This window comes from Oreochromis aureus, linkage group 2 (genome assembly GCF_013358895.1).
Source record: "Oreochromis aureus strain Israel breed Guangdong linkage group 2, ZZ_aureus, whole genome shotgun sequence".
Lineage (NCBI taxonomy): Eukaryota > Metazoa > Chordata > Actinopteri > Cichliformes > Cichlidae > Oreochromis > Oreochromis aureus.
Genome location: NC_052943.1, coordinates 18,075,184 through 18,219,362, shown reverse-complemented (window position 1 = coordinate 18,219,362; position 144,179 = coordinate 18,075,184). Strand labels below are relative to the sequence as shown.

General features: G+C 39.2%; 1 protein-coding gene and 2 long non-coding RNA genes across 6 annotated transcripts; 1 reads left to right on the top strand and 2 right to left on the bottom strand.

The window, feature by feature from the left end:
- Window positions 1-7,791: 7,791 nt before the first annotated feature.
- On the bottom strand, window positions 7,792-14,055 carry LOC120433047. Its single transcript, XR_005608274.1, has 4 exons — window positions 14,031-14,055; window positions 10,852-10,952; window positions 8,217-8,347; window positions 7,792-8,099 (listed from the first exon to the last, which is right to left on the bottom strand). It is a non-coding gene; the product is annotated as an uncharacterized LOC120433047 (long non-coding RNA).
- A 10,953-nt stretch (window positions 14,056-25,008) lies between these two features.
- On the top strand, window positions 25,009-25,631 carry LOC120443481. The gene is made up of 3 exons (XR_005615446.1): window positions 25,009-25,055; window positions 25,345-25,413; window positions 25,524-25,631. It is a non-coding gene; the product is annotated as an uncharacterized LOC120443481 (long non-coding RNA).
- Window positions 25,632-85,645: 60,014 nt separating this feature from the next.
- pcdh19 (protocadherin 19) lies at window positions 85,646-138,047 on the bottom strand. 4 transcript variants are annotated; one of them, XM_039620240.1, is made up of 5 exons: window positions 134,749-138,047; window positions 131,890-132,238; window positions 110,083-110,141; window positions 108,117-108,301; window positions 85,646-88,362 (listed from the first exon to the last, which is right to left on the bottom strand). In XM_039620240.1, exons 1-5 carry the CDS (start codon window positions 136,893-136,895, stop codon window positions 87,803-87,805), a joined length of 3,300 nt encoding a protein of 1,099 aa, XP_039476174.1. In that variant the 5' UTR covers window positions 136,896-138,047; the 3' UTR covers window positions 85,646-87,802. The 4 variants fall into 4 exon arrangements, with proteins under 4 accessions (XP_039476174.1, XP_039476179.1, XP_039476183.1 ...); XM_039620245.1 differs by having other exon boundaries at window positions 108,117-108,289; XM_039620249.1 differs by having other exon boundaries at window positions 131,890-132,220.
- Between the last annotated feature and the right edge of the window lie 6,132 nt (window positions 138,048-144,179).

The following is a 144,179-nucleotide window of genomic DNA, read 5'->3' as shown; positions in this document are numbered from 1 at the left end:
GTTAACATCATTATGGGATTGTCTGATAGTCTCTGTAGTCTTCAGTCTCTTTGTCATTCTCTTCAAACAACCTGGACCTCTGATGTAAAACATTAGGGGTCCAAGTTGTCAAAATACAGCTTTCAATTTTTAAGTTAGAGACAGAAAAAACATTTATTGAAGCAACAAAGGCCTGTATTCTCCTGCCCCTAAAGAATCTTCTTTCCTTGTACTTGGCACAAAAAGCACAGCTTTTACATACCTATGCAGTAAACACCCTTCTGAGTGGCGAGAGATAGTATTTGATGCATTACCACATGATTTAAGACCAATTCAGTGACTAATTTATGGTCTTGCTTTGTAATTGCATGGCCATACAATTCATACAGTCCACCAGTGAGTGATACTCAGTGTGGACTTGCACACTGCTAATTCCAGCACTCAATTTTACATAGAAATCAATTTATGAATCTTTACCTTCAGCGTGTGTATAGTGATGACTTTTGCCTGGAGGCATTTTTTTTAAAATCTCAGTATATCCACCTTTTCTAATGAGAACAAAATATAAATTCTCACACTTATGTATTTTTAAACAGTGGGATTTAACTTTAATTGGCTGGGCTCTATATTAAGTTGTTAATTATAGCAATTAATTGAACATTAATTGTAACCATTTATCATCATGAAAATCAAAGTCAGTCCCTTATCTCATTTTCTAATAGACAGTGTGTTTGTGGGAGTAATGATTCCAGGTAGAGAGTTTGATTTAATGAAGCTATATCAAACTTTTTAAGCTGATCTTATATTGTATTTACCCTCCATTTACTTCAATGAAGTATAAAGCTATAATAATGAAATAAATAGTTTTTATAAGCACCAGTATTATATAAGATTACAGAAACAGTGTAACAGTGTGCAGTGATGCGACCTGCATTGATTAAAAATGTCCTTATCATAGGCTAGTTAGCCTCTAAATCTATGTGTATATCTATATATGCTACACTGTAAAATGTAATATTGTGTTTAATTAAAAATATTAAATAGGCTGAACTCAATTTTTATCAATTTGTTATTAGAACTCAATTTAAATAAGTTACCAGTACTTTTTATGCAAAAACGCTGATAAACTCCATTTATTTGAGTTGTCTTAACTTAGAAAAACTAAGTAAGCTGGAAGTTTTGCTTCTCAGGGCGGAAGGATGAAAGATGTGTTTTGAAAATGCCGCGTCACTACCGTCCTCCTCCCTCCCGGATCAGTCCGCATGTTCACGGTGCATTTTTTATGGAATATGTTGAGCAAACCTGGAGAAGCGTCAGCTCAAGATATTATTGTTGTCATTGCTGTGGATTTTTACCTGATACACTGACTTTGTGAGTAAATGTTTACTCTTATTCAAACTGATTTTGTGACTTCTCTTAGTTTAGCACCAGGTTTAAAATCTTGCTAGCTAGTTAGTGTTAGCCTAAGCGTTGCTGCTGCCGCTGGGCTCGTCTTACTTAAAAATTAACACCACAGCCTTAAAAACCTTACATAAAACTATGTGGTGAAATTTTCTGTTGATTGTTTGAAATAAATAAGTGAGATAAGAGCCCAGACAAAATTCTTCGGGAGGTGCAGCCGTTAGGGGTGGGGTGGGTGTGGGGGGTGGATAACAGAGCTCTCCGAAAACGTGGAAGCACTTTTGCAAATATGTGATATTTTGATAAATTAAGTAGGTATTTGAGCATTACACAGCTACATTGTCGCCTGAAAATATCTTAAAAGGTTATTTTGTGACCCAGAAAGGGTAGTCTGGGGAAAAGGAGGATCGCATTTGTCGGCCACGGTTGTCGGAGCCTGTGAGTACTTGTAAGCGCGGCAATGGCGGAGGAGCTTGCTAAAAACTTACAAATTACTTTTTCTGGGTCACAAAATAAACTTTTAAGATATTTTCAGGCGAGAATGTAGCTGTGTAAATTTCAAATATCTGCTCGATTTATCAAGACATCACATATTTGCAAAAATGCTCCGACGTTTTCGGAGACGTCTATTTTTTTTTTTTTTTTTTTCATGCTTTGTGGCAGCTTTAGAACATGTGTGGCATCTATTAATGTCAAATCTAGCCTTTATTTAACAACATAAGCAAACTCTATGTTACAATGATTGCACAGCCATTAAGGATCAAATCAGTTTCTGAAAAATGTTCTGTTTTTTCTCCCTCTGCTGGCTTCTTACTGTCTTTGAGGCTCGGGACCAGCACTCCTGCTGTTGGACAGAAAGACATCAACTCAGTGGTAAGTATTTTGGTTTTCCAATATATTAGCAACTGTCAGTGACATTTATATTAATCAGGCTGAACTTTAATCATACTTTAGATCAGCCTGTTTTACTTGTTGTTTTATTTGTGCTTTGGTTTGGGAAGTTGTTTCTTTACTGATCTTTTCCTGTCTTCTGTTATTAGACTTGAGATATGACTGCACTATGCTGTTGCTGGTGACCACAGTTAATTCTACAAGACATGCTGTGTAAGTAAACAAACAACAACAGTTTGGTCTGCATTTCTTGAAAGATCACATCCCCAAACTTAGTTTAGAGGGTCTACACTGTATATAGTGAAGTCTGCAAGTTTTCTAACAGCAAAATCTGTTTTGTGCCCAAAATCATTTTGCACATCATTAGAATGAAAGTTATTGGTAAATGGCTCTGTATTTATATAGCGCTTTTCTGGTCCCTAAGGACCCCAAAGCGCTTTTACATATCCATTCATACACACATTCACACACTGGTGATGGCAAGCTACGTTGTAGCCACAGCCACCCTGGGGCGCACTGACAGAGGGGAGGCCATGTTTGCATAGCCCTTTTTAAAATGATGCTTTCATGACATTATTGTGTGTTGGGTGGTGGTCAGGGTTATCCAGACTGACAATTTGGGACATTGAATGTCACCCTCCGGTGGGAGGGAGCCTGAGATCGTCTAAATTGGAGTCTGTTTTATACCAAATGCAGAAAAAAATGTTTTAAGAAAGCAATTAAGTTCATGTTCCAAAAATATGATTGTTTGCTTGCAGGACAACAGGAGAGATGAGTCCTCCGTCACAGATGGTGTGGTCAGTGAAGATGGTCGCCTGCAGGTTCAAGCTCATTGCATCTCCAACCCACATCCACTGCCACTGTACTTAAGGGAAGTTAAAGACTTTCTTCTGCACTTACATTTGGATCACCTCGATCCATGACAGTCATTCAGGCAGTAATGCCTGGACTGAAAACAAGCATCCTTAAAATAATACAACATTCCAGCTCATGTGTTGGAATGGAAAACAAATGTGTTGTTTAAATTAGAGACTGCACTTGTGACAGAACAACAAATATTTTATTTTGATTATATAAGTAGTAATGTAAGTACAAAACAAACTTGTGGTAGACCTAAACTTATTTTCAGAATAATTAAATCTGAGACTTTGTTTCATTGTAAGATTATAACAGTGATGGCAATATAATTGTTTGTTGTTCAGCAGAACAGTGTCCAGTATGTTGGCTGTTATACTTTGTTGTGTTTGAAAATAAAAGTTGGGCTGATTTTAACATCATTACAAAAATTGTTGTTAATTATTTTTAAAAATATTGATGGTACCACAAATTGTTTTTTCATTTAGTTGAACTTAACATGTTTGTCAGTAGGTAAACAATTAGTGTTGTACAGTCAGAAATATCAAGTTATTGTTAATACTGCAGACTTGCAGTATTAAGTAGTAAAAATATATGGTTCGTTGCCTCAAAAAAACTAAGTAAAGCTTACTTAAGATGACTGTTAGGACAACTTATACATTAGTTGTCCTAACAGTCATCTTAAGTAAGCTTTACTTAATTTTTTTGAGGCAACGAGTTTCCATATTTTTTTGAGTTCTGGGAACTAACAAGGCTGTACAGTGTACTCAAAATGAGTAAGTTGCCCTAACTTGGTCATCTTACGTAAACTTGATCCAATTTTTTTGAGTTCTGGGAACAAATGAGCTTGTACAGAGTACTCAAAGTAAATAAGTTGTCCTAACTTAGTCATTTTTAGCTAAGCTTTACTCAATTTTTTTGAGGCAACGAGTTTCCATAATTTTTTTGAGTTCTGGGAACTAATTAGATTTTACAGTGTACAAACTTATGGAATTAGCTCAATTTTTGAGACACAAAGGATGTATGCTTTAGCAATGTCCAGCTTTGACACCGAGTTGAAAAGAGGTTGAGGACATCAAACAAAAGCATCCATCCACTTAACTATGAGAATCACATTTAAACCAAGTCATGCAGAAGAGTGGTATAAACACAGTGGTGAAAGGACAGCTTTGGAACAGGATGGAATACAAACCAACAAGGACAGAAACAAAAACCAGAGAGAAGCAGTGAAGAGACATTCCGGTGTGTTATGCTGCAATTCAGAACCCACTGCTGTGTATACAAGCAACCAGCAAATCTGCAGACTGTTTAATTTTGTTGCAAAATAATGTAAATGTTAGAGTTCAAGAACATTTTCCAACCAGTCATCAGTGCACTGACCAAATTGCTGCTGAGTAAACAAGCCTTATTAGAGAGCCATGATCTCTATGGTTAGTGTGGAAGGCTGAGGGAAGAATTACCAAAGGGCTAATAGAACCGAGTTTGCCTCACACTCCATGATTAATTAATTATCATTTTCTGCTTGATGGCTCTCTGAGGGCTATGGTGCTTTGCTGCTGATGCACTGTCAGCATTTGAGGCTTATTACTGTTCCAACCCATGTAAACCATATAGTACGCTCTCCCAATAACTTCAAATTACAGAGTCATAATTTCATAGTGAAAATGTAATTGGCACATTCATTACACTCCAAATTAAAACAATTCATAGAACATATGCAGCTACAGCAACTGTGGACATGTTATGGTGACGTGGTTATTTAATGAAAGTAGTTATGTACTTCAGTTCCATTTTATGGTTTCTTAGTCTTTCTATTTATGGATTCCATCATTTATTGTTCATGTCTTGACAGAGTCTGTGTAAAGACAGGGCCTCCGAGTATTCCCATAACTCTGCTTTGAGTAAAGCAATTAATTTAGTGAAAAATAATTTTGAGTCAGACCAGATAAAGCTTCAACTGGGATTTAACTTTCAGAAATGTAATTAGAAAAAGAAAAATAAAACAATAGAAATGAAAAATGTTTTGTGCTTTCACTCTGCTGTCATTCTTGTGTGGGACAACTTGGGTCCAGCAGTTTGGGGCATATTTGCTTAAAAAAAAGAAATGTTTCATAAGGTTGCTGACACTTCTTCATTATAGTGATCATTGATCATATAAAACTTTCAAAATAAATATAATATGCATGATATGGCAGTCGAGTTTGATCAAAGCAGTCTATAGTTTTATGCAATATTTCGCTGTACACATTTAATTGTTACAGATCAGTGAGTTTAAGCCCAGTCTGAGCCTTTGGCACATCTAATAGACCAGAAGAAATATTGGACAACTTTCTTGTGCCCAGACTGAAAGCTGTGCATGCACATTAGCTCATGCATCTCCATTGGGGGCACTTTGGCACATAAAAGATATTCTTCTAACGACCTAATTTGGGTCATTTCACTGGACCAGTCATCTAAACAAGCTAAAAGGCCCGCTGAGGTCTGGGCAGAACAACTTCACTGTTGGAAATTCATTGTGCACCTTTAAAAAAAAAAAGAAAAAAAAAGTGCTGTATTTCCTACTCTTTGTTTTTTAGAACATATTAATCGGGTTCTTGAAGAATTAAGTATTAGTGTAGTAAGAAATACATTTCTGGGTGCCAGTATAGCTCTTTAGGTTAAGCAGGTGATCCATATGCTGTAATGCTATTGCAGAGGCTCAGGCTAGAATCCATTAGTCTTCTCTTGTTCTGTCTCCAAGCTTTCCTATGTTATCTTCACCATCCTATTTCAAAAACCCCACAAAAATGTAAAAAATAACCTAAAAACATTACTAAAGAGACTGAAAGAGACAGTTCTCATTTGTGATGCAAAACATTATAAGAAAGACAGGCTTTTACAGTCTCCTATACTATGACTTTAAAAAGAGACACTAAAGACTTTTAAAACCTACATCAACCAAGTCTGTGGTATATAAACATCCACGACTAATCCTAGAAACAGAAGATAAAAAAAGAGTGGACTAATGGGTTTTCTCCTGTACAAAATCACAAAAGCCTACCAAGACTAGGGACAATAAAAGTGCAAGTCGATAGATGGGAAAATGTGAGTTGAATGTCAATGTATTGAGACAACAAAAAGCCAACTAACTTGTGGGTTCATATGGAACAGACTGCAAAGTTAAATTATTATGACAATATTAATACAGTGGAGGAAATAATATGTTCATCCCCTGAATGTGTAAGTTTGTTAACTTACAAAGAAATTAATAGTTTCATTTTTGTAAGAGACCAAAATCAAACAAAAATCTAGGAAAATAAAACATACTACATGAAAGTTATAAATTGATTTACATGTCACTGAGTGAAATAATAATTAGATCCCCTACAAACCACGTAAAAATCTGGCTCACACAGATTGGTTTTGTGCCCATTGTGTACCCACAAATTACAATCAATTAATTATAATTTATACATAATGTAAGCTTTTATCTGAATTCTGTTTTTATATTTATCATTACATAATCATAGAATGACATGATGATATAATATCACCATGGCTCTACTGAATGCTTATAACAAACTGCTAGTTAATAAAATTCTACAGTATCAGTGTTGACATTGTCATTAATCAGTTACCCATAAGAACAGTTTGCCATTGCTGCTTCATATTGCAGCATAATATGTACAAGATATTCACTGGAAATTTGCAGATAAATTCCCAGAGGGCTAAATGCTCATTCATGTATTTAAAGTATGGTGTTAATTTTGATTTGTTAAATGTTCCAGAATGAGCAAAAGGTTAATTAACCTGTTATCAAAACACAGCTTAGATGCTGCAAATTTCATTACACAGGCCACAGACACCAAGTTTTGGTTGCTATAGGTAGCTTATATTATTTTGACATGACAAATAAGAAATTGTAGAAAAGTTCCAGGCATGCACGCAGGGTAATAAGAAAAAGGAGCCTGCAAGTGCAAAATCACACATTGTCTTCCCAACTCTAAAGGCTAAACCTACAATTGTGATAGATATTTGTAAACAGTGCCATAAAGTTCATTGTGGAACTTTTAATCTGTAAGTGCAAGCAAGCAAAATAATGCAAATTTTAAATCTAAACTGAGCATGGATTCAGCTTGAACTATCTTCATATCATTACAGCCACAGTATAAAGCTTCTGTGACTGCACCTTTAAATCCTGAACAAAAGGCACATGCTAGCGGTACAAAAGTAATGAGGAAAAGGAAATGGTGGTGTTGCGTTTCCACGTTAGAGCATCAAAGCAGCAGGTGAGACTGTTATAACTGACTGTTAATGAAAAAAAAAGGTTATAATGAGTGCAATACAATCACCTGCTGGCACAAGCAAATAGTGAGAGGGTGAGAGTGCAGTTGGGTTGCATTAATGCCAATCTCATAGGATATGAAGCATATAAAGAGGTAGTCATTTTGCACTGCTGGAGTACTATTGAAGCAGCATGGATTCCAGTGCTAGATGAGTTTTACCTTGCTATACGCTCACATAACATGCAATATCTTATGACTCTCAATGACTAAATAATTCAGTTGTGTTTCTAAAAGTGAAATAAAATAGACTTTAGAGGAATTTGAATGAATATTCGCTTTAGTAAGATGACTGCTAGGACTGCCAGAACAGTTTCAGCGTCACTTAGCAATGTGAGCTTGGAACAAAATTTTTCAAGAAGATATTACCTCATTTGTAAGGTTACCCCCTAAAATTCATGCTTTAAGGCATCACTCAAAGACAAAGTCAAAACTGAAGACAATGGGATGCACAGGTGAGGTGAACTTTAGCAAAATGAGGGGATCTCTGCAGCTGCTTACGGTTAATGAAGCCAGGCTGTTTTTTTGGATTTTTTTGGTTTGTTTATTTTCCCGTTTGCTTGCCCCTTATTTATATTCATTGCCGTTTATCAAAGATGAGAATTCTGGATTTTACTCAACCTCTGATGTCTTGCATTTGAATGCAATTACCTAAAGAGAAAGGAAATAAAGACTTTTAGTCAGATCAGTCTACTAGTAAATGTGCTGAATCATAGATTGTAGGAATTTTCAAAGTCAGTTTTTTTTTTTTGGAGGAAAGTCTCTGACCTGAAGCGTGTGACGGTGCAGGGGCAGTCCTTTCCATCTGTGTTTGTGTTGCACAGTAGGGCCTCATCAATGTCCTTCCAGAGCTTCCTGCAGTGGTGGAGATGATAGTGGACTGGAGGGGACTGCCAAATCTGGTTTGGGAACAGAAGTGGTTGATACCTGACAGAACACTAAAAGGGGTTTAGATCAGTGGCTGAGACATTGTGTTTTGGGCATACTCCATCTAGGGAAGAAGTGAACTCCAGGAGGTGGAATTACAGACAGTGACACAGTGGAAAGCTGCTTCTAATTCCTGGTTATCTCGCTCAGTCTGGCCATTACTTTGAGGATAGTACTCCAATGATAGACTGAGTTGCATTGATTAACAGATTATTTTCCACACCTGAGATATAAAATGAGGGCTGTGATCTTAAACGATGTCTGTCACAGTATGCCTGACCTGCTAGGTGTGTGCAGTGGTTGGAGAACACATGCAGGGGCTCTATGTGAAGCTTTTCTGTAGGCACAGATTGTGCAGGCTAACAGATAGGCTCTAACATCCTTCTTCATAGAAGGCTACCAGAAAAAAAAATATTTGAGGCACAGCTCCACTCACCCACAGATGGAAACAAAAACTTTGCTCTATTTGCCCAGTGAATAACTGGAGACTGAGGAGATAACAAAGAGGCTCTTCTAATGCCAGCTTAATAGCCAGAAGCTCCAAGTTCCCAACGTTCTGCTTGGGTGGAGACAGATGACATGAGAAGAAGGCACAAGGATGCAGCTTCCTGTTTGGGCACTTCCACCTGGGTGTCTGAAGTGTCAGTCTCAACAATAAACACACAAGTCAGGCTGATCCAGAACTGCGATAGTAGTAAACTGAGCCTTAAGTTCTTTAAAGGCAGCTTCAGCTTTAGGAGTCCTGCTACATTATTTAATCTAAAAGGCATAACAACATATTCAAAATGGCCAACAGGAGCATGGAAAACACCTCTACAGACGTATATGTTTTCAAATGATTGGATACTTGTTTTTTTATTATGATGTCCTTTAACCAAGTCTATAAAGGCTACAGGGCTGTAAAGTCTTATCTTTCCAAAGAAAACACAGAAACAAGAGGAGAGGAAGACGGACTAATTATACCCACAGCCAGTTAATCTTTGACGTCTTTTTCCATAGCCCCCCCTTCCAACCATGACAGATTACAGAGATGGCAAGATGGCAGTGGGGCCCCAGGGAGGTCAAAAGGGTGATGGGGTGGTAAGAATTGGGCTTTAGTGTTACTGAATCTCTCCTGACCTCAAACTAACCTCTCCCATACTCATATTCTTCTGGCACAGTCTTGGTGGGGGTGGGGAGACTGCAAACAGGTGGGCAGACAATAATTACTCCAGCTGGTAATTCAACCTTCAGGCCAATCAATTACAGGATTATGAATTTTCACCTAAAACCATTGGTATTTGAGGAGAGGAAAATACAAAGAACTGCAGGTGCTTACGGTGATTTCATGAGCTGTGCAGGTTCCACCCGATGAGCAATGTTGGTTAAAAATTTGCTATTTTGGGAGTTGTCGTAAGACTAAGACTTCTAAGATGGTAACTGCAAATAGGGATTCCCATCCAGAAAGCCCTCTTCAGCTCCTGAGTCCACCAAAGCCTGGAGGGAGTAAGTTAGCTGGACTGAATTTAATTAAGCTGGAAACCGAAGATGAGAAATGGAGTTAGAGTTTAAATAACTCACAAGTACCCCTACAGCCACTGGTGAGTGTTCTCTTTTGGCTTGACCAGGGAAGTTGCTAGCCAATGCCTAGTAAAAACCCCAACAGATGCACTCATCCACAATGCTCCTCCTTGCAGTTAAATTGGCTCCCCCTGTTGTGGGCTGGAGATGGAGATGTTTGTTACATCAATGGCTGGGAAGCCGATTCCCGGTAGCACTTTCCTTGTTGTGTTCCCACAACGGGTTATAAATTTCGATACAGTAGGAAACTACCTTGGTAAATGTGGAGATATCATTCCTAGAGGCCAGTTCAACTTTTAATTGGACATTTAAATCCAAACTCAAGAAATAGTGTTACTAATATTATTCAATAACAAGCAACTACTCTTCAGAGAAATTGCACTTAGATGAGAAATGTCTGTAACTTTGAAGTGGGCATTTCAATGAATTCCTTTTAAATGTGTTGTATCTGCATATTTTTTTAAAATAAAAGAAAACAAGGCTAAAATGACTTGATTTGATCAGAATTACATGTGTTTTCTGTTTTGCCATAATGATATATATTCTCTCAGTATAATATGCATAAGTATGGATATATGTTTCTCTGTACGCTCTAAACTCCTAATTAATAGGTGGACGAATCTGAACAAAACTTTGGACAAATTTATTGATTTATAGACCTAATTTCTTTTGATTTTCCTATACATTATGTTCACTTCTTCATCCCGGTGTAAATGTGATGTCACATTCTTTGTTTGCATGCGTTTCACGTGTCCCATTCAACATACATTGCCCAGCTTACCCTTAACTTGTATCCGGCACACAATTTTGTTGGAGTCGTGAAATAAATATGGTCACAAGACTTTGAAAAGGACAATAATAATAATAATAATAATAATAATTTAAAAAGCAATAGAAAAAAATCGAATCACCTTACCGTTTTTCTCAATCGCTTTGGCGCCATTCTCACAGCAGGAATGTCGTTCTTGTAACTCTCAATGCAGCTTTCAAAAGGCATTTTTCATAAGACAGACTCACCTGTGCAAAAGACATTGCAAAAGATTCTGTGGAGAATGAATATAAACCTTTCATCGCTATTTTAAGACTTAGATATCAAACTGTTTTTTTTTGTTTTTTACTTTTATCAAAGACTTACTGTCTGCAAGAGTACAGAAAAAAATGTAGGTCTATTGTAGAGTAAAAAATGTCCAGACACCAGAATGAACCTTTAAAGATTTATTTGAAAATTTTCTGAAATGAAGAAAAGCAAAATAATATCTGTAAAACTATATGCATCAGAAAACAAAAAATATATAAAATCAGTGAACATGACAGTGACAACGGTATCGTCCAGTAAAGTCAAACAACATACATTAATCAGTCACTTTTTTTTCAACTGCTCCTTAATGCAAATATATATTCAGCCACAGGTTAGTAACTCAAAGCATTTAGGCATGTAGACATCGTAAAGACATTGTGATAAAGTATAAACCGAGCATTGAGAGGAAAGGTAAATATAAGTGAATGCTTCAAATCACTCATTACAAACAAGATATGCAGAAGAGCATCTCTCAAAGCACATCTGACCTTGAAGCAGAAGCAAGAGCAAGAGAAGAAGACCTTACCTGGGGTCACACCTGTCAGCTAAGAACAGGAAAATTGCAAGTATGTATTTCTTTTTGTTGCAAGTAAGCCTCTGATATTGCATTGCTGGATTTGCTCTTTCATAAATATTTAAAAAAAAGTTTGAAGTAATTTGACTGAGAACACTAACGCAATGCTGGACAGTATTCAGTAAAAGGAGATATCTGGAGATGTGACTGACAAAAGTACAAACTGTTCTGATGAGTTGTGAGATTCAAGTGAGAATTGCATCAATGCAATAAAAAAATATCTTTAGTACAGAAACAATAGCAGTGTGTATAAAATGATAAGATTTATTTTTTAAAACCAAAGTCCTTCAGTGACTCTTTACGTCCAGTTGATGGACATATTGCAATCCTGGAAGAGACCACTCCCATCATGATTCATGTTTCAGGACATTATAAAGATGGTATGACTTTGTATTGATTTGCTGTGACACTCTATGATGATTTCTGGGATTCTAAGGTGACTGAATGCGGTGAGGGTGTTGATGCTAGATGGACTGCTGATCTACTCACATTTTTCCTCACAACCACCTCTAGCCAGGGTTAATGGGGAATAGTCTGAAAAGGACTAAATATCCAGTGAGTTGCATTTCTCTAAGTGAAAATAGCTTGTTGAGGTCAAAGAAGGATACTTCAACCTGATAGAAAGACAACACTGAAAACACTAATGCGATGCTAGACAGATTTAAGGAAACTGAGATATCTAGATTTCTGACAGGTAAAAGTGCAAACAGCATTGAGTTGTGAGTTTCAGATGAGGAGTGGATCAACATAATCAAGCATGTCTTTAGCGGTGAAGTATGCATAGAAACTATCGCAGTGGGCACAAAAACAATGACAAACGGCTTAGTGGGCGGAGAAATGCGTTATTGATTTGAGAACTGCATTACAAGTAGTGATGACGACATTTTTTGATGTAAAAAAAAATTTCACCAAAGCAGTTAAGTAAAAGAAGATGTCATGGCACAATGCTGCAAATTGGATAACACCAGAATGATTTTTAAAATGTATAAAGAACATGTATTTTAATAAATATTTTATATATTTCAATGTAAATATATCCAGTATCTCCGTAAATATTAAAGTTATGGTATTTTGAAAATTAGTCCAATGTTTAGATCAACGCTGCTCAATACACAGAAAAAAAAATCCTAATCACAAAGGCACTCTCAAACAGTAATGCTGGAGACTTACTGCATTACTATTTCCAAATTTGAGAGAATAAAAAAATCAAACCCTTCATATTTAAGTCCTGAGCTTCTGCACAGATAAATGATTATTAACTGGCTGAGTGTTGTATTCTGCATAAAACTAATGTGATGTCAATTAGCCATTAATACAAATGTCTTGCCCTTTTCTGTAAATGTCTGATTTGACTCAGCAGTTAATATGCAGGCACTATGTGCTTGCACACTGGGAGGGTGTCGAGGACTGCATGAAATTAACAGCAAGCTAATGGCCAAGCTGGAGTGACACTACTCAAGAAGTATAATACTGCTTTTTCTGCTGTAAAACCTCTTGTTCAACAGATTTTCCAAATATAGCAAAACATCCACAGTACCTATGAGTAGAGTCCTACTGCACGTCCATTTTAAGATAAGATATACTTTATTTATCCCAAAAGAGCTTAAAGCAGAATAGCCTAAAGATTTGTGTTATGGGAGTGGTTTCAAATGGCTTGTCAAAGCTTGTCAGTTGAAGTTCCACCAGTACAAAAATGCCATTCCTATTCTGGATAACACTGTATGGAGGACAGGTGGCAGCTGCGACCATAAAGAGCTGCACAATGGTGTGGAACAATGATGCAGCAGAGTCATTGACCATTGGGGAGTGCCATGAAATGGCTACCATGTCATTGCACAAAACCACCGGTCCATTCAGTCTTTATGACACCTGGAAGGGCAATCAGCCTTCGCTCAAAAACACAAGGTGGACCCAAGAAACAAGGAGGCGTAAACCTGCTGGTTAATTCTGCTACTCGGCCTACTCGCATCCTAAACCAGTTACTTTTCAACTCATTTCAGCTTTCATGGCTGAAACATAAAGTCATGTATGGGCAGTGTTGGGAAGGTTACTTTTAAAATGTATTCCACTACAGAATACTGAATACATGCCCCAAAATGTATTCTGTAACGTATTCCGTTACGTTACTCAATGAGAGTAACGTATTCTGAATACTTTGGAATACTTAATATATTATCATGCTGTTTACAACTACATGAATGTCCTATTGCTGTGATTTATTACTGTTACTGAAGGTCCATGGCTCGAAACGTAGTAAAGGGACCTCTGGCTAATACGTCGGGTCGTGTCGGGCTGGTAGCGAAAACTAGCTTTACTTTGTTGTCTGGGTCAACTTTGCTTATGGGAGAGAGAGAGAGGCGTTGAAAGGCTTCTCCAACGGAACTTATTTTTCCGGAGGAAAACACGAACACAGTGTACAGTTGAGTCTTAATAGCTTACTTACAGCTGGGCTCGTCAGGCACTCTTCTTGGCTGCTGTGGTTATTATTATATTTACATGCTTCCAGCTCCCGTTTTTGCTCCGTGACAGCTCGGACTTTCCTTTCTCTCCCTCCCTCGCTCACAGACACATAACGGGTATGGTAGTCCATTCTCCCTGCAGCACGGACTACACTGCCCATCAGGCTACATGCTTTAGGGCCATGCCTGTAGCATTCTGCCTTTAGCTTAGCACAACAACAACAACAAAAAGCGCTCTCTCACCCAGGAAACACGCAGAGAGAGGCGTCACCCTGTAACCATGGCAACCGTAACGCTGCCGCCTGGAACAACAGAACATAGCTGTCAAACAAACCCAAACAGTCCTGACCCGCGACAATATGAAACAGGGAAGTACCGCTGTGTATTCCATTTATTTCAACAAAGTAACTGTATTCTGAATACCACCTTTTTAAACGGTAACTGTAACGCAATACAGTTACTCATATTTTGTATTCTGAATACGTAACGGCGGTACATGTATTCCGTTACTCCCCAACACTGTGTATGGGAAAGTTGCTGTCAACACATTGTACTGTTCCAGTTTCTAAAGGTCAAGATTTTAAATAAATTGATGAACTGCCACCTCCAATAATTCTCTCCTGTATGCTTTTGCTTTTTTTTTTTATTTAAAGTGTACTTATTTTATTTCTTAAAAATGTAGTAGAATTTATGCAACTGTAAGACCAACTCAAGAATTCAAGTGCTTTTCCAGATTAAATGCTATTAAGTGGTGAAACTGGCAGAAAAGACAAACACTGTAAGCTGAACTTACATCCCACATGGCTCGGCTCATGTCAACGAGTGAAGTGTTTACATCCTCACAACCTGAGAAGCTTGTATCATTGTCTTAGCCCAACTGGGGGAGAAGCACAACAGACCACAGTTTGACAATAATCAAAAGGATGAACAATTTGAGCAACCACTGGAACAATAAACAGTGTTCTCCAGCTTCCACTCCACTCAGCAATAGGAGATGCTTATACTGTCATTAAACATGAAATAAGACAGTTATCCAGTAAAAAGTTGCATTTATAAGAAATGGTCGTCAGGAAAGATCAAGTAATGGTACAGGTCCTCATTCTCATTTATCATCACTCACTCTTATTCTGTGACTTGAATGATGAAAGTCTGTCTTCAGGGAAACGCTTTTTTTTGTATCAATGCATCAGTAACTGCAAATTGCAAGTGAATTGGTCATATCCCTTTGGTCGTCTACGCAGAGGTTGAATATCTTCAAATCATCTGACTCGAACTTAGTGTAGCAACAATTCACTGTCATAAGTTTCATATCAGTGTTTTCTCAGGTTTCCCCTTAGTATTTTAGTATTGTAATGTATGTTATGCTGTATTATGCTATCCTATGCATATACTGCTTTTCAATATGTGATATATGGGGTTTGCATGATAAGGTTTATACCTCTTCACTCCCAATGAAAATCTTAGCATCTTCAACTTGTTAGGATACCTGGGTCTGGTGACCCAGTGGCTATGGTTTTGATTTATCTATATCCTTTGATTTAGTGTTTCTATTATCTAATTTTTGAATTTGGAGCTCCCCTAGTTATATTTAGTATTTCTGATGTGTAGTTTTGTTAGTTTTGTTATGTGCCTTCGCTGTGTTCTTGTGTGTCCTTGTCTCAGTTATGTTTTCATGTTTGTTCTTTCCTGGTGTGTGCGTGTTCCCGTTACTTCCTGTTTTACTTTGGTAGTCTCCTGTCGGTGTGGGCCACGTTCTTTTTTTTCCCTCTCTTACTTTGAAGCTACCTCGTCTCATGTGTTATGTTCAGCTTTGCATCCTCTGTCTCGTTGTGTGCAATTACCCCCAGCTGTGTTCCCCATGTGTTTCCTATTCACTCGTCATTCCTTGTGTATTTAAGCCATTTGTTTTCTTCCATCCAGTGTTGCATTCTCCCTCATTCCCCACTGTGTGTCCTACCTGTTTAGATCCATGAGTATTTTCAATTTAGTTAGTTTTCTGAGTTTTGACTTTAGCTTTTGCCTACTCAAGTCAGTGTATTGGGTCCTCCATTCCTGCCTGCTGCACACAGCCCTTGACACAAATCTGCTACGTCTAGTTTTGCTTTGTCTTTTTGTCAGTACCACTTTCTCCAAATCATACATTATAGCAGGTCTTGCTACTGTTTTGTAAATCTTCATTTTCATTCTTTCTCCTATGCTCTTGTCGCAAATCACACCTGACACATATGCATCACAAAAACGACAATGAAGTATATAAAACTTAGAACATAGCACCAACCTGTGTACTACAGTAAAGTCACACTACATGAAACCTATGTATAGTCCCTGCTTTTATGTAGTTAGTAGTGCCATGAACTGTGATACAAGACATGCATGTGTTTCTATTGTTTCAACTAAACCTATTCTGAGAACAATTTCACTCAATTCATTGACGATGTGTGACTAGACTTAAATCAAGTTTGAAGTGATTTGGCTGAAAATACGAATGCAGTGCTGGACGGTATTCAAATAAGAGCTCTACGGTTATGTGATCTATGGTTATAAGTGACAAAAGTGGGCGATCGTGGCTCAAGAGTTGGGAGTTCGCCTTGTAATCGGAAGGTTGCCGGTTCGAGCCCCGGCTTGGACAGTCACGGTTGTTGTGTCCTTGGGCAAGACACTTCACCCGTTGCCTACTGGTGGTGGTCAGAGGGTCCGGTGGCGCCAGTGTCCGGCAGCCTAAACTCTGTCAGTGCGCCCCAGGGTGGCTGCTGCTACAATGTAGCTTGCCATCACCAGTGTGTGAATGTGTGTGTGTAAATGGGTGGATGTGGATGTGTAAAGTGCTTTGGGGTCCTAAGGGACTAGTAAAAGCGCTATACAAATACAGGCCATTTACCAGAAGTACAAACTGTTGCTTTGAGTTATGAGATTTAGATGAGAAATGCATCAACAGAATGATACAATGTCTTATGTAGTGGAGTATGTATGGAAACAAAACATGATAAATGCTTTCTTGGGCAGCAAAAGGTGGAGAGCAAAGCCAAAGGCACAGGTTACTACTGGAGGTCATAGTTTCGACAGTAACACCTGAGAGAAGAACAGCCCTGATACCCAGGGAACTGGTATGGTACAATATCTGTAAAACTCGTCTCAGTAAGATGCACTGAAGAAGCATAATTTTGTGAACCACTGCATGGTTGTATATTTTTCTATAAGGGAAAGGCAGACACTAAACAAGGATCCATGCAGCTGGACTGGCCATCAGGACATCCTTCTTACTTGAGGAGTAAGTCAGTCCATTTTGAAACATTGCCTTCCTGTCACATCTTCATCAGATCTGCAAGTGTTTGCCCCTGTCCTGACTGAATCTTTGCTGATTAGTGAGGGCAGCTCCCTTAAGTCCCTAATGCTAGAAATGTATGTGTGATGGAGCCTCGTGGTGTTGAAAAAGGTAAACAGCGATGGATTACACATCCTAAGCATGTGTGCTAGGAATGACCTTCCGATCACCAACATACTCTTCAGAATGCCCCATCTACTCTTTACCCTCTCTGGTGAGAGAGGAAATTCTTATCTCAGAAAAAGAAATTCAACAGGTGTTTAACAGGGCAGCTTAAAGTTTAGATGAATTCTTAAATATGAACATTTATACTGATTCTCTTGTTCTGTTGGCAGTTTTTGTATTTCTCTCACCTTTCTTTTGTTGTGTAGTAACAAAATTGAACACCGTAGGGAGTTTTTGGTCTTCTGGACAAATTCTTTGTGGCTTTGTTGAGACATGTATAAGGCACTGGTCAAACCATATGTTAACGATAGAAAGTATTGCTATTCCTGTCAGGTCTAGGTCTAATTGCACTCTTCTTAGTGATCAGGATTTGACACCCCATTTTCAAAAATGACAGCATAGTAATTGCTTGGAGAAGTCATGGCTGAGTTTTTGAGTGATATCAAAATACCACCACCATTCCATCAAAAACCACTCAGCATCATGTCTATTTACAGTGAAGTGCTGTTACTAATGCTTTTCATTCATTCAACCATGAGGCCTATTTGTCCCACCAGTGTCAGACCTCAGTGCAGTTTGTTTACCATGGCTCCACATGAACAGTGATTTTGTGTTCTGATTTTATAATCAAACACATACCTATGAAGTGTTTTTGGATTCATATAAATACTACCCTCAATCTTTAAAAGCTGGCATCACTTCATTTTTAATGTCGTTGAGTTTCCAGTAAAATCCAAATCCCGTATGAAATTCTCAAATCCAAAAATGTTTGAATCCCTTATGAAATTTCACTGCCTAGCTTTCATCATTTGCAAGTAAGCCATAAATAACCACAACTCTAAATTACAGTTTACTGACAACTCAAAACTCCTTTCAGTGGTGAAAGATTCTTACACAAGAATCCTGAAATGCTACAGTTTTTAGTTTAGTTAGAAAATTGATCTATATTAACAGATTTTTTGGTTTAGAGTGTGAGTAACCCGAGGCCTTTGAGTGACTTTCAGGTAGATAAGATCTTGTTTAAATAATTTACTCTCATTAGATATAAAAGAAGAAGCTGTTTCTCTCTTAGATGAATGAATGACTAAACATAGACTGCTTTGTTAGACAAACTGTAGATAGATAGCATAAGTATAAATATGTTGTTAGGGATTGCTTTCAGAATTGGATGACTTGCTGCAATAAATGCTTCTCCATAAGACATCCCTGCATGATATTCCTGCATGAGTAAACATAGTCTCAGTTTTCACAACCTTTAAAAATCAGAAATTAGCTGAGCATCATAGGATGTAAAACATTTGATACAAATTGATGCTGATTTTTCTGGCACACTGGAATGATCAGTAGTTACATGAGTTATTCCACAAACTACTACCTACGTAGTCCTGATTCAGAGCCATGAGGTCAGGTTCAAATAAAGATTTAATGGCTGTAACTCTTATTTATTTGTGTACATATTTTCTTAGATAATTTCTCTAGAGGAAAATTACAACTCTGCTGAAGTTCAAAAACAAAGTTCACTGGTGGTCATAAAAAGAGAATAAAATCAGGTGTCTATAGAGAGCACATTAACCAACAGACAAAGGTTTAAATTAGTGGTTACAGAATTAACATTAATTAGCTGCAGCTGAAATAATAAACCACTGGGGAAAACAACAGTCAGTGCAAACTACAAATTAAAAACTGCTATTAAAATGTTTTTTCCAACATTTTCCAACACAAATGAATATATTTATTTGTACTTTTTTTTTCTTTAAAATTCAAATCGGAACAAATCAAAATCTGGGTATTTTGCAGACCAGCAATTTGCTCCAAAATTACAGCTAATAAAACTCACCCTTTCCTTTTAAACATCTAATAGTAATATCTGTTACATAAAACTTTATTCTATACATTCTCTTTTCATTTATCATCAGGTGGGGTTGCTGTCGAGGTCTTTATGGGTGGGTGTGGTTTGCGGCTCAGCTGCAGGGAAGAGGTGGAGCAGTGGGTTCAGGTTGTGCTGTCAGGGCAGGTTGACCCACACAGCTGTTCTCCATATCCTAATCAAGTTTCCCCTAAATGAGCAGGATGCCTGGATGGCCAAAATAAAAACATTCACATGCTGGAGAAACTGGGGTCTGGGTAGTTGCTACAGTGGTGCTGAAACCCAGTCATGCCATGATGGATCCGCTGTCTATTCAGCCAGCAGAGGTGCTTGCCCAGATGGTCACTGACCTGGCGGCTATGCACGAGCAGGCGGTGGCATATCACCATCTGCTAGATGGGCTGTGTGACCAGTCCAAACACCATACACAGTTTTGGTGTGAAGGTTTGGAAAGCGTGATCCCCCTTTGTTTTCAAATGGGTCCGTGGAATAGCCAGAACACTACTATGAGTGGATCTAAGGAGTTGGTGAATAAGGGTGAAGGAGCTCAAAGGTCCAGGAATGCCAGCATTGCCTGTACAACAGAGAGGCTAGATTCAATTCTTACCAGGAGATAAACTGCTTGTATTACTACTGTCTTCTAGCCCAGAGTTACTCTCCAAGTGACAAGGATCCTTCATGGTCACATGGAGAGTGGGTCATGTTGACTATGAACTGGTACGTTCAGACAGGGGAGGAGCCACAAATATAAAACACCTCAACCTCCTAAAATCATGGAGAGCAGCTGAAACTACTTCTCTGGTGAGCCTGGGGAAGGAAATACACGAGTTGGGGCCAGTGGTGCAAAATTCCACCATTCCTGCCTCCCTCTGTTGTTATAACCATTTTAGACAGGCTCAAAAAGTGAATGTTGCTGCATTGCAACAGGGTTTAGCAGATGTGTTCTCCCCACTGTCCAGTTGTGTCAGTCTCATAGAGCACCATTTTGTAACATGCCCTGACATAACGGTGCGTTGACAGCCCTGTCGGTTACCTGAACATTAGAGGCAAAATGTTCTGAAGGAATTGGCTGAAATGCTGAAGTTTGGAATAATAAAAGAGTCACACAAGCCCCATAGTTCTTGTAACGAAGAAAGATGGGTCTATATCAGATTTAGGCAAGTCCAGGCCTCGAGGGCCGGTGTCCTGCAGGTTTTACATGTGTCCCTCATCCAACACAACTGATTCAAATGGTTAAATTACCTCCACAACATGCCTTGAAGTTCTCCAGAGGCCTGGTAATGAACTAATCATTTGATTCAGGTGTGTTGACCTAGGGTGAGATCTAACACCTGGAGGGCACCGGGCCTCGAAGCCTGGAGTTGCCCTCCAGGTGGGTGGGGGGGGGGTCAACTCTCTTTATTATTACTTTCTGGGCCGCCTTTTCACCCTTTGTTTGGATCATGCCCTACTTCAGTGGTGCAGTCGCATGAAGGATGCATATGCACAGATCACCTGGTGGTATCTGGTTAATCAGCCTGTTAAGTTCAAAGTAGTCCGAAGACGAGGGCACAGATGGTTGTAGCTGATTTCTTTTCCCACTCATGGGGGTGGAGGTAGGCTAGGCAGGATGGCTCCCCGTAGCCGGTATGTGTTGGGGTTTGGTTTGTAGCTCAGCTGCATTGGGGCGGAGCAGTGGGTTTAGGGTGTTCTGTCAGGGCACGCTGATCCACCAATATGAGCAGGATGCCAGGATGGCCAAATAAAAACATTCATATGCTGGAAAAACTGCCTATCGGTCTGGGTCTCTGCTACACTATCAAAACCCACTCAAGTCATGATGGATCCACAGTCCGGAGGTGCTTGCCTGGATAGTGGCTGACCTGGTGGCTGTGTATCAATATCTGGTAGACAGGCTGCGGGATGCCATACAATAGTGTTTGACTATCTGGTTGCTAAGGCTGGCTCCTGGACTGGAGAAGAGGCAACTGGAAAGCTGCTCAAACAGAGGAGCACTGAGCCGAAAACACAAATGTCCAAGAAATGGCTACTTTATAAAAATAATATGTTTGTAAACCAATCTAACTGAAGTGATTCTAACACTACACAGTCTTCACTATTCTATAGTCCACTTTGTTACACTTCTGCATACTGGAGAGTTAATGTGGGTCTGGAGTTGTTCAGCTGGACTCTGGTAAGGTATGTAAGAAGTGTTATTTCTAACAGTGCACAATAATAGAGCTTACTTTCTTCTTCAATAACCAACTATATTATAAAAATTGCTGCATTAAATAGTAAACAAATCTATAAGGCACGAGTATAGTACACCACGGCTTTCAAATGGCCACAGTTAAGAAAACAGAATGCGTTAAATAACAAATTTCATTGTGCTCTGTAGCTGCATTTTTCAAAAGTCTGTGCTTTTGGGAAAGAGAGAGACTGAGCGGAAAACAGAGGGCTTTGAGTTGAGACAAAGTGAAGTGTCAACCAGACTGTTAAGTGCAGTGTGTGTGCCGGCCAGTGGGGGAGTGGGACATGGTGCAAGGCAATTGGACCAAGTATGACTACACCCCAAGAAGGGAAAAAATGTTAAATTCCTAAATTACCTGACTGATTAAATGAATATTTGATTGGTGAAGTGCAAAACAATAAATTATTATTTTCAAAAAAGTTGATTAATTTTCTAAGTATTATTAATTAAAAAAAGGACAGCCACTCCTAAGTATCAGCATCTCAGTTTTAACTGTTTTTTATTACAGTTTGATAAAATATCATCAGTTCAATCGTGTTCATCTTATCAACAAGCAATATAATGCAGAATAATATAATTTGCATGACATGCTGATTGCATTTATTATTATAATTGTTATTCTGCTGATATGTTAAAGCTCGAAAAATCTAAAAATTAAAATTGTGTAAAAGCATCCTTGTAGTTAATAATAATTATCCAAATACAGCGCTTTAAAATGTTTTACAAAACATATGAAAAATGTACCTGGACTGAACAGTTTTTTCTTAAATGTCACTCTGGATAAGAGTTCCTGTTTCAGTGAAGGGCTTTAGATGGCAAATGTAATTAGATGGAAAGAATTCCTCCAGGTGTTTAATGGCTGCTCGCAAGGTCAGCACAGCCATGTTTAGGATGGCATTCAGGCGTGAAGAGGAGGAGCTGGGTCTGGTTGACTGGTGGTGTGAGCACTGCCATTGCCTCAGGTGACTCACTCAAGTTCAACCCACACCGCTCTTCATTTTTGTAAAATTTGACAGCAAATCACAGGAGAGTGTTGTCTGTCCAAATGCATTATAGGTCCATGGTCCTGGTTATAGAGGGATTCCTGCTTTCCCTAACAATCTCGGTGTGATTTATGGTCAATCCTATAACATTACAAATGCATCCTGGCTTATACGACCAACTCAACTGATTACCCTTGAAGACCTTGGTCTGAGTGCAGCAAGCAAGCGTGAAGAACACAAGTGTCAAAATGTAAATGAAAAAGGTTTGTTGTAGGGGCCAGAAGAGAACCATGCCTGCAAGATGGGAAGGGAATCTAAAGTGAATCCTTAAGCAGTTTGTTTGGTTGTGCTTTGTGCAAGATACTCTGGAGAGAGGCTTCCCATCTGTCCTGCTCTCACCTTGGCCACTGTCTGCCAGCTTGGTCTGCTTGTCACATTTGAGTAGTTGCTCTGGGACTAGTCCACTGAGGCCCTGTCAGAGACCACAGAGAGCAAGGCCCCATCATCAGTCACATAGATGAGCAACACAACACAGGAACCTCCCTCCAATAATGGCCAACGATCTAAATTCTTTTACTAACACTGTTATACAGAGGATCGCTCTGTGATTGTAATCAGTTCACAAAAGGCAACATGATTGTTCACTGGTGATTTTCCTGCTAAAAGAGCTTTTGGGTAAACCTTAGTTCTAGCATGTCTAAAACCAGAAATCCTATCAATAAACATGAATGCCTCCAGAATATACCATGACATGACATTTTAAATTTCATCCTGTATAATGCCTCATAGCTAGATTAAATTAGAGCCGAAATATTACATTTGCCAATCTTGTGTCCTGATCCAGTTCCCGTGAATAGCAATCGCTCCCACTTATTGGAATCATTTTGTGATTTATGTGGGCTAAAGATATTGCACAATAGTTATAGTCCAATGACACTTCATTACCCCTGCCTGTTCAAGTCATAAAAAAAAAATAATTAAAAAAACCAAATCAAGTCAAACAGGCGTACACACACACACACACACACACACACACACACACACACACACACACACACACACACACACACACACACACAGCAACAATAAAAAATGTTACTTTAAAATGTTATTTACAAAAGCATGGCCTCTATAAATACCCATATTGATGATATTTGTAATATCCCCAGTTTTTTCATTATATATTTCTGTATCTCTGTGATTGTCTTGACATTGTCCAGTTTGCAGGAGCAGGCAATGACTTTAGGCATTTATGTCATGGAGAGCAATTTATGAGATTTGGAAACCAGCCTGCCAGTCTTGCTGATTTTTATCTTACTGAAAATGTTATGTAATTATGTGTGAGTGTCTCACACGAGACACAAGAAGGGGACTTGGTACTATTATATTATTATAGAACTACTCAAATAAAATGTTTATTGAAAATGACATCATGTTTCTGTCTTTCTTTTTTCTTTCCATTTCTTTTCTTTTTTTTTTTTTTTTTACTAGAGATTTGATTCAGAGACTGCTCCAATTTGTCATTACTGTGTCCTGGAAACTAACAGGAGACCAGAGGCCATGAACTAATGTAACAGCATTCTACCAAGAGACTAATGGAACTCATGCTGAATCACCTGTGAACATGGTGAGATAATTACCATTTGGGGGATCCAAAGAGCATGGCATGATAATAAAGTCTGGGGAGCAGGAGGTCTACCTCTGTGTGATAATTGCATAGTGAAATGCCATGTGAGTTGTGGCCACGCATCACCTAAAGAACCTAAAGGTTTATTCAGAGCAACCATTATGGGAAAGTAAGAGCAGGCTTGGTTTAACAGGAGGTCAATTATAATGGAGTTGTGCTCAGGTTGTCACCACAAAGAGCATAATCAAGGAGTCCTGCTAGCCTAACCGCTAATCCATAGCTGTGCACTTGAGCGTGCCAAGCTTGTAGCCTCGTCGTGCTAATCAGTGTGTGCTCAGGGTCTGGGTCTACATTATAGACCTCTGTGTGACTGTGTGTGTTGTGGTGTCGGTGTGTTTTTGGGGGGTGAGGGGGACAAAGCCCGACTTTCAGTCAGGCAGAGCATTAGCCCTCAGTACAGGTGAATGTCAGCATAGCACTGCGCTAAAAGACATTTTTAATCAGTGAGCCAAGGGACTTCTAGGTAAGTCAGCCTTAATGATACTAACTTAACATCACAAACAGAATAAGACTCTTGTATGACAACTTGGACATTTATTACTTAATTGGAGGGAATACTGTACCTTTCTTAAAGGAAAGACATACTGGATCTGTGTACTTTCTAAAACAATGTAAGATAAGTAAATGGTGAAAGATGTGAAATAATATCAGGAATCACTCATTAATGAACTATGCAAGTTAGAGTAATTATAATTTCTGGTGCCACAGACTGAGACCATCTGATTGGAAGAAGTGATGTAAATAAATTCCAAGATGTAAGTAAGTGAAGCAAGGTAGTGTTAGGAGTGAACATATCGATTTTGACTCTGTCATTTTGTTTTTAAAAACCTGCGACATCATTAACCAAGTATCCAACATCACTGTATCAATTTTTAAGTGAAAGTTGAAAATGTTAAAATGTGAGAACGCTATAAAAATACACTGCTGTCAGAATATATAATTATTTCACTGTGCTCTCCCATTTTATATGACCCTCACGATTATCTGCATGATCTACACAGAAAGCGCTCTGATCTGTTTCCATGTTCAATCTCCACCCTGCAGACTGGATTACTACTGCGAGCCTACGGCCAAATCAGAGCAGCACATCTGCCCACACAGGTTCACGGCAAGGTCTAGTACAGTACCAAATTGCCAACTGTGATACACAACTTTATGCTTCTCACAGCCTGGGACATAACTTAGTCCTAATCCTAGATGTTTTACTTGTCATTCTATTTCAGGTGAAATTTGGCCTGTCAGCCCTATGCTCAACATCCTACTGATGTGCATCATGTCTCCTCCTAAATATGCCTCCATAAAAACATTCTAAATGGGTCAGAACTCTGTTGGATATGAGTCTTAAACAGTTTGAAAAGGGAGAGGAAAAGATAAGTCATTCAAAGAACCATCAACCTGATACTCCCAGAGAATACTAAAAAAATAGAATACAAAGGAAGGCACTTTAGAGACCGTTAAATGTGTCCAAGAACAAATGAAATTGAGCATGGTTAAAGGCTAAGCAGTTGTGCAACAAAAGCTCCAGACCAGCTTTCCAATGTTATTTTCCCACTACCCTGCTTGTGCATTTGTTCATTCACATCTGTGTGAATCAGGGGTAATTCCAGGATGTTTAAAAGGGGGTGGTGGAAGAAGCGAACAGAAACTAAAACAATTTTCAAGCTTTTGTGTCATTTTCAGTTCTCCAATAAAAGGCATTTTACAAGAAAAGTCCCACTGCAGGAGAACTTGAGCTGCATTCTGTTGCCTGACAAACAAGCTGGTCTCTAAAAGGCGGACTATATGTTTGTTTGCTTTTTTTTAAATTGAAAGTATAATAAGTATATTTAAAATATACTTATTGCTTGAACATACACACTAAATATTTGACAATTTAGGATATCTGGGATCCATAGGCAGTGGACCACACCTTTTATTCTTATAATTAAACTGATATCAGTCCCATTCCCACAGTTGTATGAAAGCAGTCTTTACAAACATTGGTGAAAGTATGGGTTATTCTAAAGTGCTCATTGAATTTGAGAGTAGAACTATAACAGGAGGTTGCTATTCCACGATAAACTAAGTGGTATTATTAAGAAATTACTGTTATTATTTGTGGAAACGATTAAGAACCACAGCAACTCAGATGTGGCTGAGTCTGCTGACTCAATAAATCCAGAATTCTAAATCTCCTCTGGCGTTAACATCATCACAAAAATTGTGCGTCGGGAGCTACATGGCATGGATTTTCATGGTCGAGGAGCTCCTGCAGGTGTTATATGTAGGTGGCTGAGTTCTTTATCCTTCTATTGTATGTGAATCATTGCACATTATAAAAATGTATATTTTATGTGTGATATGTAGTTATCTAAACAGTAATAAATACATATAAATAAAACACCATAACCCACCCGTCCTCCATCTGCAGTACATTTTCTATCAGCATCATACTTCCAGGCAATGTGGATTGCCTAACATCACTAACACTACCCAGACATATTACATTATACAGTGCTGTGTAGCTAGTGGTTTGTGCCTGTCAACATTTTATTAGTCACTGTCATGTGCTTTGGGTTATCCAAACATTCCACTTTCAGGACCATTTTGTTGCACTGCTATAGAGTTTCACACAACAACTGTGTATTAGATATGTGGAATCCCTGCGCTGCTTTGACTCAGACACATCCTGAACTGTTTTCTACCATGTCAACAATATTGATCTCACTGCCCACCCCAATGAGGAGGGTTTCAGTCTGTTATGAGATGGAATTAGATTCTTGTCACACAGACATACAATTACAGTGAGTTTCCCTCAACATTTGAGACAATCTCACAGGAATGAAACAAATCCATGCCACTTGTATTACCAGGAGAGGGCAAACAAAAGAATGAAACTTCATCAGAAAAAACATGGCAGCGGGACACATGACACGCTGCAGCGGTATATAAACACATGGGAAATGAAAAGAGGTGAGTGGGGAAGAAGTGCTCAGTGTATCACATGAAGTCCTGCTGCAGACGGAGCCTATATCAGCATAACTAAGGGAGCATTCAGGGTCACCTGATCCAGCCCTAAGTTTTCTTTTTGAAGTTCTGTATTGCATTGAGCAAATGATTTTCCATCTCACAAGGTGTAAACTGTAAATATTTTGTTTTATCCAAACAAATTGCACTAAACTAACAGGTATATCAGAATTGCCAAGCTGTGTTTTAGCGTCTTCACGATTAAGTTTTCACCTTCTGTGTGCTGTTAATATCGATAACCCATGGATCCAGGAGTCATTACTTTATACAGGCTTTACTACAGTGCCATATCAGATTAGCCGAACTATCTCTTGACCAATATGGGGTCTCAGTATGGCCAAAACCAATAATGAGAAAACTGAGATTGAATTTGAAATTCAGTATGACTGGAAGGATTAGTGTGCAGCCTAAGACTTCTCTCGCTGCAAAGATGTCAGTTGGATTTGAGCTGGAGGGGGGTTGGAGGTGGGTTTTCTATGATGACCTACATTTCTCCTAAACCAGTTGCAATGCAGGGACTTAGCACATGGGCAATGTCTCATAATGTTATAGCCTCCAGAAAAGGAACTACAGGGATTTAATGGAAGAAATGGGATGCAATGACTATGGAAATGGAATGCAATAAAAGAAAAAACAGACTGTTTTTACTTTGTCTACTGCAGCAACAAGTTTAATACACTAGTAGCTGACTTTCCTTCTACGGCAGGTGATGTTTATCTGCTGTACTGTGCACAGCTTTGCCCAAAAGACACAGCAAACAACATCACAAAAAAACTCACTTCTGTTAATTAAGACAACCACCCATCTCATACACATGAATGTCCTTTTATTCAATAAATCATCAAGTAGTTAGTGTTGCCTAGCAACCACATCATCAGGACCTACATTGTTTTAACATGATGAATGACTCGCTACTGGGTTCAAATCCTGCAGTAAAATCTAAAACATGAAGGCTGAAGTTCATGTGATTTTCTGTGGTCTTCGGCATGTACGACTGCCTGGAACTGAGTGCTCATTTTAAACATTCAGCAAAATGCAATAAACTGTATTATCTCTATATACACTGCAGTTGATTAACGAATATCTAATGCATAAAAATGATAATTTAATGAGTAGAAATGTATAGATATTTGTGAGAAACTGGTTAATTGATGCTATAAATTTTGGTTGGATTGTACACCCTCTTGTCATCCTGCCCTTAAGCATTATTGATGAATACGAGCTGTGAGATTAAGATGCATTAATCTGGTGATAGGTATTTAATTTGATAAGCACATCTAATTTAATGCCTGATTTTCACCTCCTTTGCGTAATACTCTGTGCATTAGTATTAGACAAAATGATTGAAAGAGTCATTTTGCAGTGCATTCTCAGTGTCATTCCCCCATTGGTTGTTTTCATTGTGAATAGCAGCATGAAGGTGGACCTTTGGCAGTCTCTCAAATGCATCCTGTGTCCTTGAAAATCAAGTATGGCCTGTTCACACAGCAACTTATCTCCCAAAGTGAAGCTGACGTCTAATCAACACCTGCAACCCTTTCCTTTGCCGGGTGTCCAAGTGAGACTTCAAAAGTTGTGCCAAGCCACACGCATCCTGCTGTGTGCGAGAAAGTAGTGGTGGAAAGGAGAAAGGAGAGCGAAAGAGAGATATCTTATCAAAGCCCCTTAGAAGCTGATGTTATTTTTCACCATATGTATTAGATAGTACCTGTGATGTGATGTTGAAGCCTCATGTCCTTTAGAATTGTAAGGTGGCTCATCTCATGCCTATTCTCCTATAGTGATTGTGTCTCACACTGCTAGATTACACAGTTTTGCAGGAATGACAGAGCACCTTTTTCTCGCAGTTGCCTTGAATATAAGACATGTAAGACTTTTTTCGATGTTACATCAAGCCTGTTGTTCTTTTCTAATGGCACTCACAGCATCTTATTCATTTCTCTTCTATACTGCTAAATGCAAAGATGCTTTGTATTAAATGCTCAATTTAGCAGCTGACTTGTTATTACCAAATGCTGTGTTTTCTTAAGGGAAAAAATGCCTATACGGTCATATCTGTTCCATCATATGTGACTTGAGATTGCATTGTAGATCATCAGATTGCTTGAGCTTGGGGTATTAATGGGCTATGCCTCCTTTGTCGGCAGTCAACACTGGAGATGAATACAGTCTTTTTCAAACAGGCTCAGCGTTAAGATGGTGAAAGGAGCTTATCAGGGCTGCTTGCTTATAATAATCAATTATAGGTGACTATGAGTGACCTTGAAACATACTGAATCTGCAGAAATACAATGAGAGGATTTGGATTGCACACACTCATGTACTACTGCCAAGCATTCTTGACACACTGCACTGGAAACTGAGTGAATAAGGCTGTGTGGATATATTTTTCTCCTACCCAAACCTAATATCTTCCTGAAATGCATCGTCTCCCCTGGCCTTATCTCCCTCACTGCTCTCTCTGCTGTAATTGTCGATGAGATGCTTTTGGTGTTGCTGTCCCACCAGCAATAGCATGCAGAACGTGTATCCATCAATCTGTTCAGTTCTCCCTGAGCAGTTCCCTCACTGAAATCCGTTTAGGGCTTTTCTTATTGAGTGGAGTGTAGTGGAGCCCTTCTGGGGCTTCGGCTCTCTAACCTAGTTCCCCCTCTGTCTTTTCAATGAACCCATTTCCACTTGTGAATACATGTTCTCCCTACATAGAAGCAGCAGAAAGGCCAATGATTTAGGAGACTGAGACTAATTAAGTGTGAATATCTTTTCATAATCTTTTCATGTAGGAGATCCCGCAAGTTACATCTTATACATTCAGTGACAATAAAATGCCATATTTGTTTTAAATAACTCACCGGTGAGTAACTATATGTTAGGGACATATATATTTATATTCCTATTATAAAAAAATCATATTGTACATATATATATGTTATATCGCTTTTTTTAATTGGAGGGAGCTAGCGATCATTATTAGGACTACACTTTTACACTTTCTTACTAGTCTTTAAAGACTTGTTTAGTCCCATTAGTGTACCTCCGATGCATGAAGGTAGCTGTAATTGGGAAGCAATGTTTGTTGACATGGTTGCAGTCATAAAACATTTTTCATAACAAATGCACTTTGAAACAGAAGGAGACGTTGCTGGCTGTTTAGTTCTCTTCTTAGTGTGCCTTAATTGGTGTGTCAGTGACTATCACGGCTTTGAACATGCAGCATGCTGAGAGCAATGTTAAATGTGCCATGTATACGAAAGCAGAACAGAGAGGTTTGATGTTATATTCCAATCCATTTGTGCAGTCTATACTCCCCCAATAGTATGTATGAAATGCTAAGAAGGGTACTTTACTGTGGTCTGACATTTGAACAACCTACTCGATGCCCTTTCTGTTACCAATATGCTCCATCCAGTTGTTTGGGTGTAGTACTTTATTTCAATTATTCATTTCAATTGTTCCTCAGTAACTTGCTCTGTGTGGCTAAGGTCTTTAAAAATACATGTTCATAACTTTGGCACAGATTTTCAGATCTGTTTGAAGGTGTGCTGCGCTTTAACAATTCAGAAACATGTTAAACTAGAATTAAATCAGCAGAGAAAACTATAGCAAGGTGCATGGATTTTAAAGATTTAAACACAACAAAGTGATGCAAAACTAAAAGAAAAATGATAATTTTTATGAAGCTCTGGTTTTCCATGCTCTCTTTATGTACAGAAAATAGCACTGATGTAGATTAGTTGCTTGCTAGGTAAGAATGTTTGAAAAGGAGCTCATTAAAATAGCTTCACCACTGAGGAAGAATTGTAAGCTTTGTTACGATACAAGACTTTGATCCAATTAACCATAATGTGTAGAGTAAAGGTAGAGATGTATTTGCTATCTGAAACCCAGTCTCTCTCTTAAATTGAGGAAAATTAAAAAATTGGTCTCACCATCTGTATTTGTCCCAGACTCTAGGATCAAAGGAAATTTTACATATGCAGTCTCACTGTCTTAATATAGTTCAGTTCTTTTTCCATCTTGGAAGACATATATTTTGGAAAAGGCAATGCACATTTTTTGAGCTGAAACATAAAAGCTGATCCAGGAACATCAATAATTCCAGAAAAAAACCCCCAAATCAAATTTATATATTTTTAATGCCATTGTCAGTGATTTCCATGTGTTAAATATCTCCCAGGTGCAGTTGTCCTAACCAGAAAAGATGAAAAGCATAGATGAAAATAAAAAAGAAGTATCAATTTCCTATGAATTAAAAGCTTGACGCTTGATGAGCCCTGGAGTGAATTTTAAGACAAAAATATAATCTTGATGATAAAAAAAAAAAACTCAGACTGCATTTGTTGTCAGTGCCAAAAAAGATGGTTGTGTTGTGTCATAGAGCAGAACCTTATTACACAAAGGTATCCTGTTGCACTTTCAAAGAACTCTTGTAAAGCCATGGATTTTGTCAGGAGGCAAGAGATTTTGTCAATCAGAAATCCTCCAGTCTTGCAAGCACCCCATACTGCTTGGCTTTTCTTCTCTGTTTATGAGTTTGTGTTCCTCTGTGAGCAGTGGGCCCTATAGTGCTTGCTGCTTCCTTGCAGCCTCTCCATTAGGTGCCTAACAGAGCGTTGGGCTGCGGCTGCTCTCTCCCTCAATGCCTCCATCTCTCTGTCGCCCTTCAGGTCTCATCGCCCTCGCAATGGAGGATCCATTCGCCATGATCCCAGGACACATACTGTCCTCCATTACCCAGTCTCACAGACCACTGCATTTAGATCCCTCCCAGGGCCCATATATGTACACAAGCCCATTTTTGCATGTGTGTGAAAGCTAGCCGTAACCAAGGACAGTAACTCATATCTTGTTACACCACCCCAATAGAGGCAAATGAGCAGAGAAGGTGAGGGGAGGGGTTCCATAGGCCAACTTAAAGGACTTTGTTTTAGTTTGGAGGAAGCCCGTGTGTAGATTTCCTACACATTAACTCAAAAAAAGACCTTCAGCTGTGACAATTCACACCACTGAGCCATAATATAAAAATTAAACAGCTGCCTTAAGCAGTCCCAAGCCAGCCATTAATGTTGTTAAATACTTTGAAGAAAAAAATAAATAAATTGTTCAAGCTATTTATGTTTTATGTGACATTTACTTTTTTGATCAACTTTTTCCTGCTAATTTTGAAAACTCTAAAACTATTGAATGCTTTACTTTGCTGAAGGTTTTCATGAAAATAATGTATTCATTAGAATCAGAAGGAACTGAGGTTACGGTGACCTTGACCTTTAACCACACTGGGTTTCAAAGGTCAAGCAATCTGTGAGTGAGCATTTGGTCTACATTTAAAGAAATCCCTTTAAGAAAGTCAATAGATACTGGATTCAAAAAACTGGCATGGACAAATGACTAGAAAGCACAATAATGTAAAAACAGTTGATAAAAAATTGACCCACAGACAAGTCAAAGCACAGTAGCTGTGATGAAAATCATGAGGAATATGTTTTTGTAAGTTTTTTATTTGGAGACAAATTATGGTTTCCTCAAAATGTAACAGATTATGCAATTTAGTTTGGAATGGGTTTATAATTTTTAGGTATGTATATGAAATGTCAGTCTGCTTCTACAAAAGACTGGAAAATGTGCCAACACTACAATGCTCCTCTTATTCAAATCAGATCGCTCAGTCTTTGCCTAGAGTCACAAACACCCCCAACTCTTAGATAACAAATTGTTTTATCCATAGGATCCAATTAAAAACTGTGAAATCACTGAAAGTCATTTGGTGTCTGGGATGCTTATCTCTGCTGAGTGTACAAGTGATTATACTTGCAAGTGAACTTCAGGAAATCGTAGTGATGAGAAGAGCCTCCAGTTAAAGAGCTTGCTGAGGAATAGCAAAATCAAAACTGGACCAAAGTAATAAAGTCACAAAAGAAATATTGTTCCATGTGGTAAAATAGATCTGGTCCTGGTAGCAATTTGGGTTTTGTCAGTTAGATGGCCGGCCAGCTGCAAGTATTACTGCTGAACATTTTGCTTGAGAGTAGAGAACTGTTTTTATTTTTCTCTTAATGCATACTAAATCATCCAGGTAATGAAATCCCAGAAAGTTCATTCTGCTCATCTGGACATCGAGCGTTCTTATTTTTGTGTACTCAGCAGGTCATTAACTTACTCTGGATTTCCAGTGTTTCACCTTCACAGGACTTTCTAAGGCCTTCGACCACATTTCACAGTGTTACAGAATGATCTTCTTCTTCTTCTTCTTCTTCTTCTTCTTCTTCTTATTATTATTATTATTATTACATGCTAGATTAGGAAAAGATAGGTAGTATAAAATCAGGATATTGTAAGTTTCATTGTGGCTCATTTGTTTCAGAGATGATTAACTTTTCTTGCCTTACTGTAAGTCACACACATCACTGCTTGGCATGTTACTCCCACCTGTAGATCTGGGACAATATTTTCAAAATGCCTCACACTAGGAGTTCTTTTAAATAATACAAAAAAATATACTAAAGACATGCTTACTCTTCATAATTATCTACACAGATGGTGAGAGCATCTTTTAATTAGGAATAAAAAGAAATTCCAAGCTAAAAGAAGGGACGGACTTGATGGTAGCATGCCTGTATTGATTAGTTGATTAGTGAATGGTATGAGGTGCACAATGGTGAGTAGGCGCTAATGATTTAGGGATCATCTGAACTGTTACTTTCAGTGCTCAGTCCAAAAAACTAAATTTAGGAGTGGCATGCCCCCTATTTTCAAGAATTTTTTTCTAACTCTGCCAGTTAGGAGCCTAAGGGGTTGTTTGAGTATGGTCTCACTCACAGAACATTTCATCACCCACAACTGTGCCAGCCACACATTACGGCTGCAATACAGGGTGGGAGAAAAAACAAAAAATCATGGACGAGCTTTTGCAATATTCAAATCAGAATAAAATTTTATAACTTTAAACTGTGTTCAAAGTATTAGAGTACAATTTTAGAATGTAATTTTGAGATGCCAACTAAAGCATGACAGGATTTTAACTTGAATAACATCCTTTGAAAATCGTAAGGTCATAAATTATTGAATTTTGCATCTGAGATGTCATATTACACACATATTACACATATTACAACAAAAATAAATCAAAAACATGTAGTAAATTTGTGGAATGCTATCAGACAGGAACAGCTTGGCTTCCTAAGCAGTACAGAAGGTCAGTTTGCATGTTGTAGTGCTAGGTGCAAAGGATAACAATAGCATACCAGTAGAGACCATGGCTCCTGCTGGGCTTAAGTGTCATAATGCCTTAGCTTTTCATTTGGCACATTACCTGTGCTATGATATTTTCCCCTCATCTTTTACTATGTTTGCACAGACAAGTCAATATCATAGGCAAGTTTCAAAGGGCTTTACAGAGGTAAAACATGTTAAAAACAAGACATGGAGAAGGAAGACAAACTTGGAAATAACAGAAGCAGAAGGCTGATGTGATAATGATGAAGAAAATATTCAGCTGGACTTGCGTTTGGTAACTTTTCACTGGAATTCTCAATATGAGGTCCAAAGAGATGTCGATGCAAGTGAAGGAGGCAATCATTATGCTGAAAAACCTGCATAAACCTATCAGAGAACGAGCAAAAACTTTATGAGTGAGACTATGTTTCTCTAACTTTCTCCAACTCTAACAGTTTGTTTGTCCTCACCATTTCACAACTTGAAGTCATACTATAACAATAAACTGATGTATAATCACTTAACTTGTTAGATTCTTTTCATGTCAATGAGTCAAACAAGCATGTAAAGCAAGAATACAGCTCCATCTTTCCCCAGCATGGAGCTGCTTTTATAGCCATTCAAAGCTTAGTAATGATGCATACACAACCTTAATGTAATGGTGAGAATATCATATCACCCTGTTAACAACATCACAGTGAAGGAATGCATCATTCAAATGTCGCACACACTAATTTGATGATGAAACATAAAATCAAAGTCTGGCAGCTCTGTTACTGTAAACATCCATCCTTGAATGGAGACATAAATTGAAAAATAAGAGTAGCTGTGGGGAGAGGAGGCTGTTTTAGATGGAAAATTTTACAGAGACTGATATGTGGGGAGGTAGGCTGGAAGACAGGTGGGTGTGGAGAAGAGTCACACAACCATGAGGAATTGCATAATGGCTGGGGACTAGGAGGAGAAGGCCTCAGCAGGTGGGGGTGCTTCCTGTGAATTACCAGCTACATTTATGTAGCACTCCAACAGCATGTTAATGAAAGACTTGATAAGACAAAAGAGCAGGAGTCAAGTGCAAGTCCTCAGCAAAGGCATAATTTTTGCAAAGCTATCCCTTTCCTGTTTAAAAGTGATGCCAGAATACCTCTATCAGGACTTTTTAAGCCCCATATCCTTTAAAAACAGGACTAAAAATAAAATGAGCACAGTTAATAAAGTCTGTTCAACCGTAATATGAAATACATGTCCTTCTTTTTACTACATGCACAGCGCCTATAAGTGCGGCTTACTTTAAATGTTAGTAGCTACAATGTTGTTAGATGGTCATGGACATAAAACGTAAACCAAGGCTAAGAACAATCAATACCAATGATGGAGACCGTTTACTGTTTCATTATTCCAGATTCATGACCTACCATAGCCCCATGCTGTTGTTGCCCCTAGGCTAGAGCTGACTGTCAGTCACATTTGCTCATTAAGTGCCAATCACATGGTACTCCAGGCTATAATTTTGCCAGCACTTGGTGGCACTGCAGATGTCACATAATGATCCCCTGCCTACTTCCTGCATAATTCAATGTAGGTGTAGTTGACAGAGTTTAGCCTTGACAATGAACTCTGTCACTGTGTAAACTGGTGGTCAATTGGGTCAGTCTCAATTTTTATTTTTCCTTGCTGAGAGCAGGACAGTTTTCGCCATGGACTGACTGAACATTTATAATGATTCATTGCCCATCCCTTTGCTAATTTTGCTGGTATGTTTTAGCTTGAACTAACTGTTTGTTTGGATACATTTCATCTGTAGTGATGAACACTGTTATATGCGCAGAACAAATAAAAGTATAACCTTATTGCTTTGACAATCTGTAAATGTAAGAGTTTCAAATCTCATAATGTGCATCGCTTAAAATTCTCTGGTCTTATATGCATATAATATCCTGCGCACTGTCAGTGCAAACATATGCAAAACTCCATTACCACTAAAAGATGACAGAGACAAGTAAGTAGTTAATGGCTTATATTGCTTCCTCTTCATGTTTCAGTATAACTGGATTAAAAAGGGAGCTGTTGTAAAATTCACATAAAGCTTCAACCAGGGCAGATGGCTTTAGACCCTGATCAAACTGTGGCTTCAACAAGGATGTTTGAATGAAGAAGGCAATGTGGCTGACCATGGAACAACACAGGGAAATTAAACACACACACGCAAACACACACAGATGCACACATTTCAAGGTTTCCATGGAAGACTGTGATTAAATATAAAGAGGTGTTCCAGCATGGCAGTGAATGAAATGGAAAGTGTCATGTGTCTGCAGCCATGATCTTGACTTTAATTGACAAGTTGTCATAGTTAAGGCATGTGGGAGGCAAATAAATCATTCATTGCCCAGAGAGACAGAGACAGTTCATGCTTCTGTTTCACTGAGTTAAAAACACCCAAATTTCATAGAACATACAGGTAGGACAGTGACCAATGTGTATTGCCAACAGCAGGACACTGATTTAGTTTAATAAATGTCTATTGCTCTTCAAATTACTTTTTATTTTTGGGGTGGACTGAACAGAACCAATCTTAACTAGATGGTTGCAAATTATTTTTCTTGATTCAGACCAATCAAAATTATGCTAACAGTTTTTTCTATTTTCAAACTTAATGTGTGCCGCAGCTTTAACAGATAAGTTATAAAGATGCGTCTGTGTTCCAGCAAACAAGTTTTTCTGAATAATAGTATAAAATGGAGTGGGCAGTAGATAGTAAACTGCATCCTAAAAATGTAGCAATTTAAAGTAATAGTTTGTCCACTACAAACTGGATGGCCTATGGGTCAAATGAAGTCTTTTTTGCTATTCAGTAGTGCAGACCTTCCTAACAAATGTTAATAAACATGTATTCACACAATCAGCATAACTTTTCAAATGAAAAGCTGCATTTCTGTCTCATTCCCTGACATATACAATAGTGTTAAAATGTCTGCAAGAATCTTATTTGCTGTTCTTTTGGTTACAATAAAACTGTGCATAATGTTTTATCTATTCGGAGCATTTACTGTATTTTGAAATGTTATCGGTAAAACAATTTATTAATTAACCATGAAAAAAATAAATATGAATAATACAAAAAAACCTGCTTCCCTATTAAACTCACACTCATAATAGCATTATACAAAAAATGTAAATTAAATTAAGTAGTAGTTAGCACCAATTCACAACAACAGTCACCTTGTATTGTGAGGTTAAGAAATCCCACCAATCACATGACCCACCATTATTGGAACGTACTACTGTTGGGTCAGGGTCACTTGATCCAACTCTAATTATAAGCTTTATCAAAAATGAAGATTTTACCTTGTGTCCATTATGCAAACTGGGAGGTGGTTCCATAGTAGAGAGGGCTCTGTAGCTGAAAGCTCTGCCTCCAGAACTTTAGGAAATGTAAGCAGGCCTGCAGTCTGAAAGTGAAGTGCTCTGTTAGGCTAATATGGTACTATGAGGTCTTTAAGATGTGATGGGGACTGATTATTCATGATTTTGTACTGTATGTGAGATGATGGATTTTAAATTCAATTCTGAATTTAACAGGGAGCCATTGAAGAGAAGCTAATATAGGAGAAATATGGTCTGTCTTTCCAGTTCGAGTTAGTGCTCTCGCTGCCGCGTTCTGGATCAACTGAAGGCTTTTCAGGGAGCTTTTAGAGCGATCTGATGATAATATATTACAATAGTCCAGCCTAGAAGTAATAAACACACAAACTATTTTCTCGTCATCACTCTGAGACAGGATGTTTCCAGTTTTAGAGATACTGTGGAAATAAAAACAAAATATGAACGTGACTTTTCTTCGTGTACAAAGTTGAAAACGCAATCTCAGAATGGCCTTAAAAACCCCACGAAGAGCCTAGTAGTGTCACTAAGTGATTTACAAAAAACACAATCATCAGGCTTCACTCAGTCTGCCAAAACAACCTCATTAAAGGGCAAACTGTTATGTGGAAAAAGAACAACTAGCATGCATAACCCTAGTTCCACCTTTGCCAAGTTTTTTTTCTGATCTTTTCATTGTTTGCTGCAGGTATAATGGATAAATAACACACACGTATATAAGAGATGAAATCCACTCCTGACTAGTTTAGTATATGCATAAAAACTATATTTACATTCAAAAACGTATGTTCTGCTACAAGATAGTTAGCATACAGTAAAACTTCACTTACACTTTAGAACTACTGAACCTCACATTATAGAATCATTAACCCTGCATTTCTTAACTCAGAGGTCACAGGTGGCATGCAGGATGTGTGCTGAACTAAATCAGTCTGAAATAAAATCATGCTGTGGCCTAATAGCGTCATTTATATTCCAGTTCTGAGTGGTGATTGTTGCCTCTTGCTTCACTCAGCTCATCTGAGCTACACTCTCACATATATATATATAGGATGAGTAAAACAGCATGAGTAAGACGGCCAAAGCATAACTACATTTGGGCCTTGGTGGCCCTTGGCCTGCTTGTTTAATGGTTACCACCTCCAAATTGCAAGGTTTGGGAAATACAAGGTCAAATATGAATTAATAAATGCTAACCATTATTTTTTTCATGTTTTTTATAGATCATGAGAGACTGCAAACCAGTGCTGTGTTTGTTCCTTTTTTACAACTTAATATTTATTCTGGCAGCACGTTTTATCAAATCCAAATCTGTCTGGACCTCATCTGTCAATCACTCATCTCTGCCCCTCAAGGCAGAACAGTGTTCAGAGGAAAGGAACAGTGCCTAGCGAGCTAGCTGCTTGTAAAGAGCCTTAACTTTAAACAACAGTGAAATTAAGCATATTGCTTCAGTAAGTCGATAGCTTAAAATATGCTATTTTTCCCATAAGCAGCTAAGTAGCCAGATGTGAAGTCGTGTTAAAAAAAGATGTACATCACATGAAAACATAACGTGTTTAAACAGGGAAACGCTTGATCATCTTGAAAGTAGTTAAAATGTTCAAAATACACATCAAACTGACAGCTAACTGGTGTCGTTTTCAGATTTTAAATCAAACAAAAATCAAACTGTACAGTAATGTGCAAAAGTCTTGAGTTGCCCCTCACTCCCTTTAATTTGCTGGATGCTCCAGCCCACCCAAAATCCTGAATTGGATAAGCAGAAGACAAACATGTGGCCATTAATTAAGCTTTTTTTATTAACACAGACAAGAATCGGAAAAAAAAAAAAACATCCTGATGGCAGTAACTTTATCCCAACACAGATCTATTCTGAGGTAAAATGACAATGAAGACCAAAATAAAAGCATAGTAATCTCCTGCTAGTTATAAAAGTGCTGTGAAAAGCCTCTTCCTGGTTGCTGCTGAAGAGGCAGTCAAATGTGAAGAACTAAAGCTGCTCAGAGTGGCTAACAGCACTGAAGGCTAAAAATCCCATTTCCATCTGGATTTGATTTAAAATGCAAACACACTTTGTTGCAACAGAGAAACTAAGGCAATGTTGCAACTCATGACATGTCTACAGGCTAATCCCCAAAGCATTCAACTAGCTCCTCGAGTTCTACTTTTCTTTTTCCTTTTCTCTCTTCCTTAGGCTTCGTCTTGCACAATTCACTGTTTCTCAAATATTTCTTCCACTCAGATAAAACTTAATTGAATTTTACTATTTTCTTATATATACGTCCTTCAGTCAAATAAATAAAACTTACTAACGGTGGTGCTATAGACCCTACTTTCTCCCATCCCTCAGATATCTGGCTCAATATCAAGGTTTTTTTTCCTCTTCTTTTGGTGATTAGGTCCTTGGTGTTCTGAATTGAATGCCTCTTTTATCATGGCTTTTTTCCTCCTTCTCACCTCCCAGCTCAGTGCGTGCATGCTGGTGGTGGGGGCTCGGATACACACCTCCATCCTTCTCATCCACCATTTTCCCATACTCCATTTCTCCTCCTTTCTTATTCTCTGCTATATTCTTGTTATCTAGTCTCTGGTTGTGGCTGAATGGTCTTTTTTTTTTAAGTGTTTAGTGTTTTAGTGATTTGTAATGGAAACCATCAAGAGGTCATGGAAAGATGTAAAGAGGAACTGAGAAAAGGCAAACCATCTGAATGCACTTAAAATAGGCTGCGCAATTTTGCTACATGTGTCAGCCCAAGGTGAAAGAAAAATGTCCACAGAGCACTAAATTTGCATCTCTAGCATGTTACTTAGGGTTTGCTTACCATGTCATTTCGTTCACGCTAAATAAATGTGAGCAACCCTCTGAAAATATCATTTGATTACCAAGGATGAAATTGAAATGTAAGGAAGACATGGCCACCAACTACTTGTCTTTTGAGATATATTTATCCTGTAAGTTCTTCTAATTTACTCTGATGCATGCCACAGGGCAAATGACAAATGGTGAGATGTGACTACATTTGTGCATGTGTTGCAGACATTAAGGAAGACTAATTAGGGGTAAATGCCATGTGTTTGCCATAGGACAAACACACTGGCGAATCATACAATACTGCACTGGCCAGTAACTGTATTTTGCTCGTTAAATGAGAGAGTAACAAAATGTAGGCGTTGTTATGTTTCCCTATTTTTCTGTACACACCCAAAAATAGAGGAACATGCGCATTTACAAACACTGGAATATGTTGCGGAAAATAATTTAAATTAATATGTATTCTCCACGTTTGCAAGAGTGTGCTTATTAAATTCCAATTATGAGTGCCGTCTCATCTATATGTGCATTTTTGGCAAAACTCTGTTAACACTGTGACAATGTTACACTGGATTATAATTTAAACCAATAAATAGCTTAACATCTGAATGAGAGATTCAAGCACTTTTTTATGAGTACTTTGAGCTATTAATTAAATGGAGGTTGCATATGAAGAAGTCATGAGGAAACATAGCTAATTCTTAAAGCTACACTTACAATGTGCATTTACTTATGCTGTATTATATATGCTGTAGCTATATACTGGTAGACTGGTAGCTGTTAATATATTTTAACACATCGATACAACATTATGCAAAATGGATTTTTTATAGATGCGCTAATTAGCTTTTTATTTCCAGTGTTGAAAAGCTTGAATACAAAGAAAATTAAGCATTCTGTTTTTTCCTCCTATTTGTAGCTCATTCTAAACTTAATTGTGGCTAATTAGCAGCAATCTGACTATTGGTGTAACACACATTTTCAAGGCAGAAAAAGAGATATCAAAACACCTCATAACTGTGACTATGTAAGAACTTTAGAAAAAAACATCAAGATTTTGATGTGTCATATATCGTGTCATTTGAATGCAACTTTAGCAAGGATGATGGTGATGATGATTGTCTCCTTATCATGCATGCTTCTACCTTGAAACCTGGATTCCTGGCATTCTTCAGCATATTGCTCTCACATATAACAGCATCACAGATACTGCTCAGCAATGACTCAATAATGTGTAAATGAATTTGAGGTGTTGGCATGGCCTCCATACTTCCCAGATCCTAATTTGATTAAGTATCAAGAAACGCACCAAAAAGAGCCTGATCCAAACATGCCCCACCCCACCGAAAAGTCTGCTGCCAAAGTCAGCCTAGGACACCCTGAGTGTTTTTCTTCCTTTTAGTCCTTACACTGAAATTATTGGCCTAGCACAGGCAAGGGCCTGTGCTAGGTTTTAAGCTACATAGCTGCTATTGAGCTACAATATACAGATCTGAATTAACATGTACTGTCAGCTTAAACAATATTGTGTATGGATTGGTAGAGTCATCACTCAGTGCGAAACTGTGTTGTCTGAAAAAACTAAGTTCTTGATTACACAGAGTCAAGTTGTCTCTCTCAACCAGACAGAGTATGTATGTGTAATCAAGCATAAGTATAGATTTCCTGAGTGGAGTCACGTCATTTAGGGCAAAAGATTTACAAATAATCTGGAGTGAAATGCCGATCCCGAACACTGAAGCTAATGAGAACTCAAATCTTAGACAAAATTAAAGTCCTGTCTCTGCTGACATCTGGGGATTCAGCTTCTCATTTTGATGTATTGATTTAGATGTGCACTCTGGGATGTTTCATTGTTAACATCACGGGTCAGGTTACAGGTTCAAGAGAGGACATTGCTGATGCTACCAATTAGTAATTCTTGAAGTGCAACATTTTTTTTTCCACATTGACTTACTGACTTATTGGATATTTTCTGATCTGCCACAGTAACAAAGTTTTTCTTTGGAAGTACTACTCAATAGTAAATTTGGCTATCTTTAAAAAAGTAGGAGAAGGCGTAAGGCCAACATTATTTTGCGTATCCAGCTCAGTTCCTGTGTTTACTAATTACTACCTAGCCTTACATGCTATAAATATCCTTATTTTTAACTGATTGGGAATTAGGAACAACACACCTCAGCTGTTGAAATATGTGATTCTTTTAGGTAAAAAATTCTGGGCTTCTCAGTTTTGGGGTAAATATCCCCTTTATTTCATTTCAATTCAGTTGTTGCTAGGAGCATTTGTGCACAAATGTCTTACATGTTAGTATAATGTTGATGCTCTCTGTCACTTAAGACACTGGCTGAAAATGGAAGGATGGAGGAGCAAGGGATCAGTGTTTACCCACCTGGCCAATTAGAAGACAGAGAAACCTTCAAGATGGAGTCTGCCTCCAGGAGCAGGTACTAGTCACTGTTATGGCACTCAGCAGTTGCTAGGCAACACCATCTATCCGTTATACAGCTAACTTGTTGTGGGTATGGCCATTATATGTATAAATCACTGGTAATCTTAGTACTTCAGATAAGGTGCTGCATCTGTGTTTAAAAAAAAAAGAAGAGAATGCAAGGTTTTATTTATTCTTGCAAGAATGTCTGAAATTGATCACCTCAGACTCAGTAAGATCAGGTAATGTAAATACATTCAAATCTGAAGACGCATGATAGTACTTGGCCTCCATATAAAAGTGGAAACTACGGTGAAAAGCACATTTTAAAGGAGCACAAATTCATCAGCGCCTTCTAAGTTGTCTGACATTCCTGATTTAAGAGATTAATCTTATGTGAAATCCCAGGTAAGTGTGCAGTGTTTTGTAGTTTACTCAAGGAAAGATGAGCTATGGGTTTCTGTAAAGATGTGATATATGCACCACTTGGCAGAGGTTGCGGTGTAAGCAGAAGTGATGAGAGCATTGACACATAGCATACATCATATTGAAAGTTGTAACAGCCCTGAGATCTATGGCAAATTAAATACCTACTTTATTTATATTATGACAAATATTCTACACAATGAACATAAAAACTATTATACAATGTTTCGGATATGAACTTTTTTGCATTCTTTTTTATTATTTTCTTACATGGTCACTGGAATGTTTCTGCAGTGTTTCAAGTAACCTTTGTGCAAAAACAAATAACACAAGAAACATAAAGAGGGTGCATTTACCTTGTGGGGGGTTTTTTTTTAGGGGGGGGGGCATAGCGAGTTTTTGTTTTGAAGACAACTCTTTACCTAAGTGCAATAAAAGCTTCCAAACAGGTGTTAATCACTGGGCTCCCCTGTAACTCTTTTCTTTAAAGAAATAAAGAAAAAGGTCACCATTGTTGCATCACTTTTCAATAAACGTAGATATTATATATTGTGTTTTATCTAATAATATGTGTATTGTACTCAAAAAATACTCAGATTTGTCTTTCAGATAATAAGGGAAAATATGTTTTTGAATTTTGCCATATTTTGTATTATTTATTAAAATTTTTTTAGCACCTTTAGATTTCTTAGCAATGATGAGGCTTTATCCGGTTTATTTTACATATGATATGTTGCCAACTTGTAAAGTGAATATAGTTATGTTTTCTGTTAGAAGGCTCTAAATGTGAGCGCATGCACTAAATTTAATGGTCTCCCTGTAAGACTGCTGACAATGAGACTTTGCCTGCAGAAACAAATAAAATTAATGCAGTCACATATTATCAACATCTAAAATTCTAACTTTGTGCACGAATTGTAATATCAGTGTTGTGTTGCATGATGTATTATACTGGTAGGGTGGGGATAAAAAGATGGGGAAACTAGCCAGATCTTCTCTGTTTGTACTGTATTTTTGCAGATCCCCAGAATGAAAGGTACACTGCCTAACATTGCATGCATTTTTCTCTGTATATGCATTATTTTATTAAATATTATATCAGTCTTCTAGCCCATAGCTGCTTGGTTCAAAGGAAGTTTGGTATCATGGCCTAGAGCCCAACTCTCATACACACACCTACATCTCTCTCTTCTCACTCTCTCCTTTCCTTTTTCTCACTCTGTCTTTCTCTCTCTCTCTCACTCTCACCCAGGCACAGTCCAGCAGTGCCAGCTTTGCCCCGGGCTGACTGATCACAGGAAGGAGCGACATTTTTGAATTCCAGGGAGGACTGAGTCACACAGTCCCAGCATCAGGCTCTATGCACTACCCAGCTTTGCTGCTTTTCACAATTGCAGACCGCTATGATTCAAATGGAATTTTAATAGCGCTTTCTGCTAAAACCGTACCATTGTCTTTTCCCATTTGTCAGTGGATATTTCCACTGCCTCCCCTTTCTATTAATTCTGATATTTGCTTATTTATTTCATGACAGGTATGTTGGTGGCCCACTTACAAAATTGACTTAATATTCTTTTAACGGAAATTGTATTGTCATGAAAATGGCAAGCAGAAAATGCTAAGAGCAGAGACCCACAGCTTAAAGATTATTTTTCTGCTTCAAAACATTTATTGGCTGACTACCAAATAAATAAATACCCTGATTATCAAACATTTAAGTAGATTTAAGTTTACTGTGTCTGTGAGTCCTCTAGCATCAGTGTGGGTCCCTGTTACAAATATTTCATCATCAGACATTGAACACGAGGGTCCAAGCGGATGTTTGCATGCCTGTCTTCTTTTTTGACTGAGTGGACTAGTGAATTTACATTACAATGCACCAACTACGCATGTGCCCAGGGAGCGGACTTCAAGCAGACTTTAAAGAAGTATAATAGGAATGACTACTGTCAGGTCTCCAGCTGTCCCTGTCCATGTCTGCAACCGAGTATAATCCCGACTTTCGAATTAGAGGAATTCAATTTAGTTTTTTGAAATATATTTTCATTAATTAGAGAAAAATAGGAAACAAAATATATTTCATAAAATACAAGAATCCCATAAAGAAAACGGTAGCAATACAAGTTTGGAGTTTGGAAATCTTCCTTACACCATGGTGACATGGGAGAAATCACAGAAACAGTTAGGCTAGTAGCAGAAGCATTACACTGAGCCTGAATTATTAGTGCATGAATTTTCCATGTACTTGACCGTTGCATGGGCAGATTATGAAATCAGTATAATGCCTATTGTACATATACAATTAAGTTTAGAATGAGCTACAATAGGAGGGAAAAATAGAATGCTTAATTTTTTTTGTATTCAAGCTTTTCAACACTAGAAATAAAAATGCTAATTAGCGCATCCATAAATAACCCCTGTATTTTCCATTATGTTGTATCAGTGTGTTAAAAATATACTAATAGCTACCAGTAAACTTCAGCCATTAGCATGCAGCTGGACTATTTCTGGATCTCAAGAAAGCATTTGACACAATCAGTCATGACATATTAATCAATAAACTGGAATGGTACGGGATAAGGGGGGTTGTACTGCACTGGGTGAAAAATTATTTAAGTGACAGGAAACAATTTGTGAAGCTGGGTGTCCATTCCTCATCATGCTTGGACATTGCTTGTGGTGTTCCACAAGGCTCTGTACTGGGTCCAAAATTATTTATTATTTATATAAATGATATTTGTAAGGCATCTGATATATTAAAATTAGTATTATTTGCAGACGACACAAATAATTTTTTTTCTGGGGGGAATCTAAAGGAGCTGCTGGATACAATTACTTCAGAAATGTGCAAAATTAAAAAATGGTTTAACAGGAACAAACTATCGCTAAATCTAAGTAAAACTAAAATAGTCTTATTTGGGAATTCCCTTAGAAATGCACAAGTGCAGATTCATATAGATGGTGTGGAAATTGAAAGAGTACTTGAACATAAGTTTCTTGGTGTGATTATAGATGATAAATTAAACTGGAAGTCTCATATAAATCATATACATAACAAAATTTCAAGAAGTGTTTCAATCTTGAGTAAAGTAAAACACATTCTGGACCACAAATCACTCCACATCCTCTGTTGTTCCCTGATTGCACCTTATTTGCATTACTGTGCAGAGGTTTGGGGCAATACTTACAAATGTTCGCTATCGTCAATCTTTATATTACAAAAAAGGGCCATAAGGATAATCCATAAAACTGGTTACAGAGATCATACAAATCCACTATTCTTAAAATCAAAAATTCTAAAATTCACAGATCTGGTTCATTTTCTCACTGCACAAATTATGTATAAAGCAATAAAAGACCTGCTTCCTGACAATATTCTAAAACTGTTTTCTAAAAGGGAACGGGGATACAATTTGAGGGGGGTGTTAAATTTAAAACATCCTTGTATCCGTACAACATTAAAAAGTTTTTGCATCTCTGTGTGTGGCGTGAAGCTGTGAAACAGATATGAAGCAATGTCTGAGCATGGCACAGTTTAAAAAGCGGTTTAAGGATGTGGTTTTTGTAGGGTACAGGGAGGGGGTAGAGATTTGATAGGGTGTTCTTGTCCAGTATTTTCATGTGTGTGTGGGTGCACGGGTATGTTGGTATGGGTATATATATCGGTAGGTTGTGTATCCTTTGAGGTGTTACTGGGGTTATTGAAAATGTGTATATGTGTGCATGTGTATATATCTATATATACATATATATATATATATATAAAATAAATAAATAAAAAATACAGTAACATATAATGTAATTGTAAGGAGGTATTTCTGCAGTCTATTGATTACTAGATAGTGGAAAGGGGGTGGGATTAAATAAGCTTATGCTTCTTCCTGCTCCTTTTTGAACATGAAAGTTATTTGTAGTTGTGGTTGCTCGTTTTCCTTTTGTTTTGCTTTGTTTGTTTGTCTCTTTTTAATTCTATGTTGTTGTACTTTTTCAACATGTTCAAAATAAAGATTCAATCAATCAATTATAGCCAAGAGATTTTTTTAAATACATAGATTTACAAATTATAGAATTATAAAATAATTTCCCATATTATCTCGATCGATGAGTTATAACACTGAGAAGCTCACCTATTTATATTCACAGTTGTTCCCATACAGGAGAGGGCAGTGCTGTGAACCTGTCTAACTTCAACCAGCAGAGGGATTCAGAAAAAGAATAGTAGATGGATGAGTGAAACTTTAAACCCTGGGCTTATTTACACAGAGACCATAATCCTTACACAATCTCCCACCACTGTCCTTCACATTCGACTAAAGAAAGTGACCTTTAGTTTTACTCACAGTCACATACACTTTACAATGTGTTAAACAAGCAACTTGATCAATAGGTGGAAGTCAGTGCCAAAGGTTTAAAACACACACGTTGTATCAGGTGAATAAATGTAACTATCCCAAAATTTCACACAGTTATTAGTTCGTTCAGTACATGATCGACTCATAACGTCTTATGTCCGCTTGTTTTCCGTGTTGTTTAAATGCAAAGTTTGGAGGGAGTCTTGCAAATGAGTTTCACGGGTGTTATGCAAATTATTTCTTTTTGCATGAAAATAAATTCTTCCTTTCTTCTCTTTGCTCCCAGCATAGACACATGACACCCATAGATTGGAAATGAGCTTTGATAATGCACATTTCTTCTCCTTCTCAACTGCATCCTTCCCTTCCCATATTTAAAAACTCCACCGAGTTCATACAGACACACAATAACACTTCAGTAATTTTGACAGAATTCAGCATTAGCTGAGTTTTTGAATAGATTCTTACATCGGACACAAATTTAATGAAGAGCCACATATCCACAGAAAGAAACAAATTAACCTTTAGACTCCAGAAGGGGCATTTAAATGCTGGTTGCTCACATTCTACACATATTAGGCTTGTTGTGTTTCCACAGACAATCAGCCCCACTCTAAATACCCCTTTGGTGCTGGCTGCAGCTGAGAGGTGAAGTGAAGCTGTATGTGGGACATCGCTGCTCATTAATGTGACTATGCAATCAAATCAGGTCAGATGGATGCATTGGGGCTTAGAGGAAGGATTTGATAGCCAGCACAGAAATGCCTTATAATAAGTTAATTAGACATTCACTTAATGATCCTGCAGCTATCCTACCTGATAGTTCCTTGATAGGCTTTGCGTCTTGAAAATTGAGTGTCACAGGCTGGTACTTTATCAGTCCAGTGAAGTAATAGGAGAATCTTTATTAGGATTAGAAGCAGTCCTCTTCCTGACTTGGAATTTGACCATCTGTGGATTGAAACACAATAATCACACATAAACCATTTTGCCACCAATCTGGCAAAGATGGAGACATTAATAAAGGTTTTTAGTATGGGGATTTCTCTTGCTTTTGCAATATGGGACCCATATGTTAGACACGAGGAGTAGGGACGTAGCTGTATTTGACGTCAGGAATAGCAAATTCTTCATAAACACACATTCTGTGGCATAGTCTGGATATATAATGTTTTTTTTTTTGCTTGCTTGTTTATTTGTTTTATTCTTCTTTTGTTTGTTTGTTTTAAATATAGCAAATCAAAATTAAATTCAGCAATGGATTCTTTTTTTCTCATTATTATTTTTGTAGATACTGATAACACCACCGTACGTGATCAGTAGGAAAAGAAAAAAGAAGGAATCCCTGTACACTGAGAGAAACATGCGTGACTTTAACTGTGCTCTGCACAATTTATATATTTGTACTTGGGTTAATTGGCAGGAACATATTAGGTTACCACGTTCAAAGAATGAAATCATGAATCTAGCTGGCTTAAAATGGTTATAAGTTACAATTTGTTCAAGTTTGTAGGCTGAAAAATATAAAGTGTCTAAGTGTCAGAGACTAAAAACCCACTGAGCCTCTACCCTGTGTGTTGCTGAGTACATGCTGGGATATGCTCTAGTCCACCTTGCTATTAAACAGAATAAGTGGATATAAACAGATGGATGGATTTAGTAATATAACATTAACCATCTGTGTGTCTTGTTGTTTCCTTCTTCTCATTTAGGGTTTTCCATTATTACCTGTATCCCAGAGCTGTGTTACTGTCACAAGGGTCCTAAACTGCAATATACCATTAGCTTGCAGGGGACCTAGTCCTTTTCCGTGAGCTTTAGTTTCAGTTATCCAGGCCTTATCCCACTTGACTGATATCTCAGTGGAAAAGCCTTTACATGGCGAGAAAACTGTAATAAGATAAGTAATAAGAGTTTCTGGCTCAGTTTTTGCAGTTTTAATTAATTAACTAATTATCAAACTGTACTGCATTTTACTCAGGGTTATTGACATGTTATTTTAACATGGCAACTATAATTGTTGCTGTCAACTGATTACTCCACATGAAAAAAATATGTTCTTACTAAAAATGGCTGGCTCTCCAATTCAGTATCTTCAATCAAACTCTCCAATGTTATCAAAAAAAACCCTTATAACTGATAAAGTGAGTGCATTCAAAAATAGCAAACGATGATACTTGTAGATAAGACTTGTGACAGAAATAAAACATTACAAGGAAGTCACATAAACAGTGCTGTTCCTAAGCTGCAAAAGGTCACCTGATTGAATACTGAAGATTTGAATCCCCTTAAATCATAAACCAGCAACGCCAGTTTCTCGTGATGTCAAGTTTGTTTAAGCAACTTTATGATTCACTTATTAGCATGTAACTATACCGACAACAATGTTGGCCAATGTTGCATTAATAATTAAACTATAGTTTCTTACAATCAAAAATGGTTGATAACGTTCTAAATAGACTGTTTTTTGTTGTATAGAACAATAAACTTAAAGGTGAAAATGGATTGAAAAGTCATTATGAATTAGAAGAGTTTAGTAATTATTTTCCTCCAGTGGAATACCTTTTTGAACATTATTCCTTAAGTTACCCCTCGGCAAACGTAAGTTTTTGTATTGCTGTTTTACTTATAGACCGCCGCTGACAGGTCTGCTCTCCTCTCCCTAAGCCTGCTGCTCACTCAGTGGCAAAAATGTTCACCTCACTTGAGACCAGTGGCAAGGTCACTGGAGATCAAGAGCCCACGTGCACAGCTTTTTTTTTTCATGACAGGATTGGGGCTATGCCTCTGGCTGGCAAATGGCTGAAAACTGCTTTGGTTAGAAAAGATATGTCAATTACAGGGAAATGTATTAGAATGTAGGCGACACTCTACCATTTTTGCAGATAATCTGAAAAATTTGTCACTGTCAGCTTTCAAGAAATACAGTCACCGAGAATGTCTAAAAAGTTATTAAATCTAGTGATGCAGTTGCCAATTTAGGAATTCTGCTGTAAGCAGCTATGTTTTCGGCTTCGCACTATTTCTGTGATCATACTGAGAGCAATCACTTTGCTGAGCTGCAGTCGGTAGGTGAGTTGAGCTCACTGATAGCTCTAGTATCAAAGGTTTTGCAGCAATAGGTGGGACACAGTACATAGCAAATTTAGTATATGACAAGCTGATGATGCATGATATTGCATCTCCAGTTACAGCAAATTCCTCTGTATCAGTGCAACTAAAATGACTTGATAATAACCGCAACGTCTTTCCTATTTTGTGTCAAGTAAAAGCCAAATTAACCATTGTTTAACTGTCATTTATTGGTTGTTTTACATATGGAAATGCTTGCTATTAATTTAAATGCACTGGGTCACATAGTGTGTCAAAAGTGGTGCATAGTTAACAAATTATTATAAACATAGTTTGTTGTTTGTTTATTATGCACATTTTGGGAATTAATTAAAATGATCGATTGAAGAGCACAGCAAAACAACGTTTTTCTCTTTGGCAATCAACCAGTGTAAATTGAGGCACTCATTAAGACTGGCATTGTAATTGTTTGGTGATGTTATACTTTGATTTACTTTTATCAATAAATAAAATGCAATCACTGTCATTTGATTATACTGTGTTTGTTATTCTTAATGATGAGAAAAAGCTGTTAAGAAAGTAATGCATGATCTACTTGAAAAGCCCATTTAGAATAGATAATATTAATAACTTTTTTTTCATTATCTGTATAGTAAAGTTGCATTCTGTTACATGCCATACTGTATGGTGAGCTGTGAAAATTGGCCTGGCGTGGCAGATTTGCTGGATTCAACAACAGTGAAGTAAAATAATTCTGGAAATGTTTTTGCCCAGCGGTGTTTTGAAAAAGGTCATTTCCTCAACAGAAAGAGCCAGAGGGAACATTTCTTGGAGGCAGTTTCTTTTGTGTTGTATCAATTTCTTATGGCATGCTGTTGTTACCCTTCTCTAGTGGTGCATAAACACCCCTGTGCTCTCCCCCTAAAAGCATTCCTTTAGGAACCAGCCTCATGGGTTCTTAACATTGTGCTGAAAGTCAGCCACAGTGGTACAGATGTCCATGCCATTACTTAATGTTAGCTATCTGTATATATCTATTCATATACATTATTAGCACTGCAATAAAAAAAAATGTTTTGTAGCAAATAGAAGGACCAGATTTGCTTTTCGACCATTTCACTGTGAGAACAAATCAACATTTTTCTGTTGATTTGTCTATAGTACAGTTAATTTAAAAGAACGTCTTCTCTTAAGTACAACAGAATTACTCAAACAATATGTGTTCCAGGAGAAACTGGGAGAGGTGTACAGTTTTTGTTATATCTTAGATTTCTTTCTAACTAAAGACATTGCAAGCAGTGCATTTAATTATTAAACTTTGGTTAACTAAGTAATTTAATATTGATGAGAGACAATTACCCCTGATGGCAGAAAGCACTTTCTAGTCTTTGTCACCTATTAGCTTTTGGCAGCAAAACCTGGACAATAGTGAAGATCTATTGCTGATATCTTAAAACTTGTCCTAGTTATATTGATAATGCACTACCACTGTAGCGGTAGATGGCATTATTCAATGTTTCATTCAATTGGATAGACATATTACAAGGTAATGGAAATGTGCACAAATTCATAATTCATAGTTAGAAAAAGATAATAGTAGTGCTGAAAGAAAGTGGCTTAACATTCAGCGGGCAAAGGAATTATTTGCTACTTTTCAGAAAAGCTTTCTCTGAAAAGTATTTCTGACATTAGCCTGCTCCATTCTCTGTTCTGACTGTTTACTTTTTCTTATCTATTACAAAGAAACTACCATTGTATAGACAGTAAATAACAGCAAAAACAACATCACTACAAAAAAAGTGGTAAATTTATATCTGGATAAAGTAGATATCAAAATTAAACTTGAAATAAATGTGTTTTTTTTCATGTACAAGATGAATGTCTTTGTATGGTGATCACACATAAAACAGGACAGACTTTTTGAATGTATGCATGTATGGATTAAAACTTTTACTCATCCATGTTTTAAAGGATGTATTAAACCAACTCAGAATAAGTTGACACTGGTGTCACATGTCCAGTCTTTTGGTGAAATAGTGGAGTAATGCCACTACTGGATGTCATAGTTTTTTTTTCTCTACCCCTATAGTTTGTTTTATTTGTCCTTAGTTTCTCTGTGGTCTGTGGTTACACTACTACAACATTATATTCATGTTACTCCGGAAATTGACCTGAAACGCATTGTCACATAATTACCAGTTAAACACATCAACACAAATACCTATTCTAGTGAGGACACACATAGTATTTTACGTATGGACACAAAAACCAAAAACACAAAGCAAAGATGAAAAGCAGGCTCAGTTAGGCTACTGTAGGAAAAGCACAGAAACAGAGGCTACTACAATGCTGCAAGGTTGACTGCTCATCACTGCCTTTGTTACCTGTTGAAGTTCAGAGTCTGGCTGCGAAGCTGAGGTTGTAAATCACTCAGATGTAATAGCATTTTGAATTCTTGGCTAGCTTTGTGTTAGCATTCTGTCAGTGCAAATGCTTGCTGAGAGGCTAAGTTCTATTTGTAGTATAATTTCCTGTCTTGGATGCAGTTTCAAAATTGCACTCTTGTCCTTTCATGTGATAACAATAAAAGTAATATCTATATCTTCACTCCTCAAAAGCTGTAGATTACCCCATCATTTTCCTCCTCCCTGCACATAAACTATAATCAGCTGATTATATGGGAACAGCCAGGAAGACAAAAGTTTACTCGAATCTATTACATTCTGTGTTGTGCAGATAACTGAAGTAATGGCATAATTATAGATGTAATGTAATTACTGAATTTAGTACAGTAACATGTTACATTACTGCTTTACTGAAAAATTGTAATGTGATTATACTTACTTTGTCCATGTCCCAACTTTTTAGAGATGACATCAAATTTCTTAAAATCATACGTTTTCTCAGTTTAAACGTTTGATATGTTTTCTATGGTCTACTGTGGATAAAATGCAGGTTTATGAGATTTGCAAATTATTGTGTTCAGTTTTTATTTAAATTTTACACTGCATCTCAACTTATTTGGAGTTGGAGTTGTAAAATTACACCCTGAATTTCAGAAATATTACATCAACCATGCAGGGTAAATTTGGGGTAAATACACCTCAACTCTTATAAAATCCAAATGCGGTGCTTGAAAAACTTCCATCCATCCATCCATCCATCTTCATCCGCTTTATCCGAGGCCGGGTCGCGGGGGCAGCAGCCTAAGCAGAGAAGCCCAGACCTCCCTCTCCCCAGCCACCTCCTCCAGCTTATCCGGGGGAACACCAAGGCGTTCCCAGGCTAGCCGAGAGATATAATCTCTCCAGCGTGTCCTGGGTCTGCCCCGGGGCCTCCTCCCGGTGGGACATGCCTGGAACACCTCACCCAGGAGGCGCCCAGGAGGCATCCTTGTCAGATGCCCGAACCACCTCAACTGGCTCCTTTCGATGTGGAGGAGCAGCGACTCTACTCTGAGCCCCTCCCGGATGGTCGAACCTCTCACCCTATCTCTAAGGGAGAGGCCAGCCACCCTTCGGAGGAAGCTCATTTCTGCCGCTTGTATCCGCGATCTTGTTCTTTCGGTCACTACCCACAGCTCGTGGCCATAGGTGAGGGTAGGGACGTAGATCGACCAGTAAATTGAGAGCTTCGCTTTTACACTCAGCTCCCTCTTCACCACGACGGACCGGTGCAGCGTCCGCATCACTGCAGCCGCAGCACCAATCCGTCTGTTGATCTCTGGCTCCCTTCTCCCATCACTCGCGAACAAGACCCCGAGATACTTGAACTCCTCCACTTGGGGCAGGAACTCATCCCCGACCCGGAGTGGGCACTCCACCCTTTTCCGGCTGAGAACCATGGCCTCAGATTTGGAGGTGCTGATCCTCATTCCCGCTGCTTCACACTTGGCTGCGAACCGTTCCAGTGCGAGCTGGAGGCCTTCACCTGATGAAGCCAACAGAACCACATCATCCGCAAAAAGCAGAGATGAGATTCTGAGGCCACCGAAGCGAAAGCCCTCCGCCACTTGGCTGCGCCTAGAAATCCTGTCCATAAAAATTATGAACAGAACCGGGAACGAGTCCGACTTATTGCCGGCAATGCGAACCAAACTCTTGCAACGGTTGTATAGGGATCGAATGGCCCGTAGCAATGGGCCAGACACCCCATACTCCCATAACACCTCCCACAGGACACCCCGAGGGACACGGTCGAATGCCTTCTCCAAGTCCACAAAACACATGTAGACTGGTTGGGCAAACTCCCATGCACCCTCAAGTATCCTTGAGAGGATAAAGAGCTGGTCCAGTGTTCCGCGACCAGGACGAAAACCGCATTGTTCCTCCTGTATCCGAGGTTCGACTAACGGACGAACTCTCCTTTCCAGCACCCTGGCATAGACTTTCCCAGGGAGGCTGAGGAGTGTGATCCTCCTGTAGTTGGAACACACCCTCGGTCTCCCTTCTTAAAGATGGGGACCACCACCCCGGTCTGCCAATCCAGGGTACTGCCCCTGATCTCCACGCAACATTGTAGAGGCGTGTCAACCAGGACAGCCCTACAACGTCCAGAGCCTTCAGGAACTCGGGCGGACCTCATCAACACCAGGGCTCTGCCGCCAAGGAGTTGTTTAACTGCCTCAGTGACCTCGCCCGGAAATTGGCGGGTCATTCCCTCATCCCCAGACTCTGCTTCCTCCTCGGAAGACGTGTCAGTGGGATTAAGGAGGTCCTCAGTATTCCTTCCACCGCCTGACAATTTTCTCAGTCGACGTCAGCAGCGCTCCGCCAGCACTATACACAGTGCAGGTAGAGCACCGCTTTCCCCCCTCCTGAGACGTCTGACGGTTTGCCAGAATCTCTTCGAGGCAGTCCGAAAGTCTTTTTCCATGGCCTCTCGAACTCCTCCCACACCCGAAGTTTTTGCTTCAGCCACTGCCCGAGCCGCATTCCGCTTGGCCTGTCGATACCTGTCGGCTGCCTCCGGAGTCCCACAGGCTAACCAAGCCCGATAGGACTCCTTCTTCAGCCTGGTGGCTCCCTTCACCTCTGGTGTCCACCATTTGGTTCGGGGATTACCACCACGGCAGGCACCAACTACCTTGCGGCCGCAGCTCAATGCAGCAGCTTTGGCGATGGAGACGCTGAACATGGTCCATTCGGACTCAATGTCCCCAGTCTCCCTCGGAATGCTGTTGAAGCTCTGCCGGAGGTGTGCGTTGAAGATCTCGCGGACTGGGGCCTCTGCTAGACGTTCCCAGCATACCCTCACTACGCGTTTAGGTGAAAAACTTTTTAAACTAAATAAAACTTAGTTTAAATATCTTTGCCTTGGTTTTTTATTTATCCTATTCAATGGTGCAATACACTAAATCAAACCCTGATTCAATAAGAAAAAAAATAGATGTTAATAGTTTTTAAGCCACTGGCTTATTCAAATAGCGGAGCATGGGGATATGGGACATACAGTGAGAGGAGGTTTTGAGAATCCAATGTGAGCAAGTGCAAATATGCTATGGCTGTGGTGAATAGCTATGCTAGCATTGGTGAGTAATTTTGGACTTCAGTAAGTATAAAAGGTGGGGAATGTTATCAGGACATTCAGTTGTCTCTTAGTAGTGATATCTCTAATCACTATCTCTACTTACTTTATTCATTAATGCTTCTTTGCAGTATGTATATTTCTAAATATCTGGCCTTTGAAGCCATTATTTCTGTGGAAGACTTCAGTGTCCTTCAGTTTGAAAAGGTGATTCAAACAACATACTACAGATAAAGCACACAGAATCAAACTATACAGTGGTGTCATGGACACTTTGTCACTGTTTGAATCATAGATGTTGCCTAACATTGCATTAAAAATATAATAGCCTTGATCTGTTGAAATTTTGAAGACAGATAATTTAAAAATATGTTTATCTGAAATTCTAAACTCTTAACAGAAACTACACATTACCTGCAAATTTCTTATCCATAATTTGGAAACTAAAAAGAACGGGCTATAACACAAAGGGGATTCTGTTACCAAAGCAGCCTCACTTTTTTCTGCTTTGGGGCTGAATGTCAGAAAGAAAAATATTTACACACATTGATTCATTCAGTACAAGGTCTTACATAATTATCCTTTAAAAAAATGAGTTCAAGAAAGCCAAGAAGAGAGTTAAATAGTGAACAGAAAAACTATGTGGGGACAGCTGTGCTGGCCAGTTATGTAAGCGCAATATTTTACATTTTATGAGACTACTGTAGCAGGCAGAAATGTTGTCACTCGTTCTGCCCACCCAGGCTGCCAAATGCAAAGCACCAGTACTGCAAACAGAGGTTAATATAAGCTTACCTAATTGCAATATCCATGTACTGGATCAGGGTTAATGACAAAAGAAATTCAGAAATTAAATAGAATATATGATATGATTGACAAATCATTATGGCGCGGCTACGTCTGCAGCCTGTCTGCAGCCTGTCTGCAGTTTGGACACAAGCATTTCACTTCATGTCCAATATATGTTGTGCTGTGTATGTGACAAATAAAAGTTTGTATTTGTAAATCATGTCAAATCCATGAAAAAAAGATCTAGGTTTAAGGAAAACGAAGAATAGCTCCAAGTTAATGCAATGTAGAAAAAAGCAATTACCCAAGAGCAATACAAACCTTATTTTCCTAGAATATAATAAGTCATTGTGGAAGTGTGGCAACGCAAAACCCTTAGAAACAGACATCAGCTTCATGTATTTGGTTGCACTTCACATAAAAGCTATTCTAATATGAATGCAGGTGAATTTTTATGTCCAGAGGTTTGATGGGCTTTTAAACACAATGTAATTTCCTTCAAACTGTCAGTGCAGTCATTATGAATGAGTGTCATTCATTTTAATATAAAAAATGCTCACACTTTTTAATGAAGACAGACTATGGCACTAACATATGTGCATGAAATAGCTGATCATTATAGCTTTTGGTACATATGTATGACATAAAATCATTGAAACTAACAGACAAAATAAGCATCTCAAGTTTCCAGTGTAGGTGCTCTGACTTTTGACATACACGTAAATTGCAGATTGAGCAAGTTACGAAAAGTTAAATTGTTCACTTTCTACTATTTAGTATTGATATTTATCTTTAAAACGTCAAATTGGCTAGAAAATTGGTTTTGGAACCAGTATGGGAATTGGTTAGCGCCAACCATCTGAGTGTCAGTTTCTTTTCTTTTTTCTTCAAGGAGGGAAAAAGATCACTGACAACAATAACCGAGAAGACACAATCCCACCCATCAGTCATTAAAAGCCATTGATTTGTAACAACCGCTATGAACGGCTTCAGATGAAAATTGCTGCTGCAATTGATCCATCAGCCTGCTGTTAACTACATACAGAACATCAGTCCAATCAAGTACAATTGAGAGATGTTTAAGGATATAGCTTTCTCCCAGAGAGCCTCACAGACTATTACTATTTGTGTCAACACGTCTTCAGGTAGCTCTGCTAAGTAAAGCTGAGAAATAATTCCCCTGCTAAAAGTTTTTTGAGCAAAAATTCATTGCACAGCATAATTAAAGTTTATTATAAAAATGATAATTGATTAAGCTTATAAGGCCATATTTTCAAATATGAACATTTTAATTACTAATTGTCCTGTCATTGGTCATTTTAACAGTACATTTTAAAGTAAAATACTAAACTTTGCTTGTTTCTCAATGATTAATATTTTATGTTTTAGTTTTAAAAGATAGTTTGACACAATAGCATCAAGCCTATTACATTAGCATTCTTGGTAAATATACTAATTGTACAAGCAACCAGACATGGCCCACATGATTTTATATGTTGAGCAGAGATGTACATGCAGGAGAAACTAGTGATGATGGGACTCATAGGAATCTGAAAAAATAAACAGGTACCCTAAGGGCACACCAGTGTCAACTTATTCAGAGTTTGTTTCTGTGTAAAAGGCAGCATAAGACAGCACAAGCACTCACTGATGTATCTGTGCAGGGGATGCCAGCAGTTTTATGAGTGCACTACTTGTCAGTTTCTGTTTGCGTGACATAGACTATCAAAGTTATGAGAAAGAGAGAAACAGTGAGAGAAACAGATTAGGGTAGCCAACAGGGGTCCTAGGGAGAAAGTGTGATTAGTGTATTAAGCATGCATCAGAGTCTGTCCCAGCTGTCTTTGCAGAGGCAGGGCATCTAGATAAATAGGTTTAATAACCCTGTATTGCGATAGAGGAGCAACAGTTGTTTCCCATTGATGGCTTAGGGCTATGACAGACATAGACACCAACCTTTAGAAAGCAGTATGACGACCCCGTGTCCTTTCTATTCCAAAAGCTTGTGACCCATTGACGCCCTGGGGACAATGAACCAGCAGTACCAGTGGGAGAAGCCCATGTATGTTAAAGGAACAAAGGCCCGGCTAATGCATTGCCTTTTCTTTTCATATCCTGGTGGGGATACTCTGACCTTCTGCCTGTTGTTTCAAGATGGTGAAAGCACCAGTGGTAAGACACTGACCTCTAGAGCCTTGTCTTCAGTGTCCCAACCCCCATCCCCACCCCCACCCCCATTCAACATGCAATTTAAACTTGAGAATTGTTGTCACCAAAGTATATGCAAAAAAATCTGATAATATTCCTGTATGACAAAGTAAAAGGCAATTTAAATAAAAGTATGATGTTTAAATAGCCTACTTTCCAATGTTGTAAAGGAGACCATGCAAATTATTAATCAAAGCGCCCCGAGAGGCCCCTTTCTTTTGTGTACAAAGAATCCATCACAATCCAACACACCTATATGGAATGCATCGATTCCACATGGTGGTGTTTGTTCTCTAACACTTTTCATTAAACCTTTGAATGTAGATATAATCGACTTGAATAAGAACAGCTTGCTCTGTGATTTTAAAAATAAAACCTGCTCTTTGAAAGCCAATTTACATCACTGCTGGGTAACTGCGATTTTTCTCATGCCATCAAATGATTAATGGACAACTTAACAGACAAAATCAATTAAAAATAGATATATTTGAAGTGAGCAAAAATAGCATTTAACACAGTGTCATTGGCAGTTTTTCTGACCTAAAAATAGGTTCATTTATCTTAATTACAAGAAATGAATCCTTTGAAAATATGTGCAAAGGAACAGTTTGAATATTAAGAAAAAAAATGTTTTATTTTAACACAATAGAAGTGTAAAAACACGTATTGTCCACTGACATCAAATAGATATGAAAGGTTCCAATCTTACTTTTCCAACTTCTCCAGATATTGACACTCAAAAAAAGCAAAAAGTAATCTCAGTCATCTTCCACTTTCTATATACCCTCTATCTTTCCCCCCTTTTTCTTCACAAAAGACGGATTTGAGTTGTTCAAGTGATAGCTTGAGTGATGGCCATCTTGGGAAATGAAATATTTGCTGAAACTCTGTGCCCTTGAAAGTTAATTCACAAGAACACAGGAGGTATGGCGGAAACCGTGAAGGATAGAAGTAATGGGTTTTCTATCTTTGTCAACCTTTCTCTTGTTTCTTTGGCTTTACTTTAACATTCATTTAACATTAGGAATACATATTCTGATTAAAAACTAACTTGAAACAAATATTTTGAACTAAACTTGGTTACACAATGCCCACGTTGTTAAACAGCTATAGATTCTGCAGTTAATTGTAGTTATTTTGAGGAACTCTTACTGAAAGTGTTATTCTGTACTGTATCCTTTTTTTCCTGCATTAATGTGGCTCTAGAGCTAAAGCAATTAGCTGGTCAGTTAACAGAAAATCAGCAGTTGATTTGCTAATGGATTTTTCCATACATTCCACAGTTCTCATTTTTAACCAAGTTGGACTTGAATTTATATTGGATGTTTCTCTGCTTACATAAATGGCTTTGACAAATATTGCCGACACATAATAATTAATTGTTATATGATAGGAGTAGTAGGATCTGTGGAATCGAATCACTGTGATGACATTATGCTTTCTTACAAAAAATGGAACTTACAGTATGCTGCTGGAAGTCAATTTTTTATGTTATGTGAAGGATGATAAACATTTTCCTTTTATGGTTCAGGTTAGGCCAAATGTGCAAGGTGATATCATGGATCCATGGTATTTGGAGATAATTTTGCTGATTGTTAAATCTAAATCTAAATCTTGACTGGTGTCTGCTATGTTTGTTTACATAAGAATATTTTAAACATTACAACTTTATAAACAGTAAATCAACTCTATATGTGTTACAAATATGTTAGGAAAAAAATGTGCCAACAACAGAGGCTTGTACAACATACTAGCTGCCATATAAATGAACTACCATCAGTGAGTCCATTCTATTCTGTTTAAATGTAAGTTACTATTTTGAAGCCTCAATTCACCGTGAGAGCGCCTGGCTATAACGCATCTAAGCTGAGAAAATGACTCTTTCCAGTTCTGTGCAGCACCACAATCAAAGAATTCACTCAAATGCACATCTCTTCTAATACCTCTCTCATACTAGCCAATATCGACTGTGCAGTTCTGCTTAGGTTTATGTTTTACTGTAAAGAACATGCATGCAAACCTGGCCAAAGAGTGCTGCTCCCTGTGCACAGCAATGCTTTTTAAGAGACTGAATAGGCAAAAGTCAATCTAAAAAAAAAAAACAAACCCACAAACAAGCTAGTGCAAATCTTGATGACAGTACAGGCGTTGTCACTTTCAAAAGGCACGTTTGTTTGTTTTTAGTGTTTTATGATATTCCACAGGTTTATTCCAGGTTTATACTATAAAATCTTGAACAATTGTTTGTATGCACTAAAGGCATGGAGGAAAACAAAACAAAATTATATTTATTGTGGTTGGACCTCAATGATGTTTCACTTCAGACCCATTTTCCCTTTCCAGACAGCCAATTGTAGACCACAGACATGAGTAATTGGCCAAAAGTGTCAGTGGTACATCTAAACCAGCTCTTTGTTTACACTTACTCACTTTTTCAGCTCCTGCAGATGCAACAGCAGCACAGTGTTCTAGGACGTAATTGCAAAAGGTGAGACGGCCAAGGCTCTCAGTGAGGCACATAGGTGGCTCAGAGGTGACTGCAGTCCCTACAGTTTGAAGAGCTGTCTGCTTGAAAGGGAAGTTGACCCAGACAAGACAGGAGCCTCTCTTTGCCTGGTGGAAAGCAAGTGGGAGGGCAAAGGTCACCTCTGTCTGCCCACATAGCATTACTAAGACCTAATAGCAAATTGTCACCATGGAACACACCTCAGCTGCAAAGAGATGTTTCAGGGACAAAGCCAAACACAAGCTCTCCAAGGCTGGACAGTCCTTGCCAATGGGGTTGATTCCAGTGGCATAGTTTGTGGTCTGGTTTTCAGTGAATAAAGGTGTGAAAGGTTCCCAAAGCACAGCCCTAGTTCTTTTCATACTGCATGTTCTTACAGGTAAGAAAAACTCTAAGCAAGAATATTGGTTTAACTTGTGTGTATTTTATTACTGCATATAGTAATTACCACCCTCGCTTACAGTATTTGTTTAAGTCTGTATCACCAGTCCATATGACTAAACCTCATTTAGATTTGATAGTCCTAGGACCATATTTGTTGTAAAAGTATATTTATTTCATTGTTCTATTTTACAATTATTTTTTATGCAAAAAACAAATTTTATTGCAGATCCAGAACTGAAATTTATCTGATAATTGATGCAATCGAATTTTTGCAGTCTTTTTCTTAATACATTTGTTCTTGGCTAAAGTGACTCATCATTCGTGAGACATTATTCATACATTTGTTATTGCCAGCATTTCCCAAGTTCAAATTTTCTTGCCATAAATGTAACTGTTTGTGGTAGAATGCACATGAATTTGTACGTTCTACAGAGCTTTGTGGAGCTTGTAACATGTACTGTTGCACAGTACGCATTACAAAGTCATTACATTACAAGGCCTGTGACACAATTAGAAAAAAAATGTAGATTGGAGACCTCCTGGGACTTTTCTAACTAGTGGTCATTTGTAATGGGGTTTTCAGTTACCCAGGAGTAATTATTTTAAGAGCAGCATCATGTTGCTATTTACTTTATTTTGCATTTGATAAAGTACAGCAAAATGAAAACAAAATAGCAAAAGTTAACTCAACATGTAACACAATTATGTGCAATGGCCTTGGTAGATAATTTGCAGTCAATTATCTTAAAATTGGGACTCAATTTAATCATGCCAATTAGTCAATGTCTGATTTTGCTGCACTGTATATTTTACTAAAACAAATTAATTTCATATGGGGGAGTAATGTCCACTCCCATTATTCTTGCAGTTTCATTTTCAACAAGTCAAGCACTCACAAAAGAAAAGTAGCTGGGTCTTACAGTAATCTCATGATATTCTGAAACTTGACTGAAGAATGATAAAGACTGAAGAATGCTCTTTTTTCAACATGACATTCATACCTGCACCTAAAAAACCTAAATATGGCATCTTCTGCTGCTGAAAAATTTCAAGTTGAAAAAGCTAGTGTAGTATTACCACAAATTTCTACACAAAATCTTAGAAAAAAGTAGCATCATGTTAATCCCCAACTTGAACTTAATGGAAACCCCAGATAGCTTTCCTCCATCAATTACCTGGGAACATGGTATGCAATTAAGCAATATTAGGAAGTAATTTGGCTTTGTGTTATTACACAAAGTTGATCAAGTACAGAAAAATACTTTTTCAGTAGCGAAAATAATCTTTTGTGCAACATTACATACACTTGTGAGGACTGAATAAATCAAGTTGTTCAAAAAAAATAATAAGTTACATGTGTTCAACTATGAGATTAAACCCTAAACCTGAATCCTCTTTATATTTGGTTAAATTCCCCTCCACAAATTTTTAGATTTTTCAGTATTTCAGATTTATAAATACCCCACTGTTTAATCAGATGAAAATTGGAGACATAAATATCAAAAATAAAAACTAAATGGTAGAAATAGAAAATTAAATTTAACAGTTTAGAAGTTTTTTTTATGAATGTAGTAAGTTTTGTCTTGTCCAATTTACTGGGAATGTACAGTAAAATATATATACTATCCCATACTTGCTGTGTGTACTAACTATTATGGTTGACATTATACATACTGTAACAAATTCTGCTGGAACTGCATTTTAGTTATATGTATAGTCACATCACAGAATCTTTCTAGGTTTGACAGCCAACAGACAGAGAGGGAAACCAAGCATATCTTACTTACAGCATAATTAAAGAGAGTCTGTCTGAAAGACTGCTGCAGTTCACAATCACCTGAGCTCTAAGCAGTGCTACTTCACTCATGCGAGCAAAGGTAAAAGATTTTCAAAGAGCAATCACAGAATCACTGAGCACAACAACAGACTGGCGTGACAATCTTGTGAAAACAATGTCACATTGAGAACAACCAATATAAATATGCAACACAGATTTACCAGCACAGGCAGCCCCACAGAGGCCTTTTGGGATTCTCTAGCTACCTCGATGGAAGTCACGAAACCCCTGTAGCACCCCCAATGATTTTCCATGATTCATTAGTATAATTCTTAATTTTTATTGTGTGAATACTATAATTAAAAAAATAAAAAAAAATAAAAAAATATTTAGACTAAAACACAAAAATATTTCATTTAACCCATTGGGCCAATTATATGTAATAGATGTTGAACTTGTGACCTGTAATGGATCACTTTTTACTCCATATTCATGTATGATGCCTCAGTTAAAACCTGGAAATGAGATTTTGCAGAGCTCTACCTGGTTCACTGCTGCATAAAAAAGAAGAACATGCACATCCTATCACCAGCCCTCAAGAGTTGCTCTCCCTAATGAAGCCATACAAAGATGCATTTATAGGCTTGTACTGAATTGAAAAGAACATGTTTGAGACTTCCTATCACATCAGTAAGCTGTGACTGCAGTTTTTCTTGTCTGTGCCATTTGAAAAACTACTTGGAAAAACAGCAGTGGGGACTCTTGAACCGGTAACCTAGCACTGCTGGCAGTAAATACTGCCCTTTGACTGTGACAAAATCATCAATGTTTTTGCATTTTCAAATGACAAATACATATTTTTTTTGTAGAGGTCTCATGGTAAGCCCATTATTATTTTTTCTTCTTTATACTGTTGCTTTTGGTGGTTGAGAGACAATTTCCTAGGGTCTGTTTATGTAGGTAGGGTCACAAATCTTATGTTTCCATGTTAGACACAGAAGAAAAAACTAATTACCACAGTCAGTACTGATATGTGAAGGTGTGTGCGCATCTATGTGTGTGTTATGGGTGTAGCAGTAGAGTGTCTAGCATATTAATGGTAAATCTTACATTTCATAACCCGCTCATTAAAAGTCAAGCAACCTCATAGCACAAGTAAAAAAACAAACAAAAATAATCTGTGACATTGCCATTGCACAGCATACAGAAACCAGTTATGCTGAGCATCGAAAAAAGCACAAAAATTAAAAATTATTTATTCCTTTTCCTTTTGCAAACATATCTATCCAGTCTTCAAAGTCATTGTTTACACCAGTTTGAAACAGTGATAGTGCAGAGTTTTATCTGAGCTAATATAATCAGAGCAAGTAGAGTCAAAGATAAGACTAGGATGAAAAAAACACACAGACACACAAAGAAAGAGAAAGCCTTCTTTCTCTAACCTGCAACAGGTTAGAGATGAAATGGCTCCTCAAACAGCTATAAGGCAGCAGGGGCTTTTTTCAGAGGCCTTTTTCCTTGGTTAGAACTGATGAGATGCCATCACCATTTCTCCAGACTCCACCATCACTGTGTGCAAAGAGCTTCTGCTGGCGCAGTTCATCTTGTGGCTTGTCCTGACTCTTGGCCCATCAAGCATTCTCTGATTTTTGCTTTATCTGACCCTCGAGAGCTGTCGTTTACAAACCTTGCCAAGCAAACACTACTTCCATTGCTGATGATAGCTCTGATGCTGGCAGTGGGACTAATGTGTCTGCTTCAACACTACCTCTATCTTTACTACAGATGCCTGACTGTGACTATTGCTAGCAGCGACACTAACTGATGATGGCACCTGTTGCTCATTATGTGATTTCAGACGTTCTCACTACTCTGCAGTGTTCCTAACTGAAAAGCTGAAGTTTGGGACTCATTTTTCATTATTCATTTTAATCCACAGAATGATGTGAAATTACCTATTATCACTCTCTAGATCCATTTTTCACATATTTGAGTTATACAAAATCAGACCCAGTTCACCAGCATCCACCATAGTATAGTTAAATAGCTTAGCAGACGTTTAAGGAGCTTGGAAAGAAAAGCATCTGGACTTCTTTAAGTTTCCTTGAAGACGTTTCACCACTCATCTGGGAAGCTTCTTCAGTTCTAAGAGCATTTGGTGGAGAGTCCCAGATTTTAGGCCCTATAGGAGTGTCCCCAAGAGGGTCATTGACCTCCTATTGATCCTCTACCTAATCACACAAGCCAATTGGTGAAGATGAGTCTGGGTCACAATCAGCCAAGGTTTCGGGTTAACCCATTGTGAAACCTAGCCCCACCCTATCATGTGATTTACTGAGGCCAAAGGCCCAGGATGTGAGTGGGCGTGAAGGCATCTGGGAAGAGATCTCAAAACTGGATTATAGATGGCACACAGATGGTGTTGTAAGCCACCACCTCTGTTCAAAGATGGTCGTTCACAGTGGACATAGATGGCTTCTTTCACTCCTCTTTCAAACCGTCTGTCTTCTCTGTCCAAATTGTGAACATTGGCATCCTCGAAAGAGTGACCTTTGTCCTTTAGATGCAGGTCACTGAGTGGATGAGAGGTGAAACATCTTCAAGGAAAGTTAAAGAAGTCCAGACGCTTTTCTTTCCAAGCTCCTCAGACTACGATGACCCGGATGACTGAGAACCTTCACAGACATATAGCTTAGCAGAAGTGCAGTTGGATTCTCCTAGCGTTTGCATTTTCTTACTGCTTTTGAATCCTCCTTAAAGTTTTTCCTTGACCTCACGACATTTCCACTGAGATCAAGGAAAAGAGTTAACTTCTTGTTAATGCAATTCCACAAGAAATGTCATTAATTCTCCTAGAGGGCACAAGATACTGCTCAGTGAACAGAGGTGAATGAAATGAAGGGTAAAAAAATAATTACATCTCCTTTAGACAAAAAGACCCAGTTTTTATTTTCACTTCACACATGTACTATTGATTTTATATCCATTCTATTTTAGAATTGAAATAGAATGATACTGATGTTCTACCTTTTATCTTTCAGGGAAGCCAATTATATAAAACACAAGCATTCTTCTCATAACTGGACATCGCCACTTTGTTCATGTTTCTAAATGGTAAATGGCCTGTATTTGTATAGCACGTTTACTAGTCCCTAAGGACCCCAAAGCACTTTACACACCCAGTCACACACACATTCTGGTGATGGCAAGCTACATTGTAGCCACAGCCACCCTGGGGCACACTGACAGACGCGAGGCTGCCGAACACTGGCACCACCGGGCCCTCTGACCACCACCAGTAGGCAACGGGTGAAGTGTCTTGCCCAAGGACACAACGACCGAGACTGTCCAAGCCGGGGCTTGAACCAGCAACCTTCCGATTACAAGGCGGACACCCAACTCTTGAGCCACGATAATTGCAACAGATCTTAGAAGCACAGCTCAATTAACATATAAGCTTGTATATGTTTGTATATGTATGCTTCTGCATACAGTATTTGAAGTGGTTAACGTGATAATTTGGCTTTGGTGCATAATATCATTAATACACTGACAAATGACTTTTACTACCTTTGAAACACAATGTAAAAAATGACACTATATGTATTCAGACTCCCTATGGCTCATTTTATTTTAGGCTCTCATAATGGAGTGGAAGCTCTCAACTCCCACATTGTGTGTGTGTTTGTTTGTTTTTTTTGTTTGTTTTACCAGTCACCTTTGGTCTGAGTGATGTCTTCCAGGATGGCTGCCCTTATTATACGCCACTGAATGGCATTCTGCCGTCTGGAGAAATCTCAAGCAAAAACTTTGGACTTGTCTGCATTATTAAATATTAAATATTAGCAGAATGTAGAAAACAAATTTGAATGTAATACAGGTCAAACTCACGACTAATTTTAATGCTCACATTTCATTACAATACTATGTTTTAGCATCTCACAAAGTTATTTGTTCATTTATATATTTTCAGCATGTTCAGAATTTTCTCTTTTCAGTTGCTCTCAGTTCTTTAGCTCCGTTTATACTTACAGTGCAATTACCTATGGTTACCTTGCCATATAAATACATTAATAATAATTTAAATAAATTATTGTCACTCAGTTTGTTATGTGCACCTTGTGTGCATCTTATAATTGTTCACACAAGGAATCATTTGGATTGGTTTAATATAAGGCTGTAATATAAGTGTTACATAAGTTGACACTACATGACGTAACATAAGTATTTTTTCCAGGAGATGTAACTTGAAGTTGTAATTACCACCCTCTTTGTATGAGCTATGACTAAGGATGTAACTCTAAAAACAACACTTCCTATGACATTCAACTGTTTGATTCTCTGCAGTAACCTTGGCAATTGCCTCAATCACAGAAAATTAATTCCAGTCATGCCACTCCCTCCCCTGAGTTGTATCAGGCCCATGCATTGCACTACTGGCCTTGATTCACCCTGAATACCAGCCAAGCCCAACGATTTTCAGGTCCCCAGGCCCCTATTGGTATCTGTCTGCATCCGTTCTAGAAATGGGCCAGTCTTTTGTCTGCACACATTTCTTGGCTGCCAGATTGTGACAGATTCAGTCCTTTTTAATTTCCATACTATAAGACAATGTCAAAATACTACGATTTTCTTACAGTATTCAAAATATATTGTGGTTTAGAGCTTTTATCAAGCCCAAGATGAATTTCAGCTAATCTGTATCACAAAATTACATTTGAAAGGTAAATAATGGAAAGTAAAGAATCATTTTTCTGTGCTATGTTGATAGATTTCTCAAACTTTTCTATATGTAACAGTCAGCACTGTTTGTTAAAAACAGAAAGGAACAATCAGCAAATGGTTAGAAAAGGGGCAACAAAACACTTGAAAAATTAAACAGTGGTGAAATAAACATATAGCGGCAATTATGATCACTAATTAGGTTAATTGACAACAGGTCAGTAACATAATTGGGTATAAAAAGAGCATCCCAAACCGTAAGGCTTTCATGGATGGGGAGGGATTTATTACTATGAATGACTGTGTGGGGAAGTAGATCAGTGATTTCACAATGTAAACCAGAAAAAAATAGAAAGAATCTACAGAAATTACAATGTGTAAGGAACAAATCACACTGGCAGTAGAGTGTTTCAGCAATCCATCTCTCTATGGATGGGTCATGGGGACAGCAGTCTAAGCAGAGAGGGCACAATTCAAAAACCAGTAAGTGCAATGGGTGCATTTGTGCAAATGGCGTGGGAAACTTACAGATAATCCTGTGCGATATATACACATTTTGGAACTATATATACAGTGCATGAGGAAAGTATTCACAGCTTTTCATTCTGTGATCTTATTGCCTTATTCCAAAATGGTCAATACCATCCCTACAATGAAGCGTGGTGGTGGCATCGTGCGGTGAGGATGTTTTTCAGCTGCAGGAACTACAGCAATGTACAACAACATCCCTGATGATAACCAGCTACAGACTGCTCTGGACCTCAGAATAGGGTGAAGGTTCACCTTCCAACAGATCAACAACCCTAAGCACATTGCCAGGATATCAAAGGAGGCTTCAGGACCACCCAGTGAATGCTTTTGATTGACCCAGCCAGAGCCTAAACTTGAACCCAAACTAACATATCTGGACAGATATAAGCACCAACGCTCTCCATCCAACCTGATGAGCATGAGAGGTTCTGGAATGTATTTCCTGAATGGATTTTTGACAGAGAGAAATGATATATGTATGCTCATGAAAAGGAATGGCGACTCGGGGGGTTGGGGGTTAAATCTACAGTGGGAGGTTGTCTTAGACCAAAGGCATCTGTCTGGGAGTGGCTGTAATTGGCTGCAGTGTGGCATTGTCTCATTAATATGGAGCCCAGGGGAAGGAGACAGCCAACTTCCTCCCTCTGTGTTTGGTTGTTTGACTGTATCTCCATTGATGCTAAACGCAGTGCTCCCGAGGCACCCCATGCTTGTTGCCTGCTTCGTTAAAACCAAGAAAATGAATATTAATGTTATACAGACTGGAAGCTTCACTAGTAGAAGGGGGTCGTCAGTCTAAAAGGCAGTTACTACTGATTTCTAGGTGTACTTAATAGGGTCTATTCAAGAGGGTCCGATCCTGCAGGACTGGATGCTCGATCAACAGCAGAGTTCTGCCAACCCTTATTTTCTTGTGGAAAGGGAATCAACTAATAAATGCACAGGACACTTCTGGTACAAATGGAAAATAATTAACAACACCAAATCTAAAATGAATAACACTAGAAATAGTTTTATGTTCCTATTATTAGTGGACTCCGATTATCTAAAAACACATATTTGTAATATTTACTTGTATTCATGGTGCAGAGTTAAGTAAAGTGAACAAACTCTATACTGACAAAACAAACCTTGAACTGAAAAGGCTGTAAATAGTGTGTGGAACCACCACCCTAACATTTATGACAGCTACCACTGCCTGTTCTCAATTTACTTGACACCAGTAACACCAGCAAGCAGACGTGTCAATTAATCCACAGATATTAGTAAACACCCACAGACAGCAGCATTATACACACTTTCTGCAGCTGACAAACTTGTGAGCACACACATCTGATCAGAAATCGTAGAATCTCTAATAAAAATCTTTCTAAATTATGTGCGCATGTTTGCAGGGGCATAGATCCTAGCGTTTCATTTTCGGAAGACTCCTTTTGTTCCTTAACAAGCTTGGCTCTGTATACATAAAGCACTGTGCAAAAGTCTTAAGCCACCCCTCATTTATTTATACTTTGTTTCCAAGGAGCCAGACTTTCTTGTACTTTTTTTTTTTGCTTGTTTAGCCACTTAACAATCATCTTTGAATTATTCAAGAATAAAGGCACCCAACTCAGAGATGAACCTGTGTTGTGTCTTTACATAACTGACAACTTAGCAAATAATTTAAAATTGTATCTTCAGGCACTTTGTTACTAGCAGTCTGTCACAAAAACACATAATTTGTTCCCATTTATTTTGCTGAATCTATGAAAAATGCCAGAGAAAACATAGTTTGTCAGTCATAAGTTAGTATATTGTTTCAGCAACAAAGCCATTCCTGAAGAGGTATCAAGCAACTTGGCATTGTGACTAGTGTATGTTTAACAAACTAACAACTAAGAAAACTGGACAAACGCAGGACAAAGAAGCAGTAGGACAAAAAAAACTATGTTAGGTTTATCTGAAAGTCATGTGCTTAAGAAACAGGAAAAGAGTCAACCAAAGACTTGAAATGGAATATAACTACTTGCTATCAGTGCAAGTAAAACCATACCTAGGTAGAAAAGCACACAGTGGAATACTCAGTCATAGATTGGCCTCCCCAGAGTCTGGGTCTCAACATTAATAAAGCAGCGAAAGATCATATTGAGAAAGCACAGAATAAAAGGCCGCCAAAATCCAAATTATTCCTGAAGACTACTTAAAAAATTCAAAGAAAGCTTGCCTAAGGATGTTCAGGTTCAGGTTAAGGCTGTATTGAGGAATATTAACTACTGACTTTTGAACTCACTAAAAAAACTGTATTAAACTGTATAAACTTTGTGCTGTTTCATGTTTCAGTTCCTCTTTGCACCAATTTTCCTGCAAAATGTAAAGAATGAGATGTAGCTTAAGACTTTTGCATGGCCAATCACACAGCTGATTAGATTTATACAAATGACACTTATTAAACACAGTAGTTGTCTCCTTGTTTTCTTGTTGATATAAGTTTTATGTCCTAGCTGTTTTGAATTCAGCAGATCAGAATTTGAAAATGCAAATGTAGAACTCAGAAAATGGAATCCTTTGGTTTTGGGTAAAAGGTCCCTTTGACTAATCAGTTAAGGAAGTCTCAAAATTACCAATTTCTTCTTCAAATCTAACGATGAATAAAATTTGTTACATGAAAAGCATTTGAATATTATTAAAAAGTTAATCTGAAAAGAGAGGATCATCTTTTATTATAGTTGTGAGTCATTCTGACAGCAGTAGAATAGAAAAAGTCTGAATATACATAGTATTGTTACATAATCAACTATAAACACCTCATTAAGGCAGAGTGAAGAGACTGTCCCAACCTACTAATGTGTCAGTCTCAGACTGCTATCTGTTAGCAATGATCTGATGAATTATTAATTATAGAATACATAGAATTCTCACCAGGGAGCTACTCAGTATCCTCACAGCAGACAACCACAGAGGGACTTCCAAGGTCAAATAAAATAGGCTTCTTTGCCAAATGTATAAGGATAAAGACATTGGAAAATACATGTAATTGGTTTAAAACACTGCAATGTGGAAGGCTCCCTGCCAGCCCTGCGGTCATATTGGCTGCTTTTCCAGTTGAATTTCAGTAGCATTAATAAAACCTCAATTAACCATCAGGGGTCCGTCTTCCAGCTCACCTTCCTAATCTAGTTTGATGGAAGCAGTTAAAGCATCAGTAGAGCCTATTTGTGGCTCTTCCACCTTAGCAGTGAGTAACAGATACTTGGAGTTATATGGGCGACACTGCTTTCACCCTTTCAAGTGTGGAAGGCTGCATCATGTAGTGTCAAACTTTCTTAACCTTTATTCTCTTTAGCTTTTCTAAATAGTTTGGAGCTCTATAAAAACTGCCAATATAGACCTGGTGTCAAACTGGTTTATAGGATCTCACCCCTGATGGTTAAATTATTTAGGTGCTTTGAAGAGAGGAACCCAACAAGCCTCCCTAATTGATATACCCACACACAAACACTGACACTGCTGTGAAAGGGTGTGCAGGTCCTCAGCACTGCAGATGCCTTTTGGGCCCATTTTCATTCTTCTTTCAGCAAATGGGAGGTTTTTAATGAGCGACCACCCTGTTTCTGCAACATTGTCTGCAGAACAGCTACCCACAGCTGGACTTTAGAGTCTGGAAGACCTTCCATTATGCTTCCTCAGTAAATGAGATGAACTGCAGTAATAGGTTTTCTTTCTGTGCCAGATCAGTTCTCAATTATAGTTTCCTCGTAGTTCTTTTCACACACCATTTGCATCAGTAACAGCACTTTGCTACTCTGCAGTAATGTTTTGTGAAATTATCTTGAAAAAAAAAAGTTAATTATATTTGTTAAAGAGTATATTATTGATTGCAGTATTAATTGTTTTATTTATTTATTTTTTAACTTTCTAACATTTCTGAGTTTACATAGCATTTAGTAACGCCAGTTTGGATGTACGTGATAGTATGAAACGTCATACTGAGCACTTTTGAAAAAATTTTATTTCTTATTTTTGGTATGAGAAGCAATTGCATTAGTCTCCTTGTCCAAATATACTGCTGTGTTGAAGCCCAGATGTGCAGAGTTAAATCTTAGCTCGACCAAAATATAGTTAATATACTGTTCAGATACTGATATGATTTTAGTAAAATAAGAGTTGTACAGTTTCTTTAAAGGTAATTTTAGAAAACCGGATGTTTACACGTTAGCAGGCGCTGTACAACTGTATACAACATATGAATATTAGCTACGTGTGTACAGGCAATATAAGCATTTCAGCTGTCAAGAAAATTAAAAAGGAATATCAGTATGTATTACAATTTAACTGGTTCCTTTTTTTTCCCTACATATTTTATATTTAACCCCAATTAGCTTTCCAGCAGACTCCCAGGAGTTAGCTTCTTTAACATTTTAATGCTCTCCTTTAAACAAAGAGAAGCAAATTGCCAAATCACAAAGAGTAATTGATATAAGTTTTCAAACTTATATCAGTACTTAAAACACAAGTGAATGCATACAATATGATTACATTTAAACCAATTATGAAGTAATTTATGTGGTTTGTTTGATGGTAAAAGCTATATCCCTTTGGTAATGCTAACTACCAAGTCTATCATTACTTAGCAATAAAAGCTGCTGGTCAACACAGCACTCTAAATCCTGAGACTGGCTAAAAGAAGTTTAATTTATTGCTCTCGGTGGTAATTGTCATGTTTTTATGTCAGATAATTAATTTTTTTTTTTAATGGAAACACTCCCTGTCAGTATGTGTGTGGAGATAGGAAGTGGGTCTTGCAGATGCCAGTTTGTCAAGTGAGGTAGGGCTGATTTAATGCTCCTTCCATATGCTTAATCATGTAAAACACACAAACACGGTGGTGATTTGTTGGCTGCCAGTCTTCCCCACATTTAGGGTGAGCCAGTGGATAGATCTAGCCAGCTGGATGTTCCAACTCTGTTTTCCCTTTAAAGCTATTAATCCAGGCCAGTCTTCATGCCTTTGCTTTGCAGTTGTTGATGGTAATAATAATGATAATATTCCAGTTTTTCAATTATTTTTTAATTCATTTATTATTTGGCAGTGTCCAAACTCTACATTTTAGTATGTGTAATTACATAGATCAAATCAAATCAAATCAAATCAATATACACCATGTAATGACCATGAATCACAGTTTTGAATTTACAATTCTAGATCCTTAACAAGTATAAATGTGTATGAGTTATGCACTCAAACTCCATTCTTGTTCACTTATGTAAAGTGCTGTGAAGAGCTGGGTTCAAGAGCCAGATATATTCAAAATATATTTAGAGACAGAGTATGGCCATGTGGGTGAACCTCTATTTTTCTTGTTGTATCTGTCCTATCTGTCTCTCAGCGATGTATTTATGTCCAAATATATTTTTAAAAGAAAGCCGAAGAATAATGCACTGCTACTAACTACATTGTGATCTTAATTAACATAATTCACGTGTGTGTGTGTGTGTGTGTGTGTGTGTGTGTGTGTGTGTGTGTGTGTGTGTATTTAGACTGGAGAAGGAGTATTTAAGCCATTTATTCCAAGATTTGAAAAGGTTAAACTTTTCTGGGGTGTGGGTCTAACAAATATCAAACACAGGAAATGTCAAAGTTGGTACCCCTGATCAAATGAAATGTCAGAGACAATACCTCAGCTCAAGCGTTTCCTCACTTGGCCCATCATTCCCACAACATCATATTTTTAGTCAGGTATAAGAGGACTATCTAAATAGGCTTTCTTTCAATGAGCAGACCTATTAGCACCATATTGTTTGAACTCCTGAATGAAACGGGCTGGGGTCCTTTCGCCCACAGCAGAAAGTTAAGGTCATAAAGTAAAATTCTCTTGTACTCTTCTCCGTCCTTTGGCTCCCAGCTCGGCTTTCTCCCGTTTCCTCTGCCTGGCACAGAGCCTTGATTCATCCCAGTGTGGACATTCTCCCATGCAGCAACTCTGACTATCAAAACAACAGTCATTAGGCAAATTTGCTTTGGTGCAGGATTACGTTAATTATCATGGAATTATCACTTCATTAAAGCAGGCAGAGATAAATTATCTCTGATGAAACGAATGCAAAATGAGGAAATAATGATCAGGCCCACCAAAAAAAAAAGAAAAAAAGAAAAAAATTAAGAGACTACTTGTCGAAAGAAATCAAGTCATTGTGTTGCAGAGCGTTGATCCCTAAGAGGCATTGCAGCACAGCACAACATCACAGAGCAAGTGGGGTTTCACAGAGAGGAGCAAGGACCACCCACCCCTTTACCCACTGCAGTCGCATTTCTCTGTTCAGACCTCAACAGAGCCTGCACTTTTCCTTGCAAATTGCAAGTATCATTAATCATGCCAAATACCAGTTTTAATGAATGCCTGCATGAACCCAGTAACATTCTTTGTTTCTGAGGAAAGCCTTTATTTTATTTTGCTGGAACAGGACCAAGATTTGATTTTACATTTATATATTTTATGTGATTTTATAAAATATAATGACTTTGGTTTTTCTTACATAGCATTTTCAACCCTGGTCGGCCACTTTTATATCATTTATTTGCTCACAAAGCAAATTATAATGTTGCATTAAAAAAATGTCTGTAATCTTGATTCTTTTTTTACTTACATTTTTTTACCGATAGGCATTTTTTTTAAGCCAGTGTCCCAAGTATTTTTCTTAAGAACCCTGTTTTTCCATTTTGCAAGACCAGAGTGGTAAATAAATAGAAAAATAAATTCTAACACATTGAATTGTCTTGTGTTAAATTGCATTTGTAATATAACCAATTACCTGCTTGTTTCAATTAAATTATTATTTCCACCATGCTCTTTGTAAACAGGAAAAACATATTTTTTGTTATCCCAGTATTGATGTAAATTACTGCAGCACAAGGACACTGGTCTCTGATTTATAATCATGACAACAATCATATTTCTATGGCAACATTATGCAACAGCGGGAGCCCTGTCATTCCATTGCTTACCAATATCCACTGATGTGCACTGTCTAAGAAATAAAGTGTCCTATTAAAGCTGGTTGAGAGGAATAATGTATGAGAATAATAAAAGAAAACATTGCCTCAAATTATGTTTGACCTTTTATCTCTTGTTTAATTTATTTGTTGACCCAGTCATAGTTATGCAGGTAAAACAATAGTGCTTGCCATTTGTGATGCAGCAGATTTCATGATTAATTTGTTTCTGATTCTTAAGGCTGTGTCTGTGAGAGCATTTTGATAGATTGCTGCTCTACAGGGTGGTTTACATTTTGTCAGGAGACAGAAAGAGCGAGACTTTCTTATAATCCTGCCTCTGTTACTGTCTCTAAATGCACTGAAAAACATTCAATAGGCCATTTCCTTCAAAATGTCTGTGTTAGTGAATGTAGACCCTTGTGTAAGAACAATGGCCTAACCTGTGGTTGTGTTTCAATAAACATTAGCTATATCCTAATTCCCACTTCCACTACAGTGCTCTCTTATATACTTTGCTGATCAAAGGTCTTGATGAACTGCACCACTTAAGCTGTTATATACTTTCCTTAATCCCTTAAGGAGTTCTTAGACTAGAAGTTCTTATAATGGTGGCACATTGTTCTATGAAAATGCTAGTTTGCGTTGGAAATTGGAGTCCAGGTTTATTAGAATCCATCCCGTTGAGTCTGAGAACAAGTTCCCAAGTGAGTTAGAGAGAGAGGCTAAAGGCTCCAGATATTAAGGAGTGGAATTTCTAATACTCACACTTTCTCAAACTGAATCCCTGGAAGCCTTTACTCCCCTCACACTCCTGCAGTGTTATCACCCAGGCCTTCTATTGTTGAAGCATTTTGGGGTAAAAACTCACACGGGCTACTTATTCTTCATGAGGTCCCATTAAACAAAGACACATACTCCCTGGGGTTTTCTGTGACTTCTAAAAGCATTGCATTGAGCTGCATTGGTGAGATGAGGTTGAATAGCATTTTCCAAAATGGAGAGTGTGTAATGAAGACTGAACTGTGAAAACTGAAGCTCATACATTTAAATGATGCTGCCATTAAGCATGGTGTTTGACAACAAATATATAATAAGTACAATACTGGACATGAACGAGTCTTACAAGAATACTAAACCCAAAGAGGGATCACAGGTGTTGATAAAGCTCCGGCTATTGTATGCGCTACCAGAGAATTGTACCAATACAATACAATCACAGCATGAGATATATACACTGCTGTGCTGACTATCTTGGTGTCGAGTAGCAAATTACATAAACCACCCACAAGAAATCTGTGAAGATGTATTTGTGATGATACAGCCACAATGGCCAGAGCACACTTTTTCAAGTTTAATGTTTCATTCCAGCCTATATTTAATGTTCTTCTTTAATGCTGAGGACAATTCTGCATCAGACAAATTGTACAATAGGCAAAAAAAAATAGGTCCAGTTTCTTCCAGCAGCTGCCTGGAAGCTGCACATGTCTGTCGCTGAAGCTGCGGGCTATCCATTTACTTTTGTTGAGAGATTTAAATAACACAGAGAACAATAAGTAGCATGCACTCTACACACCGTTCCAATTTCAGCTCTCGGAGTAATCTCTCATTCTTCTCTCCAAAATGGTGAGATCCATTCAGCCATTTTTATGACTACCTAATGGCATTTATTTGCAGAAGCCCTGTGCAAATATTATGCATATATGTTGTATGCAAAATATTTGCACGGTAATAGTAATTCATGTGCATGTTTTTTATTTGTTGATAATTTCCTTTTATCTTTTAGTTGTTGTGCGAAATACCATTATCAGCCTTGAAGTCCAACATTCTCTATTTGCAATAAAAATAATGAGTAACTCGTGTATCAGATTTTATATATTTTCATCCTTTAGTGGAACTCAGAAAGAAAAAAAAGTCACAATGTGTGTTAAAGCAAAATTATTCAGGTGGTATATAATGCAAAACAGTGGTTCTTAAATTTCAGCTACCAGGCATTTATCTTCAGTGCTGTTTAATATGTCACTTTATTTGCTGTGACATTAGGGGCATGCAGCACATCTTTACTCTGGTATCTTGCACAGCTTTTCTTTAGGCATTGGCTGCTTTTTCACCCATTTTCTGTCCAGTATTTGTAGCCTACCATTTTCAGAGAACTCACTGAACACTGACCTATGAGTCAGTCACCCAATAAAAGGCACTTAATGTTGTGTCATCTAGAGCTACAGAACAGTCAGCAAAGAACCAATTTTAACCAATTTTATTTTGGGCACTTTGTTACTAGCAGACTGTTGCAAAGTACATTTTCTTCATCTGTATTAAAAAAAATGTCAAAGATAGCACAAAATGACAAGCATAAAATATCATTTTTGCACCAACAACGTGATTCCCATAAAGTTATTAGCCAGAAACTTGGCATATCTCACCATGGTGTACTGTGTGTCCTTAAAAATGTGAGGATACCGGACAAGTGGAGGATAAGCTATCAACAGCAGATGAACAGTATATGAAAGCCATGTCCTGAGGAAATGGGAGGGGGAAAAGTCCAGCAAAGGAAGGGGAACTGAGAGAAAATGGTGAGGTATTGCAAATTACAAATAAACTGGACTGAAAATATGTGGCATGAGGTCTGACAGAGTGATGTATCCAGATTTTTGGTTCAAATTGTCATCGATATGTACAGAGGAGGTCAGGAGAGTAGTCCAACAGTGAGTGCTTACACCCATCTGTAAAACACAATAGAGACATGGTTTGAGACTGCATTTCAGCCAATGGTACTGAGGTTTGAAAAGGTTTTTGTTACATTGTTAATAAGTATAGATTGATTCTGAGAAATTTCATTTCTATCCGTCCATTCAAAAATTGTTATAATTCTCAAAAGCATATAATTGGTACAAAAGGAATAGTTGCTCACAAAATAGGTAAACAAGGTCACAGTAGAGGAAACAACAACAACAAACAATAAAGGTTCTGCATTATAATATTTAATATTTTGTCTTTATCCTTGAAAGATCTTATTCCCCATTAAGCAGCTCCAGTTTTTGTTATGAAAGAAATAAGAATGCATTCCATGCAGTGTTCATTGATTTAGAGTGATTTTCATTATACAGTTAAGGAGGCCTTGAAATATATGTTATGTTAATTTCTAGAACTTCCAAAATTAAACTTCTTTGACCAAAGTTATTCAACTTGGGGCACTGATGTATTTGGGTACTGACCTCAACGTGCTACTTTTGATAATGGTCAATTTTCAGAGCTTTATTTAATCCCCAAAGAATGCACGGTGTCTAGTAGACAACATGTGCATATATAACATGTTTATCTCCTGGCTGATAAAAAAAAATAATAAATTAAATTAAATTAAAAACTCATAGTGTCAAAGAAAAAAAATGAACTAACAACTCCACTTCGAAATACAGTTTTTTCCATCTTTTTTTTGCCTCGTGCTCAAGAAATAACTGTCAGCTAAATGGTCAAGAAATTCCCACTGGGCTGGTTTTCAGAAAATAGTTCTTTCCTTGTACAGACACAAAAGAAAAGGCAGAAGGACAAACACAGAGAAATGACACTGAATGAATGTTCAAGATCTTTTCAGCTCTCTTTCTCATTACCTGACACTTTAGTTTAGCATTTTGTAACCAACCCAAAGGTGTTAGAAGAGGTCCAACTCAAAGTGTCGGGTATACTGCAAAACCTAACGTGTGTTCTCATAGTCATTCCCCCTTTAGCTCGGTGACTGATAAAGAATACAGAGTTTTTCAGGCATGCCCGACGCAGAGATTTACGTGCACACAATGGATGCACTGTTTCCCCTAGTGATAAAACCATGGATAGTTTGTCTAATATGCTGTGTTGCACAGTTACTGGGGAGAAAAAGTATAAAATCAATATGCCATCAGCTATTTAGTAAATTATCAATAAAGCAGTTCGAACAGCATTACAATATGAGTCACAACAAGATAAAAAGAAAGTGTTTGAAAACACTCATTTTACATTTTGTGTAGTTTGTTGTCAAAAGATCACAAGAAACAGAAAAACAGCTCGTAACACTCAAAATAACAAAGACCTTTTCACTCCTGCAGAGGTTTTTGAAGATATTGCATATATTTGAAAACTAATCTCTTGTCTGCAAGCAAGCAGACAAGAGAATAGTTTTAACCAGGAGAGCTGACATTTGAAGTGACATGCTCCTTTGGTTTTAGCTTTTCACAGCACATTTTGGTCTCACGCTGGACTGCAATCCATCTTTCTGAATTACAGCACCGGAACAATTGATCCAGTCTTTTTAGTCCCCAGTATATTCCTGTAAAAAGCATCATTCCACAGAGACAGAAAACAGATTGAGATGGACTAAAGAAATGGATTCTCAGTTCTTCTTTTAAAATGCTTACGGTGTTTATACCGCTTATGAGCCAATATTCAAAAAACCTGACATTTTCTGTCACTCCAAGAGGACAGAGAGGTCAGAGAATGTACCTGTGCCAGGGTAAAATAAATCATTGCCAAGCATAGAGTTTAGGTCAAACAGTCACCCCTCTGATAATGCATGTCCATGGAGAGGCTGGCGAGATTCATTGCTGTGCTCCCTCTGACAATAATAGAGGCTTTCAAAGGCCACAGTCTTTAATTTCTAGTCCCTGCTATCAGGGATTTTACCCTCTAGAGAGGGGAGGTCAACTGCCCCAGTTCCATAGCCCTAGAGCCGACATCCTGGGCATTAAGGGCTGAGAGAGGTGACTAAGTTCAGGCTATGATTGCTGCTGGAGATGGCATGCTGTTGGGTCCAGCGGCTCATTGGACCCTTTTTTTTGGACAAAGAAGCTTTATAGAGCTGCTCCTTGGTCAGTCTTATCAGGGCATCACTAATGGTTATGATATGATCTGTCTAGCATCACTTCCAATTAAAGCTTGCTGGGGGAATGTGGCAGACACTGCTTCCCATGTCAGTGAGGGCTCAGTAGCATTCTCTGACTGTAGACTATTGTTTGAGCCACTCATTTCAGTGGTGATCAGAGTTTTGTTGTGGCTACCACAAAAGGAAATGGCCACTGGCCAACCCTGTTAGATGTGGTTGTGGTGGGGAGATGGAGAGGGTAATCAGTCTTCTTATTGATACCATGACCAGCCTGCTTCTCATTACGACAAAGGCTAACCTCTCCTATACAATATGAAGCTATAGCAAGAGGTTGTTCGTTTTGTGCAGATAGCAGCACCTTCTGACCAGAAAAATACGTCTCTGAGACTTCTTATAATTTCTAAAAACTTTCTGGTCTCACACTATAGCCTCTGAGCTGATATCCCATTCTTGGAGCTTGCCACTTTCAAATGACTGTGACTGCACCAATCCTTAACGGTGGCAAAGGCTGAACTTAAGATCCACAGTGCAGTGCAAGCCAGAATCCATCAAGGACCTCTTATCTACATCCAGGCCGAGGTTGGAAGTTGTGCAGACTTGGTGTGATGACACATATGAGGCTAGATGAACTCGGCTCTGCGCTGATATGAATTTTTTCCTGCGGTGATTATAATCATCTTGCTCTGGTGTGGATCTGGGAAACAAACCATTATCTGTTTGGCAAATGGCCTAGAGAGGATATAAAAATACCCAATTGAGAAAATGCCTAAATACTAATAAAAAAGTAGCACTTTCCTTTTAAGAAAATTAATAGTTTTACATTAATTAAGGTGAAAAAGCTTTTTTCTCTATCTTGTGACTAAAAAGTCTTAACCAGCTCACCTGCTTTTCAGTGGTAGAAAAATTAGAGAAAAGATGTTAACCTTGCGACGTGAATTTTAGTTACATGCCTGATTTAAAAATCTTTTGGCACACTGCAGTGGACAAAAATGAGTGGATTTTCCAATATGCAGACACAATATTTGTGGATGAAGTTACTGAACTAACTAACTAACAAATGTCACCAGTGTTTACATTTTAAGGCATTAAACATCACATTTGACTCATGTTTTCTTTCTTATATATATATATATATATATATATATATATATATATATATATATATATATATATTTTTTTTTTTCATCAATTTTCTGGTGTTTAAAGATTGCAACAGGTTTCAATATGAGATTTAGTACGTTACCTCAGACATGTTGTTGGCTGTCACCTACTTCAATGGTGAACCTCCACTAGAGGTTAGTGAATAGAATAGATGGTCGTAATGAGGCAAGAGCAGCTGCAAGCCCTTTTGATAGAATGAGGTCACTAGAGCGTGAGCTATCAGTGAGCCTGAATGGGGGTTGGTCAAGGGTGGGTCTCACTCAAAAGAACCGGCGACAAACTATTTTGTATTGAAGGAATGTGAGGCTGCAGGCACTCCTTCTGCTCTTTTTCAACGCATGCCTGTGTTCAAAATAAATCATTTTAATTGATCTCAGATTCCCCCTCTCACCATTTTGCTAAATGATAATTGAAACATTAATAGGATGTTAATAGGATGTGTGTCCTAGTAACCTTTTATATAAATCTTACCCTAATGGAGAATATTCTCCATGACCACCATGAATCAAGAGTAATTAAATATGCATGGAAAAAAACTAGTTTGGGAATTTCCTGCATTGCAAATAAGGTTTGACTGAGTGGGATAATGGATTGATGCAGGAGACAAACGTGCTACATATATTTGTTAGAGGAAAAAAAAAGGATTACTGCAGTATTGTGGCGCTGAGTCTGTTTTTCAGGTTAATGCTAATGAGACTGGGTTCTCTAATATGGATTTTAAAATGCATACTTTGCCCTTCAGTTGGAGGCAGGACTGTACCTTTGGTTCAGGCAAGTTTGTTATGGGGACCCAAGGGTCTAAACACTGCTGAAAGGGCATGAGTAATTCATATGAGTGAGGCTGGGCTAGAATAGTGGTTTTGCCCATGAGGAGAGACTTTAGCTGGAAGAAACAAGATCCTCCTTATAGACTAATGGATGTGTTAGCAAGTGTGCTTTCAGACCAGCTTTCATGTTGGCTCCACCAGGGGGTATAGAGGGAATGGCAAATTAATTATAGAAATGAAGCCAACCTCTTTTTCTTATCATAGAGGGCAGCTGTGTGGCATGTGTGTGTTTCCTCTTGCTTGTTTGCTTCGTTCAGTCGCTACAGTGGCAGAAAGTGTCCTGCTCTGTATCTAATCTCTGCTTCCCTTTATCAATCCATACCGCCTTACTCGTGAGAAAGACCTGCTGTCTGCGAGGGAGGTGAAGAGTGCAGCCTTTATTGAGTGAAAATTTCATATAAAGTGTTTCAGACTTGCTGAGAAAGAATCAAGCTTTGTCTTGCTTTTCAACTTATTTCATAGCTTTTACAACCTTCCACTCAAAGTCGACTAATAAATCAATATTTCAAGTGGGATCTAGTGTTTCAGTGACATCATACTGTTGGCTGTGAAAGCACATTACCCACCAGTGGAATGTGAGTCTCGATGACAGCCTTCGTGGTCCTGATCAGTGTCTACATTGTAGTTTTTTTGAGAGACATTCACAGTGTTAAATCTCCTAAAAGTGGCATGTTTGAACCACTGTTGCGGATGAAGGTCCGCTGTCTGAAAGAGACACTAGCACACACACTCGCCTCACTTTCTGAAAGATTCCCAAAGGTCTGCTTTGGAAATAATGGGAAAGAACAACAGTGAATGCATGGAATATTAATGAAGGGTTTAAGCCAGCCTCAGCAAAACCTCTTAATATCAAACAGATATCACATATCAAGCAGAAAGGACATGTGTTGATGTGTTATCATGCTGTTTTCAAGAACAACGTGCTGAAATTCACTGATACAAAATGTTAATGTATTGTGGAAAGACTGAATTGTCTCATAATAAAGAGCTTGTTGCATTCTCCACTCACCTCCTACACCGGCTTACTTATTACTGATATATTACTGCATGTTGAATATCAGTGTGAAGGATGAACTGAAATTACAACAATTCCTGGCTGAGAAATAAGTTCACATGTCTCTGTTTTTTGTTTCAGTCTGAATATACAAGACTGTGAGAAAAGTGTTGCGCCACCACTCATTTGTTTGTATTTTGATTCCAAGGACACAGACTTCCTTTTAAATTTTTTAAGACATCTTGGGCAATAGTTTTCCAGGCTTTCCGAAAGAATTTTGTTTTTCTGTGAACACTGACCAGTTTGACATATGAATCATTCAAGCATAAAAAAGAAACCTAAATAGAAAAGATGAACCAGTGGTATGTCCACACATAACAGACTAACTAGCAAAGAAACTATTTTAAACAGATTCTTAAGTCATTTGTTTCTAACAAAAACTATTGCAAAACCACAAAATTTCTTCTCATTTCTTTAGCTGAATCTATGAAAAATGCCAAAAATATCACAGTTTTACAAAAAGCTATTAGCTGAAAACTTGGCACATGTGGGCATGTCCAGTGTGTCCTTAAAGCAACTGAGGAAACAGGGCAAGTGGACGACAAAAGAAGAAGTAGCAGGGCTAAAAAGTATCTACAGCAGTATCTGAGAGAGTGACACCGGCCCTGAGAAATGCATCTGGCCCTTCAGTCGAGAAGGGCCAGATGGTCTGAGAAATGGTCTCAGTGGAAGCGTGGCTGTCAAGAAGCCGTTCTTAAGAAAGGGAAACAGGAGAACAGGGTACGGTACATGTACAGTGGAAGCTCTGTCATGGTTTCAGGCTGCTTTTCAGCCAGTGGTATTGGGGATCTTGTCAAAATTGATGGAATTCTGAACATAAAGAAGTACTGTCAAATTTGGATCCACCATGCAATACAACCTGGAAAGCTTCTGATTGACAGTGGCTTCATTTTTCAGCATGACAATGATCCTGAATACACTGCTGCCAATGCAGTGAATGTATACCTGGATAGAAAAACACACAATGGAACACTATCAGTCATGGACTGGCCTCAGAGCCTAGACCTAAACATTATTGAAGCGGTATGGTATAATCTTGACACAAAAAGGAATAAAACTATTCCCAAAGACTACCTAAAGAAATTATGAGAAAGCTCAGCAAAATAAAAAAAAAGGGGAAGTGGCTCAACTTTTGCACAGTACTGTACTTATTTAGGCAGCACTGTGATGGATAAATTTCAGCTATCTAACTGCCTCTACACTAAATTTAATCCTAGTGATGACTTGAGAACTTCTTTCAGTACACAAAGACACAATGGTTGTTAAGAAGCAGTGGATTCAAATTTCAGTTCAACCCGAAATTTCACCAGTGTCGAGTAAAAACAAGAAAACAAAGCAGAGAACATTTAATAGTTTAATTATAAGCTGCTGTATACATTCAGTGATTATTCCGATTTTCATGTTGCCAGAAGCCATGGGTGAGACCAGCAAAACATTCAGCTACAGAGATCTAGTTTGTTGTATGCAATTTGTCCATTTTCATTCATATTTTTCCACATTGTACATAGTTTACTGCAAAGCAACATAAAACCACATTGCTGATGTGCAACACGGTTCTTCCAAGACCTTAGTTCCCTCTCGCATGATTCCACCCAGTCTGTTGTGTGGTGCTCATATTAAGGGAGAGCCCTGTTTATGCCACTGTGGTCTCAACCTTAGCTTTGAGATCAGGAGAACACAGATGGTACAGGGTGACAGCAGTGCTGAGTAAAGCTAATCTGCACATCACAATGCCCTCATCTGAAGTTGAAAAAGTCTTTTTTTTTTCCACGTGATTGGGCCCTATAGGAAAGCCAACCTATTACACAGATAAAATAGGTGGAACCTCGTTACAGCCTGGAGAACACTGGAAGCTGTTCTTCCTCCTTTGATACTAAGATGAAGCAACATCCTGCAATCATTAAGGTTGTGTTTGCATCTTTTTTGGTTTCTTTTGCTATCTCACTCTAAGCTCATTGAACTGACACACTAATGTTGGTGCTGAAATCGCTTTTTTTTTTTTTGTCGTTGTTGTTTTATGTAATTTTTTTTGTCTTTTTACATTTTCTGGTAGCCCACACAGAAACTGGATGGCACAAGAACTGACCAATAAGAAACTCTTTACAACAAGGTAGACTGCAAGTCAACAGTTGCCAGGGATCACACAGTAAACAAAAAAAGAATCCAAGTTTTGAACATAAACGAAAAAAACCCCCAAAACAAATCCGGTTCAATATAAAAGCAAAAGACAAATGAACGAAAAGCAAGTTAATTTCAAGTATAACTTACTCATAAAATAACTACACAGCATTAAATATTCTCATTATACATTTTAAATTATTTATAAAATATATTTTGGCATATATGTTTTTTTTTATTTTTGTGTTTGTGTAACAAACGCTACTGTAGCTTCAGTTGAACACCAATGTTTATTCATTTTTTTTCTCTTGAAACAAAACATTAAAGGGATTGTCACATAACAACAGGTTATTAAAAATGATAATAGTAAACCCTATACAGAGTTTCACATAGCAAGACATGAGTGACGATCCCTTCTATCCTAGCCCCATAGTCAAAAGTCAAAAAAAGTACAAGACCAAAGCACAAAGTTCTAATTTGTGCTCCACTGGCTACAATCAAGGTTGGGCACAGGAGATTTCAAAAGCAGAAAGTCTTTTTTTTTGTTTCATACAACGCAATTTGATCACAAGTATCTGTCTGTCCCACTTCCTGCAGTCAGAGCGGCTTGGCAGACAACGAGAGTTCAATCAGCTCCATCCGTGATAAAATATAAATACTGTAAGGACCTCACAGTCTGATGACACGAGGATGTCCTCAGGGATATGCAGAGAAAGTTTCTCTTATTTGTCAGGGAGAGGAAGAGATGAGCCCGGGAGGCCTCACCTTCCTTCTCCTGAATGCACTGAAAACTTCTGAAGGAGTAAATTGATGATATTTTTGGATGAATCCTGTGTGTATTTGTTTTTGTTTATTACAGTGACAGAACTCTATACAAAGGAACAAAGAGCGATTTTGGCAGCTAAAACAGACTGCAAAACCAAAGAAGGCAAATATCAGTTCGTGATACAAAAGTAGTTCAAAAGGCATAACTGTACGTATGAACTGGCACCTCAGGTGTCCAAACATGTGAAGTCCTGCTTTGGGTCGAGGGCTGGAGAGCTCCACTGGCCGTGTCCATGCAGTCAGCAGTAACCTGCCTGTCCACTCATTGCAGGCTGATAGAAAGAAAACTGAACAAAAAGCAAACAAGGAAAAAGTACTGCGACTACAACGAAGCCACATCCACTACCTGGGCCAGAGCACACAACTAGCTGCAGCATACGTCAGTTTATCTTCAGCCCAGGCTGGTTTTTGAATTTTGTATACTGCAAATGGGTGTGTCTCTCTACTGCCACAGCCAGATTTTCTTCTGTGTATACACAGCTATTGCGGGGTATATATATGTCAGTTTACACTGGATGTGTGTATACATGTTGGTGTGTGTCACAGAGAAGCTTGCTAAAGCACAATGTCCTTCAGGCGCTTGCTGCTGGGGGATTCCTTGTCTCGGCCATCGTGGAGAAGTGTGTTGATCTCCCTTACAGCCGGCTCACTGTCCTTCCCCTCCGGCTGCCGCAGCAGGCTATGGTTGGCGATTCGCTCTGCGTCACGGCATTTAAGCGTGTTGTAGGCAGATGACGGCTTGGACATTGGGCTCTTCAGGTGCACAGGGGAAGTGATGGGACTGGCCGCCTCCCGCCCATTGCCAGCTTCACGAACAGCCCCTCCATTGGCCTTGGGGCTACACACCTGAGACTCCTGAGTTCGCTTTCCCTTAATGTCTCCTCGTTCCACATCTTCAGACCCATCCTTTCCAAAGGTGGCAAAAGTCCTCTTTGTTGTGCCATCCTCATAGTGTGGCACGTCCACCGTGGTCGCCTCGATAGACAAAGCGATGACGTTACGAGCGTGCTCGGGTGACTTGGCGCGTGCTGGGACTGTAACGCGAGGCATCCAGCAGCGGTCAGAGTGGCCTAGGATCCGACACTCATCTTGGCAGTGAAAGCCCTCACTGGGATCTGTGGGGAAATAAAGAGACAACCTAATTGTTATATTTGTTCTTAAAGTTAATTGATTTTCGTCTTTATTCTGATAATCCCCTTAGGATTTAAGTATGTCAGAACTGTCTTGAAAAACAGAACAAATACATGAAAACTCAGTTTAAAAACACAAAGTTGAGCATTACTAAATGATTTTTTTGCAATCTACATGAGCTCAATATTACACTCCCTTTAACACTACTCCATGATAACTAGGGCTGGATGTTAGGGGCACGTCTAATATGCCAATTAAATTATGAATTGTTGAATCAAAAGTCCATTTGCAGCTGTTGTATAATTGAGTTTTCTGTAGCAACATTAGATGAAAGGCAGGTTTAAACATTGCAATCAGATATCTCACAAAGACACCAGACGAGTTGCGGTGCCGCTGCACGGTTCATATCTCTCTCCCTCTTTGTCTCTGTCATCTGGCGCCGGGTTATAAATATGTAATGATGTTTAACGCTGAAGTGAAAAAAAGATTTGTCTGAGTCTGTATAACTGCGTCTTCTGCATTTTGTTGTGTTGAGGGAAAAACATTTAAGAACATTTCTGCATCATTATAACAACAAAAGGAGCCGAAGTCTCTCAAACTCAAATGCTTTAATTCTTGTTTGTTCTTTAACAGTCCAAAGAGCAGTACTCAGAAATCTCATGTACACATAATTTTGTTTGTCCTCTGTCAATTTCATTTAGAAAATGTTCATGGTGTCACATTTCTAGCTTTAGCAGCAGAACATTGATATTTTTTGGAAAATTTCAAACATTTTTCCTAAACCTCGATATGAAACCGAACCCCCCCACCTGCTTCTTAGGAAGGAACCTGCCACACACATGCACGGTGACATATTTCTTTTCTCCCCTACTGCTTGTTTTACTCTAAGCAAGAGCCATCCTACTTTTCAGAGGCCCAAGGTGACAAGAAGGGATTGTGAGAGGGATTGCGATCGACCCAAATGCATACACTTACATCTGGCAATCGCAGCTTGACAGATCACCTAATTAAAATCACTAATGATCTGTTTTTCTCTCTTCTTTTCTGTACTCATGAGAGGCACCTCTGCTAAGCCCCCCGGGATCGATATTCAAAGACTGGAGACAGGCTTTTCAGGAGCAGATATGCCAGAGTTGTCTCTCATAAAGTATAATCTGATGAGACTGACAGATATGACCGGTTACCATGTCATGGAATAACTGAATGAGTATGTTAGGGATATCGTGAGCTGTCTTAAAATTGTGAAGGAATCATCGCCTATGGGCACCGAAATCGCAAGCCGTGAGTTACCAATGTCCATATGACAGAAGAGGATTTCTCTCATCATGTCTGTCTAATTGTGCACAGGCTGACATGCACTGACATGACATCTCTCAAATGAATGTGGATGACGAAATCCCGTTGTCTTTGTTAGAACCATCTCAACTATACTTCACAGTAACAATTTAAGTACACATAATTTAATAATATGTAAAATGCATTTTTGAATTATTATTACCCAATACTATCCAAATTATACTTAAAAGGCACAATGAGGCTGCTTTATTTAATTACCATACATTCAAGCTCATTTGATGAGGCCAAGAAGCAATAATGTGTGAAAACTGAATATTTCCCACTAGTTATAGTCCTGCATCTATGGAAATTACAATGAATGCTGATTGGTCCAAGAAACTGCAATGGCAGCAATCAGGGAGACAAAAGGCATTGAGTTGGGGGTTTTGTTTAAACATATCCAATCAGGATGTAATAATGCAATCACAACAGAAAGTTTTTTTTTCCCAGGTACCAAGAACATAATAGAGGATGATGAATAGAAAAATAAATAAACATAAAAAAGCATGATTAGCTTGTCTACTGCCACAGTGCTTTTAAATCCATTTCAAAGCCTTTTTAACCCCACGTGACTGCTTTACCTGTAACGGCACTTTAAAACGCATTTTTTAAAATATTTTTATTTTGATCGCTAAAAAATTTTAAAAAGGGGAAAATTAAAAGACGTATTAGGGCGTTTTTTTTTTAAACTCGAAGAGGCAATGTAAAGCATATTTAGAAAGATAATTGTTCACATGAGCGTTTAGTGCTCTTATTGAAAACTTTTGTTTTTTACATGCATTCAAAAGTTGAGCTCTATATTTAGCAATCTGAAATCTCACCAAAATTCTTGTTTGGCATGTTTGACAAAGTAGATCTTTTGCTTCATTGATTACAAATTTACAAGTATCTCGGTAATGAATTCAATTTCCTCTAAACACTTTGGCTTATTTCTATAGCCTAAAGCACTTTCTAAGGCGTGAAAAGCCTTGAGGCACAAAGAAACTTACACAAGTTGTATGCTCTCTGCTGAGCCGTGCGCACAAATGCAGTGAATGCCATTTCTCTCCTTTCCTTTAGGGGTCTATGAGCGAGCAACTGGGTTGTAAATGACATTGTTATGAAAGCCAAGTGCTATTAACACTCACACATCCTGCCTTTCCTCACAGCTTCATAAAACGCAGATGTTGCTCTAAAAGGCCCCAAAAACTGGAGGAGACAAAATTTAAATGAAAAAAGTGACAGGCCATCGACCTTTAACAAAACGTAATCTCCTCCCATTAAAAGATAAGAAAAAAAAACAAGCTTGTGTATGGTAGGAGATGAATTAAAGGCTTTTACAGCACTGCTTAGATTTAGAAGTCAACAAGTACAGAATAGAAGACAGTAAAGGCCCTCCTGCTGTGAATGTGTATTCAAAGTTATCAGGAAAATAAGCTTGCCAATCAGCTCCAGGAACAGATTTAGAGTACAGTACAGAGAAGGATGTCATTGGGAGCATTTCCGATCCACAAAATTAATTACGGAGGGAGCTCCACCAGGAGGTAAAGGCTGGGCTGCATCTTTGCGTGTGTGTGTCTGTTTTGTTCATTTAAAATATTGTGCAATATAATGGTAATAAAGTACAAATCTAATCATGTATCAAGATCACAACACTACTATTATATCAAACATGCTGCACTCTAACGTTGACTCCAAGGCAGTAGAAAGGACTTTATATATAGAATTGAAAATATGAAATAAAAAAAAAACATGTGCAAAAGCTAAAGTCTCCTGATAGTGCTCCATGTTTTTTCTGTTTGTAGTTATAGCACCAATTTGCATCAACACAGGGTGAAAAACCCACGTTTCCTTCCATTTCATCTTGCATCTGTTACCTGCCGGCAGCCGATTCTGTCCTGTCTATTTGACTCAATCAGATGAAGGTGTCTGAACTTCAGCTTACAGCAGACAGATCTTCAGTTTCAGCGAGGGAATCCCACATCCTGACAAGCTCATTGCTCAGTTTACCCTTGTGCACTGCGTATAATGATCCCTTCATGTTATGCAGCTGCAGGTGCTATTTGTTTGTTGCTAATGTAGCAAGAAAAGAAGAATCAGCAAAAGACTAAAATCCTCTGACACAAAAGGGAAGGGATGCGTTCACCGAGCGAGACGCCTCCCTGTATAATTCCCTGAGCTTTCGCCAGCTATTCTGCGTCCTGTTTGGCTGTACGCACGGAGCCTGACTTGGAAAACGCAAACGCTTATCCCTCCAAAAGTAGCGCACACAGCCTCAAGGTAGAAAATGATGATGTAATCCTGTAAAATAAGCGTAAGCAGCGGCAAAACAGAGAATACCAGTTTGGAGGGCCAGAGACAGGTTGAGTAGATATGAACCAGATTCGGGTGACAAAATCATAATTCTGTATTTCTTAGTTTGACTACCACAAGACAACTGGGAATTGCAATATGACACGATTCAGTCAGTTTGATTTTACAGGATGATAAACCCTAAAAAGAATTATGAACGGCAGTGCAGGAACAGCAGTACGGTATGATAAATCATCTTACTAAGAATGCCACTTGTGGCTTAAACTACTTTTTTTTGCACTTCCTCTATATGCTGATATTTTTGATGTAGCAGAAACAATGCATTTCAACTGATGGTCTTAAGAAAACAGATGCTACCCAACAGACATCCAGACAGTATCACAGCTTCCTGTGATGTAGCTGTTATGAGAGGAAATAATGTAGACTAATTTAAACCTCGCTATGCTTTACTTATGGCCTCCACAGACTTTACCAATTCCCTTTGATTTCTTTTGCTTGTTTTTCTGTTGTTACCTTAATGTCTTTGATATTAATCCCCATTAAATATTCAGTAACGACGCTACCAAATAGTCTGAAAAGATCAAACAGCACACAACAACACTGCCATTATGCTATGTGCCCCTTTTCATTTCTGGTTGAGAGTACAGGTGTAAAATCCAAAAATCGACTCATAAGTTATAAACATGATCCAAACCCTAAGGAGTCAAAATTTCTTGCCGTGTGTGTGTTTTCATTTAAAGCTTTTCATTTGCAGCTAAAATGTCCACTTTTCTGGTCTCATCTTGGTATGCCACAGTATCTTTAACAATGAGAGGCCTGTTTTCTAATTGCTCTCCATATTAATTTTCCATCCTGGCAGTCACATGGCAAAGCATGATTAAATCTAAATTGTTACTACAGAGTCTTGATGGAGCCTGTAATGCAAAAGCTGATGAAAGTATCACAAGGGAGAGAAAAAAATACTGCACGAACAGAAAAGACGGTGCCTGTCTGTGGTTGGTTAGTGCTCAGAGTTCAAAATATGCTCAAGAACTAACAGGTTTGGTCCTCTCCGATCCTAACACAACAAATAGAGCTTAACATCTAGTCTGTCCTAACTACAGCAAAGGACAGTTCTACGGCCAGCTGAGGCTGAGGCTTGGCCAAGCAGCCTCCTACACTACTCACAAGGGAGAGTCCAAGCACTGCTGTCATCCCAGCCAGCCAATTCAGTCTGTGGGCCATAAATCAGCCTTGAGGCTTGGCTCCTGCGGGAGCAGCAAGATGGAGTGTGATGGTCTTGTTTTTACAAACAGTAGAGGGGCACCCTTACTGCGCCACGTAAGCCATCATTCTCCGCACAGCATCGAGTCCTCTCCTTCTCCCTACAGCATCTGGTTCAGTCACATCAAGCTATCCCCCCACCCCCCGAAACCGTCTAATTCATCCCTCACAGCTCCCTGCACAAGGCCATCCTTTATGCGTCCCCTCCTTTTGTCTTGCTCTTTCATCTAATCAGTTCTACTGTCTCATATACGTTGATGTAATTAAATGAATCCTTCACCCAAAAACCTTTCTCTAATTTCTGCCTATCTGTTCAGAATTCCTTCAGTTCTCCCGGTCAAATATTAATTGTCAAGAAAATTAGACACACTGTGTGGCCTTGTTAGTACTGTCTTATGACTGTTGAAGCCTGGGGTTCATAGGGCCGTCGTTCTATTTCTGAGCATTAGTAGCAGTCAATTTATCAAGAACACATTCACTGTCTAATACATCCCGCACTGCACTGAGTGTCTGACAGCTTGTCACTACTACCAGGCCTACTTATGTCTTCCCGAAAACCTGATGTAAGATGGCAAGTTAACTTCATTTTGAGCTTTCTTTTCTTTGGAAATGCTTGTCAATAATTGTTCTAAATGCTAGCAACAGTACGTGCCAAATTCTGCAAATTTTTACTTCCACTGTATGCTCACTTCCCTCGCTGCTGGCCCATCCAGCAAAGCTAGAGCTTTCTATAATGGGTCTGGGTATAAAGAATGAATTTCCAAAGTGGTGTTGACAAACAATGCACTAGCCTCTAAATTGGTACAAACGGCATCTGTTTAACAGCTGTGTAACAGCAGCGGGATGAAAAAAGTGATCGCTATGCTGTTTTATAAATCACTATGTCATCGCAGAACAGTGTTTTGTTCAAAAGCAGGACCACTAGCCAGTGGACTGCTTGATGTAGTGGAAACGATGTGAACTGGTTGTCATTATGACATACGTGGGTGGGCTGGTTTCCATGCCCTGGCAACAAATACTATTTTGCTGAGAGAATTGTCTCACCTTATTGTGGCCTACTCCTACCATAGCTGGCTCCTAGAGGTTGCAGTGTCTCAGGAACAGTTTTAAAGGCTCTGAAAGTATTACCCTTGGCTCGGGTCATGACATAAAGAACATTTGAAGGGGCATGATTTACAGTGTTCAGGTCTCGTTTGAACAGATATCAGAATGTATGCCCTGGTTTTCATATATTACATGAGCCAGTGACCATTTAACTCTCTCAACAGGCACTCTGGACTAGATTTAACCCAGACAGAAGGGCATAAAGAGCTAAGCCTAGTTGTACACAGCTGTACTGTGTTAAAGAGGCAGTAAAAAGGTTCTTAAAACAGGATCCATCACCAGAACAATACACTTACATGTTCACATAATTCCATAAAAAGAAGGCCAGGATCGTGTCTGGCAGAAAAGTACCCCACTCTTCAGCCACATTGCCAATTCATACAACATATGATGACACTAAGTGGACACTAAAATTCTTATCATTATGATATCCATATCCCAAAATTATTCTGTTCAGGTTTTGCTGTTTTAATCCAACTGCCATCCTTAGGGCTAATTGGCATTATTGTTAAAGAACTATATAAATAAATAAATACAGCACTTGGACTTTAAAATTCCAGTTGCATTTCAGATACTGAAAGGTTACTGAAAGCAGATTGGATTTTAATTACATATTTCCCTAATTCTGTACAGTGAACAGACGATAAAAAAATTTGTACTATACACGTGGTTCTTCTTCTGCGAGATAATGATGCCAACCATAACACTGTCATAGGAAAAAAGAAATCAGCTTAATAACTTTAAAGTAAATTGGATAATTTTGTGGACATATAACTTTCCCAAGGAAAAAAGAAACAGAAAAACTAATCAGGGATATAATTTGGTGAGGAATTTCATCAGAGAAATTTCATCTCTGGATTAGAAGTGTTTTAAATGGATGATTATTTTAAAATATATAAAAATGCAATTAAAGTCGAAATTAATCTTAAACTTGGGCTCATCTCATTCACATAATTTGATGTATTTCCAATTGAAAAAGCATTTGGTGGCAGGGGGAGCTCATGCATGAAGGAATCTTTCAAAGGTGCCAGCAACAAAACTGCAGTTTTCCTAATTGGAAAAGCACTGTAAAGCATTTAAAAAGCTTCGCTTTATTATTACCATATTTTTCTATTACCAAGAGAAATTGTAAGAATTGTTAGTATGTACTATTCTCAGTTCTCTTGGAAAAAGCAGATAGCATAATTCAAAATTACAATATTTGTGTTTGTTTTTTTTAACCTACAAACAAGAAGCAACACAATCCCAATGAGTGATTAAAAGATCTCTTTGTAAAGCGACTGCATCGGCCAGTGTATGCATTTAAATAGAGTGTTTTACCATGACGTGATGCACTTTGCAAAAATCGCACGGCGAATTTTGGCCTTGTAAAGTCTGAGCAGCTAAATTGCCCTTCTAATGACGAGCTTCAAATTAACCTGTACTCAGGCGCTGAATGCCCCCAACAACAATATAATACGCCCCTCAAACTCAGCACAGCAGGCTGCCGGCGTCCCTGTTGCAAACTGCCCACTCCACAATGCCAGCCAGCCAGACCGCCTGCCTGCCTGCCTCTGTCTGCTTGGCTCGTTTCCCCTACAATGCATCTGCAGAGGACATCTTTAAATACACTGGAACAAATGCAGCATTTCTGTGTTTAAGCTTGACCGAGCTAGCGAGCTAATTTGCTCCTAAACCCTTGAGTCTGGGAGAAGCAAAGGGGCACACTCTTAAATTACATCAATGAATGGGGTTGGAGCATAGATGAAAGCTACTGTACGTGGTGAGTGGGGCTGGAGAGGAGAAAGCGAGCTGGAGAGTTGGCTTAAGGATAGAAGCACTATGGACTATTATTATATTTTGTCCAATCTGTAAGGTAAAAACAGATGTCACGGCGATCTATGGCTGACAATTAAATATTCCTTCAAGGAAACCGAACTATAAGTCTAATAAAAAAGTAATGGTTCCACGTAAGAGAAAAGATAAAGCGCTAATGTCAAGGTAATAGTACACTGCAAAACAGAAAACATTGCTTTGTGTGCTATGGGGCTTTTAGTGAATAGGAAGTCCAATTCATTTCTTTTTTCACAAATATCAAGGATTCTAACTCTATTTTTATTTATTTATTATTGTTATTATTTTTGGTGCAAACACTTCTCACAGTGAGAAAAGATTACTTTTTCACCTCTTAAGTGTTATTTCTTTTAGCCATCTGAAATGCCCACTATCCTTCAACACTTGTCAATGTATCCAAACAACTGGGGATGGCACACCGTGCAGAAAACCAATATCTTGGATTTCCTCTCCCTCTGTGAGCTTCTGCTTTGCCTCAAAAGACTGGCCTTACATAATTAATATAAAGTGAACTTGACTGAATGTGAAGCCACATTATGCTAGCCAGGACTGTTTTATATTCCATTTTATCTTGTCATAGAAGTACCAGCAGTACCAGATTCTTGCTCTCTCATGTTCTTGTGTTTTCAAATTTTTCCTTCCTTTAAAAAAACAGGAAGAAAGAAAGAAACACATTTTGCAAAATAGGACAGTATGTAGTGTTATGGGAAGGTTATTAATACAGTAAGAGGAGGTGGGTCACCACGGAGAAAAGCGGGTCACGGCTTGGGAAAAAAAACAAATAAAAAAAATAATTACACAATTTTCTCCACCTGGATAGTCAACATCACTTAGCAGCAAATAAAAGAAATAAGAAAAACACAGCAAGGTCTCCACTGCGTAGAGATGCATTAGATTTCCACCTACTGGGTAGAGGAAACGCACGAAGGAGGCCTTCTAACACTTTCTAATGCACTTCCATTTCTCTGTCACAAAGGCCAATCTGTTTGGCATCTGGGAGGCATTCTGATTCTCTCCCAGGTTCTCCATTATCCACCACAGTGAGCTTTGCACCATGATACCACTTAATATAAGACAGTCAGAACCAATGTCTGTAGCATTAGCCACCCACCCAGTCCTACACTGTATAGAGGAGTGACACTGGTGAGGCAGTCCACGAGGAAAGCTACAGCTTGTATCTAAGACACAGATTGAAATGGAGGTGGAAGACTGGCCTGAAGAAAAGAGAAAGAACTAATAAGCACATCTTTTCTGATTTAAGGAACATGACTATAGCATACATAAGGATGATAGCAGGGGCCTGACACAGTGCTAGTAATTGGATTTCTCAGCCCCTGTGCCCACTCATGATAACATGCTGAGCTGTGACATGAAAAGTCCTTATGTGTGGCAAGAGAGCAAGGTGCAGCAGAGTGGAAGTGACAGGTGTCAAAGATCCAATTCCCCTGCTCCTCTCCATCTTTGAGTTCCTTTTCTCTAGAGTCAGCTGAGGAACAACTTGCCCTGTCGTAAAGCCAAACACCAAGCTTGACATTCAGTTGCAAATCCAAGGTAGTTAAACCTATGTAAAGTGGAACAGAGGGGAAGGAGGGGGAGGAAGGGTGGTGTTAGTGGGGGGTCTCTAAGCACTGTGGGTATAAGAGGTCATGGCCTGATTGCTTGCTTTATTTATTTTCTGATGCTGATGTGAGCTGAATACAGACGAGCACTGGATTTCGAAGATGAGCTGGAGAACACACAAAGGAGCCTGAGACCCCCCGCTGCATCTCGGGGGGTCGTGCAGTATATGGCCGCGGTCCCCTCGCTGTCCTCTCCGTGCATTCGGAGCTCATCCTTAACGAGGACAGCACGAGAAGAGGCACATCATTAAAAAAAGCCATTCTGGGACATTCCTGTCTGCCATTAAACGTAACAACCGACCTCTCTCATTACCTTTTATCCTCCCCTTTAAAGAGGTGGGGTACAGAGTGGTATAAAAACTCAAATTTGGCTGCCAAGATGCAGCCACTGAGCGAATTCTCTCTCTCATTCAATTATACATAAAAGGAACAACATAAAAAAACCTCCTGGAATTTATCACAAGCATTTTTCTTTATATTATAAACCCTATCTCTGAAACTAAGCAGATTAATGTTAACAGTTACTCCAGTATTTACATGTTTCGCGCAAACCTGATTTTACATAATATACTAATGTGAAATGATAATTAGGTTAATGCCCAGAAAGATATGTGGTAGCCTTAAGGAAATATCTTATTAGCGGCACAATACAAAAATAGAGGGTCTTTGTGAATGTTTTTTTAATGCTGATAAATTTACTTAATTTGATTATCCACCACCGCCAGCTACACCACAACGGAGAAACACCGCTCTGAGTCAGTTCAGTTCTTGACCTTTCTCACCAGTGAACTAAGTCCAAGCAGAGTGAATCCAGGGTGTACATGCCAGAGTAACTCAGATTAAATTCAATGTGATGTTCAGGTTATGTGCTCTAAAATTTGATCCTCACTCAGCGCAGAAGCCCCCTTTAAGATAAGCAGCAATATATGCTTTTTTAATCTGAATGACTAAAATTACTAAGGTGCGTGTTAATTCACTGAGTCAGAAATAAACAGAGCACAGAGGATTATGAAGACGTGTCGAAAGACAAAATGCCTGCAAGGCATTGTGGAACCTGGTGGCCAAGAAGGGGCTGGGGGATGCTATCTGCATCCACACATATCTCAGCAGCTTCCCCCTCTCCATTACTCTGATCTCCCTCTTTCATCAATAGTTTATATTCTGGGCTACTAGCAGCCGCACAGTACCTACCACTGTTGAGGCTGACTCCAAATGTTCAATTACAACACACTGAGCTCATCTCTGCAAGGTCATCTCGGGGACAGAGAGGGGAACACTGACACTAATTGGTAAATGAAAGATAGTAATGATAGTGCTGGTTTTCTATGACTTCCCTTTAACCTCTGCTTAACTACTTTTAGAGTACAAATCCAGTGTGCACAATCTTCCGTGTTGTTTTCCAATATATGCAAAGTCTTGAGAAGAGAAATCCTGCATTTCTAAAAGTAAAATGTTACAGAATAAATCATTCTCGCTGAATATACATGAGGAGAGCAAACTATGGAAATATTATGGCACTCTGCCTGAGGTAGTAACCTTTTGTTGCCACGACGGAGAAGGACGACATAACTTTACATATTACCGCTACATATTCCATCTGAGCTATAATGTTGTCAGGAGAAAGAAGGTGATGAGAACTAAGATAAAAATCAGGATGGAGAAGACAAAGGCATCGGGGGTAGACAGTGAAATGAAAGAAAAATAAAACAGATGAAATCTCAAATGGATTAAGGAGGATGGAAGTGCAGTGTTTTTCTCCCACAGAAAGGAAGTAATAGGGGTTAAAAAAGAAATGCACATCGCTGCAGCACAGGAGACCCCCTCTCTCTCTCTTCCTCCCTTACCCCAGCTGCAGTGATAAATGTCTCTTTGTATTCTGGACAGAAAACTGCGGGCTACAATGTACTTGTCAAAAGACAGCTGATTTTCCCCTTAAACAGAGCAGAATATATTCTTAATCTTTCCTTTCACACAGGGAGAAGATAAAAGAAAGGCCTCGTGCCAAGACACTTAAAGCCCAGAAAATCTCCCTCCATTCACTACACGTTTGTGTAGCGCGCAGTTATGAATGTGTTCCTGTGTGTACAATATACGTGTTTGCAGCAGCAGGTGTAGATATAGCATGTGCAACTGCATGCTATTTGTACTTTTCCTAAATTTCTCAGCATCCTTAATCCCCGCAGTGAAGCCATAGTTCCACTATGAGGACTCCTAAATGGAAGTCAGTGCTACAGGTAATGGAGCTGATTATAGCTATCTGGGCTATGGGCCAGCTGCCAGACTCTGCCCTGCCTGGAGGGAGCACAGGCCGCCTGGTGTCTGATATCCTGGGATCCCTGTAATACAAGCCTTGCTTTGGCAGTCACTCTGTGACTATCCTGCCCACTTCCAGCCACACATCAAGGCTCCTTTGAGTTTGTCTATGTGTATAGTATGTCCTCATCAGGCTGTTTACTCAACAAAGTATCAGACTGGAGTCATACAATTTCAGCAGCAAAGCTGTGGTAAGTCATGCTTTTAAAGGACTTTTGTGGGCTCATGATAGGACCTCATGTTGTCAACAGAGGATCAGGCTCTGCTGCAGAATTATAGTATCAGCTGTTTTCTAAACAAAGTGTAGAATGCTTCCGGTGGCGAAATTACTCAAACAAACTGCATTCCCGACAAAACACACAACAATGGCTAATGAGCTGGGAATGCATCCCCCCCCCAACATAAACCTTTCAGCTGACCAGCAGCCAGTAGGGTTAACACAGTAATCCCTCGCCCTTATTTCCACTAAATTTCACAATAAGGATATTTACTGCAGTGCTGAGCATCAAGTGTTAAAAAATGGTATGCTAGTCCTATTAATTTATCATTGCAAGTGAGACAGCACGGTGCAACAGGTCCTTAAATTTAAGTAAATTAAAAAAACATCAATGATCACAACAAAAAACTAAAAATGCTTAAAGTCCCTTAAGTATAAAACATAGTCTTTCATACTATGAGCGTTATAAAAGGCAGTCCACTTCTATTTTATGACATGACAGTGCCATGATTAAGACTTGGTTAATCAAAAATGTGACTTGTGACAAATGCCTTGGTATTTCTTTGTGATGCACTTTGTGATCTTTGCCTTGAAAGGTGCTATATAAATAAACTTTACTTTACTTGGGGAGGTTTAGTCATCAAATCCCTGGGGGGCACTTTGTCATAATGTCTTTACGTCTACCACAACAATCACTTGGAAAAGTTTTTTAAAAATGGCCTCTTCGTTAAATATTAATATTAACAGCTCTACTCTCTACAGATTTTGCTGTTCTAAAGTAAAATCACTTATTTTCATAACATCTCGAGAGCTTTGTCAGCGGTCAGCTGTTGAAATGTCACCGCCGCCCTTGTGAAGAAGTGACTATAACTTTTACTTTGCAGGTAACTCTTTACAAAAACACGCAACAACCATGGAAATGGGAAACTGAGTACATTTAAAGGAGATGTAAATGAGTGCATTTCAAGGAGAAATTACATTTTGCATTTGCTGCGTTATACTGTGGCGGGGGTTGTGGGTGAAACGTGCAAAGAGGGCTCTTTGTTTTGCTGAGTTGACTTTACATGAAAATAAGGTGAGATAGTGATCACCCAACCCCTTGGGAGAAAATCACAAAAACGTGTCAAACTAAAGATACAACAATAAGCTAAAACATCCCCAAAAAAAAAAACCCTCCAAAGCACTCTATTTTTATGTAAAAATTAAATGCCTTTATTCTCAAGGCCTTAGAGGGTTGTTTTATTTTAGCTTATGTGCCCATTACAAAGAGCACCACAAATGGAAGCTTTTTAAATCCAGGAAGGATTCAATTCTTATTGAAGATACTGAAAAAGATATATGAAAAAATGAAATGTTATCTTCATCTTTAATATTATTATTACATAGTAGAAACAACAAAAAGTGAAGTAATGAGCAGAGTGTTGATGTCACCCTCCAGAAAGATCGAAGGTGTAAAATGTTTTAATTCTAGTTATATAATTATAAAATGATTAATCATACTTAATAACATCAAATCCATCAATTGGCAATGGATTTCTTTTTTAACACAAATGAGGCTGCAGTCGTTTAGTCATACAGCCCCCTGTTTTAACACAGTGTTTAAAACGGCTTGCAGTGCAGGAGAGGTTATGGCATGTGGTGATCTCAGAGAATTATAAAGACAATATTGCGGCTGTAAAAATGGCCGCTGCCTCGGTTCCTCAAACAAGGACCAGAATCAGTCAGAGCCACAAAAGAGCAGGTTGACTGGAGACACACCATAGCTCTGCATCTTGCAATTCACTCTATTTCCCCCAAACTTCTAGTATTTCACTCTTGTGCCATCTCTTTATCTTTCTCCCTCCTCTCCCTCTCTCTCGTTCCCATTCTTTCCCTGATTAACCTTTAAAGACACACACTTGCAGCCTCACACACACTCAATACACTGTGTACACACTCTCGAACAGGTTTAAAATTCAGGTACTCTCTCCTCTCTCTTTATTACACACTCGGCCCCCATCAACTTCTGCACATTACCTGTTCTTAATCTCCCTCCCTCTGTCTGGGATCATCCTGATCCCCCTGTTTTCCCATCTGCTGTCGATTGGGGCCCAGCTTTGCTAGGTGTTCAACAAACAACGGTGATTCACTTGGTTTCTGCGGAGATTATTAACACACCTAGCATGCCACAGCATCATGAATAAGCAATGGAGATCCGGAGCCCTATTTTCTCTCTGCCTCTGTGTTTCCTCCCTCTCTCACCCCCCTCTCTCTCTGTCTCTCTCTCTTGCCCTGCCGCGTTGTGAACTGAATGCCAGGATTGTCTAGAAAATGAGCTGTCAGTGGAGGGCCTGCAATGAGATACATCAGGCTCATTGTGAGCCCTAGAAAATAATGAACTATTCCCATTTCTCTCTCTGATATGTTCAATACGCTATCCATGACAAGTGCAAAGAGATAAGCAGTCCCCTCTTGAGCTGATTAAATACACTGGGTATATTCAGGAGAGCTTTGGCAGAGTGTAGGTTCAGGGGATGCCATTATAGTATTATAACATTACTATATGTTTGCAGTTGATGGTGGAAATTAAGATCCTTTGCATGCCCTTTTTGTTTGTGTCTGCAGTAGCTGAGAAAGAGCAGCTAGAGGTAATTTTGCTTGCAAAAATTTTACAAAAAGCACCACGTTTTCTTAACTTCCTCTTTGGGTGTCTTCGCTGTTTTTATATAAATTGTTGGATTGGTTTAGGCCTCGGGATTTAATAAGAGCAGTGTTTTCTGTACAGAAGGAGTCTCTTCTTCACAGTGTGATACAGAAAGAAAAGAAAATCCTCAGACCTTTTTTTTAACCACACGCAAAAATTCGTCAGCTGTTTTACATTATTAGGTGTAATTTCAATGTGACAGAGCCAAGACTTCACAGACACCGAAAAAAAAAAAAAAAAAAATAGAACGAAATTTAAGCCCAGATGGACACAGCATGAAATTACATTTTATTTCTATCTTTTTTCTTTAATTCTCCACAGCTCGGAGGCAAAAATCTACATCCAGGTTGTTCATTACAGAGTTCACTACACCTGCTTGCAAGCATTCTCTGGTGTGCTTGAGCATGCAGTGTGTTTGCACTCTATCTTCCTTAATGCTTGTAATGCTCTGAGCTCTTTGTCACTGTCAGCCATTTTACCTCCACTGGTTCCACATTAGATTAGACAAATCCAAATCAAAATGGATGGTCCCAGTATAGAGTTTATATGTTAATCTGATCGTAAAGTATCATAACGCAACACGTGTCATTGCCAGCCTGAATCACAACAAGGATTTTGATGCTTAATTCAATCAAATGTTGTTTGAGAATCAGTCAAATCCTCCAGCACGTACACAGTTACCTTGGAGTGAGAGAAAGGGAAAAAAAAAAATCATTCCCACCTGTCACAGAGATTGTTTCTTCTTTTCCTCTTTTTATTTTCTCTCGCTAAGACTGCTTACTAGACTCTCAGCTCATCTCTCAATCTCTGTCTCCCTCACACACAGACTCTGGCTCGCTCTCCCCTTCTCGTGTTGTCAGCACAGCCCTGTTCCTGTTGCCTTCCTGATTCTGACACCTGTCAGCATTTTCGTTAGTAGATCAGAGAACTGCAAACTAGAAATGTTCCCGTGGTGAATTTAGGGCAAGTTTGCAGCAGGAACATGTGAGATGCCTTTACTCTTTCTTTAATTCAACAGGGAAAGGGAACTGCTTGACTGGCACAAAGTTGGGAGATGTGGGTTGGAGATGTTTGCAGTCAGTAGATGGAAACAGAAGAGAAAATAAGATGGAGAGACATATGGAGGGAGAGAGAAAAAGCGAAAGAAAAAGTGGGGGGGGGGGAGCTGAAATCAATTAGGAACAGTGAAACCCTGTGGATCTGCTGATGGAAGAAGGGAATATGGAGAATTTTGCAGCCCACGGAGGGGGCTTCCATTCCTGGGTTCCAGCTTCAGGCACACACCCACAGGGAGCTAACAGATAGATGAGAGATATTCTCTGGAGGTGGAGGCCAAGGAATATGTCAGAAATAAAAGAGGCCTGTTCCCTGCTCTGGCTAATTGAGCAGTCTTAGATCCCTTTGAGTCTAATAAGCCAAGAGAAAGTGATTTTATTTGAAGAACACTTACACGTTGACCTGGATACAATTCCAAAACTGAGATCACAAAAATCTAAAGGCACAGATCGGACACTAAAATGACATCATGCCCCCACCATTCCCTCCCGCAGAGATAACTCGAGCGATTTAACAATACATGAATCTTAATCCTTGAAATCCATGGCTCATCCATATCCATGTGAATTAAAATGTGAGCTATGACAATCAAAGGATGTCAAAAAAATAGATTAAGCCCCCTTTGTCACAGCTCCTTTAGAGTCGTCTCCTTTGCTTCTCCCTTGACGCTAATAGTTCTACAGAGCTAAAGCTAGCATGTCGCACATTTCAACCGAATCCCCCCAACATCACAGACATGCCTATAAAGATAACGAAGAATTCATTTTATATAGCTGCTCTTCTCAATTTATAGTTGCAGCGATATCATTCATTTCTATTCTATTGGCAGATACGAGGGGAGCCATTACATGTTAAAGATATCTCTTCCTTTATAGATTTTAAGAGATTTAATGTAATTTGTTCTTCAGATACTTCCTTAATCTAATCCACTGGGTGAGGATAGTTAAGGTCAGGTTTTCAAAAGAGTACATACACAAGTCTTTTTAGATTCTTGGCAGGGATTCAGCAAATTCACTCAGATTTAAGTCGAAAGTCTCTTCACAAGCACTTCGCTCAAAGTTACCTTGGTATTGGCTCGTGCAGGAACAATGAATAATGTTGTTGAAAAGGCATTACTGACAAAAAAAAGCATACAACAGATGGACAAAAGCCAAATATGAAACTCCTAAATTGCTTTAGGTGGGAAAAATGCCTGCACTGATATGGTGCCGGGCTAGTTAGCAGCTGAATCTCATCACACGAATGGATTCCCGCATGAAAGTCAACAAGATGACATGGATGCAGGGTCGTTGTGTAAAGGTAACAGATTGTCTCCTGGGCAAACAACATCTTTACATGACACTGGGAATAGTAAACATTTGCACTGTAAAAGCCCGAGAGTTTAACCCTACCTCCCTTCCCGTTTCGGCTTCCTTTTGTTCTCAGCGCTTATCAACACAAGAAAACAGAACAATAAAAAACACACAAAAAACAAGCTTCTTGTCTCCTCGGCTTGTGCGTGTTGTTGTCCTTTGGCAATTGTAGTCTCTCAACTTGTTTTCTGCTTTCGCTGGCAGGAGAGGTGCACTATACAACACGGTTACTCCCAGAAGACATCTAAACAGCGGGGTGTTTAGTGAAAATGCCTATTTGTTTTCTGAAAATTCCCTCCACTCACTCACCAGAGCTGGCAGATAGTGTCCATTTTTGTCAATTAAAACAGATGAGCTCAACTACTTCTATATTGTATAAACCTTTCTGCCTTTGTACTCAAGGCACTTTAAGCAGAAGGGGGGAAAAAAGTGTGAAAACAAAAAAGCTGGCCTTCTCCTGAGAAACAACAACAACAAAAAAGAAGAAGATATTGTCAAATCCTGATACGCCAGGAGAGACAGGACTATGCATCATGGCGAACCAGCCCATAATGTCATCCTACCATGCCCTTTACCCGTGTAATTAGACCGTTGAGATTGCAATAGAAAGATGATTTCATTTGGAATGTCATTACATTTCCGCATGTGATCTTTGCCCAATTTATTTAATAGTTATAACCGCCCTCTCATTACTTTGTGGTGTGACCACTGCTGCAGAATGACGACCAAAAGCAATGGGAAAATAGATTCCACTGAGGTACTTTGTTGTCGCTAAAGAAAAATCAGAGGCCAAACGTGAGTCTGGAGCTAAAAGCGATTAAAATAATAATAAAATAAATAAATAAATAAAGCAGACCAAACCATCAAATTGTAATTCCAAACAGCAACCTCATTATCATCTATTTGTTCTGGTCAAAGGAAAGGACAGACACTGTGAAATAGCCTGTTGTTCTGTTTACCGGCTATGTGGTGCTGCATTACAAATTCAGGAGGCATGTATCCATTTTGCTGAAACAGATACAATCATTGGTGGTGTTAATGAAAAAAGATCTGCCTCAGAGAGCTCTCCTCACTTGTAATATTCTTCATGTATATTACTTCTAATTGTCTCCAATAATGAGATCCCACTACTAGAAGACCCGTCAGCAAGCATTTTTTAGAGACCCACGAATTTTTTGCAGGTTCTGAAGTAATTACAGCTGACAACCAATAGTCAGCAGATTCGCTTTTCACTGTTCATTATCGTCTGATGCCACCAGGGTAACACCCAGCACAAGCTGATTCTCTGGTCATCATACTTCCTGACCCTATGTATTTCTCGGCTAAGTCATTACAAGGTGTGAACTACCAGCCAGGAAGGCATATCCACGTGCACGGCTCCATTCTTGAACAACGTAAAATGTGGGCTGACTAATGTTATTATTACCCAGTCGAACAATATCAACAGTGAAACTCGTTAGTTAGATATGCCAGGAACCAGACAGGAACGAGCCTACAGATATCCATTGCAGCTTTTTCAACCACACCCACACACTTCACAGTCCACTGACAAAAATAGACAGAATAGATAAATAATTTATTAAAAAAATCACATAATCTTCATTTCTTTACGCTTTTTTTTATAAAGTCGTATTCCTTTTCGTTATCTCTTGCTCATTAAAATTTTTTCACTATATGAAGCTACGGAAGAAGAAAGTAGAGTAGTGAGAAAGTAGACAGCCTTACTAGGACAGTGTTAGAAAAAAGGAACTAAAATTATGTCAACGTTAAATGAGGAAGGAAAACCTAAATTTGGCATCGGTTTCCAAATTGGGGCACGGTGCAAACGTAAAGTTCCGATGCAAAGGATATCTATAAGCGTGTCCTCAAATGTCCACTCTTTCCTCCTCACTATGAATGAAATTCCTAATGGGGGTTATCCTAAAATATCTGCAGTGTTTCACACACTGACTCTTGCGCTCTTCTGAGCCATTGCACCTGTGCATGTAGTGCTTCCTTTGAGGACTTTAAATACCCTCAGGTGCATATAGTAACATCCTGGACTCCCAGACAGCTATATCCTGCTTTTTTCCCCCCTATCTCCCTCTAACTGACCCACTCTCTACCTCAGTCTGACTGGCAGTAGTTAAGAATGAACATGACCCTTACACTGACTTCTGCCAACCAAGCGGATGTCTTTTTAAATGGTGAGTCAGAAATGAAACATCAACATTAATTCCCTGCTAAATGATCCAATTGAATAATGGATGAGGGCACATGGAGATATGTAGATTTCCACCTTCTACCTTTATGAGCCTAATTGCTGCCATTCAAGCACATCTGAAGTCAGCTCATCCTCAACAGCAGACATGGCTACTATCAGTCAATAACGTTGGCTAAGCCTGTATCAAAGGGTAGCCTTTGCCGTCAGAGATCCCTCACATTAGCTGTACTAACATCAAAGACAAAAAAAAAACCTGTGATGTTATTCATATACTTGCACATTTGAGACTTCCAATGGGCAAATGCATCTTAAAAGATGCTCCGGTAGCATAAAAACAGTCTCAGTGGCACACAAAAATACACATTGGTCTTATCTTGAAACTTGAAACACATCCCAAACGATGTAGCAATCCTCTAAACACACACAGCGCACACACACATAAACACAAACAGACACAGATTTTCTTACCTTGGTCTGGCAGCTGGCAAACATTAGGAGGAACAGTCATGTTCAGCACGTCATTGACAGCCGTGTCAACATAGTGTCCCCTCTGGACATCATGTTCGCTGTCGGTCTGGTCGCTCTCCTCATGGCCGCTGTCCTTCAGACTGTTCCCCTCCAGGTCCTTGAATGTCGATGTGCTACATGGGGGCCAGGAGGGAGGAAAGGGAAATGTTGATTAACTGTCACCTCACCTAAAAACATGTTCTTTTTCATCCGTCTCTAATGTGATGGTTTGTGACGACTTGTCTATCTTTCGCTTCGTGTCCCTTTTTGTGCTTTTTGTTGCTTTCTTTAACCTGGTGCATTTCCATCAATTTAAAGTGGATGAATACTAATTTACACTGGCTCTAAGTCTAAGTTAAGCACCACACCTTTTCAAAGAACAAAACCTTTTTCCGGCTTCTGTTTGCACTTCCATGTAATAAGAAGGGCGTTTAAATCTCCTGAGAGCCTTCTTGGATTAAGTGGACATTTTTCAACTTCATAGATAGCAAACCAGCCACAGGATGTTTCAGCCAGGGACATTTTGGATGGATGCGCTGACTTCAAGGACATCGCATTGAACAAACAGGAGGCACTCACTCACTACAATCAAACAAATACTGCAGTAATCAGGAATTCCTGGAAGGAAGATGGATGTAGAAAATGCTGGAAGCATACAAACTGAGCATCTGTCTTGTTTGGGGCTCACAGTCAATAAAGAGGGTGGGGTGTGGGGGCACAATCAACAGCTGCACAGTAACAGCGTGATTTCCCTTCACTTGATTTCCATCCCACTGGAACAAATTCTGCTTTACAAACAACACTAAATAGGGGTGAATATATGAACATGTGTTCATGCACGAGAGAGAGAGACAGAGGGGAAAAAAACATGAATGAGTTTATGTAAAGACAGACAAGGGTGTTAGAGGTTAGAGGGGAGGAAGAACACAGACTGAGGAGAAAATGAAAGTAAACTAATGTGCACAAAAAATGTAAAGGAAGCAAAGGACAGTGCAAGGTAGCTGCATTCCATAGTGCGAGCCTCACATTCTCCAGTGTGGGAGAGAGGACTGCAGTGGAGGTAATGCTGGCTCTCTGATGTTATCACTGTAATTGCACCTGTCCCAGACCAGAGGCTCCCTGGCTCCTGAGGGGATTTCTTTGTAGTATGCTGCAGAGGCCCACACTTGAATGCTCTTTGTTTACATTAATGCAGGGATTCTTTTGGGGAGAAATTGCCATAATGGGTTTTCAAAAGGCTGGAATGGCCTCAAACAAAAGGAAGCCTGGAATGTTCTATAGCTGCAGGTAAGAACGGAGAACTATAGTTTACAAAGTGAGACTGGTTACAAAAACCTCTTTGGCTTGAGGGAATTATTAAATGAAACCCATCCCAGTCTCCAGTCCTGAATTCCTCAAACCCTATCCAAGATCTTGGTTTAGGTGAGCTGAATAACAATGCACAATGAAAACATTTATCCTCCTTTCCCTCACAAAGGAAAAAAAAAGTATGTAATTATGGTCCATTCATGACTGTTTTCTTAAAAAAATCTTTTAAACATAATATGACGATTAGGTAGTTGTTTCTTTTTTCCTTTTACCTGATAAAATTCAAGCTTATGTGTAATTAATGAAGCAAAGTGCATAAGTGTATCACACTTATCTGCAAATATGAAAATCATTACTTGCAGATTCTGCTGCCCTGTGTAATTTAATAATCCGAAAGTATGACTTTGTGCCTCATTCCAACAAGTGTCTACTAAACGCATTATTTTAGAGTAATACTATTTATCCTAAAATCTTATCCTCCCCTTGCAATTATACAGAATGAAGAACATGCAGGAACACATGAAAACTACTGCAACAGTAGCTGTGCACTCATTAGATAAAACAATTACAGATAACAATGGTAATGAGGTGCTGGTAACAATTCCTAATCAAGACATACCTTTTAATGAGGTGGGCTCTGCTGTTCACATAACTGGAGTCAATGGAATAATTCTCCGTCTGTAAGAGAGTGATGGCGGAGCAGGTGGGGTGGGGGTTGTGGTGGAGGGATGATGGGGGCAACAGAGAGAGGTACTTTTAATAATGGAAGCAACCAAAATAATGTTACCAGTAATTGGCTTTCAGTAGAGATGTTATTTTACACAAAGGCCCTGGTGAGCAGCCTCGGCTTTCAAAGGGCTGAATCCTATTCTCTTTCAAAGCACACACACAGAGAGGCTGACTGGGAGTTGAGAGCTGAGGAGAGTGCTGCAGTGAGCGCAGCCTCTCTTCTCCTGTTCACCCTCCCCGCTCTCGATCCCTTGCTCCCTCCCTCCACTGCCGGTCAGCCCACTGTCTTTAAAATGGAGTCATTAGGGAGGACAGACTATCACGCAGACAGAGGGAGAAGAAAAGTTTCCCGTTTTTCTTCTCTGAACTCTTCACTTTTACCATGTTTGAGAAGACATTAATGTGGATATATTAAATAAATAACTGCAAGAGAAGTAGATGAAATTAAGAATGTACCAGGGGAATCTTAACTTTGCAATTGCAGATGAAAAGGCTTTCAGAATATGCATGCGATAGATCTCTGACCCACATTAGAGAACGCAGTTCAAAGAGATCTTACATTCATTTTTTTCTCCCCAACATTTATTTAGCAAGGATAATGTCTGACGAGAAGAGCACACGGGCAGAGAAACTAGCGTAAACTAAGCAGGTAGACCCTCCCTACATCTGCCAAGCGTCTACTTACACTAGGTAAGATGCCAGAAGGCCATAGGATATCAAATCCTCTCAAAGGACACGCTCAGTCCTGCAAAAAGCCGGGACGTGACCCTTTTGACAAGGTTTGATAAGATGCAGGTATTTTCTCCTAAAAGAAAGCGAGGCCCTTCACTTAAAATTCCATTGTGCAGATACTGTATCCTGATAACAGCTGAGTCAATGGCTGACTTCCGAGGAAAGTCTACAGTGTACCGATATCAAAGCCCTGTTGAAAAAAGTCACCCTGATGGTAAGAAAGGTTAATGCTGGCACCGGAGCGCAGTTGCTTATTATCAAGTGAGCTGCACATTTGACAGAGGCCTGCTGTTGAGGTAGCAGTGGCCCTGCAGCTGTCATACGTGGTGACCAGACGGATTTGGATTAAAACTCAGTGTGCAACTGTGCGAACACTCTCCTTATTAGATGTTAATGGGGTTGAACATTTTGAACTTTTTCAACGTCTGAGTGGAAGTGAAACCACAATGCAGATGAGTCTGTGCAGTGAGGATGGGGGAACAGAGGAAATGTCAAACATCAGTCCCAGTCTACTTGGATCTTTTTTTTTTCAAAGAAATAAATATAAATAAATAAATAAAAGCGATGCTGGAAGATCACAGCATTTACCCCTGGCAAACGGCTCCCGTGACCTATTTGCAGTCTATGAAAAATGTAAGAGACTGTTAATGTTAATTTGTTCAGATTGATGCCATTCTCACCTGGCTTTAATCACAAAATGTGCCATTGTTATCTGTCAGACACACGTCTTGTCCCTACAGTGGCTAAAAACTTTTCTATAGCACAAGCCTGTTTATCTTTAAATAGTCTGACATGCACTACGTCTGTCTTAAATAAGCACAAGAGCTCCCGCTTGCCTTCTCACCTCCTTTGTGCCTCATTATTTTTTTTGCAGGAAAAATGCATGATAATAAGCAACAGTGCAACGTGGGCTTCTGATTGGGGTTTGTTAAATTATGATGCAATATATTTACGCACTGAAGGTTAACATCATTCCTTTTCCCTTTTACCATTTACCCCTAATTAAACTTTAACTCATTACAATGGGGAAGATAATTCATTAAAAAAGGAATTTAATTAACATTTTATTATTATCCCACAATTTGAAGCACACAGTGTTTGTTCCTTTGTATTACCCCTGACTCCTTTTGTTCCCGATCAGCTTGAGTCTTTTAAATATCAAAGGTAACGGCAACCTGCAAACCAGATAAATCATTAATTAAAGATTTAAACTTTTATTTCTAAAGTATGCGTAGTGCTCTATCAGATTGTCTCTGTGCATTGCTGTAACGATTCCAGTGCAGATACTCGATCTGTTACTGCGTTACATTATTACCTACGCTGCATTTTGATCGCAGTGTACACACATTAAACTGCTTCATCTGCTATAGTGGCTGTGCATCCAGGAAAACAGAAATGAAAACGCAAGGCGTGAGTAACAAGGAGAAAACTTAATTTAAACGACAAGATAGAAAAATTTCTTGTAAATGTCACCCTGGCTGCAGCCTGTAATTGGTGTGGTTAACATGTTCTATGTGAGCATGCCTTGGAGAGGAGTGTATGCCCCTGCTCTCAAGCTGTCCCTGTACTGAAAATGAACTGTATTTTTGATAATGCAAATTTCAGATAATGATTTTACATCAAGCTCTTTTAAGAGTGTACAACGCAAAGAGATTCCTTATAATATTCTAGTCGATAGTGTTGCATCACCATCTCTTCCACATCGGCTCTTCATCCACTTTACAGCTCCCCATTAACCAAGAATGTGGTTTATTTTCTCCACTTATCAAATTGTTAGTGGAATTAGGCGAACGCCTATCATGTGAAGGCTTATTCTTGTCCAGTGATGAGTCAGTCGGTAGTGCTTGTTCTGAGGAATAATAGCTTGAACTTCCTGTAAAGAAATGTAATGTCTTCCCCCACATTTCTAACCAACCTCAAATTGGAGGACATGTCAATATATCTTGCTGGGAGGTCAGGTTTCAGGCAAGAGGATGAGGACTGCTTAACTACAGCGAGGATGCCACAAATGGCTACTTAATCAGGTTGGACAATGTGTTGTTGTGATTTGAGCGGCCCCAGTTTGGCGGCCAGAGCCACTCTATCCCCATAATTATTGTTCCGTTTCATCTGGAGGGCTGGAGGCAGGAATGTAGTCCCTGGTGTCGCCGGGTGACTGATAGGTAGTGTCAGCATGAGTGGGGAGCGGAGTGAAAAGAGAGTGGAGAGGAGCGAGAGACGGTGAAGATGGGAGGAAATGGGTGAGACTTGACCTCTGGGAGACTTGCTGTCCAGTTGCTGCAGCCCAATAGCTTTCCCCTTTTCACCCCTTGCTTCTTTCTCTCCAGCAAAACCCGAAGCACAGGGACGGTGGACTTGCTTCTCTGCAGCTGAGAGGAAAAGCAATCTCCTCGCCTAGTTGCTGCCGTAAGATTTGATTTGCCTTCCTCCCAGCGTGACAATTGGTTCTGCAGTCTGGATGCAAGTGTATTCATTGTGTGGGGGCATGGGAAGCACCAGAGAGAAGAGGAGGGGTGGGGGAGTGAAGACACCAGTTGTTACACCAGTAAACACCCGACAAGTTCAGCAGATGTCACACAGATAGGAGAGAAAAAGAGAGAAAAAAAAATGTCACACAGCTGCCCTACTGTATGTATTATTGAGGCTGATATGGCACAGAGTAACATTTAAACAAGGAAAAAACATCATGCACTAATGACATGCTATTTAAAAAAGATGCTGCTAACAGCTATTTGCTTTATACTTAAGAACTAAATTGGTTTTCCATTACAATCTAAAGAAAACAAGTGGAATGAAACATGATATATTTATCATATATATACATATCATATATATATATGTGTGTGTGTTAAAAATTAAAAATGCAAAAGATTAAGTTTCACTTTAATACCAGAGCAATCAACCTTTTTCTGAAATACAGCAAGAATGACACATGTCCTTGAAGACATTTGGGTGACGGGGGCTTTAAAAAGGTTAAGCATCTAAAAGTAAGACAAAATGGTTACAGATATGAGTGATTCGCATCTGTCATGGATGCAACTCTAAAATGTCATCAATTTAGCTGACAAAAAACATCCAGCGGTACTCCATGTGGACACAAAATGCTCTTACTGCCACACTGAAATGCATAGTTTAAAGATAAAGAAAAACAGACCAGAGAGAATCTATTACAACTGTCAGATTAAATTTGGCATTTGAGCAGACCTCCACTTTGTGTTTGAGCAGCCTGTGGTTGTGCCTCAGTCTTTGTTTATCAAGGACTCCCTTTGGCCTCACAAGGAAATGTTAAACATAATGTTCCCTGTTATTGATATCCCATGGCTAAAGCAAGGGATGAGAGGGAAGCAATCCGGGCAGGTTAAAGGAAAAACCAGCTGCAATTAGGGAATAAAGAATGGGTTCATTATCCCTCTAGGTTTGGTTGTGGTTCAACTAAAAGAGTTGAAAAAAGTAAGAAAGCGAGGGAATTAAAGAAAAGAATAAAAGTTTATGAAAGTGACTGTTAACACATATATAAATGTAATTTTTTAAGTTTATTTATAAAACCCAATATATTTAATATTGACACTGACAGTTTCATATTCCTTTTTTATTTCTTAATACTCTTTTCTAAATGTACACTGCGAATATGAGCTTTGATCCTCTTGCACATACACACCCTCTATCTGCACTTCCCTACAAAAGCACTGCTCCAGCAATCCCTGACTTGCAGGTCTGTGCTGGCGCCCGCTGTCCTCGTCTTTAGGTCTGCACCCAGGAACGTCTCTAAGCAGCTCAGACTCAGTCTGCTTCTTATATTGTTTACCGTGTAAGAAAAAAAGGAAAGTTTTTCGGCTCCTGAGATGCAATAACCCTCACTAGCTTCCAAACCTTTGCCCTATAACCCAGTGACCACCATCACCACTTTCTTCCTGATTATAAAATTTCCCATAGACCCTCTGCCATCTGCTAGATTATAGATTTCCCTCTTCCTTTAGAGAGGCCCCGGCCCCTGAGGGAGGATCAGCGGTAAAAAGGGTGAAAGAGTGCCTGAGGCACAGCCGTGGTCCTGGATGAGATTACATTTTCTATTTCTGCCTGCTTAAAGGGGTCTGCTGTGATGAATACAGAGAGTTGTTACTATTTAATATTAACTGACTCTCCTGTAAACTCAAATTATACACAATCAATTGTGATAGAGGGGAGCACGTGTGACAAATAACCTGCCACATTGTCTGCATCATTTCACTTCATCAGCCATCAATTCACCCCAAACCCAGAAGCCCATTTGAAAATCAATCATGTCATGAAAGTGAGTGATTCTGTGGAGAAAGGTTTTTAAGACTTCCTCGCCCAGCTGTAGTTTGTGCATGTCTACACTCTCTGTGACTGAAAAAAAGGGTGAAATAAATGCTGTTACGAGGTCACTTGTGTCCATCAACACATTTGTTAAGTGTTCATTATTGTCACAGCAAACTAAATAACAGCTTTTCTGAAAAACAATGACACAGATACGTAACTACAACAGCCCTTCCTGCCTGTGTTTCCTTGCCTTCCCGTGTGAAATTGAGCAAATATTTGCCCATTCAAAACAACACAATCCCCGTCACCCCGTTCGCGTAAAGGACGGGGAAAACGGCCAAAGTCCAATTCTATTGCTTCCTCCACCTGTGTATATAACATCTAAAGAAAACTGCAGACCGCGTGGCTGTCTGCTATTCTGAAACAGACAATAGCCCAGACCAGTCTCCATGTCACTCAGGACTACAGGCTCCACAGAAGTCCAGTTAGTAGAGATGTGATTAATTATACATACATTGATAGAAACAGCATTCATTATTCATGAGCTGCTCAACGTCAAAGATATTTCCCTCCCTTTCAGCATGATGAAAAGATTTTAAATAATAGCCCCCATTTGCAGATGTCTGCATTCCAGCGGAGTCGGCTGACGCTAAAGAGGCTTAAGTCAGAGCTGTTGTCTTACAGGGAATCACTGCTTGGGCCCAACATGTTTCAAACTGTTGGTGGCTGTTTGGTTTCCTGGGGGGGTGTTTTTGTTTTGCTTTTGTCTGCTGCTTTTAAGGCTTTCCGATGGAATTATAGCTTCCAATTAGAGCGAATAGGTGTCTACTGCCTCAACCAGCCACATAAAAGTGGATAAGGTTTCATTCAACACCTGTTCAGCGTTCAGGGCTGTTCAAGCTACGTGCAGGTCACAAAGAAAACCTGTGCTTCTCCATGACATTAGGATCCATGGTTTTACATAGTAAATAGGGGGGAGGGAAGAAAAAGCCTCGACTATCAATGCTGTTTCCTCAAAGAAATCGGCTTACTTTTCTTAAAGCCTGTGGAGCCCAATCAAACTCAAATGGCAGGAACTTCCCCTTTAGGCAAGTCTTGAGGGATTTTCTTTAATTTGGATGTCAGACTGAAAAGTTTTCTCACTCCTCTCATCCCAAAATCCGTTAATGTGTGTATGGCGCCGCATGAGAAAGGTAGGTGGTGATTTTTTGAATAGACTTCCGCGAACATCAATGAGAACATCTAATCCAGGTAGACTTTATGGTTTCCGGCCCGCTAGGAATAAGCATTACAAACACATGTTTTAAGCAGTCATTTAGTTTCTCTGAGAGAATTACTAGATAGCAATTTCACTGCTCAGTTGTGGCCTACATTAGCCAGTGTTGAGTTGGTTTGGGGGGAGGGGGGGCGGCTGAATTAGAGCACAAGATATCCCCAAAGGTTCTCCCCACCTCCCCTGGGCTGGGCCTTAAAAATAAACATTCAGAAACACTGCAGATTATGTAAACACATTCTGCTTAAATGCTTACATGAGAGCAGTGACTGAATAAACAGCATAACTTTCAGTCACTTTCAAAATCAGCAAACTTGGAATTAATTTTTGAATAACTTGATGCACACGAGGACAGGAGTCTATCAATGTGCGTGGCGAGCGGATCAACTTGAACTCTTGTGCGTTGCTTAAGTACAATCTCACTTAGCGGCATAAAGGTGGCTGCCAGTCACATCGGTGCTGCTGTAGTCTCTCTCGTTCGTGTTCTCTCTCTCTTTTTTTGTCTTGCTCACTGTGACAAGGCATCTTTCCAGACATTTTAGTTGGATGGAGATTTGCAGCAGCTCATTACAGACTGGGAGGCTCTGTGAGCGGATGCAGTCACTCGGAGATGGATTGAGTGGGTCTGTTTATTGACATGCCTTAATCTGACACTGGGTAAAGGGAATGAGTCACCGCCTCCAGACACACTACCACATCACAGCCACTCCAGCAAATAGGGAGGCAGCACCTAGGATACAAGTGGAACTTCATCAGCGCTCATTAATCCAACAACCCCAGGCCACTCGCTCAAACAAACCATGTTTACACTGCATGTTGGCTGGATGGAGGGGTGATGGAGCTTTTCAAAGGGCATGTGTGCAGGTGCTGAGAACTGCACACACAAATGCGCATACTGTTGCTACACATACACATATGCACAAACACAAACACACGTACAAACAGGTACTCCAGCCTCAAGCTCATGAAAAACGCTCCCGCCCTCATAACCCACAAGCCCCTAAACACAATATCTGTGTAGACCAGCTGCTAAAACTCAGTTGATGCACTTTGTCTCGCACATCAGAGCTGGTGCTCAGATCAGGGGCTACTGATTGGGCTTGATGCCAAAGTATGTAGAGCAAAAAGGGGCTTTTATTTAACGGATCTTTTAGCTTTTGTCAGAGATGGGGCACTCCTATCAGCGATCCGGCCATGGAGGCCTAGTTAGCATTTTGATCCTATTTGCTGGTGCTCCAGTGTGACTCACATCTGGTGATAATATTTGGGATGAATCCTTCTAGACAGCTATCGGTGCTGGGATTGACAGCAGAGTATTAGCCGCTTGCACATCTCCGCTGCATCTGTAAATCCAGCTTGTTAACAGGACTGTGACAGAATGCCATCAGGACGGAGACGGAACAAAAACAACAACTAATGCTTTGTGACGACACCAGCGCTTGTTTTCCGTTTCACCACTAATGTTCAGTGCAATGTCTAAATGTGAATTCTTTGTATTTTATATTTGAATATAAATTTATGAAAAAAGTTTAAAAAGGAGTAAACAAGGAGCGTGTGTGAAACGCATAAGCCAGTCACGAAAATAAACCTTTTTTTGAAGAAACACGCAGGCACACAGGGAAAGCAGGCAAAGGGGAATAAACACTATGTGAGTCAGAAAGAGAATTCCACAACATGGATTTACATTAAGACACTTTGTTTTTCATGCAGAAACACACACACACACACACACACACACACACACGCACACGCACGCACGCACACAGAGTCGCAGTGGGGCAGAAAGTCTGAGCGGGGCCTGATGTCTGCTCCACCGGGGACTGGGAGCGCAGCAGCTTGAGAGCAGGGCCAGTGGATAGGGGTCCAGATGTAGCAGCCTTGACCCACTCATTTGTAAGGGAGGGGTAGAGTTAGGATGGGGGGTATTTCAGCAGCTGAAACACACAGGGATTAGCCACAGTGACTTCATTTAATTTAATTTGTATTAGGGCCGTCTTTGGGGGCAAACATCGTTTTTAACTGCGAGGGGACATACGGGGTCATGGAAAACAGCAACAGACGGTGGATCTCTGCCTCCTACCCCCGCAGTGCTTCCACAGGGGAACGGGAGGCACTGTATTCTCAGAAGTACAGACACCTATACACACACATACATACACACGATTACCCACACATGCACAAATAAATACACCTGAGCAAATGACTTGTTTCCCTCAAATTATGACTATATTATCAAGTCAAATCTCTCAAATTGACATGCATCTTAAACCTTGCATCAACCTTTCCATAGCTCGATTTCTTGAAATGAAGGCCTTTAATCCTTTTGTTCTGCCACCATGAACAACATGTAGTAATTTTCGTTGCTTATCAAAGCTCCACTCTGTGCAGTTCTGTGCCTGTGTTTGTGTGTGTTGCAAACACTAAGCTGTTATCTACCAAGAACATATCTTAGGGGTGGATGTTTATCTGTGCTGATGCAGATTGGAGGAGTTCTCTTTGTCTCAGTGCAGTGGTACATAATATTATTTGTCTTTTGTTTTTTCATCGTTTATTTCTCCTAGGCTGATATAGTTTGATGTCCTATAGTGGAGAAATCCTTTTAGTTACCCCCGGGCATCTAATGTGCTTTTACTTGTAATCTGGGAAAGGCTGAGGGGAAAAATCTGTACACAATCAAATAATTTAACTCCCTTTTGTATTCAGTGCAACATGACTTACAATGCTAAGTAGAAGAAGAAAACAAATCCAGTAAGTGAGTGAGTACCCAACATTCCTCCTTACAATTTACACTAGCTCTGTGGAAAAATATGGCACCGATCAGCTATCAAGTCTGCTGTAGCCAAAGCCTGCGGTCATACAAAAGCTTCCTCTCAGTCTAGCGCAGGTGATGTAGTCAGAGAAAAAGCTAATGTACCATGCACTGGGAGAAGAAGTTTTATTACAAACACAGTCAAAAAAAGAAAGAAAGAAAGAAAGAAAGAAAGAAAGTATCGCCTTGTCTGTGTGAGACAGAAAGGACTGTACTGCTGGAGCCTGTTCAAGACTATCAGGCACTCGTTTTTCCTCTCTCCCCCAGCCCCTATCAAAAGATGTTACTGTGTAAAATGTCAAAGAAAAAAGAAGCAAGAGAAGTAATCTCCTTCTCCTTTTTGATCGCAAGTGGAATAATTGGAACCCTCTTAGGCTCATTACAAGAGTTGCCCGCCAGCCAAAAGACGGCTCCAACTGCCCCTCTTCATTCATGTTAGAGCTTTGAAAAATATTGCTTCCTCTAGTAACAACTCTTTATGAGATGCAATGACTAGAGGTCCTGGTACCTACATTAACGAATAATCCCACAATGCCTTTGAAAATATATCTTTCAACTTCTACTGTCAAACATCAATTCTGAGCAATGGGAGGGAAACAGCAACAATCTGGCTCTGTAATAATGTCATTATGCATATTGCACAGCACTTCTCACCCTTACCCTTTTCCTTTTTTTTTTTTTTTGGGCAGTGCTGTTCTTCTCAATTACATAAGTTATTCCATATGTATCCCTATAACTGATAGGCTGGTCTTCATTGTTATTACAACTATGCTTGTAATTATCGTGACTCTAATTACTATTACTGTATTACCCAAATTAACCTTATTCTGGGTTTAGATCACCCGCGCTGACGCTAGCCAAGACATGCCTATGAAGAATGGCACCAATGTCCCTTCAGATAAATCCAGTATAATTAGCTGTGTGCCTTACAGGGCCTGTGTGATGGTAATAATTAGAGCTACTGTAGCAAAGGTCATGCAAAACAATTTAGAGAGGATGCTGGCTGCATGTGTAATGGGAGGAGGAAGGCAGAGCTCAGATGAACATGGCGACTCCTCCTTTTCTGTCTTTCAGAGATCGAAAACGTATAGCTGTTACTTTACCTCTGCATTTGCTCCGTTTTTAACCAATGCTCTCAAAATAATAAAAATTGAAAACCCATTTTAATGGCAAGTAGACTTCCAGCTAACACAGTTTAAATGGATCCATGATTAGATTGGAGGAAAGTGCTACAGGGTGTATCTGTTAACTGGTATCAGCGGAAATCGATTCGCTGCCTTAGAGGTGTGATAGCCGCCCCATCGCACTGTTGTTGCATCTGTTCATTAGCTTGAGTTTAATGTGTTTATGCTTACCCTTAGTTATCACTATTAATTGTGGAAGAGAGGGAGACGGCGAGAGATGTTCTGATCTACCCAAGTGCACAGGTTAATGAGCTGAGTCAAAAATGTTGACACAGAGGTAAACAAGTACTCACTCCGAGGTTCTTCTATTTCTATGCTCCCCCCATGTGGCTTGGCTCTCTCTGCAATTCCCAGATTGCTCCTAAGCTGAGAGCTCAGGGTTCTCAGTCTTGATCCATCAGGAATTCACTCTGCTCCCTCACCTCGCCACCATCACACCCCGATGAGATAAGTAACAGCCTCGCACTCAAAAATAGCATCTCAAACAACACATATGCTTATGTGTGCTAGATTGGTCTCCATCCCCTGCTGCAAAACACACACCTCCTCGTACTCCCACAAGTCTCAACAACACTTCTTTAGCAAAGAGGGATGCAAACAGCCCTAAAGTGGTAGTATAAGACTTTTGCTGCAGCTACTGTCTGTCACCTGAACTATCACTGTTTTGCATGTTTTAGTTGATTTATTACAGCAAAGTGCCTCACATTACTGTCGACAAAACTGGGATGTTTTTAAATTTTGGCATGCTTTTCCTAGCTTTTTAAGAGCTCGTGATTTGCATTAATTTGCACACAGCACTTAGCTAATAGTTCAGAATTTTGAAAATTACCCTAATTTGCTTTCTAGATAAATTAGATGATTTGAAAACTACACTCGCTCGATAAGTATGAAGCTCAAGTAGAAGACAGGTAGCTAAGCTTGCCATTAAGACTGCAAACAATGGGCTCTGTCCAAAGGGAACCCAGACACACTTCGAAAATGTACAAATCAACATCTTAGTGTTTGCTTCTACAGGAAGTTGTGAGCTCATATTTTTCCTTCACACATGCCTTACTTCCTAGCTTGCCTCTATGTATGCCAACCAGATATATAGTGATATCAAAACAAATAATTAAATTAATAATAAATGTAGAAAAAAAACTTGCAAATCCATCAATAAATATTATTACAGGAGCAAATATTAAACTATACACCAGGTGGGAGAATTAAAACTTCTGCAATCAAGTACCATTTTAAATTAATAGTGAAACTACAGGAAAATTCACACAATCCTTTTATTTGTCACCTCAATCAGTTTATCCTGATATACGCTCGGATGATTTCTGAGACTCCAGCAGTCTTGAATCCACATTTTTCAGCAACAGCGACTGAAGCCATTGTGTCATATAGTTAATAAATGCGTGTGTGTAAAAGTACTTCACTGCAATACAAACTGCACTCATCAACTGTTGTTGGATGTCTAATTAATTATTATTATTATTTTTAGTTTTTTATATATTTTTTTTTAATTAGAGTCAACACGCTAATGGAATTCATGCAGTGGAAGAAGAGGCATACACCAGGATGCATATGTCTTTGTGACAGCAGGGATTTAAAAACTGTAAATTGTGATTATCATTGATCTCATTCGTCAGATGCCTAATCTCTATGACTCACATCCACACTGGCCCCACTGGGTGACGATGAACTGTCCACCCCCACATCTGAAGTCCAGAAAAAAAGTGTTGAGGAAAGCAGCGATAAGCGGGGCCTTATCCTTTTAAAGACACTCCCGTAATCCATCAGCGGTGGGAGGAGGGGGGGGGAGGCTTCAGCTTTAAGGGACTTAGTCTGGATTATAGCTAGTCCTCCAAATTAAACCAAAAGTCAGCTTTCTGCAGTTGCTCATGCAAGCTGGCAACTGGCTTGTTACCAGCTCTACAAACATGGCAAATGATGAAGGTCTATAATTAGAACATTTTCTCACTTAGCCACCAGATAAACTAACAAAAGTAGCACAGCAACAAAGCCTGACCCATTCCCCACTAAAGTGACTATTTTACCTTTCTGTCTCTGACCTCCTGTGATTTGACTTGGAATGTCTTCCATTCTATGTACCTGACTCTGGTTGCCAACCAGCTTAACTACAGACAAGCTTCTCAACCAGGGCAGGGCTGCTCTGTCCCCATTGATGCCGCTTCCCACAGCAAAACAAGGCCAAATCTGGGGCTTAGAGGCTAAAATAATCATTACTGGGTTGCAAACAAATGAAAAGTCAGAACACTACTCCCATGTCTGCCTCCCTCTGACATTCTTTTGGATTGTTTTTTCTCGGATATACAAATTTATGCTGCAATAATTTATAGGAATATTTTAACATGTTGGGAAATATGCTCATATGTTATTTTACTGGGACTCGAGATCATTGATACCTTTCTCATGTCAGTGCTTCCCAGATGAAGCTAAAGCAAGCGACTGATATGCTACCTGGAAACAGGGAGCATAGTTCTATGCAAAGGTAATAAAATGTGTATGCCACCAATGACAAACCTCAGAAAGCAATATGTTATATCTTGTTAGGTCCATTTACTGAAGAAAAAAAATGCAAGCAGTGGTAAAATGACAGTCGTAATGTGCCTTTGGCTAAATCTTAAGATGGAGCAAATATATATTAGAGTAGTTTTTCTTTATATTCAAAGATCCAACAGTCAATTTTGTCAAAAGATTTTCCGAACGGATTCTTTTAAGGAGACTATTTCACCAAACTGGGAGGACAAATGTTTCCCTCTGTTTACAGAGGGAACATGTTGTGTTCGTCTCTCTGCATGCTCGTACATGCATTGTGTTGATACATCAGAGTCTGCTTTGATGTAATAGTCCCCAAACTTGATAAGAGCACTTGAATTTACCTCCACGGTGACCTTCCTGCTTTATTCCCCCAAGGAGGAGTCAGTCTGTCATTAAAGCACAGAAATTATAAACAATCTTTAATTTAACAAGTGCAGACATGCTGGCTTCTCCATTCACTAGCTTCCCATAAAACTGAACTAGGAACAGCTAATCTTGAACTAAGGAGGTTACTGGGGAACGTACTGCTCTCAGAGCAGTCTGACAGAGGCCAAGTGCTTTTCATTCATCTACTTGGCTGCCTGTGCTGTGGTATGTCAAATCATGGACGTGAGGGGAAAGTCAAAACTGTTGTCCTATTGTGCTCCGCAGCCAGACGACTGAACCCTGAACATTGTTTTATAATGCCAAAAGAGAGACCCGAGATGGGGGTAAAGTTGTTACCAATTCCCATGGAAGACAATAATAAATATCAGTGGTATTGTTTTCATCTTCCACACTCAGCCCAGAGTAGATATCTAATTTATTCCCTAGCATTTTTGCCTTGACCTAATCTCACTCAAGCAAAGAAATGGATTCCCACCTTCTCTAGAAAATGGATATGGGTGTAAATAATATGCCTGGACACTTTCTGAAAAGCCTTAATCCCAAGAAAACAAACCTGATTGAAGCAGGCCCACCTGATTTGCGTTCAGGAAAACTAGATAATCAAAATGCAAAACAGCCTTTGATAGAAAAATTAGCCAAGTTCTAACATCAAATCCCCTACAAACAACATCAGCAAATTCGCCTCCTGAACTTTTATTTGTATTCAGTGTTTGGGTTTTTAATGTAATCACAGTGCATTCGGGGCTCCATCAATGAGCTATTCTGATTTACGTCAGGCTGAATCAGACTAACTGCTTAGAGGTCTGCAGACATCATGAATGAGAAAAGGACCCACACACTGAACGCATTAGGGGTCCTACCATCGCCTTAGACAGAGGTACAATGGGTAAGGGAGGCGAGATAAAGGAAGGGGATAACAGGGGTGAATGAATTGCTGACGTTGATCAGGCAGAGAAGAAGGGCAGAGTGGGAGAAAAGAAAGGAGGAGGCCCAAGACACTGGCCACACAGGGCATGAGGGAATGGGGGGCTTTGAGAGGCCTACACTCGGTCATAGCCCATTAGCCCGGTTGGGTGAAAATGCTACAGCTCATTACATGCTCTGCCTCTGTTGTGTGGATGAACAATGCACAATTACGCTACCCTGCTGCTTCTCTAGCCATACTGCTGCATGCCTCTGAGGCGGCTGATATTGCTGCTATAGTGGCTCGCTTGCCAACAGCCCCCGTGCTCATCAAACATCCCATACATGGACTCCCTAATGCAAATTCAGGTTTATGTGTAGAAACAAAAGTGCTGTTTGAATGTGCTAAAATAAAAAGGGGAGAAGCAGGAAGGTCTACTCACCATCGGGGTGTACAAAACAATGGCACAATGCAGCATTTGTGTGAGTAATATAATGACTAATGTCTAATCCACCTTCCTTAAATTGTATTAAATGGCAGACATGCAACAAATGGATAATTCTTTTCTTTTCTGCCGAATTAAGTTTCACTAAGTGTAAGAATTATCGCGAATCCAGGTGTAGTCTGAAAATATAGATCCAAGTGTAAGAAAACTAGTCCCTGAAACTGCTGTGACAATATCTGCAATGCAGTGAATAAGTAAGCCCAGGATTCATCTATCCACCAGCAAATTGGTTCACTTCAAGTCTTGCTCCTTTCCACTCTACAATTATGCATGCAGAAGTTGACATTTAATCTGATGGGGGAAATGCTAACTAACATCCTCCTGCTCCCTCTTTGTTTTAGGCAAAAAACAGGACACTTGGAAAGGTCATTCTTCCCTGGTGTCAGAGCTGGCTGCTTGGAAAAGTTTCTGTTCACAGCGAGTATTGTTATGTTTCACAGAATCCCTCCCCCATTTCCCTGTCATTCAAAACGCACAACATCAGCACTCAAGAGAAAAGCCTGGGAACTCTTTTAACAATGTGGTAACAAGTCTGAAAACCCACAGTTCAACTAAAACAGGACAACGGGAAAATTAGAACCCCGATATCTATGAATTTTAATTAATACCTTTTCTCTGTGCATTTGGATAAAATTAGTTTTTGGCACACGTAACGGTCATTACAGGAGAATTGTAATTACTTTTTTCTCACTTCGTTTACTTTCCCAAAAAACATTGTGGTTTTGTTGTTCAATAACAAATCTGAAAAGAAAACAATTATTTTTCCAAATATGGATGGCAAGTCCTTTGCTATTCTTATCTGCAAGAGGGAACAAATATATTGAAGCAGTGTCTATGTTTTCTTCCAGTGCATGCCAGTAGACATTGTAAATATACTTCTGTTTTAATATTCTTAAGCCACAGGGATGGCAATGGGCACATTCCTCTTGACACACACTGAATGCAACAAAGAAAATAATATTGTGAGCAAATAGATTTCACTTCCGGCCATAACAAGTCTTAGGGTTTGTATTTTTTTTTTTTAAATATGTAAGCTGACCTTTCCTATCCTATATTAATGTAAATACAGACATTTCCACCAAAGGCAGCAAAACCTGAATTAACGAGAGATAGTTTTTTTTTTTAATAATATTTTTTTTATTATTCTTGTCCTCCTGAAGCTGTGTGAAAAGTTACCTCAGACTTGTATTACTTGATTTACATGTTTATTTCTGAAAAACCGCACCACCGCTTTGTTTCACACTCGAGAACAGCCAGACTTGGCACATAAACTTTGCTAAAAAAACTTTTTAAAAAGTGTGACCTGTTGTAATGACCACTTTAAACGTCTCAGTAAATCACTGGTGATGGTACATTTGCACACCTCTATTGTCCTCCTTGTGTTGCAGGATTTCCACTTGAGAAAACAAAATGTGGCATATTTGTGTCAGAGAGCTTAATTTGAAAAATATAAAAAAAAAACAACAACACCAGAGGAAACTCGTTTAAATGGGTAATTACGTCCACGAAGCATCGCTTGCAGGACTTAACAAGGTGCGTAATGAGGGTCCCCTTCCCCAGCGATAAACGTCATCGCCATGTCCATTTTCTTCACTTTACTTTGCCATTTCTCATTTAGGGGTGGACCCATCAATGTACGAACGCAGTGCTGCCATACTTCTTTTGGCTGTCCTGTAAACACTTTGAAATTGGCATATGACTACAACCACTACCTAACTATTTTTGTTTCACAAAAACCCCTTTGGTTGGATATTTAAAGGATTTAGAAAAAAAAGCTAAATTAAAGTGTATCTTCCCCAAATTAAGTAAAATTATCTCAAAAGATTAAGGAACGATTATGTCGACATGGTTTTAATTTTTTTAGCTGATTAAGTAAAATCATCTCAAAAGATTGAGGAAGAATTACGTAGATATGATTTCACTTTTCTAGCTCAGAGTAACTGTGTGCGTGCAATCTTCTACTTGTGCCTCTTACACTACGCAGTTATTTGACTCGAGATTTTTAACTACTGAATGAATTTGACGCGCTTTGAAGGACTGATTTTAAAAGACCGTCGAGATTTAAAGGAAAGATATCGAGTGGTGCAAAACTCAAAACACCATCGTTCGTCGGTGCCACCCGACACATTCACAAGTCCACAAAAGTAATCATAATATTTGTGTTTTCAAGGGGGAAGAGCATCTTGTACATGCAATAAAGAAGTGACATGATTGCTATCTGTATCGGAGTTAATACGATTTGGGCAATAAAATCTCTTCCTCATACTAATGCAGTATTTTAGACAGAAAAATAACATGTTTCAGGCTGCAGCAGTACAGGTTGAAGAAAATCACTGACATTCTATAAATAGATATCACCCCCCTTTTCCCTCCCACTCTGTCTCGCCTTGATTTTTCAGGCCTTGCCATTTTTCTACAGTATAACTCCCTCTGTACAATCTTTACAAGTCACATGTGGTTAAGGATACATGCAGTGACATGTGTACATCAGATGCTGTCACTTGTGTGTTTTGACTCTTAAACTCTTTTGGCTGGATGCTCTGATCCTGACGATAGGGCGGCAACCCGGCGGGGCTGGATGCTTCTGACTGGCTGCCTGGGGTTGTTATGTCATTTCATTGTAGCTTTGCGACATCGAGAATGACACGCAGTGATGGGGTGTTGCGGGTTAGGGTCAAGGCTATAAAAACCTAACCAAGCGTAAAACTAGCACTAGTTGTACATGAACTGAAAACCATCTTGCTGAGTAATGCTGCCCCGTCTGCTACAGCTTGACCAGTTTGGTGAATTAATCGCAATCAGATACAAGAGGCCACTAAGCACATCGCGTCACACTTTTAATTTTCTTTGACAGATGCTGCTTTATTTCACCTTATAAACACTGACACTTGAAAAGCACAAGATTTCTGAAGTCTCTACCTTACAAATAACCTCTCTAAATAATTAACAGGTTCAACTGCCACTCAATCAGTGAGCTTCTGAGGCTTTTGTAGATGAAACGATTCTTTTTCAAACGGTCTGAAAATAGGAGACGTTAAAGAATGTAACATACCCCACCCAAGTCTTCCAACGCATCAAAAAATAAATAAATAAATGAAATAAAATGCAAGATCAAGGAGTTATGTATCCCTCCCCTTATTGCACGACATCTGTATAACTGTCATTTTCTCTTTCCTGACATGATTAGTCTTTGACAAACTATTCAGAGTTGCAGAGGTATATCTGTGACCAGAACTAGACACCAGTAAATTTGTGACACCAAAACTGTCCTGTGAGATCAAACACTAAACATGACACAAAAATAAAAAATTTTTAGCATCATTTCCACCTCAAGCCACGCGCCGGCAGTACACGACACTAAAAGTGTACTTTAAATGCAAAATTCACAGCATTGTTTGATTATTGAAAATGTTGAAATATGCTTCTCACTCCTCCTTCTCTGAGATTTCTGAGTCAGTCATAATGATGTAAATGATAATGTCACAGCCCATATTTCAAATAAATGTGACACTCCATAAGAAATATTGTGTGTGCCTGTGTATTCATGAGTACATGTGTGGGGGGAGATTGGCAGTTTCAACAGATGTGTAGTATGCACTGACAGCATGACATCTATTTTGCATGCTCAATATGACACGTCTGAATGCTCCCATGCATATTGTCCTGATGTGAAGTGATAGCAAGGGATGTGCATCCTCGCTGGAACCACTCCCTGTTGTCTTTCCTACATCAATATCAAAATGTCTTCCTTACTAACGGGAAAAACAGCAAGACTGATACGCAGATCTCTTTGCAGTTCTCTTTCTTTTTTTTTTCTTATTTAGCATACTTTGATTGACTGTGAGTGCAAACACAAAAGGTACTTTTTTTTCTTGTTATATAACTAAAACTTGGACAGTGTATTTGAAGGAGTGTGGTGGGCATATGGATTGCTGGGTTGCTGGATGACTGCTTCAGTTATCAATTAACTTATCCTGTAAAACATACTTTTGACTGAATGCATTTTACACTGTGTAACACAATGTCAAATCACTTTTTTTTTTCAATTTTACACATCACCTTGTTCTGATAAACCCTCCCTACAAAAAAAAATCTCTTACCTGAATAAGGCTAATCGATGAAGTAAGATAACTCATTTTCCTGCTATACTCATTATCTGGAATCACAGGTGTGAGGAGCCTTAGTACACATTACAAATTCAAAAACACATTCTAGCCAAAGGCTATTTCTTTACTGTATAATTGTCTCCCCCACCAAGTGATTCACTATAATTAAGCCATGGAAGACAGCTCTATTCTCCTGTGAGCGTTCATATTAGTGCTACTACAGGCAGGTCTAACAAACATCTCACAGCTGATGCTTTTCAAAACAATGGACAGTAATGTTTAGGGATGTATATGGATGATATACTGGTCCACATTCTCACAAGGGAGAATACAATATACACAATGCAACTACAGGTATGAGGCCTTTGGGGAGACCTGTCACTGTTATCTTGGCAAAGTCTGCTGTGTGTGTGTGTGTGTGTGTGTGTGTGTGTGTGTGTGTGTGTGTGTGTGTGTGTGTGTGTGCCAGCATGCTTTGTCTAACGCAGGAAAAGCTCGACTCCAGCTGCTCTGACATAAGCAGGATGCTTGCTGCCCCACATAAACTAACAATAGAGGAGAACTTTCTATTGATCAAAAGCATAAATTACAAATAGATACAAACCCATATCCTGTTTCCCTCCATTAACAAACCAAATCTGACAAGGTTCTGGTGGCTATGATAATTTTAAACTACACGTTTGGAAAATAAACAAATGCAGCGACATCACTGTCTAAAAACAAAAGGCTCTTCTGCCAAGGATAAATGAATCATGGATAATTACGAGGTTGCCCTCAGGATGAAAACAATTTTTGGGGACAAAGCAGCCTTAGTAATCACAACAGTGCAGCCACTCGTGTGTCCTAGCCAGTCAATGGGATATGGGTTGAGGACTTGTGGAGTCAAGTGGTTTCAAGCCCAAGCTTTCTCATTGTAACAAAGCAATTAACAGTCATTCCACTGATGTTTGTTTGTGCTATAAATGGCATTGTAATTATACCAAAACATTTTTTTTTTAATTTAAGAGTAACATTTGTACATCCTGTATAGCCTCTGTCTCTTGAAACTGTCACAATGGGGAGCCAAGAACACAGTGACAGCTGTCATTGTGCTGGGTTATCTGTTGGGGGACAAGGCATGCTCTTGATACTGTTTTCTTTACTTACTGAATCTCACACACACACTCTCTTTTCTCGGTCCAGAAAATGTGCAAATGTCGGGTCAAAGAGATGTTTGTCAACATCTAGTGGAAGAAGGAGAGAGAGGGAAGCTGCATGCTAAACAGCCCCAGCCTCTATTAGGCCAATCAACTGCCTCCAAGAAAATGAGAAAACGTGGTCGGGGCTCAGACACCTGGCACTAAGACTCAATATTCACCCTGGCTCACTCCTTATCTCTTTATCTGGCCTCACACAGCTCTATCAAGACAACTCCAAGCTTTGCATATGGAATCATCAAAATCAATCTTTCTCCTTACTTGCTCCCTCTCCCCTTTTTCATTAGGTGAAACAAATAAAGGGTGTCCTGATCCTGCGGCAAATGTGCTTTTATTGGATGCTTCAGCCAAAGAGACAGAATGCTGTTCAAGTTTTTGTTTTTTGTTTTTTTACCAGGTTAGTGGATATCCTGTTGTAGATTTTTTTATGAGAGAGAGAGATAAAAAGGTTGTGTTGACCTGCACAGCACTGCTTACCAGCTGGCACAATCGCAGCATACTGGTCACTTCATGTACCTGCTGAATCCCACACCTCTGCCTCCACTGACACAACTACATTTTTCATTCTTTCCACCTGTGTTATTCACACACACAGTCACTTGGAACCAGCTCAGACAGGCTCAGTAAATCAGCATGCCTGTAAGTAGGTCTCATTGACCTCTCACAATCCATTGGTGCCTGGATCTTTCAGGATCATCCAGTCAATATATCAATATCCATCTTGTGTTCCTTGTTTTAAGACCCCCCTACCCCCACCTTCTCCTCACTGGAATGTCAAATGGAGACTGTACTCATCATTTACAAGGGTGTGTGTGTGTGTATATGTGGAGCTTGCCACTGATATGAGTGGGTGTGGTAAATACTCTCATACAAATACACACACATACAAATACAAATGTCCCCCTCTCCCATGGGATTGAGGAGAAGTGGGTCATGAAGAGAAAAAGAAAGGTTGACGAAAGAATCCAATAGACGAGTTCATACATACAAAAAAATCTATAAACTAAGGATCAGCTGGTCGGCATACACCTGTCAGCTTGAATAGCCTTTCAAGTCAGACCTTCACTGCTCTGCTGGAGCCATGCATGGTGTGTCAGGGTAATTCAATGGCTGGCTGTGCAGAGCAGCCATGCGGTAATGCTGTAGCCAAATGGACGACATACTGATTTAAGCAATGATTATTCTTTCTGTTAGCACCTGAAATGCTGTGAGGTAGAGGTGATTAGCCAGGTCAATACATCTGGCAGGTGGACAAACTCCTGTTCTTTTTTTTTCAATTGCTCAGCACATAGAAATAAAAAAAAAGAAAACAAGTGGAGTAAGAGATGCCAGATAATCCACTTTGTTAGGCCTCCAACTTCTGCTTGGCAAAGCACTCTCATCAAAGGACAGCTTCAGTGCCTCAGCACCTTAAAATGCCTTGAAGGATTCCACTCAGATCGACTGACATATTGCCATTTCAGTGGCTCAGCTTTTCCATCAATAATAGACCAACATTTCACTGGCACTGTATTCTTTGGTACAGTGGAATGCTACATATCCCTGAACCTTTTTTTTTTTTTTTTTTTTTTAGATATTTTTGCCCACATATACCCGTTATTTATTATCAAGCAAACTAAATACTAAAATTGCAAAAGCAACAATTTCTTTGTTTCTCCTAAACCATTGCATTTAATCACAGGAATCAGTTTCAAATTTAAAATGTATTCTAAAGTAATAGCCAAAGCAGCCCAGCCAAGGATCAAGGACAGAGCACAGTGGATTTTGTCTCACCTCTGGCAGTGGCATGCCGTTGATGATGAGGTCTGGCTGCTGCTGGTGACCCTGCCCTGTGAACGGGTGCTGATAGCCATGGTTGGGAGCTGCATTGCGTGAGTTCTGGTTCTCCACGTTGAGGAAGGTGCTCTCAGAGCGCCTGCAGCCCAGCGGCAGGGTCTGCTGGTGGTAGTCGAAGTAGTTGAGCGAGGAGGTGAGAGATGAGCAACTCACCACATTCATCTTGTCTGTCTCTTCAACGTCTCGGGGCACCAGGCGGATGTCGTTCTTGCTCAGCTTCTTCTTTTTGCTGGACTTCTTCTGGTTGCCGTATGAGTACTCCGCGACCCTGCGCAAGTAGAAGAAACTGAACAGACTCAATAAAGCAGTGTTCTGCCTTCCCCCTCCCCTGTCCATATGGTCAAAAAGTTTCCCCACCATGCCAGCAAGGACGCTGTTCAACCATGGGATAATTGCCCCTTTTCAAAGGTGGAGCAGCGCACGTAAGTGACCTTCCACTCGAAGCTTGCAGTGGAGCTGTTATCCCTTGTTTGTTTGCATTTGCATGCTCAACAATTGACATGTCACAAACAGGCAGACAATATGCAAACATGCCAAAACCACAGAAGCACAGCAAAAAGAGCACACTGATACTGAGCAGCATCGGCAGTATATGCAATCACATTCAAAGCACACATCCCACACTAATTCCATTTTTTCTTTCATTATCAAGGGAGCCCACTAGCAACACGGAGTGCAGGAGAACTGCAGATTCAAATTCATTTAGCTGCTCTCAGTGGCTGCTGCAAACTTGAACTGAGTATTTTGACTTTAACGAGAGCAAATGAGCAACACAGCCATGTTTTATCAAAGGATTCTCAGACTGGGGGAAATATCCATTCTTCACACAGCCTTGCAGTTTTCCACAGGAGAACAGATGCTAAATACTCTGCAGTGATCAGTGCAACCCTCACTAGACATATTCAAGAAAATATGTGATCCTTTTTACCACCTGCATTACCTCAAAGACTGGAAAAGGTCATTTTTAACCTTATGGCATGGGGGATATGGTTTGTTTCCCACAATAATTTGATAACAAAACTATAGCTGCCAATGAAATTTCATTACCTGAATGTATCCGATCCTTTCTGATGTCAAACATGTCTCTGCTTTACTAGGCCTCACTGACCTCTGTTCTTCTCTAAAAGGCAGCGCTTATCCTCTATCATTCCTAAAATCATACTGACTAAGAAGGTGCACCACTGTAGTTTGTCTTTTTCATTTTTTCCTTTTTTTCTTTCAGATTGCATCTTGAAACAACCCCCATTCTGCTCCTCCTTCATTCAGAGGAAAGAAAATGGGCAGCTGCAAGGGTAGAAAATGCTTCATCGCTGTTTCATTTATCATTTTAACATGTTTTCTTTCTACTTTGTGCCCACAATGAAATCTGGGAGGGAAAATCTTCAGAGTCAGAAAGACTGACAGAGGACAAGCAATAAATTGGAGACAACTGCTCCTCATATTCGAGGTGGCGACTGAGAAGCAGAGCACATCAGTGCTGATTAAAGCACCCAGCAGGGATAGTGTCGCACACTCGGAGAGCAAAGTACTGGGAGCAGTTCTGAATTTTGAATTTGTTGTTGTCTATCATTGGGGTTTTTTTCTCTGAAGAAAATGTATAACTGACATTAAAAAAATGTGAGAAACGTTTCTGTCAAGATGTCAATAAATAGATTTCCCAGTATTTCCAAACAGGCTCAAATAAAAACATGTTTATAAAATTTTGCCATGAGATATAAGTGTCAAAAAAACGGGTCAACTTTGATGGAGACATAGTTTGTGATTATATTTTCCTCTTAGAACTCTCTAGTCCAAATCCAATCTTTGCAATTAAGAGTGTTGAAACACACCTGTGATAATTTCAAGGGAACATTTTTTATACATATTTGTAGATAATTTGAAATTAACGGTGAAAAAAACAACAACAATTATTCTTAAGTCAGTTCTCACGTTTTCATGACCACTACTGCTTAAAAAAATGAAGTAACTTTAAATCAACAAAATAATGTTTGGAGCAAAATATGATTATAGCTTCAGGTTAAATTCTCAAATCCAATCTATATGTAAATTTAGTGGTAATGTGGCACGGGGAAATCAAAGCCAGAACTGATGTTCAGACTGATGAACACAACAGAATATCCGCAATGCAAGTTCAGGAACATAATAATCTGCTCCTTTCCATGAAGCAGTCTTCATAGTTAATGAGCGGGATATGACTTACATACTCTCATAGAATCTAAACTTTTTTTGTTTTTTATATTATATTTATATTTATATTATTATACTTTTTGTAGTGAAAAGCAGAGGGGAGCCTGAATGATCCTTGAGGACTATCCATAATCACACTAGATTAAAGCTGATAACAGCCAATCAGCCACGGTGGAGGTTAAATAATAAATGTCTGGGTCTGCTATTGAGCCAGTGGGGCGTTAATTGTCCGGCAACACATCCGCAAATTGAACATGACAGTTGAACCATCATATTTATGAGTCAATTGGTTACAATGAAAGAATTAAATCCATCAATCATGTTCCGCTAACACGGAACAGTGGGCCTTAGCGAATGTTTCTGATTTAATGCAGTAGAGATTATTTAGATATAACTCAATTTCAGCTGTGGAAAGAAATCTGCTGTCCTCAGATTAGAAGCCTTTACATGCTGCATAACAAAAGCAATGCACTGACAACTGACAGGTTCAAGCGTGATTGCGAACACATAAAATCTCTCTCTCTCTCTCTCTCTCTCTCTCTCTCTCCCTCTTGCATACACAAATCTATACATCCATACACACAAACACGCACGGGCTTTAGTCAGTACCTGCAGTTGTACGTCCGGATCTCCTTGTTATCCCTCTTGCACTTGACCGCCACAAAAATCATGGTGATAAACAGGATAGCTGCGATAGAGCCCAAAGCGATGATGAAGATGAGAGACAAGTTGACAGGTCCTATAGACTCCTGCGCACTGAGGTCTGGAGAGAGGTACACCACTATATAGGCCGAAGAGGACAGGGAGGGCTTGCCGTGATCCCTCGCCACAACTGTGATTTCGTAGGTGGATTTGGCGTTTTCTCCAAACATTTTGGTGGAGCGAATCTCTCCGTTCACCTGGTCGATTTCAAAGAAAGTCCTGTCTCCCTCTGAGATAGTGTAGGTCAGCCGCCCGTTCTCCCCCTCATCATAGTCGTCAGCTTTAATTTGGGTCACCATGTAACCCTTCGCAGCGTTTCTTGGGATAGAAACTTCCGCTGTGCCATTAACCAGCGGAGGGTTTGTCATAACAGGTGTGTTGTCGTTGACATCCAACACGACGATGCGCACTGTTGCGTTACTTGATAAAGACGGATTGCCGTTGTCTCTGGCCAGCACTTTGAAATCAAAAGTCCTAGTGTATTCATGATCAAACGACCTCATTGAATAAATGCGGCCTGATGGGTTTATACTGACATATGTGTTTACATCCATGTGCTTAATCTCACCAGGGACTATTGAGTATGAAACTGTGCCATTCATCCCCAGATCAGGGTCTTCAGCTGATACTGTTAGCAGGCATGAGCCAGGGAGGTTGTTTTCCATCACCATCTCTTGATAGTGTGGCTTAAGAAAGTGGGGAGGGTTGTCGTTTTCATCTGTGACTTTTACTACCAACGACTTTGTGGCGCGTAAAGGGGGGATGCCACTGTCCTCTGCTTGGATGGTCAGGTTGTATGTGTCCTTTTGCTCTCTGTCCAGCCTGCCATCAACAAGTATAGTGGAAAAGCTCTCATATTCTTGCAGTCTGAAAGGAACATTACCCTGCAGCCTGCACTGCACTTTGCCGTTTGCCCCAGAATCCTTATCTGACACCCTTACCAGCGCAATGACATATCCACGCTGCGCGTTTTCACTAACTTCCACCATCTCTGTGTTCAGTGAGAGTAAACTGATGACAGGTGGGTTATCGTTAGTATCCATCACATTCACGGTGACTTTGCAGTGAGCTGGGATAGAGTTTGGACCTAAATCTTTGGCTTGGACGTCGATTTCATATATTTGCGTCGTTTCATAATCCAAATCACCAATGACAGTGATAACCCCGGTTCTGGGGTCAATTTTGAAAGCATCCCTCGTTTTCTCGGTGACGTAACTGTTGAACGAGTACAAGACCTCTCCATTAGTGCCTTCGTCGGGATCCGTTGCATTCAAGTCTATGACTAATGAATTACGGGGGGAATTCTCCATCACATTAACTGTATACACTGGCTCGTCAAAAACGGGGTTGTTATCATTAGAATCAATTACTTTAATATTTAACTGGACCGCACCTATCTTTGGTGGGTCTCCTCCATCTTCTGCGCTGATTTCATATGTATAGTGGGACTGAGTCTCCCTGTCTAACGATTTTTGCACAACAAGCTCAGCAATTTTCGACCCATCCCCTCTGGTCTTTATTTCTAGTCCGAAAAGCTCATTTGGAGTGATAGAATATGATTGCACTCCAAAGATCCCCGAGTCCGGATCGCTTGCCCCCTCTAGGGGAAACCTGGTACCAGGGGAAGCATTCTCAGAAATTTCTATGTCAATGTGGCTCGTAGGGAATCTGGGTGCGTTATCGTTCAAATCCTCAATTTCAACTTTGATGACACAGATCTCCATAGAGTTTGACATCACTTCTAGGGATATAATGCACTTTGGGTTTTGTCGACAAAATACGTCCCGATCTATTTTCTGTTGGGCTGTAAGAATTCCTGCTGGACTCAGTTCAACATATCCAGGATGTGAATTGGATATGACCCTCAAGTACGGGGGCTGCGGTGCAATCTGAAATCCTTGCTTTAGTGCGTCGTTTGTCACGTTTCCTATCACTGACCCGGCCCTCATCTCCTCGTTTATTCCATACTTTAAATTGATAACAGCTTCAGTCCCGACCCAAAAAAGGAGGAACACAGCAGTTAATTGTATTAATTCCATCTCCTTCGTTTGCATTGTACCTGTTGACTTTTCCTGTGCCTAACAAAGACCTTGATAATTACGCACAGAGGTACACGTCAGAGAAAACTGGAAACATTATGCAAATTAACCATCTCATTAAAATGTCCAAAAAGTGTCTGAGTGATGAAAATCTCTTATGTATGCAAATTATATCTAGGTGTGAAAGCTAAAATTCTAACAAGTGCCTTAGCCTATTTCACTCTCCACAGGCAGGGAACATCCTCTGGTCTACTGCAGCGGACGAAACACTGGGGACGACAGATCTGTGAAAACATGCTGAATCTTCTCACAGTACTGATTTAGTCGAATAAATCCGTGCTGCTCTTATCAAGCGGCAAAGTGGTCTTACACAGGACTCGTGCGATGAACCGTCCATTTTCAAGTGGGCTGGAACTAGAAAAAAAAATGTTCGGACTGAATAGACACAAAATTCCTTTGAGTAAGTCCACAATTTAAAAGAATCTTCTGTGTAGATAAAGTAAAGGAGCTCAAAAGTCCGTGTTAAAATTTCAGCCTTTATCCCAGTCAATATTTAAGTCGCATTCTGGATAAACATCTTGTTTTGTGCAATTTAATACAGGCAGTGATCAAATTTCCTTATCGATAGACAGCTATAGGCTTTAAAACTGCATTTGATGAAAAAATAAAATAAAATAAAGAATCAGCAGTCGCAAAATAATTCAACAGCCTAAGTCCGGATATCTTTGCTTAAAGAAAAAGAGGGTGCAATTGCAGGAATGTCTCATCACATCACTCAAGTCCCGATTACCTTTTTATTTCCAGCAGATTTAGTCTTTCGTCCCCTCCGTAAGTCTTCAAGCTTTTACTTACTAATTAATTTCCTTCTGTGTCAGTTGGAAAAGGCTTCACATATCCCGATTATTAGTCCATGCAACACAGAGAAAAAAAGAAAAAAAAAATCCGATGAAAATGTAGCCAAAAGCCTGTGGGAGGAAACCTTGTCAGAGCACTACTGTATGTTCAAAACGTATTTCATGTTTAGCTGCAGCAAACTGAAGCACAGTCGCCTATATCCAGCCTGGTTGAGGCAGAAAAAAAGAAATCACTACTCGTTGCCAGAAGGCTGTCTAGTTGACTCCAACAAGCGCTCCTCTCGCTTCACTGGTGCACACTGGCGAACTCTCAGCTCCGAGGCGAGCGCTCGGTCTGAGGACCCGCAATCCCCTCAGCCAATCAGGGGTTACACAGGAGGGCTGGAGCTGCTGGTGGGTGGGGCAAAGTACAGCAATGAAACGCGGCCAACTACCTGTTCTCCTGCAGATGGACGACTCAATGGGCAATTACATCGTACACGCCGAAACACGAAGCTGAGTATTAGATGATCGTTAGAATGCGGTTCCAAATGTAGGGTCTGGGGACCCATGGGGGTCTTTGAAAAGACTCCCATGAGTGCCACAGACAAGAGTAACAGGCTAATTTCTTCCAGCAGAAGCGGAGAAGAGAAGCTACGGATAAGTTTTCACAGATTTGTCCTTGCGTTCCTCTCTGCTGTTGTGCTCCATTAAATGTAACAAGTCATATTTTACTATACAGATCTTCAACAGGAGAATACTCGCTCTTATTTTTGGCTTTTGTTAGAGACAAGAGGTGATACGTCAAGGTGTGGCCACCTCTGTGCCAGAGCAGACATTGCAACTACTAGACAGTGTTTACTGTTGGCTTATACTGCATATTTTAGAGTCAGCCACGGCCCGCTGATCTATAGCCCACAACCGTTGCAAGTGCACGCATCGTGTTGCATCATTTAGACCCTAGACGTGGCTGTCATGCATTTAATGTTCTGAACTTCAGCAACACCGGGCACCACGGTGAGGCAATTTCCAATAATGAACAAATATTATAGGCCTAGATGATGGCTTCCATGTAACAACAAGCTGGGGGGAAATCTTGCCACGGGCCAAATCAATAGTAACTCAGATTTATATATAATAAAAAGAAATTCGAAAAAATTCGAAAGCTTTTACCCCACGAACGATCACAGCCAGTTGTCTGTTACATACCTGCTTGATGCTAGCGTTATTATATTTTTTATTATTGCTATTAGTTAATTGTTTTTATTAAATACTTTGTAATGAACACGAGAACGATAGAAAGCCTACAACAGAGTGTTTTTAATCATAGAGATAATAATTTTTATTACGCCATTTAATGGCTGTAAATATTAAACCTTTTGTTAATAAGGTCAGTAATGAGTTGGGTTCACCGTGACCTTCATCCTACAGCTAATGGTTTTAGGAAAAGTAACAACACATTCAAAGCGCCTCTTGTGCTATCTCCACAATGGCTAATTGACATTATGGCTCCTTCTAATGCGACCAGTTTACTACCATTAAATCTCAGCCAACACAAGCAGGAAAACTATGGCAAGAAAAAAAAAGGATTGAATATGTAGTCGCTCTGCACATATTGCAGACTGTCATCGCCCTCCTTGAAATCTCACTCTTTTCATTCAGATGGAAGCAACACTCGCTTACAGCCGGCCCTTTGCACACAGACACGCACGCACACCTCCTCCCATGCAGCCAGGCTGCTTGCCTGACTCTAACCGGCGCTCAGCCGCCATCACATCCTGTCTAGGGCTGGCAGATTTCAAAGTCACAAGGGTGACACCTAGCGTCCGCAGCCTCCGCTCGATTCTGTTATTCCAGCTTGTCCATTTTACCCCCAGACTGTTTCACCCCCACGAAAAACAAATAGCGTGCCACAAGAATAACAATGAAGCACATCGGCAAATCAATTCCCTGTCTTTATTGGAACAGAAGTCTAGAGCTTGACCACAATTAATATTCTGACCAGGAGGAGAATTAGTTCTGAGCCATATCCAATCATTGTTAATCAATATAGGGTTGTTGAACTGTATATGGAAAGGAGAATACGGTCGTTGTTTTGCAACGTAAAGATGTAATTTACCAAATTTATTTATGTTTCTATTCAAATCAAAAGCTTCAGCTGTGTCCGTTTAATAAAAACTCAAGCTACAGCAGCTTCACTGAGCCTGATTTTGTGTACTATCTTGACCAAAAACCTTTCAGAATACATGAATATGAAAGTGTACATTACTGTATCTCGCGCACCAGAACAGAACAAATTTTTTGTCCTTAGAAGTTTAGAATTACTATCAGCTCCATATTTTTTAAATGTTGAGAATAAGAAAAAAAAAATAAGTTACACTATCTCCTTAAAGAAGCACTTGATGTTTAAGCGATTCAGATGCCCTAATGTCTTAATGGACGTTTAAACTTCTCTTGCATAAAGAAATCACGTTTTGACAAAAAAATCAAGTGTGACCAACTTGTTTGCTTTGCTGCAACACCTTTAAGACGTGTTGCAATTGTACAAAGACGGTGCCAGTAGAATCTTTAAGCTCATAAATTGTTAATGTTGAGTTAAACAACCTTAGGCAATGGCAAGGGACTTCTTTTCTCCTCGGGGCTTTCTGATCACTGTATGTGCAAAACAGTGGAGAGGACGCTTTGTATTTCTGTCAGTCTGAGATTATGATGCAGAGGCTTGCATTGTTTGCTTGATTGTAAGTAAAAAAGGGAGAAAAGTTCTTCACAAAAACTGTCAATTAAAGTAATGAGCAACTTAAAACTGCTGCTTTGATTGTTCACATATGTGCTGGAAACTGGGTGAGCAACAGTTTGCAATAAATAAAGATGGACTTCTGTTATTGTATCTTGTCTGTTTTTGGGTGGGTTTTTTTTAGGTGTTAAGACATTGAGTTACTAATTGCAAAAGGGATTGAGATCTGCCATCAACCCAGTGCAGTAAGGTTAAAAAAAAACCTTAAGTATGAAAATTTTCTGATTTGGAGAGCCGCAGTATGTGGCGAGGGCTAAGAGGTTAAAAATGTTGGAAATGTTTCTCACCCTTCAGTCGAGTGCTGTGTGAATAAACGCAACAGCACTGCCTCGAGCAGCAGGGTAGATCATAAACTACAGCAGTAATTTAGCCACAATGTATTTCTTTCTCTCAGAAAGCGATGGCATGTTTCATTTATGAGCTACAATCTACCTCAATATACTTCCTGCTGTTGACGTACCTTTGTGTCTTTTATTGATTTTACAGCTACATTAAAATCCTTAAATTTTCTGTTGTGGGTGAGTGATGATGCATTGTCTGTTTTAACATTAGTGTTTGGTTTTTCTTTAACCACAACAATTACTTGTTCTGTAAAAAAAAAGAAAAAGAAAAAGAGGAGAACTTATTGCGAGAAAGTAAAGTAATGTGTTTACTTGTGCACCGATTCATTAAACTGTCAGTCAGTCAGGCTCAGGACCACACATAATGTTCCAGCCTCAGTTCAATTTTACACCACGTTACAATCTTTTTACAGCAACTCTAAAACAACGTATGATATATTTACCATAAAAATATATTATACATCAAAATAGGAAAGTGATAATCAGTACATTTCAACACCTAACAGAAAAGATAGAAAACTATGCCCTTATTTGAGTCGTGACACATTTGTGTCACAGTTTAAACTCACGCAGCATTTATTCTTGATAGAAACTATTCACCACGAACTGCACTGAGTGTTTCATTTTATACTGGCTATTAATAGGTTTGTGTTTCGGAAGAAAATTCAGTCTTTTTAACCAAAATATCACTTTCCTTTTTTTAAATGTAATATACATTTATTTCCTCACATGTATGTAGCGCCGTGTTGTGTGTGAATTAAAGCTGGGTGGAGATTAATTCTTTAACCTGAAGTCTGAAGGCAGAGCAGTCTTAAATCCAAGGGAATTTCACAACCTCACATCAGTTTTGAGTTTATTTGAAGCATTTGTGGTGGGAAGCTTGAACCAGTCCATTTGAAAGTACACAGAGAATGACTGATTTTATTTCATAACCTTTTTTTCTCCTCTGCTGCCAAGGAATGGCACAGATCTATAGTCTGTCCCTGCTGCTTGCTGGGAAAGGAATATCTAAGCTTCTCTGACAGATGCTGGCATTATCACCTCGATGTCCTGCCCAGCATTGGATCTTGGCCCATGCACAGCAATGGACTTACAGGAGCGACCATAGGACAGCAGAGACAGTGGTACATCGATTTAGACTGGGCAAGATGGCCATGCTTATTTTGGCTGGAGCTGAGGATGATGTTATTATTATGGTCCTCACCCATACGGCTTCTCAAAAAAATTGATTCCTCCTGAGCACCCCTTGCCAGAGGCATAAAAAGGAAGGGGAACTGACAAGCTTAATCTATGGACCTCTCGTCAATGACGATACGCCCTCCACTCCATTCCACACTGTGCCTGTCCATGATACATCAATTAGTATCAACTCTCACCATCCATCTGAGTGTTCACACAGTCCCTTGGGCACACCAACATGGCTGTGTGCACAATGCAACAGCAAAATGGACATGTTTTCTGCTTTTCAGCAACTTTTTTTTGTCTGAAATGCTGGTGGCTGATGTGAGACTTTTAATTGAATCCCATTTTGAATCCGGAGTTTACCAAAGCATTGGTATGGGACCCTAAAGTGGCAGATTACAGTGGCTGCAGCTTTGTTTTATGTCATTCATTCTGTTACCACTCAATACCATTTCCCTCCCTCCCAATCACTTCTCTGCAAATCAGTGAGTGGATATAAAATGCAAGTATTTCTATGGCATCATGCTTTCCTCTCTTATCTGCTGGAGTGTTGGCATATAGCTGAAAAAAACTTGGATTTGTGACTTTCGCTGACAAACATTTCGGGCACAAACATTTCCTCATTCTTTAAAAGCTGGTGTTAATGTTCACAGATCTGATCTTATGCCTTCCTGTGAATGTCCAAGGCTTCCTTGAATAGCCTCCATCAGGTTTAATGGAAATACAGCTGTTTCCTTGCTTTGCTCAATACAAGCAGAAAATGGATTCAGATGGCCTTGCATTAGAATGGATACGGTCCTTGTTATATACGGATGCAAATGAATGAAAGAATTGTTGAATGTGGCTGTTTGAAGTTGTAGGGTTGGTTGGTGGGGCTCCGGATCATCAAAAGCAGCATCAATTTAATATGCAGTTTGTTGATGTTTAAACAATTAATAATTTGTAACCCAATGACCCATTTGCTTCTGAATGAAACATATTTAAGAGAAGCTTATTCTATTTATGCATAATTGGTTTAGCTATTTATGCTGTTAGATGGCAATTAACAGACTTTGTGTAGAATCCTCTCATGTTTAGAGCCAAATGTGCTCTCGTGGTTTCTATTTGAACGTCTGTATGATAAATAACAGTTTAAATGCTTTTTCGTTCAAGTGGAATTACAGTTTTAGAACATCAGCAATTCATTGTATTAAATTATGTTTGTGTCTGTTCTTATTGTAAAATTACTGTGTAGTCCGATGAAGTGAAATATGAACAATTTGTTGTCATTCTAGTTTACTTGATCATTTTTCCCCTTTTAAAATTTTGAATGTAGCCCCACAGGTTTAATAATAAAGGAATATGCTTGTGTAAACTTTAGAACAATTAACAAGATGAAGGATAAACTCTCAAAAATATAAAGTACAGGGCATATAGTTAATTTTTTTTTTTCCATCTATTGATTTTCTCATCTCTGGCTGTTGGAAATCCATTTAGAAAAAAGCAGGATATACTTTACCGACCATTTGTAGCCTTACATCAGTCGTGATATTTGCCATTATAGCAGTATTTCTCCAAAATCAACAAAATGCTTCTTTTTAACATTTTTCTTTTTCGCTTGACAAGCATTGACCTCTACCTATTCTTTAAAACATTTCTGTAGCTATGAATGCTTTAGGCAACCTGAGCCGGTAAAGAAATATTCTTTGAGTCAGTGTGCTTTGGACCAAATCTGTCTTATTGATTAAAAATTCTAGAGCTTCATGTTTTTGAATCCTTGATCATTTAAATCATGATATTTAGCATCTCTTTCCTGTTTCCATAGCATGAAGCACAATAGGTGCAATCATGGGCACAATACCAAAAGATTTCCTTTTGATCTGATTACCACAGCGTGCAAAATCAGTTGTCTTTGTTAGGAGGTCTAGGCCTTTTCAAGAAGCAAAATACATATATATATATATAAATAAAAAACAACAAAGACACACACAAACCTAAGGCTCTGAATGGACAATAGACAGGATCTGTGAACACGTGTTCACGTGGTGTATGGTCAATTAGCTTTGTGCTGCTGTGTTTATTCAGTGTCAGCTCTGATTAATAGGCACAACATGGTGGATAGAACACCTGAAAATAGTGTGTGGTGCCTGGGTGGGACGTTGTCGCCATC

Excerpts from the sequence above, each read along its gene's own strand:
- pcdh19 (XM_039620240.1), bottom strand. The coding sequence starts at position 136,895 with ATGCAAACGAAGGAGATGGAATTAATACAATTAACTGCTGTGTTCCTC. Across the intron at positions 132,239-134,748 it reads ATCCGGACGTACAACTGCAG|TTTCTTCTACTTGCGCAGGG; the intron begins GTACTGACTAAA and ends GAGTCTGTTCAG. Across the intron at positions 110,142-131,889 it reads ACGGCATGCCACTGCCAGAG|ACGGAGAATTATTCCATTGA; the intron begins GTGAGACAAAAT and ends ACTCTCTTACAG.